Here is a 144,179-nt window from a genome sequence, read left to right as displayed (position 1 = left end):
TATAATCATCTTGCTCTTTTTGTCAAAATTTCTGGATCCAAAGTTCTGCAGAGACAACTTATATAATTGTTATTCTCATTGTTTTAGAAGCACTGGACCTGATGAATGGCTAATCATGGGCACTTGAAAGACGAAGGATTGTGAAGGCATCTCCATTTCAGACTGGGGAAAGCACAGAAGTATTCTACCTAGTAGATCATAGATAAAAATAGCTAGCGTCTGCTGGTGCCAGGTACTTTTCATGATTCTCTCATCTCATGCTCACAGCCAGCTTCTGAGATGGGTGCTACATTATTCCCACTTAATACACAAGGAATCCAAGGCATGGAGAGGTTTTGCCACTTGTCAAAGGTTATAGTCATTGAGACTGGACCTCAGTCCTACACTGATAAAGTTCCAAAGCCTAATCTCTTAACTGTGGTGTGCAGCTGCCTCCAGCCACACGGCTTCTCCCAGTGGAAGTGCTGAAGCTGTCTCCAAAGAGTGCTTGCTTAGACTTTAAGAAACTATCAAAGAGTTGTTTCCTCTAAAGGAAAAGTGGATGCTTCCTTTGGAGAAGGAGAAAGGGAGAATGAGCTAACTGCCAAGACAGTCTGAGGCTCTCCTGGGTCCTGCAGTGGGTGGGCCCGTAGGGAAAATTATGCCTAGCAAGTCATTGATGATAAGGGCCATGCTCTAAAGAATTCCACAGAAGTCATAGCTGTGTGCCTCACTCAGTATGACAGCAAAAAATACATATATACTAAGATTTAAACACCTAAAATTAGTGAAAGGTGTTATTGGCAGCACAATTTCAGTAACAATCCATCCCCTAATTCCCAACAGAACTATTTTTTTTTTCATTGAAACTTGCCCCTTTTGTGTCCACAATCATTAAGTTGCTGCAATGGAACTCTGTATAAATTAAAATCCCTCTGAACTTGCTGTCTTTGTTTCCTGGTTCCAATTTAGTCACAGAATGAAGGAGCACCATCACCACCAGAAGCCAATAAAATATTAACACATAACTTTATTACATGATATCTTAGAGTTTTTGTCTTAACAATATTGGGTCTGAAATGTTATCCTTGAATAAGAGAAACCAAGGGAGAAAAGGAGAATGGTCTTTCTCAAAGAGACAAGCAGGAAGCACTCTGGAAAGGGGAGCTGACCCTGTGGATTTGCTTGTGGGGACAATAGCTTTACTGAATTAAGCTCTGAAAAACAGCCCTGAGAAAAGAAGGAAGGAGGAAGAAGAGAAGCCAAGGGCTGAATCCTCTCCTCTCCGAGGGAAGTTTGAGAAAGAATGTGACGTGACAAGAGCAGCCAGAGAAAAGCAAGAAATGTCAGAGAGCCCTCAGTCCCAGGTGTTTACTTCTCCATGGCCCAATACAGGACCAAACCTGGAAGTCAACGGGGCCAGGAAGGAAAGGAAAGAGAAAAGACACATTGTGTGGGTGCTCTCACAGGGAGTCAAATGCCAAGGAACATGGCACGACAATTGAGAGGACAGAGTGTCTGTAGGAATTCCTGAAAGGAAAAAGGTAGCCAAGTGTCACCTCAGAAAATTCTGCAGACTGTTACAAAACCAAAACACAGCAACCATTCTGTGCAAGGAATGGTTCATTCTAGTCACTATTAAAAGGGAAATGCAGGAAGAGGCAAGAGGAAAGTAGAAAGAATTAGAGACGGAATGGATGATGGATGGCTGGAAGTGAAGAACACACACTTCCTCAGAACAGTTTGTCTTTGTGCCACCTTTACAACCTGCTTATTTGCAACCATCAGACAACTGAGGTTGTAATAAATATGAAACTGTTCTCCCTGGTTAAATTAGCCAGTAGTGAAACAAGAGAGGGGCCAGCATTGTGATGGAGCAAATTTAGCTGCTGCCTGCAAGGCTGGCATCCCATACGGGCACCTATTCGATTCCCAGCTGCTCCACTTCCAATCCAGCACACTGCTAATGTGCCTGAGAAAGCAGTGAAAGATGGTGCAGCTGCCTGGGCCTCTGCACCAATGCAGGAGACCGGGATGGAGCTCCAGGCTCCTGGCTTCCACCTGGCCCAGCCTTGGCCATTGCTGCCATTTGGGGAGTGAATCCCAGGATGAAAGATCTGTCTCTTTGCTTTTTCTGTTTCTGCCATCTTCTCTTTCTGTAACTCTGCCTTTCAAATAAATAAATAAATAAATCTTTAGAAAAAAACTAAAAAGAAAAAGTAAGAGTGTAGATGGCTCCACTCAAATTTATCTGTTAGTGAAATAATGACTCAGGTCACAGGACCTAGAAGAGAATAATTTGAATAAGAATAGGCATTTGCTTCAAAGGAAGAATAAAGTAATTAGAGCATTCAGGGACTAGTATAATGCAACTTCCAGATAATCATCTAATTCTACTGAGTTACATTTCATGCCTGCCCATATGAGGAAGCAGCAGCTATCTAATAATACAGTCAATAAAAAAAAGCACTACTTAGAAAAGGGAAAATAATTCTAGATTCAATGTCATGCAAAGGTAATGGTCTCATTAAGTGTGCATCAAATTGATGCTAATCAACACCTTTATTATTATTTATTAATAGCAATGGTGTGGAGCCCAATTTCATAGTGACTGAGGTCAGCCTCAGATGGATGACTCACACACACGGCTGATCTACATAAATAGCATGTGCTGAGATTGCCATCTGGTATAACAATCTACATCACAAGACTCCACATTTCCTGTTACCCAGGGTAAGTAAATTTCAAGCATGAGGGAAAATTTTAGCAAGTTTCTCCAACTACCTTTACTGAGAGACTAATGTGGCTTACACAGAGAGCAGCGAAGGGAAATTATGAGGTAAAGGTTAGTCACTCTTTCATCTCCCCCTGACTTCCTCTTCGTAGGAGAAGAGAAACACCACCTTTGCAATCCTGGCTTCTGTCATGTATAAAAGCAAATTTGCCTAATGAATCTCTAACAAAAACACTCCAGGCATATCATAAGACAAATATTTGAAGCAACATTAAACAGGGATGGTATCCACTGGAAAAATCTTTTCTCTTTTCCTTGCACCTTCCTTTGCCTTCTTTCTCTATTCTTTCTTATTGTTTATTTGCATGAAGACATCAACATATGTTATGAAAACTATCCTGGGGAGGCTCTGACCTCTAAAGATGACTTAGGTATTTTGTTTTTTCAATAAAGACATCATGACTGAAATCATTCTCATATAGAACTAGTTTTGTTAGTTTTCTGCCCATAAAGGCATTATTACTGCCATAATTAGAACAGCTCTGCTTTCCATCAGTGGCAGGTAAGGAACCTCCTACTTCACACCTGCCTGCATGAGACCCCCCCCCCCGCACCCCGTACATTAGCTCAACATTCATCTCTTTGAAGGCTCCCCAAGGTTTCCCAGTCTCAGAAGCCCTTAGAGGGTCTTCTAGAACATGAAACAAAACAGCATCTCCACTCTCAGTCTCATTCTTCACAATCTTTTTTTTTTTTTTTTTAGTTTTCCTTGATTTTCTTCAAATGTCTTCAGATTGAAATCAGAGAAGACCCCTTAAAATTTACCCCAAAATGTGGCCCTTCAGAGTTCCCCAGAAATGCTATCCAGGGTGCCACATGTGCTACCAGAATTTGGGGTGCCATATGATTTCACCACAGGCTTATTACTAAATCCCCAATATTAATAAGCCCAAGAGGGTTCTTGCCTAATATTTAGAGAAGAATTCTAAATATCGACAAAGATAAACGAGGCAGCATGGTACATTTTAGGCTTTTATTTAGTGCGAGAGGTATCTAGGAAAGTAAAGGCTTTAATTCAGGAAGGAGAGAGGGGAAAGTCTGGAAACTAGGGTAGCATCCACACCACTCAGAGAGCAGGCCAGAGCCACGTGCAGCAAGCACCTTGAGCGGCTATCCACCGCTTATCACTGGCAGCAATGCAGAGGCAGAGAGCCTTTTGCGACAGACACTCCCCACCTTTTTACATATTTCCCACAGGGGAGTGGCTTGTGGCCAGGTGGGCGCTCAGGTATGGTCAGGTAGAGCCTGATGTCACATGGGGGCGTGATGGGGGTGTCAGGTAGGGTGTAAGGTCACACAGGGGTGTGGCGAAGGTGTCAGGTAGGGCGTGAAGTCACACAGGGTCATGGCAAAGGCGTGGTCTTCCAGCTCACAAATCTAATCAATTTTAGCCTATATGCCTGCCTACTTCATTATTACATGTTTTATCATTCAGGTTATAAAAATGAGTGCAGATGATAGAATTTGGGTTATAATTCAAAAGCAGATACCCCTTTTATATTTTGTTACTTGTAACAAAGATTGTTGTGTTATACAAATTAAAAACACATAGAGACATTTTAATACAACTAGGAGAATAAAAATTATTTGCATCAACCTTTTCTTGTGAACAATGACTATTTTTATTACTAACAATACAGATCACTTTAAACAATAGCAGGTACCAACAATTCTTTTTCTATGAAAAGTCAGTATTTTAAGCTTTGTGGACCAAGAATCTGAAGAAATGATAGTAGGTAGGAACTTATACAACAAGAGAGAAGACAAATTTCCACAGATTTTCTATTAATGAAAATCAAATCATTATAATAACAACTGAGTACAATTTTTTGCTATACAGATCTACTAATAACAAAAAAGAAATTATCTTTAAGAGGAGCATGGAAAGTGTAGCATTTTTCATCATTAGGGTTCAAAGTTCCCCATCAGCAAATTGAGGCAAATGTGTGGCTGAATTGCTCTTACCTCACGGGCTATACAAAAGTCAAGAATAGGCTAGAACTTGGTTTATGGGTCATAATTTGACATCCATTGTTTTATGTTTTCAGTGTTTTCAAGTGCAGTGTCTTCTCACATCTGCTATCTCATTGCTTCATAATAATTCTATGAGAAGTCTGGATTGATGTGTTATTGCCATATTATAGAAACAGTCCTCAAAATTTCCACAAGTGAAAAGGCTTTCTAAGGAGTACAACTAGTAAATGCTGGAACCAGTACTTAAATATGGATCTCCAAGTTCTTCAACATATTCTAATATCCTAAATCTCTACTTTTGGCTGGCGTCGTGGCTCACTGGGCTAATGCTCCGCCTGCGGTGCCGACACCCCGGGTTCTAGTCCCGGTTGGGGCGCCGGATTCTGTCCCTATTGCTCCTCTTTCAGTCCAGCTCTCTGCTGTGGCCAGGAAGGCAGTGGAGGATGGCCCAAGTGCTTGGGCCCTGTACCTGCATGGGAGACCAGGAAGAAGCACCTGGCTCCTGGCTTCAGACCGGCGCAGCTTACGTGCTGTATTGGCCATTTGGGGGGTGAACCAACGGAAGGAAGACCTTCCTCCCTGTTTCTCTCACTGTCTAACTCTGCCTGTTTAAAAAAAAAAAAAAAAGTAAAAAAAAATAGACTAAATCTCTACTTCTCTTATTTACCAAGGTAAATACAATATATTAAATTAAACAAAAAATTTTTAAAATGCTACTTTTTAAATGTTTGCCAGAACATCTACAATGCTGGCATATCTTCATTCTTTGACAAGTGATTAGGACTTTAGTAACAGCCCCAAACCTGGTGATGCTGTGTCACACTGGTTTAGTGTGAGTCACAATGTTTGGCTATGATGTAATGAGACTTCTTTTCTGGATGAACATGAAAACCCAACTCTGAAGACAATGTCCAAGTAGAGCACAACCCTTCCCCCTGAAAAATAGCTTTAAAGCAGTGGAGTCTCTATTGGATGAAGCCTTTATTGGGTGGCCTCCTAGTTGACTGACCTTTACAGAATTTTAGAATTTTGAATTTTGAGACTTTGGACATGGGTTTTTCCTGTTTCTTTCATTTAGAGAAAGAAACTCAAAAAGATTACTTTGTTTGTGTGATCCCTTTGATTTTTAGACCTATCTAAGCCATCGAATGTGAACTGAAATTGATCACTTGGACTAGTGAGATGGCATTGGTACATGCCACCTTGATGGGATTGTATTGGAATCCCCTGGCACATTTCTAACTCCATCATTTGGGGCAAGACTGATTGCGCATGTCCCAAATTGTGCATCTCCTCCCTCTCTTTTTCCACTCTGAAATTTAACAGGGATCACGTCTGCTAATACTAACTGATAGAATCAAAAAGGGAGAGAAAGATCCAACATGGGAAGTGGGATACACAGCAGACTCATAGAATGGCAGATGTCCTAAACAACACTCTGGCCTCAGAATCAGCCCTTAAGGCATTCGGATCTGGCTGAAGAGCCCATGAGAGTATTGTAGGCATGGAAAGCCAAGATACCATGGAAAAGAAAAAAAGAAGAAGACCTAAATGAAAGATCTCTGTTAGTGAGATCCCAGTGGAAAGAACGGGGCCATCAAAGAAGGAGGTACCTTTCTCTGAAGGGAGGAGAGAACTTCCACTTTGACTATGACCCTATCGGAACAAGATCAAAGTCAGCGAACTCTAAAGGCTTCCATAGCCCTGGCAACTCATGACTAGAGCCTAGGGAGATTACTGACGCCATGAACAGGAGTGTCAAATTGTTAAGTCAGCAACAGAAGTCACTGTGTACTTACATCCCATGTGGGATCTGTCCTTAATGTGTTGTCTAATGTGCAGTGATGCTATAACTAGTACTGAAACAGTATTTTTACACTTTGTGTCTCTGTGTGGGTACAAACTGATGAGATCTTTATTAATTATATACTGAATCGATCTTCTGTATATAAAGATAATTGGAAATGAAAAAAAAAAAAACCTGGTGTTAAATTGGAAATGGCATAGAAAATTAATTAATTTAAAAAAAATATTATGTAGGATCTCTGTCTTTAATGTGCTGTACACTCTTATTTAATGCTATAACTAGTACTCCAACAGTATTTTTTTTTCACTTTGTGTTGCTATATGGGGGCAAACTGTTGAAATCGTTACCTAATATATACTAAACTGATCTTTTGTATATAAAGAGAATTGAAAATGAATCATGATGTGATAGGAAGGGGAGAGGGAGCGGGAGGGGGGAGGGTTGTGGGTGGGAGGAAAGTTTTGGGAGGGGGAAGCCATTGTAACCCATAAGCTGTACTTTGGAAATTTATATTCATTAAATAAAAGTTTAATTAAAAAAAAGATTACTTTGAAGAATAGCATTCATTTAAATTGTAACATCTTGAAAAGTATGATGGTGGTTATCACAGCCTGGGAAGTAATGGTGAAGGGGAATAAACAATTGTAAAATCTGACATTTGTTTTAAAATCCCTCTCACAGCAGTAACAAGGATTTAATGAATTCCTTTCCAGTATACATCTTATGAATAACATTGCATTTGATGACATTAAACTATCCAGGGTAAATTCGGTACCCTAAAAAAGGCCGAGAAGTTTAGCCTTTTTAGAGTAAGTTACAGGTTCTGATCACTTTTTAAAATCATCCAGTCCCCAAATTCCATGGTACCATGAAAATTCAACTAGAGTCTTGCTGAATGTCTCCTGTACATTTTGCAGAGTGATCAGCAAATAGCCCATAGTGGTCCTATCTGGCGACTATTAATATCATCTTATAAATGAGGAAGTCTAGGCTAGGAGATTTTGCCTACGTTCACATTTACAGTTAGAGGCAGATATTTGATTCCAACTTGTTAAGTCAGTTAGGTTCAATTGGAGAGAAACACTGAGTGAGATACATATTTGATCTTACATAATTATAGCTAAACTATGTACTGTTACTGATCTTGCATTTGATGCTGAACTGGGAATCAGCAAAGCAGACAGTCAGGACGGAAAGATGGACATGAAGGAGGAAAGAGCAAGAACAAATCAAATCTGTGAGACCAAACTAATCTATGAGTTAGTACAGGAACCTATGTTAGTCTTTTACTGCTTCCAAGCCTCCAACTTGCACTATACATATAACTGAAAGAAGAGGTGCGCTTTGCCTCAAGGCTGAACATTAACTTGTCCAGGTAGAATTCTCAACTTCCAATTGAGTGAAATCATCACTGTGTCCACTCTCTTGGGAACTAAGACCTTCAGACTAACAGACCAGGGACAGGAAGCAAAAATTACACCAACTTATCACGTGGGGTGATAATAAGAGAAAGTATTTATGTTTGCTCCTCCTGAGTTCAACCTGTTGGTGAAAGAGTACAAGATATGCATCAATGATTTAGAGAAGAAAATGCATCCTTCCAGAAACTGCTTTAGTTTTCCAAGTTGTTTACATTCAGTTGACACTATAACCATGTCTTCAAAAGGCTAGCCCACTATTCTGCCAGGTTAACAGCTTCTGAATGATGGGAAGTCTAGAAAACCCAAGTAATGCCAAGAATATAAACATATTGCCACTTTTCAATTGCTATAAAAGGAGTTGCTAAGACCAGCTCTGTGGCATAATGGGTAAAGCCACTGCCTGCAGTGCCAGCATCCCATATAGGCGCCAATTCAAATCCTGGATGCTCCACTTCCAATCCAGCTCTCTGCCATGGCCTGGGAAAGCAGTAAAAGATGGCCCAAGTCCTTGGGCCCCTGCACCCATGTGGGAGACCTGGAAGAAGCGCCTGGCTCCTGGCTCCTGGCTCCTGGCTCGGATCGGCACAGCTCTGACAGTTGTGGCAAATTGAGGAGTGAACCTGTAGATGGAAGACCTCTCTCTCTCTCTCTCTCTCTCTCTCTCTGCCTCTCCTTCTCTCTGTGTGTAACTCTGACTTTCAAATAAATAAATAAATATTTTAAAAAATAAATAAAAGGAGTTGCTTTGTGAGAAGCAATATATAAGGATTATAGAATTTTTTTAAAAGATGTATTTATTTATTTGGAAGGCACAGTTATAGAAGGGCAGAGGCAGAGAGAGCTAGGTCTTCCATCTGTTGGTTCATTCTCCAAATGGCCTCAACAGATGGAGCTGCACCAATCAGAAGCCAGGAGCCAGGAGCCTCTTCCAGGTCTCCCATGCAGGTGCAGGGGCCCAAGGACTTGGGCCATCTTCTACTGCTTTCCCAGGCCACAACAGAGAGCTGGATCGGAAGTGGAGCAGCCAGGTCTCGGACTGGCGTCCATATGGGATGCTGGCGCTTCAAGCCAGGGCATTAACCTGCTGCATCACAGCTCCAGCCCTGATCATACTTTTTTTCAACATCGATGCAATGCAGACTTTTTTTTTTTTTTTTTTTTTTTTTTTGCTAACACTCTTGATTTCAACATAAAGGAGATTGAATTAAACAGCTCTGACTCAAGCATTCTCTGAGAAAATGACAATGGAAGATGCCTGATTTACAGTCCTGGATATAATAACCTGTAACCAGTAACTATATAGGAGAAAGGCTCTCCAAAATTATATATAATTTAAATTCTAAATGTCTTTTTAAGTAAATAGGTGCTTCTTTATTTTTTCTCTGTTAATGATGCATTCTCATTGCAAACAAAGAGTAGAGTTTAATTTTATTCTTAGGCTTTCTAAAGTAAAACTTTATGCAAACTATGACAATTGCTCAAAAAAATATAACACTGAGCCTACCATCAACCTCAGAACATTCTGCATCACGTTTTGGCATAACTTATAAACCACAGCTAACTGATTAGTTTGGTTGCCCCTTGTAAAGTTCTAATACAATTCAGGCAGGTCTGATTTCTGAAATTATAAGGTAGGAGACAGTAAAGGAAGAGGGAAGTGTTTTTTTTTTCTTTAAATAAAGCTTAAGAAAAAAAGAGTTGAACTTATGAAGCAGTGCAAATATGGTATTGAAAAAGCATAGTTTTTGTGTTAATGTTACTAATTCATCCATCATGGGCCAGACTCATTTATGAGTAAAGAGAAACTAGACCTCTCAACATTTTACACTTAATAATGAGTGATTTCCTTCTGAAAAGCTGTCAGAGTATTGCATTTACAAATATTAAGAAAGTGGAGTCAGAGAACCCTAGTTTTTCCTTCTAGCTTTTCAGGTGACTTTTACTCTTGGGCGTCCCAATGGTGCTTCAGCCTCATAATCTTGGCACTGCTACAAATGCTTTTGAAAACCTAGGGATTTCTCTAGTTTTTCCTGAAGTGGCTATCCTAGTCTGGCTCCTAGTTGACATAAATGAGGAATGGAGTTTAAAAAAAGAAACATAGTCACTGTCAAGGCTAAAGAAAAAGAAAAAGAGGTGAAACGAAAAGAAAAGAGAAAAAGGATGTGGTGACAAGGATAATCCAAGAACTGCCATTACTGTCAAATGCAAGGATAATCTAGGAATTGCAGTTAAGCCAACGAGAATTAATGCTTGGCTTTGGGATAGATCATCAAATTTAGGGAGCCTTATTGGTGAACTCGAACAAATACTAAAATGAGTCTATGCCCTGGGGATATCCACCAACTCAATTCTGGGAAGCCAGGCTGTGTTTAACATTTTTCTTCAGTTGAGGTACAAAGTAGTGAATGCACCCAGATTAATGGAGAATTGATTTATATGTTGAGAATTGAGAACTGCCAGCGTGATGAGGAAAGGGAAGAAAAGATGAAACAGGAAGAAGACACAATTCACATGTACCCACATCTACACTGCCTCCAATCAGATCTGTAACTCTATCTCCCACACTCTAGAGGATGCTTACAATAGTCATGGGTCACAACATGAAATCCTTCATTCCCATGGCAAATAGCGTTTGAAAATGAGGCTCTGTGCAATTAAGGTTTGTTGGGAATTTTTTTTCTTTTCACATATGGCAATATTTATCTTCAAAGTTCTCCTCTTTGGCTCACGGGCGCCTTTGTAAAGCAGCTGGTCTTGTGTGGCCTAATTGTGAGATGATTTGTTGTGTGATTCAGTAGCATTGTTTATTTGTACAGTGGTTTGGTGGAATTTATAAACTGCACAATATTGTTCTAGACTGTTTCTTTTTAGTAAGAAGCCACATTTTCCCCATCATTCATGACTGATATTATAATTAGATGGAGCGCTTGAATATTTTGATCCCAACTTCCTCTGTTAATTAATGACATTAAGCAAGAAACACTTGCTTTTCAATAAAAAGATGCAAGCAGAACATGGAAAGGGAACAAGAGTGACAAATCAAGTTGAAACCAATCTTTGTTTTGCATATGATAACTTGCTAACAAATGCTCAAAAGTGACTAATACAATCTGAAAGTTATTTCTAATTAGTCTTAGCTGTTCTCAGGAAAATTAAGTCAACTCATGGAGTCTTTCAGAAAGGATCTCTTGCAATTCTTACTCTGTCCCTGAGAAACCCTCAGTAAATGATCCCAGTAACTTGTCATACTTTCTTCAATACTGAAGTATCTTTGGTGTTTCCAGGTGTACAAAAATTCTATAAGCAATTTGACCTTCTTTGCTTCTTTTATTAAAAGAAGGCTGAATATGTGTTTTATTTTTTGCTTTTTCCAGTGAGAATATTTCTAAATAAAATATGAATGGAATTTGAAAAGACTTTGGAGGTGAAAAAAACAGAGTGATAATAACTTCAAGAACTGAGATGGGATTTGAAATTTTATAAGATTAATGGATGCTTAACTTGGAAAGAATGACATGGAGCAAAATATGGAAGTCACAGAGAAACAGCCAGTTAGCTACAGGTCAAACAGTTTTCATCATGGCATTTGTTTGGTGAATGAGTCACAAACCAGCATCTGGCCTTTAGATTTTTGGTCTAGCAAATGGACTTTATCAATATTCCCAAACATAGTCAATCTTGGGGAGATGCACACTGAGGTCAAAGGAGATTAATGTGTAAACCAAAGATTCAATTTTCTAATTTAGTATGGGGCATATCTGTGTCTGGGGTCCTGAATGCTTGCCTCTCATATCTAAGATTGCCTTTTCTTTGTACTGATGAAAATGTTCCTATCTTCAAAGGCGAGAGGCTAGGTTGTTAATCTGAATGCTGTTTGGTTGGCACAAAACTAAAACAAATGAAAGAAAAATTTCTTGAGGATCATTTCATCTGAGTAAAGATAAGATTCAACAAATTCCTATTCTCTCACAGGGAACAATGCTCTAGTATGTTCCCTGGATTCAGTCATTTCAATATCTAAGACTAAACATCAATCATTAATTCTATTATCCTTTTTCTTTGTGTTTCATGGCTTTATTTAAAAGTTTAAAGATAATTGTTAACTAATAGCAAAGGGATGGGTCTATGGACCCCAGATAACATGTTGTCCACTACTGCCAGATTCTTATTTAATTTCTTTAACTGTTATGTTCAGTGTGTTCATGTTTACTCCATCTCTGGCTTTCTTGGAAAAACCTTGCTGTTGCTTCCCAACCCATGTAGACAATTAAAACCTAAAGTCTTAGTTAATGCTGCTGAGTGGGTAGGAACTCAATCCAATGATGGGTGTCTAAAGATAGGGTGTTAGGGAAACCACTGGATTGTATTAGTTTGCAAGGGTGGAGTCTGTGATGGAATCATCTTCTTCAAAAGGAGAGATCACATGCATGAGCCTGTTTCCTGTCTCTGCTTCCTGGCTTGGCATGTGTACTTCCTCTGCATGCTGCCCTCTACCATCTACTGCCTTCATACAAGCAAAAGGGCTGCCTGACCCTAGAGTGTGAGTCTTGAAAACCATGAACCAAAATAAAGCTTCCTTCTATATAAGTTAGCTTCTCTCTGGTATTTTAGTTGCAGAAAGGAAAAGCTGACAAATATATTGGGGACAATCAAAGGCAGGAAGAAGAAAGAGAGAGAGAGAAAGAAAGAGAAAGAAAAAGAGAGAAAGAAATAGAGAAAGAGAAAGAGAGAGAGAGAGAGAAAGAAAGAGAGAAAGAGAGAGAGGAAGGAAGGAAGGAAGGAAGGAAGGAAGGAAGGAAGGAAGGAGGGAGAGAGTGGGAGGGAGGGAGGGAGGGAGGGAGGAAAGAAGGATGCGCCTTGCTATTGCTGTCAGGAAATTAAGTCCAAGCAGGGAGATGAGCTATTCTCATACACAGACAAATGCAAAAGAACAATACCATACATGGCTTAGTGACAAATACATAGTGGAGTTCAAAGACAGGAGTAAATAGGATTTCTCAGAGACGGTTTACTATAAGGAAGGATATTTAGGAGGGACATTGCATAAATGCCAGTCTAGGCTATGGCAGAATTTCTCAGTCCAGGCAGTATTACTATTGTGGGTCAGGGCATTCTTTGGTATGGAGAGCTTTTCTGTACATTACAGAATGTCTATCAGCAATCCTGGCTTGTATCTAATATGTCAGCAGCTACATACCCCCAAGATATGCAACCAAAAAGTCTCCAGACATTGTCAAATATCCTAAATGGCAAAATCACTCCATTTGTTGGATTAAGATGAATTATCATTTATGTGAATTATTCAAATGAACATTAGCTATGAGTATCAGTGCTTAGGAGAGAGACCAGAGATTCAGAGTGGTGAGCTGGCAACACAAGGATGTAAGTAGATAACATCAAGGAATGGATAGGGACAGAATGTAATACAAAGAGTGGGTGCGAAACTGAATATAGCATTGTACATAGTTGTAGATATGACATTTATTTTTTGCACATAGATTGAAGTTTTGAAAAGATTTAAAATGTTTCTCATCACCAATCTAAATTGGTGGTATTTAAAAATAGATTCTTCTTTGAAAATCGCCCAACTATTTGTTGTATGTGCTCATCCAACTACTAGATATTAAAACTCATTCTAAAGGAACAAATATGATTATGGGCATGCTGCAGGAAAAGAAACCCTTGGGGGCAGAAAGTGTCCTCATTATCATATACTGTTTTGCTTAAGAACTTAAAAATCTAAACTGACTGCCTGAAACATATAATTATTGCAAAATACATTTCAAAAGAACAATTGTCATCAGCATATCATCATAATCTGTTACATAATTCCATCCCAGAGTGGGTTTTTTTCCCATTAGGGCTACACATGAACAAAATCTCAATTATCATCAATAGCCACTGGTTTTTCCAAAATGCCTCATGAAACAACCCAGTTTGGTGCAAGAAATGGTTACATATGGACAGTTTGTGACTTTGCTGGCCATGCAGGATAGAAATCAAGAAAATGCCCACTTTCACAAGGGCATAAGGTGCTATAGTGGGCCTGTCTGTTATCCATGAAGTGAAGTCTTCAGCAGGCTCATTGTCTCCCAGATTCATTTTGCAATAATTCTAGCAGGAAGTGAGGAGGCCCAGTGAGTCATGCAGAAATACATCCTTGAAAAAAAAAAAAAAAAAACCAAAAACCCTAGTTGACCTTTCCAGCTTGCTCAGATGTACACTGTTTGTAATTTTGCTTGTGTTTAACTCACCATATAAACAGGTACAGTGAAGAAACATCGTTAGGTGTTGGTCAGAGGCAATCCTTCAGCCTAAAGGATGCTGGCCTGGGACATACAGGGGCATAGAAGAGGGCAATCCATTCCGAGAGGAAGTAGGGATCACACTGAAACCTTTACCAGCCTTGTTAAGTTAGTTTCCATTCTTTCTATTTTGCTCTCCGCCTGGACTCCAGAGTGCCAGAGCAGTGGTGGAGAAACAACGCTGATTCAGAAAGTCTGGTCGCCAGACACTGTTGGAAACACAAAGACAAAGGGATTCTGACTGCGTGGAGGGGAAGCTGGACATAGCCAGGGCCTGTTATCCTTGCATGCAGAAGAAAGAATCAGAATTCTCAGAGTGAAAAAAATCAGAATGCAAAGAAACCTTAAAAAAAGAAGAAGTGCTCACTTTCCTCTGATTTCCAGAATTTTCTGTTAAGCTCCAACTAGAAATGCCACAGTGGGGAAATTATTCTCACACAATTTCTGTTTCCTCTTGTCCTTAGATAAAACCATTTCTATGCAATGATTCTAAACAGGCTAATTTTTATTTTGTCTAAACTCTTTTATCCACCTTTCCACTTTACTCTCCTCATTCCCTATCCATTACCGTTTACATCCTTTAAGAAAAGAACAAACCTCTCACATTATAGCATACACTTGCAGAGTCCCAAGACCTATTCTTAGATTGATACATAAGGAATTTACTCACCACTCCCTTCAGGATTAAGGCGCATTAACCTTTGGAACACAGTCTTTATATGCATGTCAGGGTATTTTTAAGAATGGGAAAACCCAGGATACAGATAAACAACAGTGGTTCCAAACGGTTATTTTTAGATCTGAGGTCCCGAAGTATATAAAGCTACAGACACCCAAATGGTTCCCATCCTAGTGGTTGTGTCCCTCCTGTCACCTTCACAAACTGTTCTCCAGCCCCTTGGACTGGCGTGTGGACACGCACACACCCTTATTTCAGAACTCTTCATAAAATCCCACTGTCATGACCCAACCCTAATGAAGAATCGAGTTGCAGAATGGTTTCCCCAATAAAAGACCATTCTTGATAAAACTCTCCTCCAAAGCTTTTCTAAAAAATGCTGCATTTCTATAACCACTTAGATGTTGGCTACTTCTCCAAAGCAGTCTTGAACCCTTCAGGCTATAATGAGAAAATGCTGTGAATCTTATCCTTCGTGCTGTTACTACCAACAACCACTCTCTGACAAATGGACAGAGAGCCCATTGAGAAGAATGCAAGAAGTTCCTTTATGCAATACTCCACGTAAAATCCACAATGAAAAAGAAAGTGATCACACTTGAAAGTTTAACTCATTTGTACTGAGCTAGGACACTACTGAGGTTGCACTTGTGACACACAGAATTACATGCTTTCTCTCACACTGTAGATCAACCTGAAGTACAGAATACAGTTTAAAGGATCTCTTGCTTTTTGCTAATCTATGACACATGGCATTCTCCAAAGAACTCAAGGAGTCAGAACTATATGAACTGTTAGCTGTATCCTTTTGGAAAGGAATCAACCCAATGACTCAGGTACCCAGAGGTAATCAACCTCTTGGATAATTTTTACCAAATGATCTGAGCAAGTTTATATTTGCAGAAGGAGTATCATTATGCTAATGATTTTTTTTAAAAAAGCAATCAATTGATAACAATATCGAGTATTTCTTTAAAAATAATTTGTGGTGAGAAAAGGAAAGCACATGGAAATACGTATAAAGCATTTACAGCTGGATAAAGAATACATGAGTTTCTGTAATATTCCTGCTATTTTTGCATGTTTGAAATTTCTCATAACAAAAACGTTTATACACTCATTCATTTATTTTCAATATTAACTCTTTAAGTGTTTTCTTTCAGAGAACATATTTTCTCATTCTGTTTCACAAAATTAAAGCATACACACAAGGGGTCTTCAAGGAGTTCATGGAAATGCACATTGTTGAAAAATATATTCAGAGATTTCAATTTTTGAATCAAAATAAGCTTAACTTTTAATTCTATTTTTCCATCAATTTTTGAAGTACATCATTTGGCTATTATCCTAGTTTGGATGTTATGGAACAGTGTAAATAGTAAACACTCAGAGGCCAGAATCCTGGCATTACCACTTACAGAGAAATTTAAGCAAATTTATTTAATCTCCCTGAATTTAGTAATTCCATATGTCAGTTAGCAATAATAATATAATATTTTAATAAGCTTTTAATTCTATTTTCCTTGAACTTTTTTTTAAAGATTTAGTTAGTTATTTGAAAGGCAGAGTTACAGGGAAGCACAGGCAGAGAGAGGTCTTCCATCCACCAGTTCACTACCCAGATGGCTGCAAGGGCCGGAGCTGTGCCAATCCGAAGCCAGGAGCCAGGAGTTTCCTCGGGGTCTCCCATGTGGGTGCTTTCCCAGGCTAAAGCAGAGCTGGAATGGAAGTGGAGCAGCCAGGACTCAAACTGGCGCCCATATGGGATGCTGCACTGCAAGCAGCGGCTTTACCTCTATGCCGCAGCGCTGGCCCCTCAATAATACAATCATTATCATAGAATTGCTGTGAAGGTTAAAGAAGGTAATATCACCAAAAGGGTTCTGAAACAATAATTTATTAGTAGATGTTAGGTTTACTTTTCATCAAAGCTATTGGTGGAATATGAAAGCCTGGAGTGCATTTAAAACTGCAAACATCAACAGCAGCAGTAACCAGAACAAAGGCTCCTTTACACACATACTGGTATTCCGCCTACATATACTAAGCACCATTTGCGTGCTTTCAGCAATGCTGCGTGTAATACAGAATAATATATGAACATTGCTCTAGAGGAGTCCATAGCCTGGCGGTAAGCAGATATATAAATTTATACAGCCATTTGGAGAAAAGCCAAAAGCAGAGCATAGATGCAGAACTTCTGGAGTGCTGGAGAGTACACTGTGAGCTCAGCCCGGAAAGGGTCATTGAGTGGCTAATCAGGCACTCAACTGGGGCATCCTACTGACCACTAAGCCCTGCTCTACAGCCTCCCAGGGAATCCATCCAAGCTCCCGCCCAAGCCATTGCCTCCCTGAGCCATATCCTAGGTAACCAACCGACAGCCACGGAAACGGAGCATACACAGTGGAAGGAAACCAGAACAAATAACCTCTGGCATTTCCACTTATTTTCAGGACAGTACATCTGAATTGTTAATAAACAGAGAACAGAGCTGTTGGAAGGAACATAGCAGACTGGGGGTCCAACTTGAGGGACTAGGGTGGGGGTTTGGGGCAGAGCGAGATATAATGGGAACCCTTGAGAGGCTGTTTATTGCCAGTGAGGGGGTCAGTGGCAGAGCCCCCTTGGGCTGTCTCTTGCAGGCAGCCTCTGCCTTCATTCAGGGGACAAAGAAGACTTGAAAACTGAAAAAAAGAGAAATAGCTGGCAGCGAAGGAGCGGAGGGGGTGGGGAGTGCACAGAGAGAGGCAATGCTCCAAACAACGTGCCCCTCCCATTTTCTATTGGCACTATAAATACCATTCTAAAATGTTACCGTAACTTAAGGAGTCTCTTTTAGGAAGCATTTGGTGGTGAGTCATCCCACAACTATGTATAAAGCTGAACACCCTGCTGTGGCTCTGTGAAGCTCCTGGACTGGCCCTCCCTGGGTCTGGTTTGGAATCCCATTTCTGGGGCAAGGGAGGACATGTGCAATTGGCAGACAAGGTCACCTCTGCTGCTATGAACTCACAAGTCACACTCACTCCTGTCTTGCTCAGGGGATTTCCAGGAGAGGAGGGGGAGACTCAGAAACCTGGGTAACACGCACCCACCTGTAGGAAGAGAAGGCAGAGGCTCAACTGAATGAATAAAGCGTTTTCAGAACAAGACTCTTTTTAGATGACAGGGAACTAGACGCAGGACTCACTGCAAGGGACTTTGGACAAATGAATCTTATCCCCAAATATCCTCGATGCACTTTCTCCTGGTGTCATTGCTACAGCCCTGGCCAAGCCGCCATCTTGGCCACTTGCCTAAGTAAGCTCCACGCACTTCCATTTCAGGCCTCATCATCTCTGCCTCATAGCTCTTCAGAAAGTCAGCAATAATAATCAAGGGCCCACATGGTGCTGACACAATCCTAAGCAAATTGTCACATTACCTTCCCCAGCAAGGGCCTTTCAGTTTATATTTAGAGCTTACCAAACCCTGTGCAGTGCTTATTTAGCATTGGGTTGCTAATATTCCTTAACGATTCTGTCTTGAATAAAAAGTATTTGTCAGCATAATAGTAGCCTGCATTTACTATTCGAATATTATAATACAAAAAAAAAAAAAAGCACAACAACAAAAACATAGCAAGGAGAACTATTCCCCCACCATGCAGAAATAAGAACTCTTAGCCTTTTGGTACATTTATCTCCAGGATTGTGTAGAGGGTGGGAGCACAGGCCTTGGAGACCCTTGTCTGCTTTTTCAGTAGTTCTACCTCCTCCTCTGAACACCTGTGTGACTTTGACCAACCTTCTTAAGCTCTTGTCATTCCTTGTTCCTCTTCTGAACACTGGGGACTGTAATAGACTCTGTCTCATAGATTTGTTTTAAATACTGAATTACTACACACAGAGCACTAAGTAAGAGGGCCTGGGTGGTATGGAAGTGTTTGATCTCAAGGTTCATTTACTTGATATACGAACTCTTTGGTGTACTGTTTGTCACTAGATGTGTTTTTTTAACATGATATCAGCAATTCTTCATAAACATAATTTTGTAGCATTTCTGCTTCCTAACTAGACTAATAATAGTGTTATAGAAAACTTAGAGGTTGTGGAAAATCTCAAAATAGTGTCACCAAATTTTACAACTCATGGAAAATTGTTTAAAATTTTCATTTGTCTCTGTGTATTTACATGTACAAATTCTGGCAAAATTTGAATCAATGATTATAAGCATTTAATATTTTATTAAATATCCTTTAATAATTTAACAGCTTAATATGAAGGCATATAATTTATGTGCTATAATATTCACCCATTTTAAGATATAGTGTGATAACTTTTAGTGTACTTATTCTGTTGTACAACCACCATCAAAATCCAGCTTTAGAACATTTTCATTTTTCTAATATAAATGATTTTAATTACTAAGTAATATTACTTTTTCAAGTATGGTTGTACTATATAATATATGTATAAGTTCTTCAACTAATTCCATATTGTTGGACCTCTAGATTATTTCATTTTCTATAATTATAAAAAACATTGTAATGGATATCTTTGTGCCTAGAGTTATTTTTATTATTTCTTCAGGGCAATTTCTCACCAACAGCCCTGCTGGATATATATAAATATTTACAAAGATCTTGATACATACAGATAAAATTGTTTCTAAAAGAGTGAAGCATGTTTATGGGTTCACTCCACTGTAGAGATGCTTACTTCACACATTTGCCCCAGTACTGGGTGTTAATAATTATTTCTGCTTCCTAATAATGGAAACATGGGTTTTGATTCTGTATTTCCCAGTTCAATAGCCACTAGCCATTCATGGCTACTGAGCACATGAAGTGTGGCTGGTCCAAAGTGAGGTATGTTGTAACTATAAAAATACACACTAGATTCTGAAGACTAAGAATGAAAAGAAAAAAACCCACTGGAATATAAAATCTCTCATTAATCAGGTTTTCTGATTTTTGAAATGATAACATGTTGGATATACTATGTTAAAATAAATTATTAAAATTAATTTTAAATTGTTTCTTTTTACTTTCTAAACTTTGGATTCTAGAATAAACTACACAAGTATATGTAGTTTGCACTCTACTTCCACTTAGCACTTGCTGTAGAGATTTAAGCAATTTATCCATGGTGTTCACATATTTGGTTAGCTGCAAAAATGAAACCAGAAATAATAATATCTCATGGTTTTAAGTCCAGGACTTTTCCTGCTATATTACTTGGACAGAAATATAATCTAAGGTACAGCACTTTCTATCTTTAACAGGTACTATTTATTGAGGCTCTTTTCACCATGTGCCAAGAATTGTGCTTGCTATTTCATAAACATAATCTGTAATTCTCAGATATGTTTTCTTGTCCATATCTTATAGGCAAAGAAAAGGGAGTTTCATGTTGTCTTCTTACTTAAAGAAGATATCTCACATCTCATGACCTTCGAATTGCTTTTTATTATTGTGTTACTCACAAGATGACAATCCTAAGGAAGAATATGTATAGTTAGACTGTGGGGACAGGAAACACAGATAAAATACAAGAAAATCATGTAAGTGAAAATAAAGCAAAACTCTGTTATTAAGAATGTCTTAATTTGAAAATTGTATCTGTTAAGTTATAGTCTTCCCTTTGGTTGATTGTTCATGCTTTGCCTATCTCCAGAAAGGATGAACTGCAGCAAAAAGAGAGATGACATAATAGGGAGTAAGTAGCAGAGCAAAGGAGGAGGAGGATAAAACTACCTGGACACATGGGCTAGAGAAAAGACTTGTTGACTGTAAAATTTAACTTCTAACTCATTGGCAGCTGAGACTAAAAATAGATCATCTGTGCATTGTATTCTCATAATCTTATTAAAGAAACCTTCCTATTATATCAGGAAAGATTTATATTTTATTACCAGTTGAGTGTAAGGTAAATAATTAGAGAGTGTTTTATATATGAGACCATAAAGACTATAATAAAATTTTTATTTTAAATTTTCTCCAAAACACAGATATTCCTCTGAAATCCATTTCTCATCTTTTTTCAATGTTGTCCAAGTACACAATCATTTGACTTTAAAGTCTTATCTGTTGGAGGGAGGGAGAAAGGAAGAAAGAGAGAGAGAGAGATCCATCCATCCATCCACTGGTTTAATTCCCAAATGCCCACAGCAGCCAGTACTGGGCTGAAGGTGTGAACAGGAACTTGGAACTCAATCCAGGTCTCCCTCATATTACTGCATGAACCCAGTTATTTACGCTATCACCACTGCCTCCCAGAGTCTGGATTAGCAGGAAGCTGGAATCAGAAGAGAGAAGCAGGTATCAAACCCAAGTGCACAGATATGGGGAAAGGATGTTTTAGCTGCTAGGCCAAATGTTCAACCCTCACATGCTCTTGAAACTGAAAAGTATTGTAAAAAGAAAGTTAAATCACTCCATTTACAACAGATTGTCCATAATTTAATAACTTCTACTTGCTTCATCATAAGTATATGGTTTGACATACCACTCTTTTTATTGCTAAGAATATATAGTTTTCAGCTGTTCCAATAGTTTAAAAAGTTTTTTTTTTAATTTATTTGAAAGATAGAGTAGCAGAGAGAGAAGGAAAGACAGAGAAAGATCTATCCTCTGATTCATTCCCCCAAATGCCCACAGTAGTCAAGGCTGAGCCAGGTCAAAGCCAGGAATCAGGAGCTCTAGGTTTCCCACATGGTTGGCAGGAAACCCAGGACGGGGCCAGCATCTGCTGCCTCCTTGGTGTTTAGTCAAAACTCTGGGTTAGAAGGAAAGGCAGAACTCTGAGACCAGGCACTCTGAGATGTTGGTGTCTCAAGCAGTGGCTAAATTCTCTGCACCATAACACATGCCTCTTACACAGTGTTTTTGGTAGAGAGAACTCAAGAATTCAAGCCTCTTGAGGAGGGAACATAAATTTTAAAATGTTGCCATATGTCAGTTAAAAATAAAGTTAAAAATTTTCAAGTGCCAATCAAGTGTCAAAAGCCCCCCAAAATTTAGTTTTAGATCTAATTGACTTGTATTTGCTATTCATGAATAAGTGCAGCCTCCATGCTACAGAGCAGAATGAGCTCCCTTTAGACAGCAGCCTAACTCTGGGCTTTATAAGGTGGAGACAAGGAAACATACCAACAGAGAAAAGTGCTCATTAACATCAGCTTACTCCAGGTTACTTTTTGTAAGTGTTAAAGCAAAAGAGACCTCCTAATTATGCTGACTCAAGTAGACTGGAATCTCCTGTTTTCAGGAAACACTGATCTGTTTAGAACATATCTGCTTCTTTAACATTTCTGTTTTAATTATGTGGCATTTAGCATGAATGACTCCATTTTGGTTTGGTCTGGTCTGGTTTGATCTACAGGAGCTCAGACTAAAACAATGACCACTCACAATTATTTTTTAAGCTTTATTTTTTTTTAACTTTTATTTAATGAATATAAATTTCCAGTGTACAGCTTATGGATTACAATGGCTTCCCCCTCCCATAACTTCACTCCCACCCACAACCCTCCCCTCTCCCGCTCCCTCTCCCCTCCATTCATATCAATTCATTTTCAATTCTCTTTATATACAGAAGAGCAATTTAGTATATATTAAGTAAAGATTTCAACAGTTTGCACCCACGCAGAAACACAAAGTGAAACATACTGTTTGAGTACTAGTTATAGCATTAAATCACAATGTACAGCACATTAAGGACAGAGATCCCACATGAGAAGCAAGTGCACAGTGACTCCTGTTGTTGACCCAACAAATTGACACTCTAGTTTATGGCACCAGTAACCACCCTAGGCTGTCCTCATGAGTTGCCAAGGCTATGGAAGCCTTCCAAGTTCACCGACTCTGATCATATTTAGACAAGGTCATAAAAGACAGAGTGAGGATAGTAACCAATGATCCTAAGAGTGGCATTTACCAGGTCTGAACAATTATATAGCATTAAGTGGGGAAGAGGACTCAGTACATACAGGTTGGGAGTAGAGCCATTGGAGGTAGAGTAGAGGTTATGATTACAAAGAAATGAGGCCCAAGTGCGCTAGCCAGGGTCTAGAACAAAGGACAGAGTCATTATTAGAGGAGCTAAGAAAGGTGCTGTCTAAGCTACAATTAAGTTTTCTGATTGAGAGGCAAATAGAACCTGACAGAAGGGGCTTGATAATAATCTGTTGGGCTTTAGGCCTTGTAAGTTAAGAGGCCCAGACCTATCTATCTCTTCACATGGGGTACATCCTAAGGGAGGTGGGAACCTCCTGGGGGAAGGCACTCTGTTGACTTTCATTACTTAGCTGGCCTGGGAGGAGAGCTGGCCAGGTAAAGGCAGGTGGCATCCCTAACAAGAAATTTACAGTTCTGCCTGCAATGTTGCTGACCCTACTTGACCATCCCCTCAGCTGTAGTGGTCACTTTGGAAGTTGGACTAAGTGAAGGGCTTTTCAGTTTAGAGCCAATAAGATCTGTGGCTCTGACCTGGGCATCCTTCGACTCCAGGGCAGGTCCATTTCCAGTGATCCAACTCTTGGCAGAGCTGCCAGGGCTCTTCACAAGCTGACTTCTGCTGAAGCCCAGGCTTACCACTTTGAAAGCCACTGCAGTGGACTGGCCTGTTGGGTCTCCTTGAGGGCAGATCACTGTACAGATCAGCCATTAATAGGCCTGCCACCCATTGCTTCTGATGCCGAGCTTTCTTTTCCTCCTGGTTTTTGTTAAAGCAGACCAGAGGATGCAAGTCAAGGGAGTGCCCAAGTCCCTTCTCTAATCTTCGGTGGCCTGTACTACAAGTCTATAGTCACAGGCATGTTCTGTAGTAGACAATGCCCATGAGGAAAATTATATTCTCACTTTAAAACTTTCTTTCCCTTTGGTCTGAAAGGGAGGTTTTTTCTACTTACTGTTTTCTTCGCTGATGGCAAAGTAAATCAGGCTATGAGATTATTATTTAACAATAACAAGTTCATTACAGTTTTAGAAACAATTTTCTTTAGCAAATTTGAAAAATTGAATTGGAAAAATAAAATCTGTGCTAAGGTCTTTACTTGAGAATCACTAAATTCTTCATAAGCTGTTTATACCAAAAACTGACAATAATTAAAAATAGTTCTTCATCTTATCCATATCAATTTTCTGTTAATCTCCCAGAGCCTTTAATTATGACATTTTGTTCTAGGGTCACTGTATTTTGAATACTTGGAAACACAAGCATTGTTTTTTAAGTGATATCTCACATTTAGATTTTTTTTTTTTTTTGACAGGCAGAGTGGATAGTGAGAGAGAGAGAGACAGAGAGAAAGGTCTTCCTTTTGCGTTGGTTCACCCTCCAATGGCTACTGCGGCCTGTGCACTGCGCTGATCCGAAGCCAGGAGCCAGGTGCTTCTCCTGGTCTCCCATGCGGGTGCAGGGCCCAAGCACTTGGGCCATCCTCCACTGCACTCCCGGGCCACAGCAGAGAGCTGGACTGGAAGAGGGGCAACTGGGACAGAATCCGGCACCCTGACTGGGACTAGAACCCGGTGTGCTGGCGCCGCAGCTGCAGCGCCGGCCTCTAGATTTTTTTAATTAATTCAAATGGTCAATTAATGCACTGCTATGATTAGAGCTGCGCAGATACAACAGGGATATAAACAAGTGAGTGATCAGAATCTGGTGCCTAGAATTGTGGAAATTTCCAAAATCATCCATGGAACAGGCTTCCTTTTTGAATCACTGGTTGATATTGCCAAAACTCATAGAAACCTCCAAATAACCTTTTATTTGGGTAACAGTTAACTTATTTGTAGTTAGGAAATGATATCACAGTGTCCCCAAAAGTGATTTTTAGTTTTCTATGCAATTTGCGCACTTTCAGTATATGTGATGGTGCTGAGATGGTCATGAAGATGGGAGCAGAGGGTTTTATGCCACCTTTATTACCTTTATTCTACTTCCATAGTGTGACAGCTGCGTTCTGGTGATGCAACACCAGAGATGATTTGAAGTTTTCAACTGAACTTTGCAGGTTCAGCTTTAGGCATGCCATGCTCTGGTATTGCCCCACCACTATCAGTAATCCTTAGCCACACTATGCAGAATCAACACATCACCATGTCTCATTTAGACATGTGAGAGTTTCAGGCAGGAGAAATTTTAAGATAGCAAAGAGCCCAGCAAGAAAAGTTGAAGAAACTGCTAGGCTCCATGCAATTGGTTCCCTTTATTGGCAAACATTTCCTTTGTGGGTTTTCTTTCTGGTCTATTGAGGACTTGACCAATAGCCCATGGAATGTGTCAGCTTTAATTGCCTGTGTGGATTGGCACAAGTCATGCCTCAAAATTGGAATGTTGTCACATAGAACATAGTCCTGCAGAGGGATACATGCAGCCTGAAAAATGTTTTATCCAAACATTCCTTCAAAGCAATTGTGTTTTGCCATGGGAAGGGGAAGACAACTTTACAGAACAAGCTGAGCAACTTCCCAAGATGCCCAGTTTCAACAGGTGTCAAGACATTGCAACCTTCCTCTGCCCCTGAAAAATGAGACTGCCTCTTCCTTCCAAGGCTGTCAGACAATGGTCAATTGCCTTTTGGGGTATCCTGGCACAGTCGTAGCCGGGGCATTTTTCCAAAAGAAGTGGGTAATTGGAGACTAGTGCAGAAGAGATGAGGGATCTGTGGAACCCAGGCTTGCTTCAGTGTGCACCTCCTAATTGGATGCGCAGCTTATACAGGTGTTGCCTGATGGCCAGGTCATAGCTGTCAAGCAAGACCCCTTGCATGAAAGCTGTCTTTAGGGGGAGATTTGTCACAAATAAAGAGGTCATAAAGAGAGAGGATAGAATATGATTACAGAGAAGAAAAAAGGCACTAGCATGTTCTAGACAGTATGGATTGACATTTTCACACATTTTATTTCTGTATTCCTTTTATCTGTAGGTCAACCACTCTCACTCTCATGCAGGGTCTATTCTTTTTAGAAATAATTTGTGGCAACCTAGTTCCTGTGAAATAAACAGTAAGTAATGGGCCGTGGAGACTTATTCACACTGCTTCCCTCTGAACCAGGCAGACAGGTACTGAGGACAAAATGCTTGAACCAAACATTATAGCTCAGTTGTGAAAACATTCATTGCCTACATTGTAAGCTCAGAAAGGTTTCTTCTTACTTCAGAAGCATCCCTCATGAAAGATGCATCTGCAGACACATGTGCAGTTGTTAACTTTTATTTTAAAAATATTATTTTGGCTACCTAAGAATAACCAACTAATTGATCTAATTTTTGAAAAAAAATTATCAAAATTGAGGGATAGTCATCTGGCACAGCAGTTCGCATGCCACTTGGGAGTCACGCATCCCATATCAGAGTGGCTTGGTTTGAGACCCAGCTCTGCTCATGATTCCAGCTTCCTGCTAATGTGCACCCTGGGAGGAGCTGGCGATTACTCAAGTAGCTGGGTCCCTGCCACCCACACAGGACGCCTGGGTTGAGTTCTGGGTTCGTGGTTCAGCTTGGATCTTGTTCAGCCTATTGCAGGCATTCGATGAGTGAACCCATGGATGGGAGTTCTCTTCCTCCCCCTCTGCCTCTCTGTCTGTCTGAGTTTGTTTCTAACCATCTATCATCTACCTATTCCTATTTATCTAGCATTTATCTATGCAACATTTATCTATCAGTTACCTATCCTCTATCTCTCTTTGCCATTAAATAAATAAATAAATAAATAAATAAATATTTTTAAAAATTGAGTTTGTCTTTTTGTCATGACACATTGAACTGATTGGGTGCTAATAACAAAATCAGAACTCTAACAGCTGCTGAGACACCATCAAGAGGGAAGGACATTGTACAAGAGAAACTTTTAAGAAAGTTCCCATAGGAAAAAAAAGAGGCCTACAGGAAATGTCTAGTTGAGATGATGGATCACAGACTTCTCCATTTGCCAAACTTCCATTACAACCTCTTGTGGGCACCGTCATGTGACAAAACAATTCTCTTTTTGTCCTAGGATATATCTTTTTTAGGAAATGGCAAACTGTGATCTTCTAAACATTTAGTATTGGATATTTGACATTTTCCCAAGAGATACAACCCTGCCTTCATCAGGCAGTGTAATGGGGATAAAGATGTTTCTTTTTTAAGAGATGGGCAGCATTGCATTTGGAAAGCAAGCAGATACACAGGCATCTCCTACCCAAGAATGGAGCCCAGATGGCTGAGATTATGGAGGAGTGTGAGTTGGTTCCACATGACATTATCTGTACACATCTTCTGATGGATACTTTTTCAAATATTTGGAGCCATTAAGAAATTAACTCTCATTTAAATGGTTCTATCTTTGTAAACATTTTCTCAGCAGTTTATATCCCACTTGATTAGAAAGTAATTGACAAATAAATGCTGGCACTGGGCTGCATCAAATTTATCTAGATTTTTGTTAACTATAAAATTCTCTTCCTATGCCCCCAAACGATATAACTCAGTTGGCCTGGTTGAAACCTAAGAATCTTTAATTCTAAAAACTGTCCAAGTGACCAGCAGGTTCCTGGTTTAGGATTAGTGAAGAGAGATGGGAACATCCATTCATACAGGGGTATGAGGGTTTTACTCCAACACATACCTGCAGATTTTTCCAAGTGTGTTACAAAGAAGACTGGGCAATGGAATTTGGTCTAGTTTGCCCACATCTTTCTTAAAGCCCATCTCTCACACTGATTATTACTCCTCCAGCCTCCCCAGGAATAATGTATCACTCTCCTCTGCATTTCTTTTCTTTTCTTTTCTTTTTTTTTTTTTATTTTGACAGGCACAGTGCACAGTGAGAGAGAGAGACAGAGACAGAGAGAAAGGTCCTCCTTTTTGCCGTTGGTTCACCCTCCAATGGCCGCCGCGGCCTGCACACTGCGGCTGGCGCACCACGCTGATCCAAAGGCAGGAGCCAGGTGCTTCTCCTGGTCTCCCATGCAGGTGCAGGGCCCAAGCACTTGGGCCATCCTCCACTGCCCTCCTGGGCCATAGCAGAGAGCTGGCCTGGAAGAGGAACAACTGGGACAGAATCCGGCGCCCCGACCGGGACTAGAACCTGGTGTGCCGGTGCTGCAGGTGGAGGATTAGCCTATTGAGCTGCAGCGCTGGCCACTCTCCTCTGCATTTCTAAGCCACATTGTTGGGGGCTGAATTGTGTCCCTGTGATCCCCACCCAGAATGATACATTGGAGACTTAACCCCCATACCTCAGAATGTGACCTGTGAAGAGATAGGATCTTTACAGCGACAACAAAATTAAAATGACATAATTATGGTGGGTCTTCATCTAATGTTACTGGTATCCTGAAAAGAAAGGGAAATATGGACATTGAAATAGACACATAGAGGGAGAACAATATGCAGAGGCTCAGGGAGAATAGGCTACCAACAAGTCACGGAGGAGGCCTGAAGCAGATCCCCCCTCCCCAGCCCTTCCCAGCCCCCAGAAGGATCATCTTAATTTCAGACTTGTGGCCTTCAGAACTGAAAACACAAAATTCTGTTGTTGAGGCCACCAAATTGTGATGCCTTGTTACAGCAGTCCAGGCAAATCAACACACAAGCAGTGTGTATTGGCAGCAGCGAGACCAAAGCCTAGAGGCCAGTGTCATAATGAGCCTATGGGTTGTAGGTTGGAGCACATACAGACTTTGATGCTGTGTGAGGTGAGAGGAATAAGAGGAGTCTCCCAGCTTCTTTCTTCTTCTTGCTCTGTCACATCCTGCCAGTATTTCCCATTGGTCAAGTCCTTCATCTATCGTCCTAATAAATGAAATCTGGAGGGTAGGCTTTTGGCACAGTGGTTAAGAAGCCTGCATCCCATATTGAAGTCTGTGATTTGAAACGTGGCTACTCCATTTGTAATCTAGCTTCCTGCTAATGTGAACCTTGGGAGGCAGGCGACAGTCCAAGTATGTGGGTCTCTGCCATCCACATGGGAGACTGAATTGAATTCCAGGCTCTTGGCTTCTGTCTTGTCCAGCCCTGTCTATTGAGGACATTAGGGGTGTGAACCAGAAAACATAAGATCTCTATCTATATCTCTTTTGTCTTTCTGCTTTTCAAATAAAATAAAAAATAAATAATTTTAAAGGCATGAATTTTTGTCCTGGGTAATTATATTTTTTTCCTGTAGACTCAGTCCTGCTGGAAAGGAAGCTTCCTGTTATTCTCACAACAGAAGGCAAAGGACCCAGATTCTGCCTCCTAAAATCCCATTTTGTAGCAAAGGCACTGGCAGAAGAAGAGCATTCGGGAGTTCTCAAGCTCTCTTAAAAAGACATGAAAGTAGGAAAGGATCAGCCAAGCAGAGAAGACATGGGGATTAGGATGAGTGAGTGCAAAGTGTATCTCCCCAACAGCAGGGCCACCACCGCAGGGCCTCTGGCACCAGTAGTACATGCAGCAGGCACAGAAGATATGCTGGGCCTGGGCTTGGTTGGCAACAAACCCTTGTCTCACCATTCCCAACTCTATTCTCTGCCTCCTATATGTTGCCTTTGCTAAGTTTCCTATTACCTGGCTTCCCACTGGGTTTAACCAGAGGAAGACACCTGTGGAACATGGCAGGGCAGGAAGAAGAAAGACACTAGGAAATCCCTCTTAGTCCTCTTTGCCTCACACAGCACCAAAGTCTTTATGTGCCTCAACCTACAACCTATAGGCTTACTATGTCACTGGCCTAGGCTCTGTTCACACTGGTTCTGCTCTTGTCCCTCTGAGGGTAGTGCCAGCTCCTGTTATTGTTGATCTTTGGATGCCTTTAAAGTCCCCTATTTGGTTTCCAGCTCTCTTATCACCTGAGTAACCAAGTCCCTACATCAAATTCCTGTCTCCAGGACTAGTGGTTTTTGTTTTTCTATTTGAACTCTATCTGCTATAGAGGCAGTGCCCAAGACCTGATACATCCCAGAGGCCAGGAAGGAGAGAAAAGCAGCACAGATCAAATATAAGGAGGCTTCAAAAAGTTCATGGAAAATGTATACTATAAAAAAAACTATGCATGGCTACCAGAAAAAATTTGCACAAAATTAAACATATTTTAATTCAATTTTTGCATAGACTTTGAAAAGCCACCTGGTATGTAAATCTCAGCCTCATAGGGTAAGGGAATCTCTCTAAGACTCACATGCTACTCAGGTAACAGAGACATGAGAGGGAGGTGAGCAGAACAAATCCATGAATGACTGAGTGATTAGCTAAAAGAGACAGCTTCTATACTGAAGTGACATGATTATTTGGCTTGGCAGGCTTAGTCATTCTGCAACCCAGTGAAGTGAGAGGTTCTTAAGTGAACTTAATTCAGCTATAGAAAGATAAGCTTCCTTTATTCATGTCTTCATGTATAGTCTGAAAATGCCTACAGGAGCAGGCATTTGGCTCAGAAGTTTAGACATTCCTTGGGACTCCAGAATTCCATATTGTAGTGCCTGCTTTGGGTCTTGGATTTGCTTCCAATTCCAGCAACCTGCAGATGCACTTCCTGGAAGGCAATAGATGATAGTTCAAGTACTCAGGTCCATACCACCCATGTAGGAGACCCATATTGAGTTCCAGGGCCCTGGCTTTGGCTTGGCTTGGCCCCACCTGTTGCCACCACTTGGAGAATGAATCAATGAATGGATCTCTGTGTGTGTGTGTTTGTGTGTGTGTCTTTCTCTCTCTCTAGCCTTCAAATAAAATGAATATTAATAATTTTTTAAAAATGTGAATGTATACCTGCCCTGCAAAGAATTTTTAATTTACCTGGTAGGTAATGAGTATGCCTTTAAAAAGAGATTGACACATTTGATTGAAAAATAGACCTCTGCTTCAAGATGGAGAATGTTTTAGAGAAACTGAGATAAGAGCAAGGAGACCTCTTAATGTTTTCAGAATAGTATAAATTGAAAGACTAGAGTTGGTCTTTCTGAGTTTAAGAAATACCTATTCATGGAAAAAGACAACTTTATGTACTCCCTAATAATTTTTTTTATTAATAAGTTTGAAAGTTTAAATCCCTTTGCTTATTGGTCTGATACAGACCCCAATACTTCTTTAAAGATTTTGAGGAAAACACTGTAAATGGGAACTCAAAACATAAAATGTTGATGCCTACTTCCTGCAGATACCTGGGACTTCTAAATAGAGTGGGGATGCTAACACATCCCATGGCAGCTGTAACAGAGCCATATAGCAGATGCCATTAATGCAGACGTTGCTCTAACAGATCCTGAAGTTGAGGCATATGCTTTTGCAAATACACTCTCTCTGCTGCTGTAGCAATAGTTGGGGGTTATTTCAGAAATTTAGCACCATAACACACATCTTATTTTTGCAGTGATGTGTTCATAATTCTTCACTATCTTGTGCAACACTTGATAGCTACCCAGCCTTGAAGAAATTTGTGTGTAGATCAGCATTTTTCAATCTCAGCAATGTTGACTATGTTTTTCCCAAATTTTTTTTTTTTTTTAATTCTGGGCATGTAGGTATTGAGCGGTAACTGGGTAAAATTGCTTGCAGTTGAGAATCACTGGTCTAGATGAAACAACTCTGCCACCGGACCTGAATTAAGAGACATATACACTAAGTAAATTGTAGTGATTTTGTTGATGATGGCACTGCTGGCAATAAAACTGATAATCTGGTTCATGGTTGCTTTTTCTTAAGTTATGAACTTCTGGAGGGTAGAACACCTTTCACTTGACTACCAAGAAGTATTAGCAAGAGTGGAATGAGCATCTGATGTCCTACTTGCAATCGCTTATGTGCAGATACAGCATTACCTGGTCTTTCCTCAGTATGAAAAGGAATTTGCCGGCGCCGTGACTTAACAGGATAATCCTCCGCCTTGCGGCACCAGCACACTGGGTTCTAGTCCCGGTTGGGGCGCCAGATTCTATCCCGGTTGCCCCTCTTCCAGACCAGCTCTCTGCTATGGCCCGGGAGTGCAGAGGAGGATGGCCCAAATGCTTGGACCCTGCACCCGCATGGGAGACCAGGAGAAGCACCTGGCTCCTGGCTTTGGATCAGCGCGATGCGCTGGCCGCAGTGGCCATTGGAGGGTGAACCAACGCAGAAAGGAAGACCTTTCTCTCTGTCTCTGTCTCACTATCCACTCTGCCTGTCAAAAAAAAAAAAAAAAAAAAAAAAAAAAAAAAAGGAGTTTACCAGTTCCCTCCTGTCATTTGGCAGAGTTGAATTCTCACAAGGTGTTACACTTCAGCCTCATCTCTGATTCCAAATGAAAGGCTTGTCCATTTGTAGACTCTGATGAAGAAAGCTTTTGGGGGAGAGAACTGTTCTATCTTCTCTACTGCTTCTAAAATCATGTCAAAGAAGTGGCTGTCAGCTCTGCCTCCACAGGAGCCAGGTAAACCTAATTTAAGTGCTGCAACAAGAAAGGTGCAGTATGAATGTAGATTAGAGCATCTTCTTTCTGGCTTTCCTTGGAGTGAAATCCTTGCATCATCAACTGGTCTTCAGTGAAATTACCACGACTTACTGAATGTCACACCCCATGAATCATTTGTTCCACGTAGAAAAGTGATCAACTATATGTTCTACTGAGGAAAGAGACTTGACTTGTCTTGTTCACTTTGTGAACTTAGAAACTAAAATGTAAAACAAACCCCACCTGTAGGATATGCTCAGTAGTTATTTGTTGAATGAGCGAATGAATGAATAGATCTCTCCTGTTCACTGGTACCATCAGAGAAAAATGCAAGAGGGAAGCCTGAGAATATGGAAAAAAAAGAAATTACAAAGGACTCTGCATGGGTTACTGCATCCAATGCTATTATTATTTTTTTTTTACTGAAGAAGAAAGCACTGAGAAAATTAGGTGACTTCACTGGGTCTCCTAGAGTCAGTGGCACAACTAGAATTAATCCCATCCTTTCCTTTCCTCAATTTGACAAACACTGTTAAATTTCTGAGAGCTACATTTGTGCTCTGGATGCTGGGAACACAAGATAAACAAGAAGCAATCCACAAGAGGAGACATAGGATTGCGCGGCCCTGGGACTACAGTGTGACCCTTCCCAAAACTCAGCACAGCAGGGTAGAGACAGAAAACAAGGAGCCCCTTTTCCCAGGCACATCATTTATGCAACCAGCACTCCGGCTTTTCAAGATTTACACTGAAAGAATGACACAGTGGGATTCCTGTGCTCCAAGTTAAGCCCAGTTAACCAATTTGTTCAGATTTTCTTTCTGCACTTGTTTATTTGCTTTGGTGCTATACACAGACACAGGACTCTTCACTCAATGTGCAGAACACAGCAAGCTGGTGTTCAATGTCCCCTACTTCCCTTTCTTACTCACCTCCCTTTGTCTCTTCTGTACCACTTCCATCCTGCTCTGAGGTGTTCATTGACTTCACTATTCCTGGTCTTGATGAGTTAGAATAGACCCTAGTGTTTCTGGTTGAAAGTGTTTCCTGTGCTACACAAGCAAGGTGTCAAAAGTATTAAACACACATGTATCTGTGTGTATGTGTGTGTATCCACATATGTCATGGAGGAAAAATCCTATGGGACTAATTTCTCATGGTTGATTATCAGAGCTGTAACAAGTGAGTGTTATTCAGGAGGTTTCTAGAATTCCTTGGGGGCTCTGCAAGGTCTCACATTGGCTTCTATTTATATTCCACCTTTGTAGGAATTTGAATGTAGCCAGAGATTTCTTGGAACACCAGGACAGAGACAAAGAGATGTTCACACACAGTGTTGTGAAATTTGATACTTCACTAAATGAACAACCACTTCAAGCTCTCCTGTTTGTTGTACTGTTTAATTTTGATTCAAATGAAGAAATTAACGTTACACCCATGGTTGAGAATGAGCCAACTGCATGACTTCACATTGCCTTTATGGCAGCATTGAATTACATAACTTCTTGTTTGCTCCCAACATCCTGAGATTTAGGCTTTTCTATATGATTCAGGAGAGAGATTTGGTCCCAAGGAGAGGGTTTCTATCTCCACAGGTAGCCAAACCTTGGTGATGTCACCTGAGTAACACATCTATGTTCTTTCAGTGTGGCTGGCAACTCTAGACAAGAAAATACTGCTTTAAGGGCCAAGTCTTACATTATTCTGAGACTTTCTCTTTACCACTAAAGTTTTTGCCTTTCTGTTTAATTATGCCTGTTCTCTTGGCTGAATGGTTTCTCTAGTTTTGATCACACAGCAAAAAAGTCTCCCTCGGAACATTCTGTCCCTGCTACTAGTTCACTGCCCAATTTCAGGAACACACTCATCTCTTCAAAAAGCCAATACCTGCTGAAATAAGAAAAAAAACAGCTACAAAATATTTCACGGAAATAAATATTTGATCAGGGAAAAACCTAAAGCAGTCCTCTCATTTAAAAAACCTAAATTGAAAAAAAATCCTTTTTTAATTTAGGAAATGTGATTCATATATATATATATATATAAATAAAAAACATCAATAGAAATATTAGGTAATTGTATCACTATATATTTCTATTACTATTTCTATTAAGAATTTACTTAATATTTCTATTAATGATTTCTCCAAACACATAGAATGTATTCATTATGTTCCAAAAGAGGTATAAAAATAACATTTCTTGTGTTGGTATTTGACCTGCTTTTAAGATGGTGGTGATTGGGATTCCTACATCCCACATCAGGTACTTGTGTTCAATTTCTAAGTCCAGTTCAACTCCAGCTTTTTGTACCCGGGTAGACTCCGGGAGGCAGCAGTGATGGCTCAAGTTGATTGTGTTGCTGCCACTCACATGGAAGACCTGGACTGAGTTCTCAGTTCCCAGCTTCAGCCTCTGACCATTGTATGCAATCAGGGATTGAACCAGCAGATGGGAGTTTTCTTTCTCTCTCATTCTCTACCTTCTCTAAAAATAATTAATTAATATTTCTACTGTTACCTCTGATCCAGAATATTCACAAAACCAAGGTCTTTAGACATTTTAAAATTTATTTTCTTTAAAAGACAGACAAAATGACAGAATGATCTCTCATCCTCTGATTCACTCCCCAAATGCCTGCAGAAGTCAGGGCTAAGCAAGGTCTAGGACAGGAGCCTGGAACTCAATCCAAGTCTCCCACATGGGTGGTAGTAACTCAAATACTGGAGACATCACCCTTTGGCTCCTAGGGCTTGCATTAGTAAGAAGCTAGAATCTGGAGCAGAGCCAGGACTTGCACCTGGGAACTCCAGTATAGGATGTGGATGCCCCAAGTGGTATCTTAACTGCTGTGCCAAATATTAACCCCAGTGAGCATTATTTTGCTTTGTTCAGCATATAAGATGTGATTGCAGAGAGAAGGGGAGAAGTAGAAAATCGAGTCAACTTTGTAGATCAGAAAAAGATAGATAGAATCTAGTTTTTGCTAGAGCTAAAAGGTAATACTAGTCTGATAGAAACAAAAGCATTTGCTAGATAAAGCTTAGAGCTAGGCTTACCATGTAGCTCTTGATGCTTACATGCCCCAGCTTCTCACATGTATGGGCCTCTTCTAAGCCTCTGAACTTGAATCTTGCAAGTGAAATTTTAATTCTTTTTTTTAAGAACTCTTCCTTCCTTATATAAATTTCAGGAACATAAAACCTGGATCCAGGGCTGTTATTATGATGTAGCAGGTAAAGCCACAGCCTGCTTCCAGCTGCTCCACTGCTAATCCAGCTCCCTGCTAAGGTGCCTGGGAAAGCTGCAGAAGATGGCCCAAGTGCTTGGGGCCGCGCTACCCACATGGGAGACCTGGATGAGGTTCCTGGCTTTGTACTGGCCAGCACTGGCCATTGTGGTCATTTGGAAAGTTAACCAGTGGATGGAAGAATCATTCTCTCTCTTTGTCTCTCCCTCTCTCTCTCTATGGAATTCTTTCAAAATAAATAAATAACTAAATAAAACTTAAGAAAAAAAACCTGGTTCCATCCTCCCAAGGCTTGTTACCAAGAAGTGTACAGTAGTTTATTTTAAAATAGAAAGAGCAAAGTTGGTTCAAGATCGTTGCCTGAAACACAAACAATGCTTGACCTTTTCTTTTTTCCCCTTAAGTACAATAAGAAAGGTTATCACAAGTATATTAATGAAGACTTCTGCAGGCTGAAAATGTCGGCTGTAATAGTCCAATTTGCCTTGGAGTAGGTTGTACTGTCCAACTTCATGCATTCCTTCAGGGTAACCATAAATTTATCAAGGGCTTTGCTGTTGGGGCTTATAAGTAATATTCGCATGATCTTTTTCAAAACCTATTTGATAGGCAGAGAAAGAGACAGAGAAAGAGAGAGAGAGAATTAGAGAGTGCACTTCTATCTGCTGGCTCAGTCCTCAAATGCTGGCAACAGTCAAAGCTGTGCCAGGCTAAAGATTGGAGCCAGGAACTCAATGCAGGTCTCCCCTACAGGTGGCAGAGAACCAAGCACTTGGAGTATAATCTCCTTCCTCCCTGGGTATGCATTAGCAGAGCCAGAACTCAAACGCAGGCACTCCAATATGAGATGCAACATCCCAAGATGTATCCTAATTCCTAGGCCAAACGACATCCCCAATATTTGCATTTTCATTAACAAATGCAATCAGTATCAATTGTTAGGTTGAACCCTATAGATCTGCCAATATTCAACAAATTTTGATCTATAGAAAAAGCAGTTTTGTAGGGTAAAATCTCACACAGTTCAATAATATGCTAATTACCAAGTGGCTGGTAATATAGCTTATGGGAATAGCTTAGTCACTATTTCTAAACAGAGCTGCTTCCAAATTCTACTCCAGAATTTTAAAAGAGAAATACAGGGTACAAATGTGATCAATGTGTATAATTTTAAATTTCCTAGGAACCAAACTAAATAAGTGAAGAGAAACAAGTGAAATTGATTTTAATAATGTACTTTATTTAATCCCACATATTCAAAATAGTATCATTTAGACATATAATCAATAAAAAAATTATTCATGAGACATGATACATTTTACATTCTCTTTGTCACTAAGTCTTCAAAATATGTTGCACATTTTACACACCTAGTATATCTCTCAATTCAGATTAGCCATATTCTAATTGCTTAACCCCATGTGAAATTGTATCAGAAAATGAAGTTCCAGAGCCTCCACTTACAAACAGAGTGGCTTTGGACAGGAATTGAACCAAGTGAACTAGCTGCTTAACTAGCTTATAGGGTTAAATGTGAGCTAAAATGTTAACAGACTATTTGTAAGAGTCCAATATACTACAGTTACCAACATCACATGAGGAAGCAGGTCATTCAACCAGCCACTTTGTCTCTTTTACTTTGAATTTTAGTTGGGAGACTTAAGTAAAACTTAAGACAAACATTTCCCCTTTTAAACAATTTTTGGCCAGTCATATAACCAAAAGGTTAATATATAAAATATATAAAAGAGTCTCAAGAATTACTGGTGACTTGATCAATTGGTCAGTTTATGAGATAAGGATCTTGAGGTTTCACACATTTAGTAACAAGAGGGAGAGTATGGATATAGACTCAGGTTATGGTCTGGAAATAAAAAATGCACAGTAGGATTGACAGGAAACCAATAGCGGAACAAGCTCAGGAATTTGTTCAGACTACCATTCACTGATTGACAACTACAGATCAAATACCAGCAAAGTAATTTTGATATGTTCATTCATTCAACAGCACAGGCACAGCATCAAGTAGGAAATATTTTGTAAAGCAGGTATTCTCATGTTCAAGACACAGAAACAGAGGCCCAGAGGAGCTGACACATTTTTCAAAGCTGATAAAGCTGTTGGGTGTCTCTTTCATCACCATGATCCTATTTCCCTCCTATTCACAGTAATTAACTAGATATGATGTGGGTAGAGATGATAGACCCACTACTGACAACTCTGCATGGAAACATGAACTGAGTATTTTAGAGTAGAACACTTGCTTTGTCTATAGGTTGAGTATTAAAGCTCAAACAGAACTTTCTACCTTATTGTTAACACTGAATTGATATTCATTCAATACAACAGACACAAACTAGTTCATTCATTATCTAAAGCAAGACAACCAGGCTGAGTCAAAACTACTTTTTATTATTATTATTATAATTAGTTCAATTTATTAAAAGACTGGCAACTCACTTGAGAAGTCTGGTCTTATAAGTAACAGCCAAAGAAATTTGAGGGAATATAGTTTTTTTTTTTTTTCCTTTCTTTTGGTACAGAGGTGCGGGTGAAACTGAGAGACAAGTAGTTGCTCCCAACCAACCAACCCCAAAGAGCACACGGCTCTTGTTATATCTGGCTGGCTCAATAACTATCCAAGTTATAGGGCTACAGGGGATACTGTCTAGACCAGTTCTTTTGGCCCTGGGATTGGCAGGATGCAGAACCAGAAAGCCAAAGTGTGGTGCAAATATCTCTCTGCATTTTTTTTTTTTCTAATAGACAGTCAAGCTGGGTAGAAATGAAATCTCAAACAATTACCAAACAGCGATAAACAAGAGAATAAAAAGACTGTATTGGGCTTTCTTCAGTCTAGGATAGCTATGCTCTGAGTCTTGGGCTATAAAGCCTGACATTTCTGGAGTGAATATCCCTGCGGGGAAAAATAAAAGCCACAATGGCGATCTGAAAGGTGGGCCGATTTCTCCAGCATCTCAGGTATTTTCTGGTCTCAATGATGGTACCATGAGAGGAAAAACACATCCACATATAATTGAAATAATTTATTTACCACTAGAGCACCACAAAAACAGACATACATTGTGTTAAAATACAGCGTAATTGGTCATCAAAATACAAAACAGCTATTCTTATATTCCATTTTTTAAACCATGCCAACCATAAAATTGTACTGCTTAACACAGAAAAACTGACTGCCCCACCCCCAAACTAACACATCCCTTATGCCCTCCCACCTCCCCCACCCCATCCCAAGGCAATGTTTACTTATGGGAAATAAAGACCTTACAGAATCCCCCCCCCCCCAATTTAAAAAACAAACAAACAAAAAAAAAAGATTCAAGAGATCTTAAAATAGAGCATTTAAAATATTATCAGTGCATTCTTAAGGAAAATCAAAATAATACAAAACAAAATGTCATCCTATCTGAGAGGAAAATACCTGCAGAAATTAAAGTGATGTACACAGAATTAACAGAAAAGTGAAGAGAAAAAAAAATCAACACACACTCAAATCTTGGATTGGGTTACATCTACCACAAGGGTTGTTTAATATTACGGCATTCCATCTATTACTTTTCCAGTTTCCAAACTTGCAAATCCAATTCTGTGTTTTAATTAATGGCCAGGAAATTCCAAAAAAGAAGTATACCATACCATATGACTTTGCTTCGAATTCATACCTCACTATGCTGCCCTGTAGGTGGAGCTGCAAATATTCCCTTGTTTGACCTATCAGTTAAGTTAAGTGGCAAATGATAAACAGATCATACAAAACCATGATACAGGGATATCTCCTCTGCAATGATGTGGTGAGTTGTTTATAAAAGCAAGGTAAATTCTAGCCTCAGATACAGATAACTCTTACTCAGAGGAAAGAAAGAATCTTTTGATCCTGGGAGAATTTAGCCTGTGCCTTTTCAACCTTCAAAGAACATCTGTAAAAATCTTAATTTCAGTGAAATAAATAAAATGACTTATGCTGACCTGGGCTTTTTCCCCTTCTTTGAAAAAAAAAATCAACTAAAAGGTCTATCTTTCAATTTCCCCCTGAATGCTAAAACCTGGTTAGAGGAAAATATGTTTCCAGTAAGTTGTTTGTTTTTTAAAAACAACAGAAATCTATGAAAATGATGAGTGACCAAATTAGAGAAATCTTTTTTAACTCTGTCACCAAGATTCTGAGTTTCAGTCAGGTCCTTAAATCCTTGCTAAATTTACTACATTTTTCCTTAATTATTTTTGCATCTATAAAACTCCCCATTTTCCTAATAAAGATGCTTTTAATGCCTGATTTGATTAGTAATAATGCTCAGAAGGTAAAGAAAGCCCATTGAACTCAAATCCGTCCTCTGTAAAAGGAAAAAAAAAATAGAGTAGACCCGACCCAGGTAGCATATGTCATAATAATGGACAATACACAAAGCACAAGTAGCGCAAACAGTATAAGAAATGTATTTGTAGTGCAAGTAAAAATATAGGGGCTTTACTCAAAAGTACTGGCCAGCTAAAGGAAACATACAATTGTGAGTGATCATTAAAAAGAGCCCAAATTTAAGTCCAATCCAAATCATAGTTGACATTATTACAGAATATAAAAAGTATGGTAAAAAAATTTACACATTACACAGAAAGTATTTAACGTTTTGATTTAATAGTTTGCAAAAGAGATCTGCAGATGTGTTTTCAATTATGCTGGCTTCTATACCCATCTATTTTAATAATACAGGTATGGTTACATATATCCCCCCCCCCCCAAAAAAAATGGATAAAAGAAAAAACCTATAGCATAGCTACACAGCAATACTTTAAGGTCTGAAGCTTGACCAGTACATCATGGCAAAACATTTCAACATTTCACTGGTTTACTAAACCAACAAAGAACCATTTACAATTAAAAAGAAAAGAAATCCTACAGATTTATCCTGATTGAAAGTTTCCTTTATTAGCAGGCTTTTTTAGTGATTTAACCTTATAAGAAGCTTCCTCGGGCAGTTGGTATATTGCATGTGTTTTCAGGGTCTTTATCTTAATGTAGACTTGCTCAGCCATACATGTAATAACTCACTTGAGTTTTCATCCCATTAATATGACCTCTTTTTTTTTTTTTTTTTTTTCTGGCTCGTTTAAGTTCAAGTTCCTTAAGCCATCCATGAGTTTCTGGCAAAGTATTTGGTCTCCACTTTATACACCTGTTTTATTTTCCAAGGGCAATGAAATCTTCATTATATAGTAACACACAATAAATAACTCACTGTTAACTCTAAGAGTAAGAATGGGAAGGGTGCCTATTGCATAGCAATACAGAAAAATCAAGTGAGGCATGGGATAGGAACGGTACGTACAGCAACTCCACTTAACGGGATTTCCTGTTTTTTTTTTTTTTCTTTCACATAATTAACACTAACAAATTCTTCCAGTGTTTATTTTTTCTTAAAAAAAAAAGATTTTGCTTCTTGTCTCTCTCACTTACAAAGTACGTGAAATGTAGAATAAGGCCTTCAACTTTCTTTGTTTCAGGTGGTACTTTTAACAAACAGAACACAAACTTCCAAAGTGTTTGAATTAGTACCGCTTTTTCAAAAATTTTTAACACTGATGAACTAAGGCTCTTATGTTTTCTTGTTACAAACATCATTATTGTCATAGTCGTCGTCGTCACCATCATTATCATCATCATCATGATTTTCGTCTTGCCACTTTTCCAAGAATTTTAGCTGCATTTGCAGGACTTTACGATCATGTTAGAAAGCTGTTCAATCTTGGGTGTTTTGCCAATATAGTAGAGAATTGTTAGGGGTTCTAAATCCTGGGACACACAGCAAGGAGAAGCGGATGCTTCTGGATTTATGGTGTTATATAAGCTGAGGACCTGAAAGGACACAGGAGAGAAGAGAGACAGCACAGGGAAAGACAAAAACACAAAGGCAATTAATTTTTTAAACAACCATTTCATATTGTTATTCCACCAGTACAGCACTGTGTTGGCAATTTAAACTATTTGGGGTTTATACTTTCCTTTATTCTTAGTTACAGATAGATTGGTACATGTTCATAGCAATCACCAAAGTTACTTTTTTCCTACAGAAAATTTTTGTCTTTTTCTTTTTAAAGTTTATCTATTTGAAATGAGGTGGGGTTGGGGGTGGGGAGAAGAGATCCATCTTCCACCTGCTGGTTTACTACCTAAATGAAAATACCCACAACAGTTCAGGCAGGGCCAGGCTGAAACCAGGAGCCAGGAATTACATTTGAGCCTACCATGTGGATGATAGGGACCCAAGTACACCATTTGCTGCCTCCCAAGGGTGCACATTTGCTGGGAGCTGGATTGGAAGCAGAGGCAGGATTGGATTCCAGGCATTCCAATATGGAATGTGAGTGCCCTGAGATGCAACTTCACCTGCTGTGCCACAATGCCCAACCCCAGAACCCCTTTCTCATACATTTTCTACAACTGATTCTACCAAAATCAGATTGCATAAAATCGTCCATCAACAGATTGTCCCAGTTTTTCCAGTAAGTTTTTACCCTTGATTGCTGCTTTGCTGCACATACTCCCCAGATCTTCAGTGTTTGACCTTGTTTTTACACTTTGTTGTAAATGAAATTGTTTCATGAGTATATATTCCCAATTCCCATCTAGATTAAGAGTTCCCTTGATGTCAGCGACTCTACAGACTTTATTTTCACTTTGAAACGTTATGATAAGTTTTCTCTGGACAAAATGAAATTCATATAGTAGGTGAAGAAATGAATGGATGAGAAGAACAAAATGTTGACTTAGGATTCAGCACCATGGTGTTTTTTTTTAAACAGACACTTTTTTTTTTTTTTTTGACAGGCAGAGTAGATAGTGAGAGAGAGAGACGGAGAGAAAGGTCTTCCTTTTTGCCGCTGGTTCACCCTCCAATGGCCACTACGGCCAGCGCATCTCGCTGATCCGAAGCCAGGAGCCAGGTGCTTCTCCTGGTCTCCCATGTGGGTGCAGGGCCCAAGTATTTGGGCCATCCTCCACTGCCTTCCCGGGCCACAGCAGAGAGCTGGCCTGGAAGAGGGGCAACCGGGACAGAATCCGGCGCCCCAACCAGGACTAGAACCCAGTGTGCCAACGCCACAAGGCGGAGGATTAGCCTGTTAAGCCACGGCGCCGGCCAAACAATAGGTTTTAATCATGGGAATGAATGATTGTTCAGCAAAGCAGCACTGCTTCAATTGTGATATGATTCGGAGTCAATTTTTCCTATGGCTGTATTAAGTTTACAAATATAAATGTTTCTAAATGCCTAAGATGGACATATTAGCTACTATGAAAAAAATTTTATTTCTAAAAATAACTTTCTGCTTTTTCTCAGCTATTTTCCAAAAGCAAAAGAAATCTTTATATCTTTCTTATTTCATGTCATTTGTGATTTGTTTGTATGTTTGACAATATGAATACAATGAAACTTAAAAATATAAGCTTGGTTGGGATAGCATACCACATTCTTGCATCTGAAACACTTATTTTTCACTTTTCACCTCATACTTGATTCATAAAATCTATCAAAACCATGTATGAAACCTAGGAATTCTAAAATCTACATACAGATTTCTATCAAGATGTTAATTCTTTGTCAGAGCAGTTTATTCAGTGAGTCACACCCTGAGTTGTCTTAATTTCATCCACTATTCTTAAGGACATTTAAGTAATGCAATCGTGCTAGCTCTGAGCAGAAAGAAAAAAGCAAAGCTTCTATTTGTAAATACTATTGGTTGAATCCTACCTCTGTGCCTTTCTGGCTATTTGTCCTTAGCAAATCACCCATCCTTTTTTGCCCTTCAATTAACTCATTTATTTGTTGTATGTAACAACAGTGCAGGGTTGTGTTGACCATTAAAACAAGTAACATGTATATAAAGTTTCCACTACTGTTTCTGAAAATTTGAGGAAGCTCCATAAAAAGTGGCCAGCAGTATATGTTTGTTTGATGGGTTATATAACATTTCCAAAATAATCACATTAAAGTTATATATCACACCTATAAGAGGCAGCACGTGTATTTTTGTCTCCTTTTTTAAAATATGGAAAATAAAGTTCAGTAGTAGGCTGATATAATGGAAATAATCTATTAAGACATAGGATTTCTAGTATTTAGTTTTTACAGTGGAGTCCTTGGGAGGTAGGTTAGAAAAAATAAGCATTTAAAATTTAAATTGTCTTATTTCCAACCTAATATTGTTGTGTAACAGAATCAGATGGCTGAGAATATTCTAGAACTATGGATCTTTACCCCCAAGGAGATATATATATATATGTATATATATATATACATATATATATATATGTATTTGCATTAGATGTATTATAAGCAAAGAGATGACATGGTAAGTAATTAATCCATGAACTAAATATAACTGTTTTACACAGACACTATAAATATGTTTAAGCTATTTCATTCTTGTAAATCCTTTTGCTCTATAATAAATATGACAGAAAATAACAAAATCAGCATCATTCTTCTTGAGGCCAGTATGAGTTTTAAGAAATATGGCTTTAAAAATAAGAATATTAACATGCATAGAACAGTGGTTGCTCAGGTTTTGTCCCTATATTAAGAGGTAAACATTTGCTTAATAATTTGAACTGTGGTTTATGAAAGGTTTATGCCACAAATACATGGCAGCTCATCAAGTCACCAGCACAAGGCATACAGAAATAGCTTTAATTAAAAAATTTACATAAAGATTATGTCAGACGTGACAAAGACTCAAGCTTATTTGCCTAGATAACTTGTACTTGGCTTGTTTTTTCCTTTTCTTTAAAAATAAATGCATAGTAAAACTATAAGCAAAAACAAAAAGAAGTAGAAAAGGTTTCATTAAAGCTCTATCATTGGGCATAGAAAAAGAAACCTATATAAAATGTAAAATATTTCTATGAAAAATGTCTTCTCAGGTCAATTTAATTTCACTTAAATTATCAGTAAAAATATAAATAAATAAAAGCCTTTTAATTTACCATTGCTTGATAAGTATAGTCAGGTTAAAAATGACATAAAAGCAATGTATAGTTGGGGCCAGCACTGTGGCACAGCAGGCTAAGCCACTGCCTGCAGCATCAGCATTCAATACGGGTATGGGTTCGGGTTCTAGTTGCTCCACTTCCCACTCAGCTCCCTGCTAGTGTGCCTGGAAAGGCAGTGGAAGATGGCCCAAGTGCTTGGGCCCCTGCGTCCACATGGGAGACCTGGATGAAGCTCTTGGCTCTGGCTTCAGCCTGGTCCAGCCCTGGCCATTGTGGATGGAAGATTTCTCTCTCTCTGCCTTTCTCTCTCTGTAACTCTGCCTTTCAAATAAATAAATACATCCTTTGGTTTTTTTAAGCAACGTGTAGTCTTATTTTTAAAAAGATTTATTTATTGATTTGAAAGGCAGAGTTACAAAGAGGCAGAAGCAGAGGTAGAGACAGAGAAAGGTCTTCCATTCACTGGTTCACTCCCCAGATGGCCACAATGGGTGGAGCTCAGCCAATCCAAAGTCAGGAGCCAGGAGCTTCTTCTAGGTCTCCCACATAGGTGCAGGGTCCTACGACTGGGGCCATTTTCTATTGCTTTCCCAGGCCACAGCAGAGAGCTGGATCGAAGTGGAGCAGCCAGGACTCGAACCAGCACCCATATAGGATGCTGGCACAGCAGGTGGCAGTTTTACCCACTACACCACACCAATGGCCCTTTTTTTTTTTTTTTTTTTTTTTTTTTTTTTTTGACAGGCAGAATGGACAGTGAGAGAGAGAGAGAAGGGTCTTCCTTTTTGCCGCTGGTTCACCCTCCAATGGCCGCCATGGCTGGCGCATCGCGCTGATCCGAAGGCAGGAGCCAGGTGCTTATCCTGGTCTCCCATGCAGGTGCAGGGCCCAAGCACTTGGGCCATCCTCCACTGTACTCCCTGGCCACAGCAGAGAGCTGGCCTGGAAGAGGGGCAACCGGGACAGAATCGGTGCCCCGACCGATTCTGAACCTGAACCTGGTGTGCCGGCGCCGCAAGGCGGAGGATTAGCCTATTAAGCCACGGCAATGGCCCTTAATAAAAGCAATGTATAGTCTTAATTATTCACTTTCTTAAATTTTTCTCAAAACAATAATAACAAACAACCCTCCATTTACCTTCCATATGGTAAATGGTGGTGGCAGAATGGAAGGAGTGGATAGCAGTCATATAACTGAATAGAGAATACTATGGTACCTCTAACCCCATTCTATGTCAAAGAGGTGTGCGATTTTCACTAATGGAAGTATGTAGGTTCCCCACTGATGATACAGGGACATTTCCAAGGATGCCATTAATGTGTTAGTCAAATAGCAAGTGACCTTTTCCTCGAGATTCACTGCAATTTTTTCAGCTTAAGACAGAAGATCTGTTCAGCACAGCAACACTGACTACTTTATTAAGCTACCTCTGGCTTCTTGGGTAACTGTCCAAACCACATATTTGTGACCATGACAGTTATTCTTCCTCTCTCCTTGAAAAACAAGCATGGTCTCAGCCTTCACACACTCCCTCTGTGTATCAGGGAGGAGAATTATGTTTCTACTTGGCAACGGGGCCTTGCCCACATTACAGCTACTGCTGCTGCAGCCCAGATGCAGCAGCCTGGCCAGAGCTCAGACAAAGGGACAGGCATGAGCAAGCTTCCCTCACATGGTCAAGCACGTGGTCACCCTGGAGTGCCAAAGCCTACAGGGGAGTTGGGAAAACAGCTGAAAAATGGGGAGCCATATTTGTCAATTTCAATCCTCTCATATGCAGGCATTTATAAATAAATACACTTCTTATTCCACCAACACATGATTTTTCATAGGAACTAAAGAGGAGTTTTTGTAATACAGATTGTCTAAAATAATTGATCACCCCCAAACTCTTGCATTCAGCTGAATGCATTCTGCAATCTTCTTGGCAGCTGATTCATTTTCCTACCCTGCAGTGAAGGCAATTTTTCTAATGCCTGTTTAATAGGGAGATTTACAGAGGCATAAAGAGCAGAATAGAAACCCCAACATGGAGCGACATTTCAGGGATTACATTTAGTAAGGCAGAGCCCATGGAAGTCTAATGATAAACCAAGAAATTCTGCATTACAAGTCTTTGTTATTTATTTTGTTTGATTGTTAGTGATTTTCTTTTTGTTCTTGAGCAAGCCATGGACCTGATCTAGAATCCAATTTCTTTAGAAAAATCAGTGGTTTGTATAGGGTAACATATGGTGTCCTTCCTATCTCTAAAATCCTACATTATGAGCCACAAAGAAGCAATATACAGACAAATATTATTGCACAGAAAGTCTTCACTAATCTGGACTGGGAACCTGTAGCATTTTAGGACTTGCCTTCTGAATTATCCCTCTCTCTTCAGTGAAGAAACTTGACAAAATATTCAGAGTCTCATTTACCTTGGGAAGTATCTAAAAAAACAGATACACTGTTTCTTTTTAAAAAATTATTTATTTATTTAGGGAGAGAGAGAGAGAGAGAGCGGGCGAGCTCTTGTTTTCTGGTTCACTTCCAAATGCCTGCAGTGGCCAAGGATAGACCAGGCTGAAGCCAGCAGCTCAGCCCAGAGGAAATTGATTTTCAAATCATTTTCACATGTATCATCTTTCAGTATTTCACATCCACTCTTGAATTTAGCATTATTATTTTAAAGATTATTTTTAATGTAAAGACATTTCTTTTTACTAATAAGAAATTGAGGTTAAAGTAGGTTAAATGACTTTCTAATTGTCATACACAAGCAAATCTCTATGCCAAAGCATCTACTGAGAACTCAGTGTTCATTCCCATATGACAGTCCTAGATGGAAGTGATCAATCTTCCTGTTGATGGAAACCTAGATCCCTTCCCTCCTGACCTTAGCTATATGTGACACTATGTGGTAGATGGATTCACAATTGTTTTTGACTACCTATTTAGGCTTATAGCTGGTAAGAATATAAAGCAAGCATACAATTCAAAAAAATTTTCTTATAGTTGGTCCTAAACCAGTTAGGAAAATGAGACCAGTTTGAAACTGATTAGCATTACTTTTTTATTTAATCCACCGCCTATATTCTTCCTCTTCATCTACAAAGGATTTGTGGAGCAGATGCTGTGGTGCAGCAGGTTAAGCCATTGTCTGGGATGCTTGCATCTCATATTAGAGAGCTGGTTTGAATCCTGGGTAATCTGTTTCTGATCCAGCATCATGCAAATGCATCCAGAGAGGCAGCAGATGATGGCTCAAATGCCTGGGCCCGTCACCCATGTGGACGGAGTTCCAGGCTCCTGGCTTTGATCTGACCCACCCTTTGGCTGTTGTGGGCATTTGGGGAATGAACATGTGGATAGAAGATCTCTCTCTCTTTCTCTCTCTCTCTCTCTCTCATTCTCTCAATCTTTTTGTCATTCTGCCTTTCAAGTAGATAAAAATAAACAGAAAAACACTTTTTAAGAAATAGAAGGATTGGCCGGCACCATAGCTTAACAGGCTAATCCTCCACCTTGCGGCACTGGCACACCGGGTTCTAGTCCCGGTTGGGGCACCGGATTCTATCTCGGTTGCCCCTCTTCCAGGCCAGCTCTCTGCTATGGCCCGGGAAGGCAGTGGAGGATGGCCCAAGTCCTTGGGCCCTGCACCCGCATGGGAGACCAGGAGAAGCACCTGGCTCCTGGCTTCGGATCAGCGAGATGCGCCGGCCGCAGCGGCCATTGGAGGGTGAACCAACGGCAAAAAGGAAGACCATTCTCTCTCTCTCTCTCTCTCTCTCTCTCTCACTATCCACTCTGCCTGTCAAAAAAAAAAAAAAAAAAAAGAAAAGAAATAGAAGGATTTATCTAATACCCATAAGTTTGTGAAATGGGAAAGGGCATCAGGTTAACTACAATTCATTTAGAAATATTATCAGCAGATTTACATTGGTACCCCAACTACAAAAGAGATGAGTTAGACAAGCACTTACCCTACTGTGCTGAGTGTCTGAACTCCATAAATATGGGCATGCCCCAGCACAGAAGTTGGCATTATACCCTTTAGGTTCATGTATCCATTTCCACCCAAGATCCCTCTTGAAATCAATGTAGAGTGGACGCAGGCAACAATTATCCTGCACATTTCTGTTAAAAGAAAGAGCAATGAAGATGTTAAAACTGATTTCCAACACCGCAGGCCTGTGCCTCACCCCAAACCAAAAAAAAAAAAAAAAAAAAAAAAAAAAAAAAAAAAAAAACCAACTCATTCATTTATTTGAAAAACATTTAATGGGAAATTAACATGGGCCAAGTTTTAATGGTTATATTGTAATCTCAAGTGACTTTCATGATGTGGTATTGTGATTTGCTGGACTACTTTCCCTTAGGAGTTCTACATCCTGACTCCCTTGTCTTTGACCTAGAAAACCTTAACTCTCAAAGGACCAGACTTAAGTAAAGAAGTGGCTGGGAGGTTCCACGCCCTTTCCAACCAATACTGGGCAGTTTTGCCATCCAGCCTCTACTGCCCTTTCAAACAGGAAATGAATGATTGGGAACAGCTATTTTTCAAGATAGATCCGTTAGGTTACAAATGAGAAAATAAAGATAAAAATTCTTATAATGGAATTTGGATTTATATTGAAATGCAAGTTGCAACAACTTTAATCTAGTTCATGTCATTATGTAAGCCTAAAACGAATTTGCATGTATCCTTATAAAGAACTATTAAAAAAAGCATTGAGAAGACAATAGCAAGAGCTCTATAATGGATTTTTTGAAGTTTTTTTAAAATTTACTTTAGAGGGAGAGAGACAGAGCTCCCATCTGCTGGGTCATTTCCTAGATGCCCATAACTGGCTGGGCTAGAAACTAGGAGCTGGCAACTCAGTCCAGGTCTTCCAAATAGGTGGCAGAAATCCAATTATGTGAGGCATCACTGCTGCCTCCCGGTGGTATTCCCAGAGTACACGTTAGGAGGAAGCTGGAGTCAGGAGCTAGATCTGGGATTGAATCCAGCCTCTCTGACAGGGAATGTGAGCATCTTAACCACAATATCAAATACTAGTCCTTGATTCTGACATACTAATTCACTTTGAGCAGAGTATGCCTAAGAAAATACTTAAAAGAAAACAAAAAGCTGCTTGTACAAAGCTGTTTATAGCAATTACATGCATGCATTTTTTTCTTTTAAGCCTATGAACTGAGAAATGGATAATTTTGTGTATTACTATTTCTATCGTAAACTGCTACATAACCATCAAATAATATTTGAAATAGGTAAATTTGTATGCAAAAAAACTTTAAATGAGACTCAAAATTTTCATTAGGACATAAATTATCATGTTTTCTGATTATATGTATATATTTATAGTAAAAACCATAGTTCTCCCTATTGAAAAGAATCAGAATTCATGCAATTGCAATTTAACACTGAAGAGTTCTTTATCTTTTTTTCTGTAAAATGTTGATATATGCAATAAAAAGTAAAAAATTAATTGAAGTGTTTTACTGGAAAAGAATGGATTCCTTATTTCATCACACGTTCCTGGATCTGGGAAGAAATCAGAAATCAAGAAACATGGAGTCTTTCTGAGTGCAACAACTGGCTCCATAACCAAAAATGTCACTTTACTCATGACTTCTGATACATGTGGAACTTCAACAGTGAGGACCCTGCATAGTCCGTAACTCCCCAGATAAAGAGACAACTTTTACTACATTTGATAAGAAGCCATAGAACAGTCACACAGTCACTCCACAAATTCCTGTGGGAATGAGAAATAAATTCTTGCCTTTTTCCCTCACTTCTCTCATATTCTGTAGATATGGTATGAAAAATAGTGCTCTTCCATTGACTACTGTTCCTGTGAAAGAGGCACGGCCGAAGGCACTGGGCAGGAAGGGAGAAGGCTTCACACGGGTGGTGGGTCTTTCCTAACTACAGAGGCACAACCGCACATCTCAGTTGAACTTGTAGGTGCCTTGGGGATAAGAGAGCTCATTTTCTTCATTAGCAACAAAACACTTCAGAGGAATTTAGGGAAAACATTTCAGGGCTAGCTTTCTACCTTTGCACTTCATACATAGCTAGAGGACTGATGAAAACAACACAAAAATAACCACTTCAAGCCTCTGTGAAGAATGATGTTTGGAGATACAAGAACTATAATGGAAGATACTTGGCCTTAAACAGTGAGTTCAGTTCGGGTCAAAATGTAGGAGGAGAAAAGGCAATGGAAGAGTTAACAGGTGCAATTACTTGGTTTGATTTTTATTTCCTTTACCTAAAACAATAGGCTGCATCCAATGCACGCTTCTTCCGCCGGTTGGACTGTTGTGACTCAAGTCTGTAGGAGGGCAATAACATTAGCAGGAGATGTGGGGTCTTTCCACTGTTTTTTTTCCTAGTGGACTTTATAGTTTTCTGATCACCACTGGTATATGTGGAGGTGCCATCAATACCTTGAAAAAATGCATTTGGGTAATAAACATTTAGCTTTACCTTCATCAAATATAGTCAACTATTTTATATATTTTTTATTTGTATATTATCACAAATAGAAGTGATGACCACCATGGCAACATCAGCTGGCTATAGTCGTTCCCCATGGAAACAGATATGATGCAACAAGACTATCACAGGTGATACTTACTTCTAAAAGGGGCTCCTGTCTGAAAGCAGCTCAGTGTCAAAGGCAGGGCTGTTGGTTTTGAAAGTCACTACAGAAGAAGGCTTTGACCTATGGTCCAAGGGCAATCTAGGCCGTTTATTTTAGTCAGTCCTCAGTTTAGGCTGTGTTCAAACCCTTGACAACTGCACACACAGCCATAGACTGTGCCTTGTCACCCACTGGTTCACATTCTTCCTGAGACCACTACACTCAAAAGACTTTCCTAATGAACATAAACCAAGGCTTAGCTAAATTGCAGTGAATTAAGTTCAAGCGAAACAGAAGTCACCCTTAGCTAATGCTATTTTGGGAAGCTGTGAAGAAAGGGCTTTTTCATTTATTTTATGGCATCCTCAACACTTTGCTGATTCCATCTGAGATTTAGAAACTTGAGCTCCCCAAAGCATGCTCAAGAGACTGCCAGTTAAAGCATTTAATCTCTGCACTCTGGAGAATCATGACTAGGTTAGACACTGAAATAAATCTCTAGACCTCTGGGAGTATTTTTCCATGAGCAAGGGCCACTGTAGCCTTCTTAACGTGAATGCAAGTCTTGGGTGATGTTGGCAGGGAACTGAAATCAGCTCCCTCACCTGGCAGTGTAGGCTAATGGGGCACCAGCACATGAGTACAGCCTTCCCTCTAACCTCTTAGTACCCAATGACTCACTATCCAATACATGAAGTGGCTCAAACCCTAGGCTTGTTCTCATTTTTCCCAGTTTTTGGATAACTCACATAAAGATGAGCATGTGGAAAACTGAAACCTTGTTATGTATTTACAGACAATTATTAAAGTCTGATAAGGAAGCAATTGGAAATATTGACTGAAAGCTAGGAAACATGTATGGAAGGTTAGTTATAGAAGCTGTGGCACAAAGGATCTCTTTTCTTCGGTGGAATACAGTTGTGAGTTCCTGAAATTTGGTTTGAGGAGTTATCGATGGATTTCCTCAGATGCATGTTATCTTCTATAATATCAGTAGAAATGGAAAGTTGGTTTTCTTAAATAAAAATAAAGTGCTTAACTGGCAATTTAGTAGTTTGGAGGGTTAATGAGTCAGTGAGTTAATATTGAACAGGTCATCACTGAGCACTGAGCAGCATAAACTGGGAAACAATCTCTTTTTTTTTTGCAATCTTTTCTCTATCTTTACCTATCTTTCTCCAACCATATGAATGAAATACCCAGGTGAATGAAACAGCCCAGATCTTATCAAACACTCCCATTTCATGTGCAAACTGATTTTATCCCCCATGAGGTTATCAACATAGACCTTTACCACCCCTTTCTCATGTGACCAAGTTTCAGTTACCTGCAAACCTTGCTTCTAGTTCTTCACTTTTATTCGGGATGATGTAATTATTAGAAGGTACAAAGGTGCAGCAGGGACAATGTAAACTTATTTTGAATCCCAGATTCCTGTCTGGAAAACATTAAGTCAAGGAGGTTATTTGTACGTGTGTCTACAACCTTAAATCTGCAATCAATTTACAGTAACTTAAGGCTACCGAACTTCTAGGGAGAAAAAAAAGAGGATGGTTTGTGACCTTTATGGTGAAGCCATTCATGAACAGCATCAGTTACATCGAAGGAGAGCCATTCGCCTTCTGCTCTTGTTTTCACGACTTTGCTGTCAATGTAGCGCTGAGTTGGAGACGTTAAATCCTTGGATTTGAGAATCTATGGGGTAAAGAGAAAGATAAAAAGCTCAGTTGGCACACTGACAGCAAGACTAAATCAAAACCATTAACGTTATCCCAATTCATTATCTAAACTTAGTTCCACTCTTGAATATCCATGTATTGTCATCTCAATGGCATGGCCACATGCATAAAAACACAGCATCAGGCCACTGCCATGAAATACTGAGCTACTAAATCAGCTGCATGTTATGATAAAGGTGAAAGGAACCATAAAGCCAAGTGTCTAAAAGAAAGTGACAGTAAGTATTTTACTTTGCTGACATAAGCTTTGCAAGATTTCAGCAATAAATTCTATGCTATTAATTTTATGGTTTTGTTGTTCTGTTTCCCTACTTCTTTAATTTGAGGAACTGGGGTGCAGAGAGGAAAAAGGGTAGAGGTCCAGTTCAGAGGACCCAAGTTCACCCCCAAAGGCCTAGAATTATAAATCTCCTTCTAATAGAAAAAGGTCCTAACCTCGGTTCCTAAATCCACTGCCATTAAAATGTGTGTCATGCCTTAGTTTTTGAGGTTAGTCTCTAGCTGGGATTTTTACTCTCAACACGACCTGTTATGATTTATAAAGATATTCCACATCCTGCAGGCTAAGAATGAATTTGGGCAGCAGTATTCTGGCACAGATTGTAGATGAGAGTCTGCAAGCAAGTCAGCCTCAACACCTGAGACTTCAGTAGATGCATTTATTTCAAAAATGTAAACAGAAACTGCAGTACGTTCTTAGGTTCCTATAGGAAGTGAACATTTTAAGTGGTTTTTAACAATCCTATCTTGAAAAAAAAATGCTTTGTGAACTAAACGTGGTCCTAAGTCTCTCTGAGCTGTAGTAAATCCCTATCTAAACAGGGTATCCTGGCATTCCTCAGTTCCTAGGGGCTTGAGCCCTGCCGTTTTAGGATACCCCTCCTGATATTCAGTCTAACTGTTCTGTGGACACTTCATATGCATGAATTTGGTTGCTCAGACAAGTTCATAAGATTCTCCAGTTCAGCAATCATGTCTTCAATTTGATATTATTTCAAAGCATAGCATTCAATTGAGTTGCTGACTATCAAATGACTACTTGATTACCTTGAAGATTTATTAACTCCTCTTTAAGTTTTACAAAATGAAATTGCAAAATCTTCCCATTGATTTTAAAATGTACTCTTCTTTCACATATGTACATGATATGTTTCAGATAAATTGGCAACAAAATGCTTCTTGGAATGTTTGGGATAATAGTAGACCATTTTCTGGATTGACCAGTATACAAAAAGAAAGAAGTTCATTTAACTGGACTTTTGGGTACCCTCATGAATTGTAGACAAACTTTGGTCTGCAGATATGCCCCTATGGCCCAATAAATGCTCCACTAAATAAAGAGAATCTAGAGGTAATTATGATTCTATCATAGGCAGGAGACACTCTCTGTAAAATACAGGAAGCAAATAAACATTATGTGAAGGCTGGGCACTCTGGGCTTGGCACACATTACGTTCTTTAATTTATTTTGAGAAATATTCCTATAGGGTAGATTAAAAAAACAGAATCTCAGAGAGGTTAAGGAACTTTCCTGATATTTCACAGTGAACACCTGTGAAGAGAGGATTCAAAGCAATGCAGTGTCATTTTCTCATTTCAGTGCTGGATTTTTGAAGGCAAAAAAAGTTGTGGGAGTCAAAGTGGGATCATAACTCATCTGTATCCCTTTCCAGATGGCAGAAAAATATTCAATGATAGAGGAAAAAGATTTTAAATAAGATTATAGTAAATGTTGGTATAAGATGAAATAAAACATGGCGGAATGTAGGCACAGTTAATGCTCACATTAAGCTATAACTTTAAAACTGCAGCTTAACAGCAGGCAATCCTCTGGGAATCAAACCTTTCCTTGAAAATACTCCCAGTTGGGCAAATAAGACACCACTTATCCAATTCAGAATAAATGGTATAATTAACCTAATATAGGATAACAATGATAAAAAAAAAACAATGGTTGAGAAGTTTTCAGGCATTTCCATCTGCCTCATTGGCTATAAATTAATAACATACCCAGAACTCATTTTTCTGTCTTTAAATTCTTCCCCTAACTGATCTCCTATAATAGTGTATTATTACATAATGCTTTGCATATTTGCTGTATTCCTTATTGGCACCATGTATATAGTATTCATCTTCAAATAGCTAACACTTATAGGCACTACCTAGAGCAAAATATAGCTTCTATTATTGAATGAATTATATATGATGTTTATCAAATATTAAATATCAGTGACATATGTATAATATCTACATACATCTACATATATATTCAGTGTCACTGAAGACAGACTATTTTTAAAAAACTATGACCATCTTGGCCAAATAGACATAAAAAAATGCTCACTAGTAAATCTATAGGAATTCATTGCCTCAGGAGCAAATCTAGAATATCTTGCTTTAAAAAGAGACCAAAGAGAAGCAAAAAGACTCTGGATTTTTTTCCTTGAAGTCTCATTAGATTTAGTGATATGGTCTCCTTAACCACAGAGCACTGGTAGGCTTAGGCAATGGACAACCCCATATTCTCACATGAATGAAAAATCTAGATATCACAAATTAAATTTATTTATTTGAGTGAGAGAGTGATCGATCGAGATCTTGTATCCACATGTGCATGCCTCAAATGCCTGCAACAGCTTGCGCTTGGTGAGGCTGAAGCCAAGAGTCTGGAACTCAATCTGGGTTTCCCCATGGATGAAAGAGTGAACTGTTGCCTCCTGACTCCAGGGCGTTCATTAGAAGGATGCTGGAGGGCCTGGCACTGTGGCATAGTGGGTTAAGTTGCCACCTGCTGTGCTGGCATCCCAAATGGAAAAAAGCTCCTGGTTCCTGGCTTCAGATCAGCTCAGTCCTGGCCACTGCAGATTTCTGGGGAATGAACCAGTGGATGGAAAACTTTCTCTCTCTCTCTTTCTCTCTCTGCCTCTCTGTAACTCTGTCTTTAAATAAATAAATACATACATAAATATTTTTTTAAAAAAGAAGGATGCTGGACTGGAAGTGGAGGTGGGATTTGAACCCAGAAACTCCAATTAGGGATGTGAGGGTAACAAGCATCATCTTAACTGCTGCACCAAATGCTTGCCTCCCCCTCTGATTTACTTTTTTGTTGTTGTTAGTTTACTAGTTTAAGATTCAAGACACCACATTTAAACCACTCAAAAAAGATAGTTAGCTACATAGTTCTGCAATGGAGAAGTGACTTTGGTCTTGTGGGTTTGCTGTCTCAAACCTTATGTCCAAAGAGTTCTTAAATCTACTTGTTTCGACTTAACTGCATTCTTCTTATCCAGTACTTAGTGGAAACAGCTGTTTTCAATCACACAGCGAATATCCCTCATATTCTAGGAGACTACTATTTAAGTCCCCCTCAATGTGCTTGGTTTCTCTCTCTAAGTTAAATAAACCCAGTTTCTTCAGACCATACTTAGAGGAGCAATTTCCCAAACCCTTAGTCATTTGGGTTTCTAGCAAGGATGAATGATGCTATATAAAAATATTCATCCTACAGCTTCTTGATTTCAATTCAGAACTGTCTAGAAAAACTTCTAATCACATTTCAACACAGAATCTTAATGTGAAAGGTGTCTTCTTTTTTTTTTTTTAAAGATTTATTTATTTATTTGAAAGTCAGAATTACGCGGAGAGGAGAGGCAGAGAGAGAGGTCTTGCGCCCGCTAGTTTACTCCCCAGTTGGCCACAATGACCAGAGTTGTGCCAATGCAAAGCCAGGAGCCAGGAGCTTCTTCCGAGTCTCCCACACAGGTGCAGGAGCCCAAGGACTTGGGCCATCTTCTACTGCTTTCCCAGGCCACAGCAAAGAGCTGGATTGAAAGTGGAGCAGCCGGGACTTGAACTGGTGTCCACGTGGGATGCCGGCACTGCAGGCAGTGGCTTTACCTGTTATGCCACAGCACAGGCCCCAAAAGATGTCTTCTTAAAATAGATATAACCTCCCTATTCTCATGCTTATCTCCCATTTCACACCAAGCCAATTAAAGTAACAGAAGGCAGCATGGGAAATCAACTTGTCATTAGTTCTTTCTTAAGTTCCAGAGTTTATATAAAAAGTGACCAGATCAATCAATATTCATTTTTTTTTAAAAGTCTTTGCTGTTTTCCTTTCTTCAATTGCTATGGATGTTAGCAGTAATGGATATGCAGCTATTGCTTTCTATCTCCATCAGTCATTTGCTTCTAAATTTCTTTATATGTTTTAAGCAAAGATAATTTAGCTTCTACTGAAGTTGTACAAACTGGCCTCCACTTAACTGACTGATTAACCAGTATCCTCCATTCATTCTGTGTTCAGAAATCTGTATTGGCTGGCTGTCCACAGCACACTAGGGCTCACGGCTGGAAAATCTCTCCAAGTACTTCTGGTCTTGAGAGTTGCATGCTTAAGAAATATCAATTGTATATGTTTCTAAATCTTCTTATGACACTTGGGCTTATTGGAATTACGCAACTTAATTAAATGTTTAGAAATGATAAAATATAGGGCCATAAGTAAAGAGAGCTGTTTCTCTGCAAAATCAAGTTGGATACTTTAGAAAGTCTTTATAAAGACAAGTTGCTTCCAAAAAAATATGGATTTTTTTGAAAACAGTTCCTTAGTAGAAAAAAAATGTGGAATTACCATATGAACCAGTGATTCTATTATTGGACATATACTCAAAAGAACTCAAAGCAGGGACTCAAACAGAATATACCAATGTTAATAGCAGTGTTATTCCCAAGGCAAAAAGTGGGAAAAAACAAGTGCCCATCAATAGATGAATGGAAAAACAAAAGGTAGCTTAAGCATACAGCAGAATATTATTCAGCCATAAAAGGAATGAAATTCTGACATATACTGCAACATGGATGAATGTTGATGATAACATGCCAAGTAAATAAATCAGACACAAAAAGACAAGCATTGTATGCCTTCACTTACATGAGCTACTTTATGTGTGAAATAAACATGAGAATATGGAGTTCTAGGCAAATTCATTGAGACAGAAAGTAGCATACAGGTTCGTAGGGGCTGGGGTAAAGGGTAATGCGAAATTATTATTTAGTTGGCACTGAGTTTCTGTTTGGATTGATAAATCAAATTTCTAGAAATGGATATTTGTGAGAACTGCACAAAATTGTGAACATAATGTCATTGAGTTGCATAATTAAGGAATGGTTAAAAGATGATCTTCATGTTTATATATACATATCTGTATATATATACATATATATACATATTTTTAATTTAGGTGTGAGAGAAACAGACTAAAGAAATAATATGATAGAAATCTGAAAGAATTCTGCACTCATTTTCAGCAATCATCCTTAAACTTCTTTCTGTATTTCAAGGAAACCAAAAACCAGACATAATCACATGTGGATGTGGTTTATGCCAAAAAAAAATATATATACAATAACCATTCCTGACCATTGCAGAAAGGAGGACCTCTAATGTATTGAAAACAAGATTTAGTTGTCTCTGACTTAGCTACCACTCACAGAGATATCTGGATGCAAATTTCATTGTCTTACTAATACATACACCTTATATATAATATGTGTAAAATATCCACATGTCACCTTTGGCAAGGCTCTAAGCTCTCTACTGAATTGTTAAACCCCTACACAAAAGGATTCATTCACTATTCTGCTACTGGAAAGCAGCCAGCTAGGGTGTAGATGGTGGAGGCACAAGTCACTCATTTTACCAACAGTTGGGGGAAAAAAAAAAGTAGAGGTCTAGATGCAAAACTATAGCCAGGGAAAAACCTTAGTCTTAAAGAAATAATGCTGTAACTCAAGTCAGGATTTGGCTTAAGTACCAAGTGTAACATCTCTTACACTCATATGAGACACCACAGAAGGTTATAAGAAAGCATTGGTAATTCAATGTTACTCTCCATATTTAGACAGGAAGAAACCCAAGGGGTCAATGCAATCAGACTCCTAAGAGAGAGGAAAGGGAATTTAACAGTAGGGCTATAGAGTAAAACTGACACTAGGTTAAATAGTGCTAACTCATCTTGTTTTTAAATGCATTTAATGTTTTTAATGTATTTAATATTTGCATGTGTTTAAACATTTCAAGTGTTTGGAGTGACTTACATGAAGTGATTAACAGATGCTGAATTAAATATTCACTCTGCTAGCTATGAGCATGATTCTCTCTGCTCTGCTTGACTCCAAGATACTAACTTTAGTATGGGGAAATACTAGCATTGGAAAGGAACTTAGAGGCCATCTGCTCCAACCCAAATGAATTCATTCTCTAACATCTCTTTATCTAAAAACCACTCAAAACAATGAAATCATCACTCTATGAAAAAGCTCATCCCACTTTCAGACAATTGGTATTGCTGGGATTCTTCTTTTTCTTGGGTTCACAATTTTCACCAACTAGTCTCAATGAATAGTACCACTGCCTCATATTTGTACAATCTCTATAGTTTTCCAAATACCTAAACAGTTTCAAATGTTTCCTAGTCTTCACACATACACACACACACACACACACACAAAACCCTGTGGCACAGACATCATGGCCCTTACCATGTATAATCTATAGCTAAAGAAAAAGAGGCCTAAAGGACTTAAGTACAATTCGAAGCCCCATAGGAAGAGCCTAGACATATCTTGCTGTCTTATTACTAGAGAAGAAGGCTTTCCAATGTTGTGGCTTTCTGGAACAAAATGAAAAATGCTTTCTTTCCCACTTCAGGCCTCAGTCACAATAAGTGGCTTGGCCCAACTGTTTCCTTCCAAGGTGCCTCACCATGCTGGACAACCTCCATCGCAATGTCTCTCTTCAAGTCAGTTCTTTGACCGATGCCTGATGTGGTCAAACAGAACACTGAGAATATACAGAATATGCCAAGTGTGGAAAGAGGAGTAACTATCGTTCCCCTTGTTCTGGTCACAACTTTTAATGCAGATGTTTTACTTTTGGCAGCAGTCACATCACACCGTAGAACCATAGTCGGTTCTTTGTAAAATGAAACCTTTGTTCACATACACAGACTATTGTTAAGGCTGATTTTCCACTTCAAATCCTTTTTGGAATGAGGTAGAATAAAGAGAAAGAAAGAAAGGGAGGGAGGGAGGGAGGGAAATGGAAGGTTTGTCTTTCTAGCCTAGTGGTTGCTAGCCTTAGCCTGCATCACAAACAACTGGGGACTCCTTAGCCGATCCCCTTCCCCAGAATTTCTGATTTCACAAAGTAGGGTTGAGGCCCCCAAATTGCATTTCTAACATGTTCCTGGATGATGCAGAACTGCTGCTGTAGCCTATAATTACAGAATTAATTTTCTGCACATACCTGTACATGAAAATCACTTTTATGAGGATCTTAAAATAGTTCACAGTGGGGCACACATTGTGGCGCAGTGGGTTAAGATGCACCCTTTGCAGCCAGCATCCCATGTGGTGCTGGTAAGTCCTGGCTGCTCCACTTCTAATCCAGCTGGCTGCTGGATGCACCTGGGAAAGCAGCAGAAGATGTCCCAGTACTTGGGCCCCTGATACCTACATGGTAGACCCAGATGGAGTCCAGGCTACTAGTTTCAGCCTGGCTCAGCCCCAGCATTGTGGCTATCTGGAGAATGAGTCAGCAGATGGTAGACGTCTTTGTCTCTCCTTCTCTCTCTGTAACTCTGACTTTCAAATATATAAAAGAGATCTTTTATTAAAAAAATTTACAGAAATACATTTTATGAGGAAAACTATACATGGATTTCATTTTGCTACCAAAATAAACTTGACTTTTAATCCCATTTCCGCACAAAGTTTTTGAAGTACTCTTGTAGCTCTGTTAATTTTGAACCTTATCATTTGGCCCAGGATTTTAGCCTTTTGGGATCTCTTGGATCTTGAGTCTGCTATTCAATTTATGAGCTAGCCTTTCTGGCCATAGTAACAGCAGTATACCTTCATAAAGTCAGTGACAGCACTGTCAAATATCATAGGGCCCAAAGAAGAACCTGTTGCTGGATTACTAGCTACTTCCTTGCTGGTTGGTCATTTCTTTAACGGACATTATGGTGTGTTGTACACAGCAGACAAAAAGTGAAATTTCACTGGTTGAACAGAGCAGCTCATCTAGGCCAAATGACAATCACTGCGTTTCCCCAGAGTGCCTTAGGGTTCTTTGAAGAACCCACTGAGCTGTGCCAAATGCCTTTGAAACTCCTTAGTGTAGTGAAAAGGCCAGAGGTTTTGGAGTCAGACAAACAAACTCTCACTTACTGGATCTGTGATCTTCCCAACTACATAAAGGAGGAATAAAACTACCTTGTATGTTTTTAAAGAGAATTAAATCTCACAGAGGAGGCTAGGTATCTATCACATATCCTGATACTCAATAGACGTGAATTATTATAATTATGTTCCTTATCTGATCGAAAACATCCAGAGGCTTCTAACACCTAGTGAATCAACTCTAGATTCCTTAGTTAGGGATATATGACACAACCTGCCACGAACTCCTCACTCTAGACTCACCTTTCATCCTTGGAAACGTAATTGAAAATGCCTAAAATATATATTACAAAGTCTTTAAATTAATAAACTATCAGAATACATTTTTCCCACCCCTGGTTTTTACCTTAAAAAGTTTGAAAACAAAACAAAACAAAAGAACACTTTCCATTCTTCAAATTCAAGCTTTTGATGCAATGCTTAATTTCACTCTGACCTAAGGTCTAGTATCTTTTCCTAGCTCTCCATGCAATTATTGGATATGCCTTGGACTTGGCACCTTGTACACTGTGGCTTTGAGGACAGCCCCATACATGTGTCAATGTCTACTTCCTCCAATGTAAAGTAAACTCGTAAAAGATAGAGGAAAATATAAACTCATTCAAATCTCCACAAACCCTTGCATTATAGTTTTCTGACACTGGCAGATAAAGAATACAAATTCATTTGTTGATATTTGGAGGAATCTGACTCTCTGGGTTGTAATCCCTGTAGAGCCAACATTTTCTCTCACATAGACATACACGAGAGAATACACTGAAAGGCATTTCTTGGCTTATCCACAGGAGGAACAACTGATTTGCCAACATAGCACTCTAACATTCATCCTCTGGAAGCTATTCATTGACTGTGGAGGTGTCTTTTGCTTTTATGCCTGTGTGGTGTGTGTGCGTGTATGAGTGTGTAATGATTACCATTATATATATATACACATATATATATATATATGTATATATATATAATAACTAGAGGTAATGACATATGTAATAGGATGGGTTAATTTGTTTAGTCATTTATTCACTTACTGAATACCTATTGTACATCTTGTATGCACCAAAGTCTTCTTTTATTCATTTTTTAAATTTATCAATTCACAGCCTTCAGTTTAGTACAACAAATACTAAGCATAACTGTGTGCACAGCATTGCATTTATATCCCAGGACAATAAGAGGGGCCCTGTTCTTAAAGAAGCTCATTGTAGTGGGGGGAAGGCAAACATCCTAACAAATGACTAAAACAATGTGCTCATTGGGAATCATGAGGTGAGAGACACAGGGTGTCCACCTTAGCCCAGTGAGGTCGGGGGGGGGGGGGGGGGGGGGGTTTCCTGGAACAATGGGAAAAATAAAAGGTAATCATCAACAGCCAAAAAACTAGCAAGGATATGGGCAGTAAAAGAATGCAGTCTAGATAATGGTGGTAAAACAAAAGGCATCCTCCTTTCTCTTTAGTGCCCTTTCGTCCTTCCTAAACTCTGTATGCTTGTACATGCAGAGTTTGCTCGATAGGTGTGTTGGTTTCCTAACACTTAAATGGGAAAGCACCACAAACTAGCTGGTTTGAAACAACAGAAATTTATTCCCCTGCAGGTCTGGAGGCTAGAAGACAGAAATCAAGGTGTTGCCTGGGCCATGCTCTCTCCAAAGCCTCTACAGAAAGAGACTTTCCTGTCTCTTGCAGCTTTCAGTGGTTACTAGCAGTCTTTTGCATTCTTTGGCTTCCAGCTGTGCAACTTCAATGTCTGCCTTTATCTTCCCAAGTTCCCCCTATGTATCTCTGTCTTGATCTTGGCACATTCTCATAAAGACACCAGTCATATGGTTATTAGGAATCCATTGGGGCCAGTGCTGTGGTGTCCTGGGTAAAGCTGCCGTCTGCAGGGATGGCACCCGACATGGGCACCGGTTCAAGTCCCAGCTGCTCCATTTCCAATCCAGCTCTCTGATATGGCCTGGGAAAGCAGTGGAAGATGGCCCAAGTCCTTGGGCCCCTGCACCCACGTGGGAGACCCAGAAGACGCTCCTGGCTCCTGGCTTCAGATCTGCATAGCTCCAGCTATAGCGGCCATTTGGGAGGTGAACCAGAGAATGGAAGACCTCTCTCTCTGTCTCTACCTCTCTCTGTAACTCTGTCTTTCAAATAAATAAATAAATCTTAAAAAAAAAGAACCCATCCTCCTCCAAAGTGACCTCACCTTGACTAATTCCATTTTCAATGACCCTATTTCCTAATAGGATCACATCCTGAGGTACTGAGGCTTAGGACTTCAACATACCTGTTTTGGAGGAGGATACAATTCAATCTGCAACAATAGGTATTCATAAACTATACTGTGTGTAATAAGTTTTAACTATTCACTTTTTCAAGTCCTTCAGAGCAAAGCATGTTCTAACTCTTTCTTACTACCCAACAGTCTTCTCCACAGTAGTTTGTACAACCCTATCTGGCAAGTTCTTACTAACTTCCTAGAAAGACACACTTAATCAAGTGGTAAATAAGTCCATGAACAATCAATCTTTTCTAGTGATAAGTTAAAAGCTACTTGGAATTTTATGCCATCCCCACACCCATCACAGAGATTATACATATCAAGAACAGATTGAATCATCAGACAGTGAAAGCAATTATATACTATGGTTTATCCTCTCAGTTGAATATATTTCATACATGAATAAAAAAATAAGGTAAAAAAAAGCAACCAAGAAATTTCACAATTAATAGAAAGTGTGGCCTCACGATCAGAACTGGCTAGAATGACTTGTCTTCTATGGAGGCACAAACACAGCTTTCTCTGTTTAACTTGGCCACCTTGATCATAATGGGTCACTTCAGGAGTGCCTGACAAACCAACACACTGCATGATTACCCTTCAGAAGTGGCTCAGCAGACCAGTATTTACCTTACTTCTGCCACTATAATATCCTATAATTGCCATGGCTCCTTTGTAATTTCATCTTTCTAAGAGGTCCTAAGTAATGTATACCTGGCAAGAGCTTTGCAAGAACCTGCATGATTGGCTCCTGTGACATACACATCAGCTTCACAAGAAACAATGGCATGAAAATACAGTCTCCTTGGGGCTTGGATAGATACATTATTATGTCAGTATATTAACTCTCTTGATAAGTGCACAGTAGTACACATTCATATATACCTGTATCACACATGTCTATGTACAATTAGGATAAAGTAGGGTGCATATAGATCTTTAAAACCTCTAAAGAAATGTCATGAAATATACTTTCATACTAAACACACACACACACACAGGAAAACACCTTATAATTCTCTATTGTTTCCTTCATTTTTTCATTCTTTATGGATCTGTTTTGGTGCTGACTGCACACATGCATGAACAAGTAAATTCATTTATACAGGTCTATGGATGAAGGAGGATACTGCAGCTCAACAGCACTCATAAGACATAATGTAGAAATCACACAGCAGAGAGAAGATGCAACTGCACTCAAGTTACATCTGAATAGGCAAGGAAAGAGATTATGCTGTACTATGTTAAATGAGAAGGAAAACTAAGTCAAGACCATATTATCCAGTTCATGGCTGAGTTCCTACAGTCTCTGAGCCTGTGCTAAACAGCCTAGCATGAAGGATTTTGACAGTTATCTGCTGATTTCCTGCCCTAGTCTGCAACAAGACTGCAAGGTCTCTGGGGCAGTATCTTCTGGTTTTCTGATTTGATCTCCCCTTTCAATTCCACACTGACTTGACCCTAACATAGACATACTAGCGGGACACACCTTCAACATCCTTTATCTACTCCTTGGCACCTATATCAAAAATAGGGTCTATACAATTCAAGTCCTGACTTATACCTAGCAGAGCAATTTAATTTAGGGGGTATGATTATAAAGTAATGAGTCTAAATAAATAAATAAATAATGTGTCTGGTTTTCTACAAACATACAGTTAATGCATTACCTAAGAATATCAGTTTCATTATATAATTTTATCTTTTTACCAACCTGGCTATCATCTATAGAATCAGCACTGAATAAATAGCATAAAATGATACATTTCTTTCTTCAGAAATCTTTAGAAAGACCTCTTTAAAACAAATGTAGCAGAATATCCAAATGCATATGAATGAGTGATGGTTCCTAAAAGAATCCATTCATGAAGTTATATACTTCTTTTAGTGTTCTTTGTGCCTTAATCTTATTTTGAAACATTTCTTAAATTCATTCAGTGACAGACACTTATCAAGCATCCATTATGCAGCTGCCATTCCTGGAGTTTATCTATATAGATGGAAGCAAGACCAGAACAACATGAAGTTGGAGTTGAAGATCAAGTGTGCACAAGATGCAGAGTCTAAGTGGAGAACTACAGTAGACAGCAGGGCTAGGATGTGTAGCAGAAGAATGGTTAAGATTAGACAGAGCAGACAAGGAAGATCTCCCAGAGTAGCTGACACCTGAGCAAAAGTTTAAAGGAAGGAAGGCAGTGTGGTGTGAGGATATCTGGGGAGGAGCAGTGGGGATAGGAGAATATTAGCCCCAAGCCTTAGGAGCAGTACATGCAGAATGTGTGCGGCACAGCAAAGAAGCCAGCATGGAGGAATCATTCGACTGAGGGGATATTAAGGCTGAGCTGTGGCAAGCGAGGAACAAGTCAAAGATAAACTCATAGCACCAGTTCCTCCCAGAACAAGGGAAGGAGCCAGTATGAGGTTTTGCAAAAGGGATTTAGAGCTCTTACTTTTAATTGGCATGCAATAATTGTACATGTTTATGAAGTACAGGGTAATGTGCTGATACATGTATACAATAAGCAATGATCAATCCAGGGCAATTAGCATCATCTATCACCTCCAGCATTCACTGTTTCTTTGTGATGTTAATATTCAAAATCTTCTCTTGCAATTATTTTGGAATATATAATAGCTGATCCCATGGAAGTAGAGAGAGTAGAATAGTGATTAGTAGAGGCTGGTGAGGAGGAGGGGGAGGGATGAATAGAGAAAGATTGGCCAGTGGGTACATAGTGATAGCCAGTTAGGAGGGCAGAAACACTGTGTTCTATTGCACAGCACAGTGACTACAGAGATCTGGAGATTTTGATCATGGATCATTATGTCATAACAGCTTTTAAGAGGGACAGAGTAAAAACGGGGGGGACTAACAAAGAGGGCAGTACAACAACTCATGTGACAGACAACAGTGGCTTGGGCAAGGGTAGAAGCAACAGGTACGTGGAAGTGGCTGCATTTTGGATATATCTTATAAAAACTTTGGTAATACCAACTTGATGACTTGAACTCTTCACTAGAATTTTGACAGTTTTTTAAAGCAACACTACCTTTCAAAAACTCTAGGTTTCTCCCCACTGAATGAATTCTTGAGTAGACATTACTGAATACAGTTCTAGGATGGGAATTCCAAAACGTATGATGAATCAAGGAATAATGCATCTTTCCTAGGATGCCTTAATGGAAGTTGTAGAGGATTTGGCATCCTGAACACTTACAATGGGAAAACATGGAGTCTTACTGAAAATCAATTCAGGAAGCAAAATAGCAAGCGAATTTGTGTGGTGAGGGAGCAGGGAGAGGTAGATATGGGATAGGGATTCCTCCACTGGAGTGAGTCACTCAGCAATCTTCTTCAAGAAAGAAAAGCAAGATGCACCACAGTCCCTAGTGCACCATTGCTGCCCTTGGTAAAGGAAACAGAGCCATAGAAAGATGGCTGCTATGGCCGGCGCCGTGGCTTAACAGGCTAATCCTCCGCCTTGCGGCGCCGGCACACCGGGTTCTAGTCCCGGTCAGGGCACCGATCCTGTCCCGGTTGCCCCTCTTCCAGGCCAGCTCTCTGCTGTGGCCAGGGAGTACAGTGGAGGATGGCCCAAGTTCTTGGGCCCTGTACCCCATGGGAGACCAGGAGAAGCACCTGGCTCCTGCCATCGGAACAGCGCGGTGCACCGGCTGCAGCGCGCCTACCGTGGCGGCCATTGGAGGGTGAACCAACGGCAAAAAGGAAGACCTTTCTGTCTCCCTCTACTGTCCATTCTGCCTGTCAAAAATTAAAAAAAAAAAAAAAAAGAAAGAAATATGGCTGCTTTCCACCAGTCCTGCTGTGTGCTACTGATAACAGGAAATGGATCAGGCCTTGACCAACCAAGATGGCTGATGCCATCATGGAGTAGTTTTATAATCACAAACCTACTCTACAGGAAATAAGACCCGTGCTCTAGATGACAAGGAAAACCCTGTTGATAATCTACTCCTTCTACAGATTTTACATACATATCCTCACAGTAACTCATTTCACAGGAATGGTTATTTCTATTTTATGATGGAAAACTCAGGCTTGGAGACATAAATAACTTGTAAATCCTGAAAGTGAATAAGTCAAAAAGGTGGATGGGCTGACTGGTGCAATGTTCCTCCTCTTTCTCACTCTGAGTTGCTCATCAGTGACTGAATGAGACTATCCCAACCAGAGTGAGTGGGAAATATTCTTATTTTTTATTTTATTTTATTTTTTTAAATTTTTTGACAGGCAGAGTGGACAGTGAGAGAGAGAGAGACAGAGAGAAAGGTTTTCCTTTGCCGTTGGTTCACCCTCCAATGGCCACCGCTGCTGGGGCGCTGCAGCCAGCGCACCATGCTGATCCGAAGGCAGGAGCCAGGTGCTTCTCCTGGTCTCCCATGGGGTGCAGGGCCCAAGCACTTGGGCCATCCTCCACTGCACTCCCTAGCCACAGCAGAGAGCTGGCCTGGAAGAGGGGCAACTGGGACAGAATCCGGCGCCCCGACCGGGACTAGAACCCAGTGTGCCAGCACCGCACTACCCTGTTGAGCCACAGCACCGGCCAGGAAATGTTCTTAAAGGAGAAAATATCTCTGAAGCAAACTCCTGGGGCAGCAACCAAGAGTACCGGCCCTGCAGCAAGAAGAGCTAGGGTGAGCTTTCATTTTTAACAGATTTTGAGCAGATCATAAATTTATGATGTTTTAGAAACTGTAACACTACCACCACTCCTTCTACTATATAGACAATGAGGGTAACTGTTGAGGAGACAAATACTGCATTAGGAGTTTCCATGCATTATTTCCATGCCCTACAAAAATCTCAGACAAGTAGGTGCTCTGATCTGTTGTATTGATGTCGAAACAGTTTGAGTGTTCTGAATTCCTCAGTCCCCTAGGGGCAAACCTACACTGACCCAGCTACACAGCCAGTGACCTTTCTCTTAATAAGGTAAAGTGGTGAAGGGCATAGCCCTGCAGGCCAGACTGCCTGTGTTCAAATCCTGGCTCTATCTTTTTCTTAGCTGCAAAGCCTGGGTGTTATTTAACTCCCCTGTGCCCACTTTCCTCTTTTGTAAAATAAGGATAATAATAGTACCTCTTAGAGTTATTATAAGAATAAAATGCATCAGAATATATAAAGCACTTAAAATAGCAGCACCTAGCAAACAATAAGCATTGCATGTGTTAGCAATACTTTTATCAATATTGCTACCAGTCACTTTATGAAAGAAATCAAATGGATTGATAGTTATATTGCATGCTCATTAACATTTCTTTGACACAGTGGGGGAGGACTGCTGTTCACACCATTTTTCCGGGGTCCTCTCTGCTCACAATTCAACAGACTTTAGGTAAGGTCATAACCCAATGCAACTGATAACAGCACAGTTTCCCTAGGAGGCCAGCATGCCATTTGATCGGTTTGAAAAAATAAAAAGAAAGAAAAACCTGTGATATTAATAGCCTTGTGCAAACAAAGTGTTTATTATACCTCATGGTTGGGGTTTTTTTTGTAAGTGGGTTAGTACGCTGTGTATGTCTCCAGTGTGGCGCCAGGGATAGGATCAGTGTTAAGGGGGATTGGATGCAGTAAAATTCTGTACAACAGGAGCACAGTATAACTTTTTTTTCAGTAGCACTTTTTGCAAGTCTAATTTAGCAGACAGTCAGTTTTTTTGGCTGACCTCTTTTTATTTTACACCCCCTTGGGCAATATGAGAAATGAAAGCTGAACTTTGTGTATTCTGTGTGTGCGCGTGTGTGTGCATGCATGTGTGTGAAAAAGGGGTCAATTTTCATTACATTCATTAGCGCTATGCTCTCTGTAATGACAGCAACCTCACCTTTGAATTTTGCAGTCTTAGACTCCCTTCAAAACCATGCCTAAGCCATCTATGTTGAACTTTCACTGTAAAACCTTAGCAATATGCATTTTAAAATCTTTTGTGCAGATGTTACATTATTATATAGAATGTGTATGAGAAGGAGCTGATGATTCACTGCTCCGTACTAAAATCTGTGTTTGTTTCATAAACATCAATTCACTCTTTCATCTTCAAATCTGAAAAACCTTTTAATATTTACTAGACATCTTGAAGCCCAAAATAAATGGATATAAATGATTTGAGATTAAGCCAGTATTATATGCCTTTGCATCTGATCTCCACTAGAAATGAGTTTTCATCACATTTGATAAACTGGTTACTATTATAATGTAAATTCAAATAGGCATTAAAATCCAAGTATTACAGAAAGAGATCAGCAAAAGCTGTAGGGCAGATTTTAACCCCAACTCTCATCTATCAGAGTTCCAGGAGAGAATTCTGTAGAGGCAACAGTTCTCTTGCCAAGCAGGTGTGGCTTCCCCTGAAGCTGGATGCCCTACCTCAGTACCAGTGCCTTCTAAGATCATAGTCTAGGGTTCTCTTTAAATCCAATGAGCTTATCTCATCTCAGCACATTGGAATTCTAGTGATTCATCAGGGTATTGTACTCTACCAAGGGGAGATGTTTGGCATATTGTATTCTACCAAGTTATCTGGCACCACCACCATTTGTGGCCCTGTGTCAGGCCCTGTTGAGGAGGCAGCATTTTGATGATATTTCTTCTGATGTTATATAATGTATGAACCTAGTCCAACACTCTGATTTCCCAGGGAGTCCTTTTTATATGGCTTTATTCAGTGGTCTGATGTTAGTAAATTCATCTTAAAAATAATGTGGCAACTGACTTCCACAGGTAACTCAGTAGAGCACTCTTCCTCCTGCAGGAATCAAAGACATTGAAGTAAAAATCTAAGAGATACGACAGCGGAAGGACCATCAGTGGAAAGAGAACTAACATATGTTGCATGCCTGCTCTCTGCTCGGCAGTTACATACACCAAGTCAATCTGGAATTATTAAGAAAACTTAGGTCACAATGCCTAGGCCATTGAGCACCACACCATGCTACCTCCTAGATGTTGAACTGGGCATACAAATGTAGTCACCCTGTCCCAGGATGTTAGTGCACACACTGAAACACAACATAACTGGTCTACTATGCATATCAATTACCCAAGCCTGCTCCTCTCTCTACCCATCTGCTGTGATACCCCTACAATAAACAGTGCTGGGCTTAAAGCAATCTCTTGATTCAGGCACATAGCTCAGTTCCCTATTATTATGTGTACCCCACTTGAGAAGTCCAAGTAAAATGGCCAGCTGTCTCTACATTCTCATAACTTCCTTTCCAGTAAGAATGAGTTCTAGGGCCTGTCTCTAGATACTGCAGATTTTGTTCTAAGAGTACTTTGGGAATATTTCTATTACTGGAAAGACTACATCATTCAGATGCTATGTCTGCTCCTACACCCAAGAGAGAGTGGGGATCAGGTGAGCCCAGGCTTACTGCCATTCTGTGAAAGCTCCAGACCAGCCCTACTGCCTCTGAATACCACGAAGTGACCTCTAGCCAAAGGCCACATGGAGCAGAAAAACATTTTAGTCAAGCCCTGACCAAATTTCTGACCCACAAAAAAAATAAGTGTAATAAAATGAGTATTTTATGGCCATAAAATTTTGGGGTAGTTTTTTATACAGCAACAATAGTATGAACCTTATTATCATTGATGTGGTGACATGATGAGAAATCAATGTGGTAAAACGTGTGATTTGGTAAGAGAAAACTAGAAATATATTAGAGCTGTAAGTCTTCCGAGGTCAGCAGAACTAAACAAAACTATTCTTTGGTGGTCCTAAAAAATGTTAGGGTCACAAGGTTATGGCTGCCTTTAGACATGTCATTAATGTCCCCAGGCCTTATATCTTCACCTATAAAATGGGAGATTTACCTGACTCCCAAATGTCAGGTGCTCTTGCTCATATACATGATGTTCAACTTAAAAAGGATTCCCACTCCTACTGTCTGTCTGCCTCATACCACTAGTCACACTTGTTACAAATACAGGGACAATATAATAAAAGAAAGTATACAAGTTTCCAAATGGGCCAAGTGCTATACTGATTATCATGGGTCTGAAAGTGTTTCTAGCACACTGGAGTGTTACCTGAGCACATTTCAATAAAGACTGTCTTTGTTACAGAAAGCTTTGCTAACATATCATGAATCATTTTTATTATAATAATAATGTTCATTTTATAGACTGCTTTTTAGTATTATAGGAATTGCTACAAATAAAATGTGAATCAAAGAGCTTGTCATTACTACTTGTTCATCTTATAAATTGGAATTTTTCTATTGTGCATTTTTGTGGGATAGGATATGTTAACACATGTATATCATGTGTAATAATCAAATCAAGGTAGTAGGAATTTCCTATTCCTAATACTTTTAAAAGAATTTTTGACTCCCATGTAATAACTGTGCATATTTATGGAGCACAATGTGAAGCTACATAGAATTAGCTCTGGTGTTCTATAGTCCAGTGGGGTGAGTGTAGACCACAATAACCAATTATATATTTTATGAACAACAAGAAGAGAAAATTCTAAAGCTCTGAACCTAAAGCAATGATAAGGAGATGGAAATTGGCCAGCGCTGTCAGTTAACAGGCTAATCCTCCGCCTTGCGGCACTGGCACACCAGGTTCTAGTCCCGGTTGGGGTGCTGGATTCTATCCCGGTTGCCCCTCTTCCAGGCCAGCTCTCTGCTATGGCTGGGGAAGGCAGTGGAGGATGGCCCAAGTCCTTGGGCCCTGCACCCGCATGGGAGACCAGGAGAAGCACCTGGCTCCTGGCTTCGGATCAGCGAGATGCACCGGCAGCAGCAGCCATTGGAGGGTGAACCAACGGCAAAAAGGAAGACCTTTCTCTCTGTCTCTCTCTCTCACTATCCACTCTGCCTGTCAAAAATAAATAAATAAATAAAAGGAGATGGAAATATTAATTTCTATGACTTCATCATCAAGTATCATTTCTATCTGGAAAAAGTTGTTTTACCTTTTCTCTGCACCCTCTCTCTCCAACTGTCAAAGGGCTTTACTGCTCCCATATTCCCTCCATTACTGGCATACATCTAAAGTCCTATCTGAATCATACCAGTAAGATCTTTTTACCATCCCACCTTTTATCAACATCCTGGCAGACTATTCTGTGGAGAGCGGAGGGTGATAGGAAGTGTCACTTCACAAGTTTTTTATTCTTAACCAAGCTAAGTTTGACTTGCATGTAGTTCATGTGCCCTAACTTTCCCAGGCAGAGAAACTCAACAGACTTTCTTAACCCTGAACAAGAGAAACCATGAAGTTACTCTCAGAAATGCTGTCTGAGATGTGCTTTTCTGACTCCAGAAAGAGTACCTAGGTAGACAGGATGTGACAGAGAGACCCAAAGAGCTTGGTATATGCTGTGAAACCTTAATTCCCAATTGAGAATGAGGAAATCCGAATCCAGAGTAGAAAAGGACCACAAACAAACCACCAGGAGAACTCTGGGAAGCCATGTTTGTCCAGAGGCAATGCCCATTTTTCTTCTAGGGGCAATCAGAACACCTAGGATAGGAATCCTGAGTAGTCCTTGCAAAAGCTCCCTCAGGGATTCCACACTTGGGGAAGTGCCTGTGTCCACAAGTAAGCTCTCAAACATGGACACACACAGGTGCACACATACATATTCTCCCTGCTGAAAATCAATGTCCTGTTGATTTCTAATGAAACATTCATACTACCACCCAGACATCCTGAACATTTATTCATAGCCACTCTCCCTTTCTCCAGGAAGTACAATGTCATCTGTATGTTAAGCAGTGTAGTAGTCAAAGGACATTGAGGGACTTCAGAGGCTTTGTTCTTCTGAAAAGGCAAGCTTCCCAAATAATTGAAGATCTGCTCATTTTAAGTAACAAGTTTTTTTTTCCAAAGTAGTATTCCAGTAATTTTGGATATAAAACTTTCTAAAATAGATTGCATTTGTATATAAAACTCTCTAAAATATATTCTATTTCCTAAATATGATTTAGCCTCACTTTCATAATTCAAGCCTATCATGTCAATTTGTATATCAGGACTAGTAAAATATTTATTACTATAAAAGTATTTATTACTAAAGGCTGTAAAGATCTCCAAATAGCAGTTGATGGCTTGGTGAATAAGTAAAAAATGGAAATTCAAATAAACAGCTAGAAGCAGAGGTCAGAAGCCAGGTAGGGAGTCAAGGAGGAGTGGGATAACTACAAAACAAGGTAAGATTTAAGGATATTGTCCATAATAGGCATTGCTTTGTGACTTGACTTTCTGATGTGGTATCATGGTGGTAACTGACAAAATCTCACCATCTGGTAGGGATCTTTTTCTAGCCCTTCCCATGTAAGTCAGTGCTTCTACCTCCTGTGACCCAGGAGACAATAACCTTCATCAGAAGGGCATGAAGGGCTTATGGCTACCTTTCTGATGAGTCAGCTGTGTGTATGGTTTGCCTTCCTTTAGGGTTTTCAGGATCTCCTGAAGACTTACCTGGACTTCAGCTGTGTTTCAGGAAGTGAGAAGGCCACATAGCTTAGTGCCACATAAATAATGAGTTTTAGAAGTATTGAGTTCTGGGTTCCCAAGTTCAGTGACAAGAAACACGTGGTTTTCTCACAAAACATAAACATTCCACCTTGAGCTGAACCTTTTCCAACTGAGGAGTTTTAATCCATGCAGATCTTGTTGCTTGTGTCATGGAACAGACAGTGCTACAGAAACCTCTGAAAAGGGACACAGCCACCAAAGACCTGCTAAGGCCCTCTACAATGTCAGCCTCAGATAACACACCCATTTCTAGAGATAAGATTGTCTCATAGAGAAAGGCAAGTCATCAATAAGCCTCTGGTCACAGGCCAATCCTTAGACATAAGGCCAATGGGCCAAAGCATCACAGTGACTTAGCAGCTTACATTTTAGCCACCAACACTTAAGAAACCCCTGCCTTGAATTTACTGAAGCCGTGTAACTGACCCAGTGCCAGAAACTGGTCCAGCATGCTGTCATCAGCAGAGAAAGAAATGATCAATTGTAAAAAAGAAAGAGAGAAATAAAGGAGATGTAATCAAGTTTGTTGTTGTTTATTATCTCCCAATTAATCTGGCCACCCATAATTTGGCTCATTTTCATAGGAACCAGTCTTTGATTTCTCTCTAAATAACACTCCACCCTCTGGCCTGGTTTTTCTTATTTATTTATTTTTTTCTATTCTGGCTGATATTGAAGGACAGAGAAAGAGAGAAATTTGCTATGAACAGCACATGGTGAGGAGCAAGAGGCCCCTTGGGAGTCAGAGGTGGATTCACATTTCCGGCCTGCCACTTCCTAGCTGAGTGATCATGGTTCAGTTACTTATTTCTTCTCTGACTTGGGCTCTTTCTCTGTAATGTGGAGGAAGAATACAGTAGTAGAAAGAATACCTGATACAGCAAACTTCACTGTCCAGTTGTATCATCTGAGACAATAGTGCTGTAGCACTCCTAATAGTGTCCAGCTCATGTGTTGGGGCACACACCCCTATCTGTCAGACTCCCTGTTGGGTGGGAAGCAATGGCTGCCCATCAGGCCCAGACCGCCCTCACAGCATTCTCAAATTTTGAAGATGCTCTAAGATCCAAAGGTTTTAAGTAGACATTTCTTAGGACTCACTTTAATAAGTGAGAATAATTTTTCATGAGCACACGGGCAAACTGGTGCTTTAAGAAATGAATAGGAGGTGGAAATGCTAATGACTGTGACTTCGTCAGTACACTCTGTACACATCTTGAAATACTACAGTGCACCCTATAAAGATGGACAATTATTACATGTTAATCCAAAAAGTGTATAAAATCCTTGCTTTATAACTTTGTAACTAAAAACTAGAAATCATAAACAAACTATAAACATATTCTTGAGACATCATACAGTATTCATTTGGATGGTAATTCCCTCATTTTCACAATAGAGGGAAAATTCTTATCTTAATTATCAAAATTTCCTAATAATTAGAATCCAGAACTAGAGGTTTCCACAAGCAGATGTCAATTCCTTTCTTTTCGTCAGGCAAGTCCACTTTGTAGTCACACCTCAATAAATGCCTACTCCTTAACCTTGGGGGTTCCTAGGGTGTATTCTTAATCCTCTTGTCTCCGACATACTTGTGCTGGAGAGCAGCTTTCTCAGCAGTCTCTTTGTAACTCCAGGCACTGAGCATCGAGCACCCAGTACCTTCAACATGTCCATTCAAGTCTGCCCGCATAGGCTGCTCTTTCTTCAAACAACGACCTTCCCTCATCCTATTCTAACAGACACTTCTTGAGATCCCACTCAAATGTCAGCTCCCTGGTGAGATCTTCCCAATTCAGCCCTGCATGGTGACACACACTCACATGACACTATGACATATTTAAGCTATCTGTTCACATGTCTTTCCCCCTCTCACTAGGGTCACAGCTTTTGGAACAATGTTTTTTGTTTTTAAAAATATCACTATACTCTATGACTTTTTCCAGTAACTCATTCTGATAGTTTGGTTCTTGGACTTATTATTGGAAAGTAAGACTGTGAAATGTGTATCGGCTAAGAAATTTTGCTTTGGGAAATTCTTTTGTTTTAAAGATGTATTTATTTGAAAGGCAAAGTTATAGAGACAGAGAGAGAGAGAGCAAGAGAAAGAGATGGAGGAAGACACATGCGCACACGCACAGAGAAAGAGAGAGATCTTTGCTGGTTTATACCCAAATGGCCATAAAATCCAGGGTCTCCCATGTGGGTGGCTGGGGCTTACAGACTTTGGCCATCTTCTGTTGCTTTCCCAGGTGGATTATCAGAGAGCTAGATCAGAAGTGGAGCAGCCAGGACATGAACAGGTGCCCATATGGGATATTGGTGTTGCAGACAACAGCTTATCCCTCTGTGCCACACCACCGGCCCTGGGAACTTGCTTTAATGTACCTAAGAATCACACAGGGATTTCCTTAAAACATAGAATCTTATTTAGTGAGTCCAGAGAGGACTCTGAGAGGCTACCTTTCTTACAGCTCCTGGGTCATGTACCCTGTAGACCCTATCTAAACACCATACTTTTAAGAACATCTCTAAAATCTCAATAACTCGACACTTTCTCATCAACTTCATCTTTTGACACAGTTGTCAGCGATTCTACTAGGAAGATGACAAAGAGATGTCAGGGCTGCTGAAACAATGGAGGATGGGTGGACATCTGATGTTGGGGGGATGGCAGATGGGAGTGACTGTGCAGAGACAAAGAGACAAAGGAAACAGGACGAGGTTACTGAAGACAGAGGAGGTAGCAAAGAGAGAAATAAAACAGTTTAAAAGACAAAGACAGAGAAGACCACAGGAAGGAAAAGAGGAAAGAAACAGGAGAAAAGGGACGGCCACTGCATGTCAGCAAGGTGAGCTGACTTCATTCCTCAGGATGGAACTGAGCCTACATTATCTAACTTTCCAGTTTAGGGGATTGATTTCTAGACCAAACTCTCCTAAGAGTGCATATGTCATCCATTCATGCCACTGAAGAAGTTCAGAGCTCCACACTTCACTCTTAAAGCTCTTTCTGAGTGATTAGGAATAAGCTATGAGGATAACAGTAATAGCAAAAGAGGGCCTATATCATAAATGTGAATTATAGAATGCTTTATATCAGCTAAGAACTATCTATGATAACAGTCTATCACCCTAAGAACTCAAACTGATTACCCTTGAGAACAACCCAAAGTTACCTGATACAGTTCTATGCGTTGTTCAGCCACTCTGGCTTTTGGGTTCTGCAAACGAAAGACTCTGAACTCTGCTTTCACCAGATTGGAAGCATTCTTCTCCATTGTTGAAACATCAAATCGGACAATTCTGAAGTAGGGTCTATAGAAGGTGGGTGGGATGGCATCTGTGAAAAGTTAGGGCAGTCAGTGAAAATGATAAAATTCACTGTACTCAAAAAAAGACCATAGCATGACAGAAACCATAAGGGAAATATCTACGGAATGATTTCACTTCCAACAGCCAATTTAATATCATTTACAATTTAACCAGAAAAAAAATAAACACATGCGTTTGGTTACAGGAGCAGCAGATTAGTAGAGATTAACAAACCACTTGCAACTCTATTTGAGGGCATGTAGTTAACCCTGTCCTTTGAAGGTTGACAGAGTAGTGGAAAATCCTCGATGGTTATAAATTGGAACAAGTTCATGACAGTTGATGCCTGGAGAGAGCTGTCAGCCTTGCATACACTTTAATCAAATGTGCCAAGAAAATAGCTCCTAATGGCAAGCAGTTTGCCCATGTATTTTTTTTCCTTAAAAGTTTGGTGTCCAAATAGTCTCCTTTTATCCAGGATCATAAATTGCATCTTTTTTTGGCTTCAATATTTTGTTTTTTCACACACATATGGCCAAATACATTCTCTAGTTAAGTTATAGTGAGGAAATCTGAATAGACAAAACTATACCCACAAACTGGCTATTCCAGATTCAGTCTTAAAATTCAGGATAATTTCTACTGATGGGAGGTAATGCTAGCTAAGGAAGAAAAATTCGGAATCATGTAAAGGCACAGTTGTAGATAGTACACAACAATTTCAAGCTGATGGTTCCTTAGGGTTTTGCTGTTACTTTTTTGGTAACATGTCATTGCCTTTGACTATGCAACCAATGCTACACTAAGTCCAAAGGAGGTCCTATTCTACCCCCATGCTTTCATATCCAACACACATTCATCTCCACAGGGCAGATCCAGTATCTTCCAAAACCTCTTGCCAACTTATTTTCCCCATTCTAACTCCATCCAACTCTGGTGACTTCACTTTTTTCTATCCTGTAGCTTCCTAACAACACAATTGGTCCCAGTTGTTTATGTTCCTTTACAAATAATTTTATTCTATCTGCATTATGTTTGTTTGTTTTGTTTTCTGCTGTGAAATTTTAAGAATCTTGAGGGCAGGTGCTGTAACCGCCAAGTCTTTTCTCTTTCCCACATATCCAGGACAGGACTCTACATGCATGGAATTCACCTGATATCAGCTGTTTACATAGCTGGCCACTAATGGGAGTTTTTTTTTTTTTTTAAAGATTTATTTATTTATTTATTTTAAAGTCAGAGTTACGGGGTTGGGGCGGGGGAGAGACACAGAGAGGGAGAGAGAGAGATTTTCCATCCCCCGGATCACTCCCCAAACGGCTGCAATGGCTGGAGCTGGGCAGATGTGGAGCTAGGAGCCAGGAGCTTCCTCCAGGTCTCCGTGGTGGGTGCAGGAACCCATCCTCCGATGCCTTCCCAGGCACGTTAGCAGGGAGCTGGATCAGAAGCGGAGCAGACAGAACTCGACCTGATGCCCATATGGGATGCCAGTACTGCAGACAGCAGCTTAACCTGCTGTGTCATAGTGCTGGCACCTGACCAATGGGAGTCTTTAAAGACTCAGGCAGCTGGTTATAGACAACACCTGTTTATTAAATAAACAAGCCATCTTGCTGATCTTACAATAGACATAAACAACTTTTGTGATTTCTGGGGAAATCATTTGATTATACTAAAAAACAAAACAAAACAAAACAACAACAAAAAAAACACATTGTGAGGAAGACATCAGCTTTTCACCGTATCAAGAGTCTGCATTTTTTCCCCTCACAGGGGCTATCCCCTGTGCCTTTCTTCAGGCACTTGTGACTCTCAGAGGCCAAGTCCATGGACAAGCAGTGCTCTGTGAGACACTGGTTTATAAAATGACAGCATGAATCAAAGCTTTGTACTTGCGAACCAGAAGTTTTAGAAACAAACAAACAAACAAACAAAACCCCAAAGAATCCAAAGTATCCAGGTTTCGGAGAAAAGCAAGTAAGTATTCAGGCAGGCACGGTGATGACCCACTGTGTCACCACTGTCAAATAGTTGGTGGGCAGTTTTCAGGTTGGCAAACATTGCTAAAAGTAGAGAGATTTTCGGAGCCCCCTAGCACAGCCATTTGGAAAGGCAGCAGCTAAAAGAGACAGATCTTTCTCCTTGGTGAAATATGCCCACCCCAGTGACTGGAAAGGCTGATCCTATCCAAACCAGCTCAGCTGAAAACAGGCAGCACGCCCAGGCAGAGGGGGCTGGGCAGGGCTGGGACCAAATGCTCTGGCTTTGCACACCCTGTTGGCCAGAACCTTCCACAGGTTGAGTGGCTGCATTTCTCTATGTGTAGCTTCCCTATTGGACAGCAGAAACTTCAAACATCCTTTGAAAGAGCATCCTGGAAGAGCAAGGCTAATTTAGTGTTTCCTGTTATTAGCAACAGTAAACATCTCTATCTTGTTCCCCTTTCTCTTCTGGGGGAACTCCACAGGTCTGTCCACTTCCACAAACACCCATCTTTCACACCCACCCCCCTCAATCTTATCCTTCCATCAAATTTGTAAATAAGTGCTCTTGAGATTTATTTTTATTCTCTTTCGTGTTTATTAAACTTTGAACATTTTTTTTTCTTTTCCCTTTCTGGTTTTTTGCCCATAACACACTCTTCCTTTTTATGGCTGGCTCAGACCATGAGGTCAATTTTGTTTCTTTTTCTTCTAAGCAAATCATCCAATGATCCTGCCTTGGGCTTTTGAGCTCTGAAGGGGCGTTTGCAAATATTTACAGGAGGAGCTTGATGGTTAAGTACAGTTGTTCTGCCCTGCTCCCTATACATTGGCAAAGAGCCTCCATCCCCTGTGGCTCTCATAATCATTTAGACTATATTTCAACTGCCTGATGAGACAAATCTGCAGTGGGGTTCTTGCTGTATGAGTAGAAGCAGTTAATGCACAAGGTGCAAAGACTGCTGAGTAGCCCCCCGCCCTCCATAACCACTCTGCTTTGGCCTTGGAACTACAGAGAAGAGGACAGGCCAGGAAGAGCCAACAGCCTTACACATACTCCTGCTGCGGCACACAGAGCATGATAAAAACTGCTGACCAAAGAAGTGACTACCACTTCCAAAGGTTGGTCTCAGCTGTCCCCTGCTGTCATTTGCTATGGGTCACAAGCCCCCTGCCTGGCTAAGGAACTTGAGCAACTTGCCAAATGTCTCTTTATTTGGAAAAAAAAAAAAAAAAAAAAAAAACGGTAAATTGCTTCGGCCAAGTCTATGACCTTGCCCTTGCTTCATAAATGCTTTTGGATGCATGGTGCAGGGGGACCAGAAGAGGCCCATACAGCCAGCCAGGACACGGCAGGCTCACTCCCTCAGCTTAGGGTGCCAGAGCTGCAGGGTAGGTGTTTAATGGCTTGTGCAGCCCTGATCCACCCACTTAGTCTTGGAGGGATGGAGCTTTTTCCTCTGCTCACTCCAAGAACTCATTTCCCCCTTTGGAATGGGAGTTTTCTCTAAAGTCCTCTGTTATTCCCATCCCAGCTCCTCATCCACAGCCAGGTGGTCAGGTACTTGTGACCTTTGCCAATTTACCCACACTCACATCCTGGCCCACTTCTTCCTCTCGATTTCTGACCCACTTTTTCAGCTCAATCAAATGGATTTTCCTTCACCCTTTTGGATTTCACAGCAGCGGGCTCACTCTGGTCCTCCTCCCATGCCTTCCCATGTGCCTTCCGCTCAAGGAAAATCTTGCACACAGAAGATTCCAGTATGTCATCCAGTGAGTGGTGTCCCCCTCACCTTGACCCTGGCCACACATCCCTGCTAAATCAAATTTTGGAAAATAGAGAGAGGAAAAAATGAGGAAATCTAACTTGCCATTCATTTCCAAAGAAGCAGAGCACAGAAAAAATATAAGACTCAATCAGCTCTTACTTTATATAAACACTATGTGTTGCCTTGCATCTGCCACAAATAATGTATTCATTGACTGCATTTTACCTTATTCCTAGGTAAGCACCTTGAGCTCAGGAATCACAGTGCTTTGGTCCTCTGCAGCCCACGGCTGGATTCACAAATGTGTAGCCCTCCTAAGTGTGCAGAATCTCCCTGGCCAGAAAGGCTTCGTACTTTAGCTCTATGCTCTGTGGTCACCGTCCTGAAATTTTCAATAATGTTACCTTTCCATTTACATTTTATAAGGGAGCATTTGCAGGGGCTGGGAACCTCAGCTCCTGTGTTATCCTGCCTCCTGTTACCCTTATCTCCCCAGAAATCTCTACCTCCTGCCCATCCCCTTCTGGTGTCCCCAGCCTTACCCAACCTTCCCTGACCCATTCAGTCATCATTGTCATCCTCCATTCTGAGAGAGCTGGGGTCAGGCACACAACTCATGCCACTTCAGGCCAGGGCTTGGTGGCAGCTCTTCCCACCCTAAGCTGGCAGTGCCCCAGGGAGTGCATCCAGTGGGTGACTCACTGGCAGCATGACTTTCTCCCACTTTCAATCCAGGTACTAGGCATATCCTAGTGCAGGTCTGTGGCTTAGAGCAGTGGTCCCATGGGAGAGGAAATGTCTGGCTCAAAGTGACATCAACTGGGGGCTGGTGGCAGAGGGAAGCTGGCAGCTGGTGGTTTGCCCACACAAAGCAGCAGGGTAGGGCCCTGGGTTCCTGTGAGAAACTCCCACACTGGAAACATCCGTGTGCACATGGAGCACAGTCTAAATAGGACTTTCAAACACCATGAGATAGTGAGTGACAAAGAGAGAGAAAAGAGAGGAAAACAGAATACATGTTCATGGAACAAAGGAAGAGGTTTTAATTTTAGAATATTCAAAGTGCATATTTCTTGTTTTTTTTTTTTTTGCACGAGGCCTCCCGTTTTCACTCTGAAAGAGAGATCCTGCAAATATTGGAGTTTTCTTGGCCATAGCCCCATAGTTACAGAATCTTCATGCAGCAAAGGACCTTTAAGGGTATTAGAATTCTAATCCCAAAGCAACCAGTTCTTTGCTGTGTAGCAACAGGAACATTATCAAGCTTGTATGAGTCCATTTCTTCATCTACATAATGAGGTAAAAAGCTTCCCGCCTCATACATCCTGACTTGCACTGTTGAGAATACACGAGCAAGCAGTTGGAGTTCCCGGTCTAGCACACATTTCCACTAGGATCCCTCCCCGCCCCCTTCCCATTCTGCAGCAAAGCAGCCAAGTGGTCACTGGGCTTTCTGTGAATGCCCCAGGGGAGCGTGAGCTCTTACTGCCTGACAGACTCAATTAGAAGAGAGGAGAATGAAGAGAGGCAGCTGAGTGTCCTGGGGCAGTTTATGCACTCATTCGAAACCCTAATTCCTCTCCTCTGCAGACTGAGGAGTTGGAGTCATGATGCGTTCCCATAGACTCCCCACCCCCATCCTTCGTATTTCATATTTTGATGTTAACCTTGACCATCAGAAACGGCAATAAGTCTAGCTTCACCAAACATCTCTGCATCAAGCAATTCCAACTCCTTTGATGATGCTCATTTTAGAATTTCTTTTTTAAAAGTTAGTGAATAACAAATTTGGAGAACAGGGCTCATAACATCACTTACATGTGATGATCTCTGACAGAGAGTATAGATCTAGGATCCATGAGAAACACCCCCAAAATGTGCAGAGCTCAGCCCTGGGGAGAAGAGGGTGAAGTGCTACAATCAATAATCCATCTATTGTTCATTCCCCAGTAGACTGCTTATACCTATAAATTAGCAGAAAGTGTGTCATGTGTTGAAATGCTTGGGTCAAGGATCTAGGGGATAGTTGCTGTAGTTACTAAAGCCATGGTTCTCAAAGTGAGGTTTCAGATCCACAGCGTTAGTCTCACCTAGGAACTTGTGCTAAATATACCTCATCCAGGGCAGTCCAATGGATGATCCCAACAAAGTTTGAGAACCACCATGCTGAACACCTCTTGCTGGCTCTGAACTGGTGACACTAGTGCCAGTAGCAAGTAGATTAGTAGAGTCCAGAGGATAAGAAGAAAGAGACAGCAGCTTTCCTAGGAGTTAGCACTGACTAGAACCCCCAAGAGAAACCCAGCACTGCTCTGAGGCTCCATGGGGAGTGTCTAAGATAAGCCAAAGAGGTGCAGTTCAAAGTGAAATGCAGAAAGTGTATGTATGAAAGTGGCAGGAAACTTTGTCCTCCCACTTGTGGGCCTTTTTTTTTTAAGATTTATTTCATTTATTTGAAAGTCAGAGTTACACACAGAGAAAAGGAGAGACAGAGAGAGAGAGAGAGAGAAATGTCTTCCATCTGCCAGTTCATTTTCCAGTTGGCCACAACGGTCAGAGTTGTGCCGATCTGAAGCCAGGAGCCAGGAGCTTCTTCTGGGTTTCCCGCAAGGGTGCAGGGGCCCAAAGATTTGGGCCATCTTCCACTGCTATCCCAGACTATAGCAGAGAGCTGGATTGGAAGAGGAGCAGCTGGAACTCGAACCAGCGCCTATATGGGATGCTGGCACTGCAAGCGGCGGCTTTACCCACTAAGCCATAGTGCTGGTCCTGGACCTTATTTTTTTTTCCCCCTGAACCTTCAAAACAAACTAATCTCCATCCTACAGGAAAAGTTGCAAGAGGCTTACAAAGCAGTTCAGGTTCCTGTTGATCAGAGTAGATAACAATGTTTTTCAAGGAATGGGGATGGCAATGTGCATTTTAGCAAGCTGTTTGGGTCATCCTTATGTATCCTAAAAGTTTGAGACACATTGAAATGAAAGACAGAGAAAAACACAAACACAAAGAAGCATCTAAATTTTTGGTCAGGTGTTATATGCAGAAAACACCATCCAGCCAACAAACCAACCAGTGAGACAGAAAAGAGCTGCTGCTCCTAAAAGGGAAAGGCTGAATTCCTCCCTGATTCGCACAGCTCTCTGCCTTTCTCATTTCAATCAACTGGGGAACTTATGAAAAACGAGTACTAATTCCTGGGTTGGGGTTCCTAGGAATCTAATTAATGGAATTGGAGTGGACTTTTCTAAGTTTCTCTGATGATTCTAATGCATGGCCAAGGTTGAGAGCCTCTTGCAAGAAGGAGCTGATAATACTTAGCCTTGAGAAGCAATGGCTTAGTGCACCAAATCTCTCAAGGGACTCAAAATACTTCAGAGACTTGCATATAGAAAGTCTTACATTGTGTGGACTCATGGAACCATATTTTAGCTCACTATATAAGAATTTCAAATAATTTAGAAGAATGGAAAATAAAAAAACCTCATAGTCTTTCAGGTTATGAGTTTCCACCCCAATGGAAGAATTCGCATAGTCACAAGATGCACCTTGTCCCCACAGACACAGTGGGATTTCTAAATTTGGTGGCAGTTGGACTAGATGGCCTTCTATCCCACTTCTGGCTCTGCCATTACATCAACTTTCTCTTGATGCTATCTAAAGATAGAGCCTCAACAAATTTATCTTTGTCCTCTAAATCCCTCTACAGTAGGTAATTGTCTACCTACCACCTGCACTTTATTAATATACTTGTTACTCACCCCAATCTTGGTGAATACCAGGTATATTTTTTTAAACTTTTATTTAATAAATTTCAAAAGTACAACTTTTGGATTATAGCGGCTTTTCCCCCCATAACCTCCCTCCCACCTGCAACCATCCCATCTCCCACTCCCTCTCTTACCCCATTCTTCATCAAAATTCATTTTCAATTATCTTTATATAGAGAAGATCAACTTGGTATATACTAAGATTTCAACACTGTTTGAGTGGTAGTTTTACCATTGATTTGCATAGCACAACATATTAAGGACAGAGATCCTACATGGGGAGCAAGTGTACAGTGACTCCTGTTGTTGATTTAACAATTGACACTCTTATTTATGCATCAGTAATCACCTGAAGATCTTGTCATGAGCTGCCAAGACTATGGAAGCCTCTTGAGTTCATAAACTCCGACCTTATTTAGACAAGGCCATAATCAAAGTGGAATTTCTCTCCTCCCTTCAGAGAAAGGTACCTCCTTCTTTGATGGCCTGTTCTTTCCGCTAGGATCTCACTCACAGAGATCTTTCATTTAGGTTTTTTTTTTTTTTTTTTTTTTTTGCCAGAGTGTCTTGGCTTTCCATGCCTGAAATACTCTCATGGGCTTTTTAGCTGGATCCGAATGCCTGAAGTGCTGATTCTGAGGCCAGAGTGCTGTTTAGGGCATCTGCCATTCTATGAGTCTGCTGTGTATCCCACTTCTGCTTCGCACATTGGGTCGTTCTCTCCTTTTTAATTCTTCAGTTATTATTAGAAGACACTAGTGTGGTTTATGTGATCCCTTTGACAATCCTATCTCAAGTTTGAGAACTTTTGCTCTGGACTATGATGGTAAACGACTATGAACTTGACCAGGATACCATTCAGTGTCATGGATAAACAGATAAGAAAGTCTGATCATAACACCATGCCCACCATGGAAAGAATGCCTGATGTCATTGCAGACTCAGAATTCTACGTCATGGATCTCTTCCAATTTTACAATAGATTTCCATACATCAGCTTTGCAAAGAAGGAGCTTTTGATTCCCATTTCACACATAAAAATATTAAGAGCAAGAAAAGTGAAATAACCTCGGGCTAAGGTCAAGATGAGATTGGCTATTCTATACTTCTTTACTCAGGCAGAAGCATCAACATATACATTGGCACAAGCTGGCAAAAGAGGACAAAAGAATCAGCTCCTGAACTAGAGATCAGCTTGACCTTGCAACACAGCTTGAGAAACTTTAGCCCAGTATTTTCACTGATGCCCCTGAACAGAACGGCTCTGCTCTGAAGACCTGGGGACTCAACACTGAATCAAAGTATTTGCTAATATACCAGTATCACCCAGGTTCCTTCAGACTGCCAAACATTTGAGCCCAGTGGCCCTATCCCCCGTGACTACCTACTCCACAGACTCTCATCCCCAAGCCCCACAATGAACGTAACTCCCCATTTCCTTTTCTAGAAACAAATGTATTTTTCCTGCAGTTCAGCCATGATCGGTGTGGACTTTTGACAAGCTTAATGAGTGTAGCGGCCTCTTGTTCCTGACATGCCCAGCTTTGAGGGAAGTAGTTTAGGGTTCATTAGACACCCCCTAGAGTGTGGCAAGACAAGCAACTCACCAAATGGGTGGAGGGCAATAAACCAGCTACTATTTGTATGTGCACAGAAGAGCCAACAAGAAATCGAGACAATTGTGTTTGGGGGCTTTCTGAATTTGTCTTGGCACACTGGATATGGATTTTATTACACTACCACATCCTAAACACTGCTGACATTCAAGTCACAGCAATTTAACACAAAATGACTGAGAAATAAGCAGCGCATCAGCAGTGGTTTCTGATTGTGTCTCCGGCCGTCCCACCTATTAAATGTACCATAGAACTGGAGCATCTGCAATTTAAAGTGGGCGTCTCCAGGATGGGGATGGTGTCAAACTTGACACGTTGTTGGCAGTGGAGAGTCTAATTGTGTCAGCATCAGCTTATGTGACTTGGCCTTCATAGCACTGCTATTTGAGACCATGTGTTACTGTCAGCAGGAGTGTTCGGGCCCCTTCTTACATGGTGCATGAAAAGTAAAATAACAGTGGTGCTGGCCCACATTGTTTGGTTTTCTCGAACTGTGACAGACATAGAGTTTGTAGTTTCCACTATCCCCATAAAACCCCACCTACATGGAAACATTTATTTTGCTTCAGGTCCTCTACATGTCTCATCAAGCTCAATTCTATGTAGCACTTGTGTTAGAAGTACTAAATTTGAGCAGTAAAAGCTTAGGGTACTGGACCAGCTGGCCAACTGGTGTTGGCCAATGAGACAATGAGTGGAAAAAGCACAGGTGGACCCACTTTTGTGGGCGAATGGACAAGCAATATGACATGCCCCTTTTCAATGGCCTCACAGCGGCAAGCTGAGCTCACAGTTGGAAAAGGCCATCAAGGCAGCTCTTCTCTGTTGTAGACTCATTTGGCTTAAAAAAAAAATTTTTTTTAAGATTTTTTTTTATTTGCTTGAACTTCAGTTTACAGAAAGACAGGGAGAGGCAGGGAGACAATGAGAGAGAGAGAAAGAGAGAGAGAGAGAGAGAGAGATCCTCTATCTGATTCACTTCCCAGATGGCCACAACAGGGGAGGTTGCAGAGAGAAGGCAGGAGATTCATCTGGATGTCCCATGTGGGTGGCAAGGGCCCTAGTACTTGGGCCATCTTCCACCGCTTTCCCCAAGGCATTAACAGGGAGCTGAATTGTAAGTGGAGCAGCGAGGACATGAACCAGTGTCCTTAAGGGATGCCAGTGTCACAGGCGGCAGCTTTATTCACCATACCACAATGCCTGCCCACAATGCCTGCCCCCAGTAGTCTTCTTTTTTTTCCTCTCTCTCTCTCTCTCTCTTTTTTTTTTTTTTCACATGCAGAGTTAGACAGTAAGAGAGAGAGAGAGACAGAGAGAAAGGCCTTCCTTTTTCCATTGGTTCACTCCCCAAGTGGCTGCTACAGCCAAGAGCCAGGTGCTTCCTCCTGGTCTCCCATGCGGGTGCAGGGCTCAAGGACCTGGGCCATCCTCCATTGCAATCCCGGGCCATAGCAGAGAGCTGGATTGGAAGAGCAGCAACCGGGAGAGAATCCAGCGCCCCAACCAGGACTAGAACCCAGGGTGCCGGCACTGCAGGCAGAGGATTAGCCTAGTGAGCCGCGGCGCCGGCCAACCCAGTAGTCTTTTTTAAAGCACAAAAAGCTTTCTGATTTTTTCCTTTTTCTCTTTCTCCCTTCTTATCATTTTTACTTTGCTTCATTTTATTTCTCCCCTCTTGTTCTTATTTCCTCTCAAATCTATGCCTTTGCCCTCTATGATATCCAGGGGGTAATACAGCCATGTTTTTGTCCACTAACAGTATTTAAAGTCTCTAAATGCCAACAACCCCGGGGCACAGGTATCTATCCAGTATTCCAGAATTCAGCAATGGCTCCAAACAAGGTCCACAGGAAAAAAAAAAAAAAAAAAAAAAACACTGCATGTGTCAATCTCTTTAATGAATTAAGCTTGGAAATTTAGGATACCATCCTTACCCTCTTAATAAGAAGCACATTTCTTTTTACAGACTCAGAAGCTAAGAAGAGAAATCTTTCCAGGATTACAGCAAACATGGCTAGCTAACAATTAAAATACACAGTCCTGGACATTCTTTCTAACCTTTTCACCCCTGTGAAGAAATTGTTCTTATCCCAGAATATAGAAACTCCACTCCTCTTCCCAGAAATGAATGCACTTTCTCTGTAGCTCAGCAATGATTGGTGTGGACTTTTGACATGCACAATGCGTATAGTGCCTCATCATTAGCCTGAAAATCTGTCTCTAATCTTTCCAAAATTACAGCAATGATGCATATAATGGCCAATGCGTGTCTTGTGGTGTGTGCTTTTCTTTGTGTGTTTTGCAAGCTGCTTGCTTGTGGACTAATTTCTGTAAGGCAATCATCTAATTGCTTTGAGGCCCCGTGCTGATTTGTTGCTCTGCCCTCAAGCTTAAGCTAATAAGTGGCAAGGCACACCCTGCTGGGACTTCAGGCTGTTTACCAACTTAACCAAGTGGCATGGGCTGCTATTACTAATGTATTAAATTCATAACTTGGGAGTGAATATGAAGCCTAATAGATGGCCAGGATCATCCAGTTTGAGAGCAGAAAAGCAAACACAGCCAGCATTCAGTCTCTCTGCAACTCTTCATTGCAGTAGACATGAGAGCACACAAAGTGATTGCCTGGCACCTATTTTGTGCTCTCTCAATGTGATTTGTATCAATCTCTAATTACTGTAATTTTTTCTACAAAAAAGCCAGTCTCTGCAAGAACTTGCATAGAGATCTCAGAACCCAGATGAAAGGCCCACTCCAGCTTCTGGCAGCTTCTGGCAGCTTCTGGCAAAAGAGTTCTATCCCATCTTGGCCTGAGAGCCTCCTACCTACAAGAACTACCCAATGAAGGGTCTAGCCAGGCTACACAAAACGGCCTACGATTCCACTTGACCCAAGCTAGAAATTTTGAAGCCAATTTCATGTCTTCTCTACTCCATCTTGTTTCTTGTCTTAGCAAGCACCCCTGATTTCCTTTGAGCATTTTTCATGAAACCTATTCACCTTTTCTGGTTGTTCTCATGTTAAAATCAGACTCTTAAAGCTGAATACAATTTTCTAGGAAGAAAAGAATACAACTATCACCTTCCTTCTTGCTGAACTTACACTTTCATTAATGCATCTGCACAGTGAATTGTCTCTGTTTTTGAACTTTTCACTCATGTCATATTTCCTATGCATCAACAAGTCTTTGGGCTTCTCCATACAAAGTATTTTGCAGATGTTAACCCCTTATGCTTACAATGTGAGGCCTTCTGGCACAAAATATTTACAATATACTTCTACTCCATGTGTAATTATTTGATTTGATTCTTCATTCCAAATACACTGAGTAGGAGGGTAAATCAGTGTGTTCACTTGTTAAATGATATTGCATGAGCCAGAGCTGTAAAATCAGAAGGATCTTTAATGTCCATTTCATTCAATCTCCTAAATTCACAGGTGGGGAAGAAATTTTCTAAGATTTTTTTAAGGTGGATACAGACCTGAATCCACACTAGAACTTCTTTCTGGGATGCTTTCATGGCACCAGGACAGCCCACTGTGCTGCTCAACTCTGATGAGACAGCCAAGGCTATGGGAAAAGGCTCCTGGGACTAGGCTGTCACACACAACCATCTTGATGATTTCCAATGATATATCTTCTTCAAGATATATCAGCCAGACAGCTCTGTCCTACTGTGCATTATTAAGGAAAATGACCATCAAGCAGGACTGAGGGAGGTAAGGAAAATGGCCAGTGGGTCAGAACTGAGGAAGATACCATAATCAACTTTTCTCCAGAATGTCCATCCTCTATGTATTCTAAGGGGTTAGTTTCCAAATATGTTTCCTTGAAAAGCTGCCTAGAAAGTGTGAATTTTTCTTTATGTCAAGTGGTAGCCTTCTGTTTAGAATATAAAGATAGTAGGGAACAAGAATCGCTTGGAAGAAATGTTTAGTAACCAACTACCCACACTAGCATTCCAGGACATGGCCATTTAGCACCTTGCAAAAAATATTAGAGTTTCAAACGATGGTGCTTTCTTACGGTTGGTAGATGTAGTCATTAAGGGTGTGCACTCTTCCCTCATCCTGTTTGTACTGGCACACAGCTATGGGCAATTAAGATATGGGAACATACAGGAATTATAGGAATCCAGATGAACTGTGGCATGAACGAGTTCTGGAATGGAGCCAGGGGTGTTACGCTTGTTTTACGGAATCAGGTTCATTTGGGTGCTAAGCAGCTTTCTGTTCTTAAGGTTGGGCCACTATGTGTGAGAGGAGGAAAAACAGTCTTTAAGTTAAAAACTTTCACTGCAGAGCTAGACCATGGCTAAGTACTTGAAAATGTTTAAGTATGCGCTATTTTTATTTAATTGAAACTAGTTGAGAGGAAGCCCTACAGTTTAGCTCCAGTCTCATTATTTTTTGTATATACAGGCTACACAATGTTCAAATTTTATTTTTCAAAAAGATATATTTATTTGAAAGGCACAGAAACAGGAGAGACAGAGAGAGAAAGAGATCTTCCATTTGCTGGTTCACTCTCTAAATGGTCTCAATGGCCTGGGGCTGAGTCAGGCTGAAGCCAGAGGCCTGGAAACCCACCTGGATTTCTCATGTGTGGCAAGGGCTCAAACACTTGGGTCATTGTCCACTGCTTTGGCAGGTGCATTAGCAAGGAGTTGGATGGGAAATAGAACAGCTGGGTCTCGAACCTACACTCTGATATGGGATGCCAGCATCACAAGCCATGGCTGAACCCACAGCACCACAACACTGGTTCCATAAAATTAATTGAAAATAGATCTTAGTAAAAAATAAGAATGGAAATAGGAGAGGGAGGAAGAAGAAGGGTGGGAGTGTGAGTGGGACGAATCACTATGCTTCTAAAGTTGTATTTATGCAACGCATGAAGTTTATATGCTTTATATAAAAGGTTTCTGGGGGAAAATGATTAAAACAAATATTAGTGGTTATCAAAAAAATGTTCAAATCTTAATCTGAAGTTAGGGACAGAAAACTGATTGAAAAGTAGCAGCTAGAGTTTCCAAAGAGTTAATCCAGCCAGCCTCAATTTATTTTATACCTCAGCAAAGTGGGAAAGGACTATGATGTTAAGAATGGAAGGAAAATTCAAGAAAAAGTGAGTTTTTCTATGCAGGCAAGGTTAAGAACTATCATTAGGCTTACTCTGTTTTCTTTAAGAGCCTTTTTGACGGAGGTCAAAACTTATATGGCTTCCAAATTTTTCCCTGCTCTTTTTGTCCATAGGTGGTTGTGCAGTGGGACAAGACAAATACCTTTATTTAGGCCCAAGTCAATGGCTCAACTATGCTTCTGAAAAATGATTTATTCAGTACTCTTTCAAGAATAGTTGTTTGAATAATGCCAGTGCTTCATGAATGTATTAAAGTGAAAACAAATAGAATTCTCAGAACACCATATTGGAGTATACATTCATACATAACCAGAATAAAATAAATAGCAAAGGTGTAGCAATAGAAACTTTAAACACAGCTAACATGGAGCTTATCTACATGTACTCAAGTCAGTGGAGTAAACTACTTTCTCAGGGTTCATGATTTATATCACTGAAGATATCCATTTCTCACCATATTACATTGGCTTCATTAGAAGATTTTGAAAAGCTGGGAAGAGCCACCACTATGGTGCAGTAGGTTAATCCTCCACCTGCAGCACCAGTATCCCATATGGGTGCCACTTCTAGTCTCGGCAGCTCCTCTTCCAATCTAGATCTCTGCTATGGCCTGGGAAAGCAGTGGAGGATGTCCCAAGTGCTTGAGCTCCTGCACCTGCTTGGGAAATCCAGAGGAAGCTCCTGGCTCCTGGCTCCTGGCTTCAGATCAGATCAGCTCTAACCATTGTGCCATTTGGGGAGTGAACCAGTGAAGGAAGATCTATCTTTCTGTTTTTTCTTCTCACTGTCTGTAATTCTACCTCTCAAACAAATAATCTTTAAGAGAGAGAAAAGAGAGAGAGAGAGAAGAAAACCTGGGGAGCAGATTTGAAAGATTTTCTTGATCGGAAAAGTGAGAAAACATTTTTCTACAAACTTTGCAAAGTAGCCTTGTATTCCTCATATAGCTGGATTAGCATCCATAAACACTATACAACGGAGCACCCACATGACACCGCTCTATGTACATTAACTGGTCAGAAGAGTTTTGACCAGGGAAGCTTGAAATTCTTCTCCATTGTTTTCAGTGCTCTTTAAACATCCAAGAATATGCTATCACAGGGAGCAAGCTGTGTTGCTATTTGGACATAGGACTGAATGAAAGATCACTGAGGGCTAGGAAGAGGTTTGCATGTATCTATTTTCCCTCACTTGCAGGTTCCCTTTGAGACTTTTCAATTAGCGTGCACCTGGGTCCACTGCTTGGCGTGTTAGGTCTTTACAGCAGGAGGCTACCTTTCTAAGCTTTACCAGGACGGGAGCCAAATATGTTATCTTCCTAACCCTATGTCCTAGTTCCAGGCCCAGGACAAAGCCTTTTTGAAATTGATCCTTTTTTCAAATAGCTAAGGCCTATGATAATATTAATAGTAATTGCAATCCATCACTTCTCCATAGGACTTTATGTTCCACAAAGCACTTCTACATATAAGGGTACTTCAAATGGTTCATGGGAAAATGGAATTAAAAGATAAGTTTACTGGGGTACAAAAACTTCTGAAATCCATACCTATTTTTTTCATAACGTGTATTTTCTATGAACTTTTGAAGACCCCTCATGTGCATGGATTTTAAAATTTTGCAGCAAAATAAAGATTTTAATTTCATTTTCCATGAACTTTTTGAATTACCCCCATAAATTATTCCAACTGATGCGGTAACTCCGTAAACCAGGTACTATTTTCTCAATTTTGCTGTCATGGAAACCACAATTCAGCAGACTAATAGTTTGATTTAAATGATTCCCTCTGCTTTTTAGAGCTAATCCCATGCCTATCCTCTGACACCACACAGTAGCCTCCCCTGTGGGATAGAAAGCAGCCAGTGAGCCACAAAATCCCTTCCAAAGCGCATCCTAAATGAGAGGCCCAGGATGCTGAGAGGGCCAATTCTGAGCCCACCATCACATTCCCGCTTGAAGAGATACAACACACCAGTCGGCTTCTCAACTGGTTCTGACACTGCTGAGTGCATCTTCATCCTCCTCCTCAAACGTACAGCAATCTGCGAGGGACAGTGCCTGAGGGGACCGAGGGCGAGTGACTGAGGGTCCACATCTACCTCAGAGATGGCTGCTCAGCAGCTCGGGACAAACACTGCCCTCCTCTTCAGCTGGACTGCAGGAGTGACCACGAGATGAGAAATCAAAGAGGGAGGGAGGTGTCCCGGTGGGGCGCGCCAGGTTCCGATGTTTCAGCAGAGAATGAAGACATCTTCAGAACAGCCTGCTCTTTCTCTCATGGGGGTGAGGGGAAGTGGGTCTCAGGCGGCTGTGGCAGTGGGCACAATGGAGACTCAGAGACGCTTTTGATCTTCAGCCGCAATGACACCATGGCTCAGGAGCTTACCAGACTTTTAGATTTTCCCTCCAGGTGTGGAGGGACCAGCTTTGACCTCTCTTCTTTCAAGATGGCCTCACACACATTGGTTTGTTTGGATAGGCAAACGGCACAGCCCAGACACTGACTTGTAAAAACTCCTTGTTTTAGAAACCAACTGACTGCACATTGCATTTCCTTATTGTAGGGAGGAAGCCAGGGAGCTCTGAGGCAAAGGTGCCTTTTCCATACTTCTCCAACTACACACCGTGTCTAACTCCATGTCCATTCCTCTGTGCAGGCACAGGTCCTCTAACTCCAGCTTCTGTTCTGCAGAGGACACAGACATGGGCTCGTGCTCTCTGTGGACCGTCCAGGTTGCCTTCACGTCCATGGAGATTATCACCAGTGAGGGTGGAGAGGGTGCTGGGGGTGGGGTCGGAGGACACAGAGACATGAAGGCCATGTCCAGCAGGTTAAAACAGCTCAGAGAGCCACCACAGAACTTTCAAAGCATTTTATGAGTAATAGACACTGAGATAGTTCACATAGGGTCAATGCTCTTTCCCCAGCCTTCAATCAGATGAGCTTTTCTCACCAGGCTAAGTGTGAGTACAGCGAAGGGAAAAGGATTGGAACAGGTCTTGTCTGGTGACCTGGGCTGTGTATGTAATATGGCAGAAGAATGGGGAAAGGGTAGTATCAGTTCTCTGTAGACCCTGCTATGAGTGCTCACAGCTTCCACAAGGCCTCAGGCCTCTCATGGCTAAAATAAGGAAAGGCTTGAATGAAACTCCTCCATCTATGTTTGGGAGAGACACAGTCCACCCTTGAGGTTGCTGAGGTTCAAGGTTAGAAAGCACTACCCTACTGACGCTTGGCATGCCTTTTCCAGTGACACAAACATCACAGCACTAAGTAAGTCCACTTCCATTCCTAAATATCCTTTCTTCTCACCTCTCCTCTAATAAATAAAAAATCTTGGCAAATTTCAAATACCTTAAAGAGACAACGTCACAGGATGTCCTTTTTTTTTTTCATCTTGTGACATCAAACTACCTTTCTGGCCTCCTGAGTACTCTGCCTTAACCACCTCCCACCATACTCCTCTCCTACCCCCACACTGTACTCTGTCCAACTCTCTAAGAGTAACACATCACTTCCTGTCTCCTAACGTGTCAAGTGCTGACAAACTGCACACCCCGTCTTGCTACTCCCTCACCCAGAAACCCGAGCATTTGGCAAATTCTATTCATCCTGGAAGGGTCGGCCTACTTTCCTCTTTTCAAACGTACTTCCAGTTCTATCAGAGCAGAATCAGTATCTCCCTTCCTTGTGTTCTGACACCACTTATCATATTGTGTATTAGAGCTACCTCCCGAAGTGTTTACTCTGATAGATACGAGCAGGAAAAGAGCAGGGTCTTCAAACTGTGATAATTTCTGTACTTACTGCTAAGTCTAAACAAACTTTCTCTATATCTCATTTTTACCTACTTTGTTACAACTGCCACAGAATTTTCATAAATGATGAACTCTGTGATGTTGAAAAGAAGGAAAGGGCAGAGGGAAAGCATGTTTGGGCCATTTTGCGATTATTTTGGGGATCCAGAATGTGGGACTTTTCTGTTGGTGCATACTTACTCTCTACCTTTGTAGATGGGAAAACCAAAGGCAATGCTTTTTTACACAGAAATGCCTTCCATGGGAAGTTCTTCAGAAGCCTATGGTTGATTTTGTTGTAACTTCTAAACCTTTGAACCCTGACTCAGGGGACATATCAGCAAATCTTCCAAGTACTCTGGCATGTTGCTGTGTTAAAATCCTGCACTAGAAGTCTCCCGAACCATGGCTGAAGGAAAGAAGGGTTTGTGCAAGAACTTTAAGAATTCCTATTTGCCTTGATGTTAACACAGGCCTGTGTGACACTGAAGGCCTGTCACCCTCACCATTCTAATGCACCTGCTTTCCTGTCAAAAAATAAATAAATGAATAAAATGTAGAGCTCTCTGAATGGCAAGCTATCAGCTTTTTGATTGAATTTCAAAAATGTTTTTGTGTTTTTCTTAATGTGGATTCCTATTTGCAATAGACAACATATTTCTGAATGACAAATGCTTTCCTGCCTTTCACTTTTGTCCCCCTGAAGGATACCTGTAAATCCTTATAGAATTGTAGATTGACAAACAGAGGTTTGTCTGACTAAATGTGGGTCCATTTGTGCTCATAACCTTCCAACTAAATACTTCACTCATCAAAAACCCCATGCTAGGGCTTATCTGTGATAGTCATAGCCAGGATTCAAAAGCTTAAGGCTCAATCATAGTTTCTTTTTCTTCTGGTTGAGGAGTACCTTTTTTTTTTTTCTTTTTATTCTTCTTGGAAACCTTTCCTCATCACTTACAGTTTTAACTCCAAAACCTGATTATTTTTAAGAAGACTTTAAAAACAATTTACAGTAGGCTCATATCCCATAATGACCTCCTCATTCCCATGAACATTATTTTTGTCAAAAATTGAAATGAGTAGCCAAAGAGAAATAGCACCTCACAGCTCCAGATACCAGTAGTACTTGAACAAGAATTCCCATTAAAGATTAGCACTGCTAAGGAAACTAAAGGTGGCATTTGCAGATGATCTTAGTTTTGTGTTGGGAGTAGCAGTTGGCGACTTCAGTCTTCTTTTTGTAATCCTGAGTCCTTTACCCCAGAGATTGGCTGGTTCATGATAAGCAAGAACCTCCATCTCTCTTCTACCTTTAAGGTTTCAAAGCATGGAAAATCATGCTTTGGCCTAAGTTCCTGTATCTAAGAGTCCAACAGGATGTGGTGGTGCTATGAAATCAGTACAGAAAACTCTGACCTTGCACAGAGAAAAAAAAAAAAAATTATCCACTTTAATTTGGAAGCACAACCCACTGCTTCAAGCTAGTCACTCTAACAGTCTCCCATCAGCGGGTGACTTGATGGGGCCCGGCCCTGCTCAAGTCTGAGTGTGTGTCTTGGAGTTCTTGCCATCTGTGCTGGGGGTTGATTCTTCCTCTGCCGACAACACTCACCCAGGGGCTTCGTTTCACACCTTTGCTTTTATAATTTTCCACCTTCAGCTAAAAATACTGCTTTTGGGTGGAACTCAAGCAAAGCATAATCCCCAAAAGCCACGGGACCAGTAGCTGAATAACGGCTCTCGTAAGGGGGGTCGGGGCAAGAAGGCTCTTCTGTTTGTGTTTCCAGCCTCCTTGGAAGACAGCCCTGCAGAGTGTGGAGGGGAATGTAAAAGGTGTGGGAGAGCTGTTTCCAATGTTATGGCTTAATTTTCACACAAACACTTCCAAAAAATTATTTTTTTTTCAATGAACTGAGGTTCTACTGGAGGCCCCCATCTGGGGAGGCTGGATCAAGAAACAGAGCTAGCTGTCATCCTCGCTTTCCTGCTGACCCGTAAGGATCTCTGGGACATTTACTCATCACATGAAGTGATGATGAAAGCCAAGCATGGGACCCTGCACATGTGCAACTCTGGCAGCTGCTAGATGCTTCAATTTGAAAATAATTTTCTCCTGTGCCAGGCCACCCCTGAGGCACCGTGCGCAAATGTACACACACACACACATAAGTACGTGCATTCCTAAAACCACTATTGCATCTGCCAGGTCTGTTTATTGACGGACAGAGTTCAGTACAGACTGCCTGGAACTCTGCCTCAAGCCCCTTTGCTTTTAGGAACATCACAGAAAGCAGAGCTTGTACAGAGTTTTAGAGTTTTGTTTGTGATCTTGTCACTAGCACTTAATGAAGTTGTTCTGTTCCAACACAAAGAAACTTAAGGCTTGGGATTCAGCAGACCCAAATTATACTGCAAGCCTTGCCACTTGAGAGGGTGGCTTTTGGCCAATGTCTTCATTATGCCTCAGTTTCTTCATCTGTCAACCGTTAACACCTTATGGGGCAGCTGGGAAGGTCACAGAAAGCAAGAACTCTCAGAAGTCACACAAGGAACACCTGGGCTCATTTGACTCCACTCCATACATTGTCATTCCTTGCTCTATACCAGTTTTACTAAAGTGAAAATAAAGAGAAACTGTGGAATGGAACAGGGGTAATGCACTTAACTAACTCTTTGAAATGCACTTTCCCCATCAATAAAATGGGGCTACAAACAGCACCCACATCACAGAATGGCAAAGACAGAACAGGTTCATAAAAGCATAACATTCCCCACTGTGCCTGGCACGTGGTAAGCACCCCAACAGGCCTGCCTCTGTGTTATTTTTTCCTGGATGCCAAGTGGCCAGCTTAAAGGTTTGCTGCTGGCAAACCCCTGCTCACCTTCCCAGCTACCTCCTCAGTCAGGGCTTCCTCTTCTCTCTGCACTCCTTCCCAGCAGCTGACCCACCCACAATCCACACAGCTCTGTTCTCCATCTCCAGATGAAGCACAAATCTGGTAAATATTACACTTGCAAGGTAACAGGTCTGGAATGCTTGGCATCTTAGGAGGAGTGCAGTGGCTTCTTGGCACCCAGACACATATATCTGCAGCCTAGGGCCAAACTACATTTGGCTGCTTCATGCAGTTCAAATAAAGATATTAAAAATCCTCCAACTCTGTAAACATTGGTACTGTTTGCTAATCAAAGCTTTTTCTTTAAAAAAAAAAAAAAAGTCATGTAACGAGAACTCAGCAGTTTCATTTCTCTTTCCAGGATCAGACCTAAAGGACTTTGCATGTATATGTATCACATATGTTTCTAACATGGCCCAGTGGTATCAGGGCTTATAGATTTGGGACTAGGTGAAATCTACTGGGAGACTGGAGCCTTTACCCAAATATACAGACTTTGGCCACCTTCCTACTGGAGTTTGTGCCCTAAACCATTAAACCATAAGATCGCTTTTGGGTCACAGGACTAGTAACTTACTTGAGCTTCCAATGCCTATAAGTGGGTATTGATGACAGTGGTAGCTTTGGTGGGTGGACAGCCCACCTCTGCTATTTAATAGCTTCGGCAACCTATTGATTCTCTCTCTGCCTGGGTTTCCTCATATGTGAAATAGAGAAAATAATAATATCTATTATTGCCAGGATCAACTGAGTCAGCATCTCTAAAGTGCTCAGCAGAGCATCTGCAGTATTAGAAGGGCTACTTAAGTATTGTCGTTGTGGTTGTCACTGACCAAATACCACTTATGGATCAAAAGGATTCAGCATAGGTATTTAACAAAGGGGAACTGGTTCCTTAACTAACAGAAGTTAAATGCAAAGGGACACTTCTAGATCTGGCTTTAACTAAAAATTTGTAAAAGAAAATGAGAAAAATAAGATATTATCACAGCCAGTGGACTTAAACTTGGTCTTCTACACATTAGACAACACATTAAGGACATATCCCACATGGGATGTAAGTACACAGTGACTCCTGTTGCTGATTTAACAATTTGACACTCCTGTTCATGGCGTCAGTAATCTCCCTAGGCTCTAGTCATGAGTTGCCAGGGCTATGGAAGCCTTTAGGGTTCGCTGACTTTGATCTTATTCCGATAGGGTCATAGTCAAAGTGGAGGTTCTCTCCTCCCTTCGGAGAAGGGTACCTCCTTCTTTGATGGCCCCGTTCTTTCCACTGGGATCTCACTCACAGAGATCTTTCATTTAGGTCTTTTTTTTTTTTTCCGTGATATCTTGGCTTTCCATGCCTGCTATACTCTCATGGGTTCTTCCGCCAGATCCGAATGCCTTGAGGGCTGATTCTGAGGCCAGAGTGTTGTTTAGGACATCTGCCATTCTATGAGTCTGCTGTGTATCCCACTTCCCATGTTGGATCTTTCTCTCCCTTTTTGATTCTATCAGTTAGTATTAGCAGTTACTTGTCTTGTTTGTGTGATCTCTTTGACTCTTAGACCTATCAGAGCTATCAATTGTGAGCTGATATTGATCACTTGGACTAGTGCGATGGCATTGGTACATGCCACCTGGGTGGGATTGTGTGGGAATCCCCTGGCACCTTTCTGACTACACCATTTGCGGCCAGTCCGATGAACAGGAGTGTCAAATTGTTAAATCAGCAACAGGAGTCACTGTGTACTTACATCCCATGTGGGATATGTCCTTAATGTGTTGTCTAATGTGCAGTGATGCTATAACTAGTACTGAAACAGTATTTTTACACTTTGTGTTTCTGTGTGGCAACAAACTGATGAGGTCTTTACTAATTATATACTGAATCAATCTTCTGTATATAAAGATAATTGAATGAAAAAAAAAAAACAACCTGGTGTTAAAATGGAAATGGCATAGAAAATTAATTAATTTGAAAAAAAAAATTATGTAGGATCTCTGTCTTTAATGTGCTGTACATTGCTATTTAATGCTATAATTAGTAATCCAATGGTAGTTTATTCACTTACGCTGCTATGTGGGCAAAATGTTGAAATCTTTACCTAATATATACTAAACTGATCATCTGTATATAAAGAGAATTGAAAATGAATCTTTACATGAATGGAAGGGGCGAGGGAGCGGGAAAGGGGAGGGTTGCGGGCGGGAGGGAAGTTATGGGAGGGGGGAAGCCATTGTAACCCACAAGCTATACTTTGGAAATTTATATTCATTAAATAAAAGTTTAATAAAAAAAAAATTAAAAAAAAAAAAAAAAAAACTTGGTCTTCTCTGACTCAGATATCAAGGCTAACTGAACATCTCCCAGGCATGAGCGTAGAAAAAGGATACTTGCAATTGGCTTCAACTTCCAGCTACTTAAAAATCAAACCTCTTGGCCGGCACCGCAACTCACTAGGCTAATCCTCCACCTGCGGCGCCTGCACCCTGGGTTCTAGTCCCGGTTGGGGCACTGGATTCAGTCCCGGTTGCTCCTCTTCCAGTCCAGCTCTCGGCTGTGGCCCGGTAAGGCAGTGGAGGATGGCCCAGGTCCTTGGGCCCTGCACCCGCATGGGAGACCAGGAAGAAGTACCTGGATCCTGGCTTTAGATCGGCACAGTGCGCCGGCCGCAACGCACCAGCCGTGGAGGCCATTTGGGGGATGAACCAACGGAAAAGGAAGACCTTTCTCTCTCTCTCTCTCTCTCTCTCTCATTGTCTAACTCTGCCTGTCCAAAAAAAAAAAAAAAAAAAAAATCAAACCTCTTGACAAATGACAACCCCGAGAAAGATATGAACACTAACTTTAAGCACTGAGGAGGAACAAGGCAAGGTGGAACATTTTCATAAGGTTAAAGAATGCACCAGATTCTCTGAGTCTGCTTTTGTCATGAAAAGTAATAGTGAGGCCAGCTGTCCCCTGTGGGTGGTGAGAAGGACATGGTTTAAGGACTGCTGGGGTGACAGCTGGACCCTGCTGGCCTGGGCAGGAGCCACACAGGAGGATGACAGCCACCTACCCAAAGAGGAAGCAGGTGAAGGCTACCTTCCTGCCCGGCCCATAGCTCTTTTTCTGTTACCCACCTTTCCTCCCCTTCCATCTGGCTTCTTCTCTATTCATCCCAGGGCACTCACAACTCAAGCTGTCATCTCAAGTCCCTTCCCTATACAAACCCTATGCCCTAAAGAATAAAAACTTGAGAGGTGGTGGCTTAAGGGCAGGATTCATTTTAGAAAAGACTCAGGAAGAGACCAGAATTCAATCTGAAAGACAAAAGAGAGACTGTCTACTCTTTCACTGCAGGGGCTGGGGTGTGGGGTGTGTGTGCTCAGCCTGAATCTTAGGAAGCATCTATCTTGCCTCCCCTGGAAATTAGGTGACTTTCTTCCCAGCCTGAGGCACTCCAGGTACAGGCCAGGACTGGGTTTCCCAGGTATGGGTGGGGTGAGGCTAAATGACAGAGGGGCGGGCAGCCTGAGAAGAGTTGGACTTCTGTTCTTGTACTTGAAGATACAGAAATGTCTCCCAGCATAAAGTATATTAGGGGAAGGAGCACCCAGTTGAATGAATCACAGTGCTAACTTGGGGGTGGGACTGGTGGGGAGGGATGTCCTTGTGGTTAACCACATTTTACTGGGGATTTTTATTGATCACAGTTGCACTGAAAGAGACATGACTCAGACATACCATACCCAAAGCCACGTAAAGCACTGGGTTCTAATGGAATTACAATGTACAAGAATGCTATGAACTATACTCTAAAATGTGAAAAGGCTGGCTATCAACACAGATATCATTTGCTGTCTGTCCAATACCAGCTAAAGAACAGACTGATTTTTTTCGTGTTATTTTTACTTTAGGGCTGTGGCTATTCACTGCTCAGGCCCACATGATTTTCAACACAAGTTAGAGATGGCTTCTCTTCACCATTGCTTTCATCACCTAGCCACACCTTCCTGTGGGTTCTGACTGTACTTTGCTTGTAAATACCATTCAGCAATTTTTTTTATGCTTCTGCTTTGTGTGGGTTAGTTTACAAGTTTGTCTTTACAAATAAGCCACTTTAAGGGCAGGGGAAATATAAAAATAACCATGAAAAGAATTAACAGCAGCAATATCCATGTCATCAGTTATCAGGAGCACAACAAATGCCAGCTACCCACCTGGAGACAAAAAACAGGTTTACAGAGGGAACTTGCCCACCATGTGGAACTAGAAATAATAACAGCTCCACATCCTAAGACCTTCCGTCTGGACTCTGCTGCCTCTTCCAAGAGGGACCCATCCCTACCAATCTCATTGTTTGAAGATTTATTTATTTATTTGAAAGGCAGGGTTATAGAGAGAGGGAGGGAAGGAGAGAAAGAGAGAGAAACAGAGAATCTTCCATTGCTTGTTCACTACCCAAAAGGCCTCAACAAGCGGGGCTGGGCCAGGCTGAAGCTAGTAGTCAGGAATCCTATCTGGGTCTCTCATGTGGGTGACAGGGACCCAAATACCTAGCAGGGGGCCTCAGTACCATCATCTGCTGCCTTTCTAGGTTCATTAGCATGGAGCTGGATTGGAAGCAGAGAAGCCGGGACTTGAACTGGCACTCACCCACTACACCACAACACAGTGCCGCTAAACTCATTTTTATTTAACCACCTGTGTAATTCAGGCTCCAAGGCCTTAAGGCAGTATATGCTCAGTGAATATTAACTAAATTAAATGGAATAAAACAAAAGTTTTCCAAGTCACTTTTTTTTTTTTTTTTTTTTTTTAAGGAACAGTCCAGGCAGGGTTTAAAGTGACATGACAAGGAACTGAGATGGCTAATATGCTGTTTAGTTGTAGAAATCATTACTGATACACATAATCTTTTTAGGTAGGTTCTGAGAGTTTCTGGCCTCCTAACAAAAAAAAACATGTCACTCTTCCTTATTCACTTCTACCATTTAAAAAAAAAAAATTAGTACAGATGTGAGCATTTGTCCTAGCAGGTTAAGATACTACTTGGTGTACTCATGTCCCATATTAGGGTATTTGAGTTCAAGTCCCAGCTCTGCTACTGATTCCAGCTTCCTGCTAATGTGTACCCTGGAGGCAGCAGGTGAGAGCTTAAGTGGTTGAGTCCCTGTCACCCACGTGGGACACCTAGATTTTGTTCTCAGCTCCAGGCTCCAGTCTGGCCAAGCTCCAGCTGTTGCAGGCATTTGAGGAGTGAACCAGTAGATGGAAGATCTTTGTTTCTCTGTCTCTGTCTCTCTCTCTCTCCTTATATATTTGTATTTCCCTTTCAAATAGATATTTTAAAAAAAATTTATCATACCAAGAACATTTAACGTGAGCTATATCTTCCTAAAAAGTTGTAAATGTGCAATATATTCTTGTTGATTCTCAGGGGTTGTACAATAATAATGTCTCCACTTCCTAGCATTTTAGAACTTACCTCCCCTGCTTAACTGAAACTTCAAGCCCTTTTATTAGTAACTTCCCATCCCACCTCCCAGCCCCTGGCAACCACAATTCCTGCCCTTGAGTAGATGAATTTGACTATTTTAGATAACCTCATGTTTTTAAACAATATCTTCAACATTATTTTCCTATCACATAAATTGGTACCATTTTTTATTTTCTCTAGACTTTGAAAAAACATCACTTGCTGTTCTCAATGTGTGCCAACTCGATGGAATTTCTAGTTGGAATTTCTAGTTTTCCTTTGGTTCTTAGACCAAAAAAGCAAGAAAGTTAAAGGTTTCAATGATTACCTGGAAACAAATGAATGAACAAATGACAATTTATTCAGCCCCTACCAGACATTTTTATGTGTTGGATAATTTGCTTAAGGAATTATTTAGTAGTAGGGTTGTTCTTCTTTTTAAAATTAATTCTCAGTATAGAGAAAAGAAAAATGAGGTTCAGAAAAAGAAATTGATTTGTCCAATGTCATAGTCAGGATTTTACTCAAGTCTCCTTTGTGCCTGTATTTTTTTTCTCTGACCCAGTAGTATCAGAGACCAACTGTCAGACACGAGAGTGCCTGTTACTTCATGTGTGAGTCACTGTCTTGGCTTATCAGCAGCAGATTGAAATTAAATTTAAAAAAAAAAAAAAAAAAAAAGGTTGACATCTTCACAAAGGTTAAAGAAGGGACCACAGTCTGTACTACAAAGCAAAAGAAACAGGGAGGCCCATTCTATGAACTCGTCTGTCTAGACAGATGACTGAACAGGGGTCCCTCCAGGGTTAGACTTGAATTTCCTCTGTTCAGCTTGTTGGATATTCAGCAATAAAAAATTTTTTAAAACTATTTAAAGGCTGCAGTACTAATCCAACCCCTCCAGCCCTACCCAGAGAGTAGTTTAAAAGTTGTTTCAGTGCAGCCTGGATGTGTTAAAGTTTCAAGCAGAAATTAGATTGAGACAAGAAGAGCCCTAAAAATACTTGTGCTGTCTGGCTGCAGACCCAAGAACACAGGTCTAAATGTCCCTTTATAGCTCCAGTGGCAGCAGCTTGAACTCACAGAGGGAGCAGGGTCTCATCCGGGTGTCCGTGTTGCAGGGGACAAGAAGGCATCAAAGCTGGGCTTCTCATCTTTCACAGGAGCTGGCAAGCAGCTTCTCTGCTACTCCCTGTGTGCCTTGGGGAGGCTGAGCGGTTTCTAACTTAAAACATGGAAAACACTACTTAGAGGGAAGATCAAGTATCCATTCACCAAGGCTGACAGGTATAAACAGAGGCTGGTGATAATAAGATCTTCTAAAAATCCTATTAATATTGCTATGCTTAGTGTACAAAAGGTTCCTCCAGGTAAGCCATTAGGAGTGGGCTGGCAGAATATGCAGCCCCATGGAGAAACTAGAGTATAACAATTGACTAAGATCTCTCTTACTTCCCAAGAAGTCCTTAGCAATATGCACAGAACTCTTTCTATTATGGCCCATGTTTGCAGAGTTCATTCCCTCTTTCATTTAACAAATATTTATTGGATGCCTTGATCTGCAATACTCTTTCAAATATAGGGAGAACTGGCCGCAGAATTTCTAGAGTCTTGTCCATTGGTAAGTGCTGGTACTATTCTAATCTTTTAATGGGCATTAGAGAATACAGTTGTTTAAATAAGAAGTACTCAGATTTACCAGCCTGCAAAGAAAATAAAAATGTTTAAAGTCTATATGAAATAAGTGTTCTATTCAGGGAACAAAATGAAAAACAGCAGAATTTTACATTGCACACTCATGAGCATGGCCCAGCCTGGGAAACAATGATAGCAAGGGTGCACTCATTCTCTGCATAAATTCATATAAGAACAAATTATTTCTGTTTTCCAAATGAGGAACACAAAGAACATGATATTGGTTAACTTCAATATCAGCATTCAAGGCCTTGAGTTTTCCTGCCTGCCCTGAACTTTCACTGGTTTTTAGGGAAGAAATATTGTATTTAAAAGAGAAAAAAAAAACACATATAAATATAGACATTTATTCTATCAGAAATAGAGAATTACTATTTTGCTTTTTAAGGTTATTTATTTTTTATTTACTTGAAATGAGGACAGAGAGAGAGAGAAAGAGAATCTTCTAACTGCTAGATTCACTACTCAAATGCCCACAACAGCCTCAGGTAGGCCAGGCTAAAGCTAAGAGCTTCCTAGTCTCCTATGTGGGTGGTAGGAACTCAAGTACTTGAAACAGTGTCTGCTGCCTCCCAGAGTGCACATTAGCAGTGAGCTGGATCCTAAAATGGAGAAGCCAGAACTCAAACTAGGCACTCTGATACGGTATGCAAGCATCCCATGTGGTCGCTTAACCCACTGCAGCACAATGCCCACACCAGTACAATTTTTTTTTTTTTTTTTTTTGGACAGGCAGAGTTAGACAGTGAGAGAGAAAGAGACAGAAAGAAAGGTCTTCTTCTGTTGGTTCACCCCCCAACTGGCTGCTGTGGCTGGCAGGCTGCGCCAATCCAAAGCCAGAAGCCAGGTGCCTCCTCCTGGTCTCCCATGCAGGTGCAGGGCCCAAGGACTTGGGCCATCCTCCACTGTACTCCCAGACCACAGCAGAGAGCTGGAGTGGAAGAAGAGCAACCAGGACAGAACCGGCACCCCAACCGGGACTAGAACCCGGGGTGCTGGCACTTCAGGTGGAGGATTAGCCTATTGAGCCGTGGCGCCGGTGATAGAACTATTCTTTAATACACAAAGTCATAGTGTGCTTCTCACTTAATGGACTCTTCATCTCATGCCTTCACCCAATTTTTTCTTATTTAAATGTAAGTGGATCATCTTTGAAAATGACTAATAGGATGAACTTTGGAGTTAGACCAATTTCAAGTTCTAGCTCTACCATTTGTTAGCTGTGTGACTGTGGGGGAAATTGCACATGATGCTTTTAAGCCTCTCATTTCTTATCTATAACATTGAGGATAATAATAGAGCTCATGTATAGCCAAGTGTCTATTATAACTATTCAGTAACTGATGGTCAGCATCATCATTATTATTCATGTTATTATTGAAGACAGAATGCACCCTCCACATTCATTCACAACCCACTCCAGTTGACTTCTCTAAACAGAAATCCACTCAAAATCTAACACCGATAAGGAGACAGATTGACAAAGCTTTATCAAAAGCTACATAAGGCCCCAAAACAGGGGTTCTCAAGTCTGTATGCTAGAATTACTTGGGGAGGTCTTTAAAAGATGCCAAGTCCTTGCCTAGGCCAACTGAGTCAGGATTTCTCAAGATAGACCCTGGCATAAGTAAAGTAAGTAATAAGGTAAATGCTCCCTAGGTGATTCTGATGCCTAATGAAGGTGAAAGCCTCGGCCACCACAGTGACAAAACAGAAACCATAGCCTCAACAGCAAAAACTCCTAACAAAGGACTTGAGCACTTTGATATCTGAAGCCCAAGTCCAAGTTTTTGCCAAGGTACTAGGGTTCCTAGTAGGTTAGCTGTTCTTGGTGCTTCACCTGTTCAGTTTCTGAAAATCAATCTACTCTCTTCTTAACAATAACACAGGAGTTAATGATCCTTGAAGTCACAGTGGCTGGGAGTCTCCAGGGAGCCACCTTCCTGGTCTCCTGAGTGTGGGCAGTGGAGGAAGTAAGTAGCAGTCTTGGGAAAACAAGCAACGTGGACCAGGAAAATAGAGAAGCAACCCCTGCTGCCGATGTGAACACATACAAAGTCAGCTCCACTTCGGAGCAATGCTACAATCCAACAGAATATTAAAAAAATATGGTCTGACCATTTAGATTTCAGAAGGATCCAAAACCAATTTAGACTCCAGTCGGTGGACAAAGTTCACATTCAGCAAAACAGCTCCAGCAGTTGCATCATACGCACAACAGGGCAATTCAGAAATACAGATGTCCAACCATGTGCAAAACAATGCATTCATTTTTTTCTTCTCTTTCCCACCACTGACCCCGAGAGCAGGCTGAAAAAGCTCAGCATCTGTTGCTACTAAGAATAGGCTGTGGAGATGATTATTTATGAACTCACAAGCACCAAGCTAGCTAGCACACTCAGGGGCAGTCAGAGCAGATAGCTTTCACTGTGCTGGTAGATGTCCCTCAAGCCAGGCAGGCTTATTTTCCAGTTTTCTCACTGGATACACCAGGTAGGAGTGTGACTGTCAACAATCTACCAGATGGGACATTGTCAGGAGACTGAGGTTCAGTTTCAACAAGATTCTTGCGAACAACATGGTATACGATGTTTAAATTGGCATGGAACTCACACCAGAGAGAGATAAGAAACAGGAAAGTCATGATCCCTCTAGCAAATAGTTAAGCATCTACATACTTAAATTCTCATGGAAACTTAGCCTGAATCCTTACTGTGGACATCTACCAGACACTGCTGGGCATGTCAGGACCAGGGTGGCAATCTAGGACCCTAAGGCTACGGGATGTCACTGCATGTTTTGGAAGTAATCCTGAATTTCAGATTTTCCCTCACATACATACATTTACATAACACATCAGGACTTGCTTCAGAGACCTGGTACTTATAACTATACTTCTCACACTGAATAAACAACTTGTCTCAATTGGAAGATCAAGGCATTTATAAACATGGAAGGAAACATTCATGTCTGTCTTTAAAAATCAACCTACTAAGTATTCAGTAAATACTCACTAAAAAAACTCCTGTATTTCCACAGACACATCAGAAAGTTTTAACATGGGTGAAATCCTTCTCTCTTCCCCAGCTCCCCCACCTATTTTGGTAGGCTGTGCATATCACTTGTTCAGAATGTCTTCTACGTCCATCTGCACACCATCTCTCCTTAGTGCTCCCTTCCCTTACAACTGAGATCAGGTTTGGGGATGGGACTTGCTTTGCTTAGTGGAATGTGGGTGAGGGACAACTGCCCTCTCTCATGGCTCTGCTATGAGGTCAGCATGCCCAGGTTAGGGACTGCTCCCTCAGCTTGTGTCCAAGAATAGAAAGAACTTCACACAACAGAGCCCCAGCCTACACACAATGTCACCTAATATGAATGAGAGGAAAACCTTTGTTGAATGCCTCTAAAATTGAGATAAAAGCTCTGGATAGTGATCTTGAACTTATAAAATCATGCCATGTTCCACAGAGTCCCTTTATACTATGGTGCATCAGTACATGGATGTTCATATTCTAATTGTATTAACATTGAAGAATAAATGCTTCATGTAACAGTATTGCCCTACTCTGTAGTCTTGGCATTTCAAAGTGGTTCCTTTTATAGGAACACATCCATTTTTCCAAAGACCACACTTGGAATTTCATGATTCATTAAGGTGGTAGTCATGCAAGCTCACAGACAAAAAATGACATGGAAGAGCAAACCTTTTTTTCTTCCAGAAAATATGAACAGCCTCCTGTCCTGCTGGATGAACACCAAGCCACAGTCTCAAAGGTCATCTTTGAAGCAGCAGATAGTGTCTCCCCCAAGAAGGCTTCTTTTACCTCTCTAGACCAAATCAACAACTTTTCTGGCTTCTCAGATGCCTTACTTGTCATCAATCATTTTTGTTTTAGTTTACTTGGTTTAGTATGCTTGATCTCCTCACTAAATTGTTGGCTCCCTGAGGCCAGGGTCTATTCTAGAGGTCTACATCTATCACCTGGCACACAGTAGATCCAAATCACGTCTTTTTACAGACAGATAAAGAAATAAAATCAACATCCCAGTGTGAAGTCTTGCTATTCAAAACTTAAGAATTAGAAAGCAAACTCTGGTCCAACAGAAATGCTTTTTGACTGATAAGAGACATAGTTTTATAAATTCCCTAGCTTATGACCTCATTTCAAAGTTTAGGCAAAGGTGCTTCTATTTCATGCACTAGTACAGCTGGACAGATCCAACAATCCTTCCGAGTTTGACTCTCTGCTTCACACAAGGAAAAATGGTTTGCCATTCTTCTAGGCCAAGATGTGATTACCTATGAGGTTAGTACCATGTGTCCCTGTCTGCTGTGTTGCACTGGGTTATGACCAGGCATGTCAGCAAGGACAAACTCCAACAGTTGCTACTCCATGCTTGTCAGCACAGGATGGAAGACCCATGGGCTTATTTTAATACACAGAAGGGTGCAGAGCTAGCTTCTTCCAAAAAGGAAGGTGGTAAGTTGCCAGCCATTCAGGACTACTAATTTAAAAAAACATCAAACATAAAAATATATTCTATATACAGAACCCATTAAAGACTGTCTATCAAACTATTGGCTAAAGAAAGAACTTAGCACAAGAAAAATTTCTTGTTGTAGTATAGTTTTACCTAGCAGTGCAGCTGCAAAATTATAGTCCAATACATTTCAAAGACCTCCTTCCTGAACTTCCTGCTTCTACTTTGACCATCCTATATTTGATTCACAACAAACATGCTTGTTTGTCAAGCTATATTTGATCCATCACAGTAAGCCCTGGGCTAAAACCACTGTTTCTGTCATTTCAGTCATACTAAAAGCCACAGATCACACAACAATGGCCTACAAGCCTCCCATGACCCATCTCTCCTTATCTCTCTAATCTTATCTCCTAGGACACTTTTGATAATATTTAAACATGCCAGAAACAGCACTAGCTGGCCCCTCAGCTGGAAATGTTCTTTCTCAGAGAGCCCGAGATTGTTCTCTGACCTCCTTCAGATCTCTGCCTAAACATCACCTTCTTAATGAAACCTTCCATGCATCACTTAATTTAAATTGCAACTCATGGGGTGGACATTTAGCTTAACAGTTAAGACACCTATGTCCCTCATCAGAGTGCCTGGGTTTGATACTCAGTTTTGGTCCCCAGTTCCTGCTTATTACCAATACAGATCTCAGGAGGCAGCAGCAATGGCTCAAGCAGTTGGGTTCGTGCCACCCATGTGGAAGACCTGGATTGAGTTTCTGGCTCCCAGCTTTGGCTGTAGCCCAGTGCTGGCCATTGCAGACATTTGGGGAATGATCTAGGGGAGGATCTCAGCTCACTTCTCCATCCCTGTAAACTTGCTTTGCTTGTACCACCTGTAACATTTATTAAATTCTAGCACTTTTATTTAATCTCTCTTAATAATTATTTAATCTCTCTTAATAATTGTCTATCTTCCCCCACCAGAATATAAGCATCCCACAGGCAAGGATTTTTGCTTTTTTATTCACTGATGGCATCACTAGTGGCTAGACTGGTCCTTGATAGAAGCAGACACTGAATAAATACTCTTCAGTGAACTAGTATTTTATAAGAATGGCCTCTCTTTACCTTGGTCTTCCAAAAGTCTCTGCTTGCACTTGACACTTATTTGAAAATTTATCTATATTTGTAGTTAATGCAGAGATTTTTAAATGAAGCTTTCTTGGAAAGTAAAATTAATGTTACCAGTCATTTTTCCCAAACTTCAATAGCTATGTGGGCTGCTTAGTGATGCAGATCATATAGGAGAATGGGACTTTTCTCTAAATAGCCAAAAAACTAAACTAGTTATGGAGTATTCATACCACATGGCTGAATTAAAAATCCTGAGTGGTTCAAAAATACCCTCAAAATACCAGGAGCAGAAGATTGTACAAATAAAATACCATTAATAATTTATCACTAATCTTACTTTTCAGTAGCTTGGTTAGATTTGCACCTGCTTTAATACCTTTGCTTGAGAAACACACCATTTGGAAACAGAAGACTGCAGTTACCCAAAGCTGAGTTTGGCTAAGATAGTAGAGTTTACATTCCACTGTTGGCTAGATTCTTACCCCATGGAATGTCTCCGGATGGGAGTCAGGCCAGGAAGAGGTTGGCAGTGCTTTGACTGAATAGTACCTTCAAGGATTATACATTGACTTATATTCTATTGACATTCTATATGTCAATTATCCATTAAACATTAGCTTTGAAAAGCTCCTTCCTACTCTACGCATGCCCAGTTGAAGGCACTTGAGTGAAAGAATCTACTCCCTTGCATAACTTACAAACTGGGCATGCTCACCTCACAAGAAAACTTACTTTCTTGCACACTCATTATCCTCCTCAATGCAGTGCAGAACAACGAGCAGGAGGTATGTGAGATGCTATTAACAATGAGTCTGCCTTGATGTTTGTATGCACTTGGGAAAATGGAAGGCACACATAGTGAAAACTCAGCCAAGGCCGTGGATTCAGAGTCCCGCACTTGGAAGACCAGCTGATCAAACAGAGGCTCTGCTGCATCTGAATTTTTCCCTGTAGGATGTGTGTGAGCAAACAGAGCTACATAATCAGAGCACCCACTGCAGTGAGCAGCTGCAAACTGAGGTCAGAAGTACCTGGAGTGCCTGTTTGAAATGTGCAGACTCCTTCCCCCCACCTACTCCAGCAGATCTGACTTGGAAGGTCTGAGAGGGCCAGGGAATCTGATTTTTTGTTTGTTTTATGGTAAGGCAGATCCACACAAACATACACAGAGAGAGAGAGAGAGATGGGGTGGGAGTTGGGGGAAAGAGAGAAGGAGACAGAGACCACTCCCATCCATTGGTTCACTTCTCAAATGCCTACAATGGCCAAGGTAGGTCAGGCCAAAGCTGGGAGATTAGAACTCAACCTGAGGCTCCCAAGTGGGTGACAGGGACCCAACCTTTTGAGCCATCCTGCTGCCTCCCAATATCTGCATTAACTGGAAGCTGGAATTGGGAACCAGAGCTTGAAGTGGAGTTCAGGCACTCCAACATGGGATATGAGAACCTTAACCATTAGACCAAACACCCACTCCAGAATCTGTTTTTTTAAGAAGCCAACAGAGATACAGACATTGGGCCATGCTTTGAGAAACATCAGCTTTAAATCTTAATAAGGCTATTTAAATACCTCTTACTCAGTAAATCCTTAAAAAGAATTTGAATTCTACTGCATGACTGTAAATCCATCCATTACAGAAAGATTTCTTCTATTACTTGACCTCTGGATTTTTAAGTCTTATTAGGAAAATCGTTAGGCAGGTCTTAACCCATCTTATTGGGGACAGTGGGTTTTAAAAGGGAAAGGCATGCAGCCACAAGGCCTGTGAGGAGCATGGCCTATCACAGCCTACTGGGAATCTTATTTAAAGCTCTCAAAGCATCAGAGCTGCCAGTGTCATCATCATAGTCAGAGCATGTAGCTATCAACAGCAACCAGGTTGGGGAATGAGGACAGCAAGGGGCGCCACAGGCCCCGTGCTGCCTCCAGCCACTCCCAACATCTCCTTGGAAGGGAGAGGCGGTTCACGCAAGGTGACAGGGACGGCCTGTGAGCTGCTTGGCACAGGCCGACTCCACTTAACGAGTGTTCAGAATCACACTCGGCATGGAGAAATTCACGCTGACCCTGGATGCCTGCCCCTTGGCATCTACTCACTTACATTTTTACTCAATTACTATTTCTAAGAACAGAGACAAGGAAAAAAAAATGCGGAGCCCCAGTGCTCAGCAGCCTTGCACGGTAGGCCTGAGGGGTCTGCGGGGCTCTCCTCCAGAGCCTGTGGGCAGGGGGAGGTGGAAGAACTTCCCACCGCAGGGGAATCCATGGAACAGATGCCCATCTCCACTTCCCCACCCTCGAGATACTCCTGACTTTCCCAGACTCGCTCCGGAGCAGAGTGAGTTTCCAGTGTTTCTTTTTTTTTTTTTTTTTTTTTTCACCAAAGGAAAAGGGAAGCTTGCAGCAATTAAGTGACCGAAAATAACCCCAAGTGAGAAGGAGTGTCTGAGAAGAAAAGCCACCCAAAGAACCAGGGTAGGCTTCTCAACTTGTTTACACTATCGGAGAGCAAGATGAAAAGGAAATGAATCCAAACCGGCAGGGAAGAATGTTATCAAATTCAGGGGACAGCACTCAAAAGGGAAAGCAAAAGGCAGGGGTGATGAGTTTGGGGCCTTTGGGGTATGGTGAGAGCAGCCAGGCCAGACCTGAACTCAGACCTTGGCTCGGCGATGAGTTAGCTTTGTGACCAAGGACAAGGTACTGACCTCTCCAAACCACAATTTCCTGAGAAAGGGGGGCTGTCACGCTGGCCATCCCTGCCCAGCCAATGCGGGGAGGATGAGGATGATGTGTTGTAAGTACCTGGGCCATGAGGAGCATTTAATACTTGTTTTCCTTCTCTCATTCCCATCCCTTTTGCTTTCCAAAAAGCCAGTTAGCCAGGCGGTGGGGAGGGTGTACTCACATTTAACTCTTGGGTTTAGAGAATGAAATCAACAAACAAACAGAAAAAACTGGAGCTTGAAAACAGAATAGAGTCTGTCTCACAAAAGGGAACTTTCAAAGCATGGAATAAATCTTGCAGTCTTTTTAGGCACATGGTAGTGTCTAAATCACCCAGAATCTTTCTGTGCTAAAATGCATGCATACTCTCAATAGAATCTGAGTTTTTGTTTTGTTGTGTTTGAGGAAACCTCAGGTTAGGCCACTGTAAATAAACTATACTGATGCCTAAGAAGTAAGGTTAAGCCTGGTAAGGTGCAGAATAGGATATCCAACAGACCAGACTTCTTGCAGTGAATTGAGAACATTGTCTTTGTCCCTCCGCAGGACTTCCGCACACATTTAGGCTCAAACTTCTGAAGGCCTAAGAACTGCAGTGACACAGCACCAGGACTACGAGTCTGTTCCCCTTCGGCCTGAGCGGCTCCAAGACATCTTAGCACCTGAGATCCTTCAGCGTCAGGATTGCCCACGTCCTTTTGTTTGGTGTGGACTCACTGCCAAGCATACAACAGGCATTTGATAAATGCTGGCTAGGGGTGGGCATTGTGGTACAGCCTTTTCACTGCTTCTTGGGATGTTCGCATCCCATATCAGAGCACTGGGATTCAAGTGCCACCTCTACTTCAGACCCAGCTTCCTGCTAACATATAACTAGGGAGCAGTGGGTGATAGTTCCAGTACTTGGGTCCCTCCCACTCACGTGGGAGACCAGGATGGAGTTCTAGGTTCCTAGCTGTGACCTGGCCTAACCTTAGCTGTTGTGGGCATTTGGAGAATGAACCACCAGATAGAAATGTGCATTCTCTCTCTCTCTCTCTGCCTTTCAAATAAGATAAATAATTTTTTTTAAAGTTCTGGCTGAATTTAATGATGTTCCAGTGTCCCTCTACCCAACCTGTGGCACTGATCTCAGGAGCTTGCACGTAGTCTGCTGGTCAATTCTAAGTGTTCTGACTCAACGGCAAGATCGCCAGGTGCAGCCAGTTGAGGCCCTGACCCATGACAATTCATCTTCTCATACAACATGGGCATGTCAATAAATAATGATGACAATGTAGCTCTCCCACAGGAGAGAAAACCTTCCTTGACTTTGGTTTAGCACAAGGCACATTTATTGAGCAACTACTCTATGTCAGTAATAAGAACATAGCTATAAATAAGATATAAAATAGGGGCACAACCCTGCAGAGTGGCCTCCATGGAGGTCAGGTGATCAGGAAACAAACCAGTTTGTGACCTCTGGAACATGTGTCTCATCCCCACAAGTCATTCTTTCACCCCCACAATCAAGCCATTGTATTCCTGCTCATCGGTGTCTTTTTCCCCATGTAAACTCCCTCCAGAACATTCCAGGCACCTTCGTGACTTCTCCACCACAAGGCTACATTTCAGAATCTTGCTTTGCCTCTGACAAGTTCCCCACAGGAGACAGAATCTAAAGGCGGATATGATATCACTACGGCAAACTATGGACTTGAAATCACTACAGCAAACGAGGAAGAAAGCAGACAAGTGTACTCACCAAGGTACCCACAGAGCACCTGGGACTGTCTGGCGCACAAGCTGCCCACTGAGCCAGAGGGTGTTGTAACAACTGGGCAGACAGCTAGGAGTTTTAAAAAGCACAGTCATTAGCTATTTTACTGAAGAGATGCCTGACACAGAACTATACAAAGATTAAAGTAGAAGAGGGGACTCACTGAGTGTTCTTATCATTCCCTCAGATATGTGGGGCCCCTGCTACCCAGGGGGCAGGGGATTAGGCACTGAGAATCTATGGCATATTTTGGATTCTACTCCCAGATCTCCTGGTTTCTTTTCATCAGCAGAATCCTGGCTTCCACTTTCCTTTTAACAATGCTCTAGCATTAAAATAACAAGGTACAGTTTGCACATGCAGCAGTAAAAATAAATACCCTGAATTATATTAAGGATGAATAAGAAAGACCATAACCTCCTTTTGACAAAAGACAGTCTACCTATTAAGAATAAAATTGTGTTTTTCATTTGACTGGCATAGATTTTGGTGTTGTTAAAACCACCTGTCATCATTTATAGCTCACAATATGAGAACTCTCAAATGAGTCAAAAACACAAGTATATATTGGCTGTTTAGTTACAACTGAAAAAGTTAGGGTTCTTTAACATGCATTAAATACATCTTCCATGATGGCTATTATATCAGGGGATTTTGAACTTCACTTTAGAGTAACAACCAACAGTTATATAGTACCCACCATATTCTTAGAAAAGAACACACACACACACACACACCCTCAAATTGAAGAGGAAATATTTCTGAGGATTTTTCAAAGGCTTTCCTCTCTGTAGTGGAAGTCAATAAATACGAGATTTTTGCATGAGAAGATGTGGATTGAAACTCCTGCTTTAGCCTTCATTTCCTGTGCATCTTCAGACAAGCCCATGAATTTACCCGAGCCTCTGTGTCCATGAGTCAGACAAAATGCTACTCCTGATGTTTTGACAAAACTAAAATGAGATGCTAGGTTGAAAAGATGACAAATCAAAGGTGCTTATGGAATATAGTCACACTGTTATCTAACTTAGGTGGTGAGAGGAGCCCTGGCTGCCTTCTATGCCTGGCATGAATATAATGCTTTCCCAGCTCCCTCCCCGGACCTAGAACCCACATGCCTTCTATCCAAATAGAGCTTGCTGGCTTCTAGAAGGAGACTGGCAGCCACTCAGACCTGGTACGAAAACTTGAGAAAAGACAAAGGCCTTGTGGACTCCTCTCTCCATTTTTTGGCCTGATTTGTGTCTCTTCTGGGGACTCAATTTAAAAATTGCCCTACAGCGTAACTTAAGGTCCCCATCCTTGTGCCCCTTGAAGAGATGGCAGTGCCAGGTTTGCACATGTGTGCATCACCCCTGCTAGTGAGAACACTAGTGGCCAGCGTGGCACAGACAGTGAAGGCCCAACACCTGAACTCCATCAGCACACGCTGCTATCATATTGCCCCCATATGCTGCTTCCAGCTGACATCTGCTCACATGTGCTTCCACCCCACCAAGAAGTAACCGTGCTGTTTGTTGTTAGAGCCTTCTCCACAGCCTTACAGGGAGAAAATTCCCTAGAAATAACCGTCAGCAAAGCCCGGAAGCTACACTGGGTATAAACTGCTTGTCACAAGATAACTAAGTCAAACAAAGTTTCCTCATTCACATCTGATCTTTAAAAGAGATGCTCAGCATGATCTTACATAAAAATCTCAAGAATAGAACCAGAGATGGGCACAATACACAGAGCAGGTTGCTGAGTTAGCAGCACTTCGTCTTCTTCAAAAGATGGCCCTGTGCATTTCTTGGGGGGATTTAAATCCTTTTCCTGGGTAACAGCACCTTCTTGAGGCCAGTGTATGTGGTGGTACAAAAGAGGGAAGATTCTAGTCACTGAATTCAGATCCCAGCCCAAGGTCCCTCAGAGCATAGGAAGTCCCCGTGGGAACAAGGCACAGTACCTATTGTGACTTGCAACTTCCAGCAAGCAGTCTCAAGTATGTACCTTTGTTTTATTTCACTCTGCAACACAAGTGCAGTACTAAAGTCTTCCCTTGTTTTTCTTTCTTTATTTCTTTCTTTTTTTTTTTTTTTAAGGGCAAAAGGACAGGGAACTCTGGAAGTGATCAATGCCTTAGAAGTTAAGTCTATGAACTGGCTAAAGACACAAAGATGCTGAAAGTGATTATTCAGGTCACAGAAGGCAGTCACTAGTTTGAAAATAATCAAATTTCAATAATTTTTAGGAATTAAAGTGGCACTGTGATCTGTAGATACAATTTTGTTTTCAAATTGGGAAATCTATTTATTTATTTGAGTGGTAGAGAGACTGAGGGAAAGACAGGTAAACAGACAGAACTCCTATCCACTAGTTCACTCCCTAGATACCTAGAACTGCGGAGGCTGAGCCAGGCAAAAGTGAGGAGCCAAGAACTCATTCCAGGTCTCCCACATGGGTTGCTGGAACCCAACCACTTGAGCCATCACTGCTGCCTCCCAGGGTCCACATTAGCAGGAAGCTGGAATTGGGAGCTGAGCCAGTACTCTGAATGCAAGAGTCCCAAGCAGTGTCTTAACAGCTACACCAAGCACCCACCTTATATTTACTATATTTTAGACCAGTGAGGCTTTGAAGCTATTTGAAAATGCTTTGTAAAATATGAAACATGTTTAAAACCTGAAATATTTAGTCTTAGAGACAACACATTTTAGAAGAATTTGGGCACTTATGAATTGATAATAGGGGACTATGGGCCACAAAATTTATGAATAGAAACAGTCCAAGGATTAAAACTTTACAACTTTTGAACTATAAAACTATTTACAACTTTTTAACTATAAAAGAACTGAGGTCCATGTTTGCCTGGGATGACAAAGCTAATGAATAAAGCAGCAAAACAAAAATACAGTATTTTAAGAGTGTATTTTATTTCTGGACTACTGACTTGAGAATCACCTGGACTTCTTGTCAAGACGCAGGTTTCTGGAGCCCACCTTTAAATACTGAACAATAATCTAAATGGCGGTGGGAGACAATGTCTAGGACTCTGCATTGAGAATTTAGAGGCAATGTGTTTGCATGGTAACATTTGAGAACCATTGGTACAGGTCTTTGTGACTTACAGGTTAGGAAAGCCTTTTATATAACCTCATTTGCCCTCAGTATAATCCAAGCAGGAGGATCAAGGAAATTTTTCCCTCATAAGGATTATGTGCTCAGAGTAGGTAGTGGCTTTATGTAGTGCAAAAGTCTCTCCAAGTACAGAAAACGCTTTTGTTGCTGCAACGATATCTTAAGCAGAAGTGTTAATAGAAATGCTCAATAAATTCCACGTTAAACTAGCTCCAGTCCCCATTTCCCCCATCTCCTCCACACAAACATCTAGTATTCTACTGCAAGTACAGCAAATCTGCAAATACTATCACGTCCTCCAATAGTACACTACAATATATTCTTAGCAAATGTTACTGAGAAAGGGAAAATTGATCCAAATGTATAATGATTTGGGGTCAGCCTGGCTCAAGACCTTCCTTCTAGAATCTGAGTACTTATGACAAAGAATTAATAAAGTTAGACATTTTTCTACACACACAGCTTTGTTATTGATGGTGATCTTTTCTGACAGTTGAACTCATCTGAAATACATCTCTCTCCAAGAAAAACAAGCACCAATCACCTCATTCTACAGAGAAAGAAAAGCACAAGTTCAGTAGGGGAAACAGTGGCAGTTCAGGACTTAGTTCACAGATCTGAGTGATGACTTTAGTTAACACACTTAACAGCCTACTATGAAAAGGCACAAGCAAGGAACTAAACTGGTCAAATCAACATGATTTTTAAATATGCCTCAAGATGTGTCAGATATAAAACAGTGCGAAGACAGATGCAGGAGTTTAACAGACACATCCAAAGGTGGGCCTTTGCTGCTTCAGAATCACAGGTGGTGGCTGTCATTCAGCTTTGGTTCTGCCCAGTTACTTCCTGTGCTCTCGAGGCCTCTTTTGTCTCTCTCACCTTCACCTCCAGATACCAAAATGGCAAAGCATGAGCTTGGGGATGGGAACATTTGCAACAGAAAATCCAGAGAGGGGCCAGCGCTATGGTATAGTGGGTAAGGCTGCTGCCTGCAGTGCTGGGATCCCATAGGGGCACCAGTTCGAGTCCCGGTTGTTCCACTTCCAATCCAGCTCTCTGCTACGGCCTGGGAAAGCAGTAGAAGATGGTCCAAGTTCTTGGACCTTGCACCCATGTGGGAGACTGGGAAGAATCTCCTGGCTCCTGGCTTCTGACCGGCACAGCTCCAGCCATTGTGGCCAATTGGGGAGTGAACCAGCGGATAGAAGACTTCTCTCTGTGCCTCTCCCTTTGCCTCTCTGTAACTGTGCCTTTCAAATTAATTAATTAATTAAAAAAAAAGAAAAAAATCCAGAGAGATTTCTGAAGGGGTAGTTCCTTCACTGAATCAGCCATCCTCTACAAAGACACATCCTCAGGCTGTGATTGGTTTGCTTCCTTCTCCAAAAGTAGAATCAGAATAAGTCAACTATTTTTTTTTTTTACTTTCTGAGTCAGCAGCTTAATTGAAAGAGTTCATTATAGAGCAAGTAGAAACAATTTCAGTAGCATTGCCATGAATCTGTCAGAGTAGAAGTGAGTATAGGATTAGACCAATGGGTAGAAAAACAAGCGACTATAAAAAAAAAAAAAAAAGAAATCCCCAAATGGAAGACATGACCAAGTTTCTGAAACATCTGGTGCAGATAGAACAATCCCTGATAAACTTGGTCTAAGAAACACAGAAATTAGCAACACTGAAGTGAACCCAAAACTTAAAACTGAAATTATATTTCTCTGAAAATAGTTTTGGCAACAAAAAATATTTTAGTGCTCCTAAAATCCACCAAAAAAGTACAGAATAATCTGTCAGATAGAGATTTGCAAAGATTCGTGCTCACTTCAGTGTCCTCTAAATTAAACTTTGCATTCTTGTTCACAAGATGAAGTAACAAATCAGGATTCTTACAACAGCCTAAAGTTATGAATGAATAGTTATTTGTGAACTAGCTTGTCGAGACAGATGTGGTATTTGTCAGAGTGGTGTGGGTCCGATAGGGAAAGCCAAATGAACAGAGCCAAAGTCTAAGTCAGAACATTTTTCTTTCTTTTTCATGAGACCGGAAAGATGCTCCAATATTTCCTGAAACGAACAACAACTCCAGAAGAGCAGTCCTATTCTCAAATCGCTGCTCCGTGACTTCTTTTCAGAAACAGAGGTTCTGTTCTTCAGGGAAGACCTGCTTTCTAATTACCAATAAGGAGGTGTCTGGGAAAGAGGGACACTCCCCCGGGGAGCAGAGATGTGTGGAATATGCTGGTGTGAGAGAAAGCAGCTGCTCAGAAGGGTTGGGAATGCTTTCAAACTATTTTCAGAAGTCACAACACTCAGAAAGCATTGTCCATCTGCCCTAAGTTCCTTAAGGAAACATCGAAGGCAAACATTTTTGACCTATCAGCCATAACAGATCCAAGTGCTCATTTGCGAGAATGAAGGGATGGTCCCAGTCCACAGAGGATGGTTTTCTTAGCACCCTGAGGCTTTCCCTCCTTCAGACAGACACTAAATCCAATGAACTGAATGCCTCTGGGACAGCAAAATGCCTTTCCACTAGTGAACTAGACTTCCTGGGTTGCCCTAGAAAAGCCAGGGTGCTCATTGAGAAAACATCCTCCACAGTCAACTTCCCAGGGCCGTTGGTGGCTGCTCTCTAGCGCCACCACCCAAGTTTCACGCCTCCTCCTCAGATCCTTTGTGAAGATTCCTGACCAGCCCCTCTTTCTTATCTGGCACCCTCGCTGAGATGCTTACTCCCTCATTCCATTGCTACAGCCTGGCTTTATTATTATTATTATTATTATTATTGTATGAATCAACTGACAGCTAAGAGAGTTCTGTGGCTACTGCTTGTTTCTGCAGGTGACATGAAGTCTACTCAAGTCTAACCACGGCTGCCTGACCTGGTTCAGTCTTAACCCCAAATGCCCTGGATTCTTCCTCCACAAACTCTCACCAGGGGAGGGGATGAAGCTCAGGACACCTGTGGAAAGGATTGGAACCACACCTGTAAGAGCCAGAAGCAACTGCACTAGGTGCTTCCTCACACACACCATCAGCAGTTCTTCACAACCCTGAGAAGCAGGTGTTATTTTCTTCATTTTGACAAGTGAGGAAACTGAGGCTGGGTGAAATGGAGAAGTTTCAACCCCAGCCACAAAGCCAATAATGGCAGAGCCAAGAACACAGTTCATCAGAAAGCAACATAAATGTCAATGAGACAGTTTTAATGACTTGCACTAAGAGAGCCAAGTTGCTAACCAAAACATAACCAACCACTTTTTAACAATTGCCATACGCCTGGAGTAACATGTCTTTGATGCTACCGCTTCCTTATCAGCCTCTGAGATTGCTTTGGTGCAATTCCTTTATACTTAGTCTCTTTCCTTTACGTATTGGGACTTTCTCACTCCAAAGTCCATGCTCATTGTATGACATCATCTGCATTCCCAAATAAATTAGTTCTGTGAGAGAGACAAGAGGAAAGTCCTGTTGATCAAATATCTTAAAACTTTTGTGAAGAAAATGGTTTCAGTTAAAGATTAAACCAGGGACTTCAATGAATCCCAATTTTTGCATCAGGTAAGTGGGGAGATAAAATCTGAATGTGTTACAAGCAAAAAAAAAAAACCCAGGGGTGCATACAAGGCTTCAGAGGTAGTTTTCCCTATTTTAGAGAAAAAATTTAGAGTTTGTGAGTGTAATTCTTGATAGAAAAGCGCATTTATCATTCTCTCATAAATACACCACTTCATTTTTCAAGAGGGCAAGAATGCATGAGGGCCTCTATTATCTGTGGTGACTGAAAGCCTTATTTCAATTAAGACATCCCTGATAAAAGAGTGCTACGCACATCCTCAGATGACAAAGGCAAAATATTAGCATTGACTTCATAAGGCTATTTGTGAAGATTAAATGATTATTTATATGTAAAATATTAAAAATTATGCTTAGCAAGTAGGAAGTGCAGAGTAAAACTTAGCATCATCATGATCACTATCATTTTCCTATTATCTGGAAAACAGAAACAGAAAATATATGGCTATGAGAAGCCCTGTGCTTCCTCTGGCAGAGTAGTAGGACACAACAGGATGCTATAACTCACAAATGGTTCTTCCACTGGTTCGATCTTATTCTCTAAAGGGAATAGGTCAAGCATCTACTGAGCAAATACACTGTGCCAGCTACTTCTGAATGAATGTTGATAAGTTAGACTTGCTTCTTCTTCTGAGGATGTTTACAAATCAAAGAAGACACTTCAGAACACAGCTAGATATGACCAATAGTAAAAGAGGCAGAGGTAGACAAAAACATCAATACCATGAGAGTACAGAGGAAGAACTGATTCAATATGATCAGGAAAGTCAAAGGCTTCTTAAGGAGCTAGCACCTCAACAAGTGGCATGGTATGAAGATGATTCTCCTCTGAAAATCCGTGTTGAAACGCAATCCTTAATGTGAGGTATTATGAAAGTAGAAACTTAATCCAACTATGTCGTTTAGAGGTGAGGCCTCTGATGGGAGATTAGGATTAGACAAAGTCATCAGATGAGTCTCTATCATTGAATGCTGGTTGCCTGAAAAGAAGGAGAGAGATCAGCACTCACAGACGCTCCCTGTCTCTCTCTCCATGTAACACATACTGTACTGACTGGGGACTCAACCAGCAAGAAAGCCATCACCAGATATAGTCCCTTGACCTTGGACCAGAACCATGAGCTCAAATGAACCTCCTTTTTTTTTATAATTTAGCTGGAATTTGATACTGTGTTATTGGCAACAGAAAATGGATTCACATACTAAACCTAGAATAATTAAGTCATTAAAAGGTAGAGCTCCAAGTGGAAGAAACAGCATAAAGACTCAGCAGCATGAAGATAAATGACCCATTTGGGAAAGGCAAAGAGGGTGATAGTGGGAGTACACCTGTCACGCAGGAATTTAGTTAGAGTCGTGGCTGAACAAGGAGGAGTAGTCAGACTCTGAAAGGTCTTGGAAATTATCTAAGAAGGCTGAGCCCAAGAAGCCTAAACTCTCAGGGCCTGCCACACTCTGTTCCCAGCCTCACCCCACCTCTGCCCCTAAGTGGTAAATGCTAAGGAACAATCTTAAGGAAATAGACCCATTGAGTGCAACTTACAGGGTGGAGAATGGGATGGAGGTCCCAAGACATCTCAGGCTTGTGAAATATCACTAAAATCCAGCCTGTCTTATAATCAACAGCCTGCCAGAGTTAACTGGAGTGATATTTCTTTCTCAGTGGCACACAGAATAATGGTGCATGTTAACGCCACCGTGTGTGAGATTCAATAAATGATAGTTGCCCTGAACAGTGCCAGACACACCTGCACTGTGCTTCTTCTCACAGGCCTTGGCCAAGCCTGTGTGACCCCAGGAAGCAGGTGTTCCTTTCTTCACCTTTCTAAGAGAAGAAACCGAGGCCCAGTTAAGTGAGGGGGGCTGCTGTCTTCCACAGTCTTAACAAAGTATTAAACAGGGACAAGGTGCATAAGCACCTGACCACTGCACACCGCAGATATTCCCATCACAGAGGACAAAGTGGCAATTCAGAGATCATGGACAAGAGGTCAAGGGAGTGTTTCCTAGCTTCCAGGCAACCAAGATGATGGCAAGAGTACAGTGCAATTAAACACCCACTTCTGGCTATCAGAGGTTAGAAAAGAAACAAAATAAACAACAACAACCAAAAGCAGCTTGTGGTTAGGGCATGATGCAAATTTCTTCTAAACAAAAGAGGGAAACAAACCTTTCAGTCTAAACAAAGTCATCTAAGAATCCCTAACATGTTATTAAATCTAAAATGAAATACCTGAAGGACCCTGAATTTCTAGGTTAAACACTATCTTTGTTTAAAGGGTATTAAAAAACAAAAGCACACCATATGCTTTCAAAATGACAATGGAAATATTTGTTTATCTCAGCCAGAGCCACATTTCATCAAGCCATTCAGACTGTGCAAAGTTCAATACATCCTTTTAAGCAGAAGGACTGCCTAAGGAGAGCAAGTACATCTGGAAAATCCAAATCCTCTCTCCAGGACCGTGTCAGTACCAGAAATGCTACAGCAAGAGAGTGTAAAAGGCCACAGGTCTTCCATGCCATCTCTTGCTTGTTGCTCACCTGACTCCTGAAGCTATAAAGGGGGTGGGAATGCTGGTGGCACAGGAAGGAGTCAAGCCAGCGATCCATCCCAGTGCTGAGATGTACACCCCTCCCAGAGCCAGGATCTTCCACTGTATCATCCAGAACCTTCTAAAAATGTAGCCCGAAGTGTGTTGTAATCTCTGGGCAAAGGCCTGGGAGTCAGTGACCTTCTCAGTTTTAACCCAGATTTGATGTGGGTTCAACAGTGAGTCACTAGCCCTTTTTTTCACATTTCAGTTTCCTCTAGGAAAAGCCATCTGTCATTCTTTCATATCTTTATGTGAAAGATGCTGTCACTAGCTTACATCAGTGTCTTCTCACCAGGGAAAAGTCACAGTTCAAAAAGGGCAGCCCCTAGCGTAGACCACAGGGGTCACCATGGAGACACAAAGCCGCCCCCTTTACTTCAGGGAGGTCAAGTGGGCTTCATCTGCCCCTGCAACCTCACCACGCCGGTCTCTGTCTGGTGAGGTCTCCCCAGGAGAGGCATGAGGCAGGCTGGCCTCACTTGGCAACAGAAACTATCTGATTGCTTCAGTTTTTACCAGTGCGTTGCTTTAAAGCTTCTCCCCCTGCCCCCAATCTTTGAAGAGTAAAGAAAAGAGGAGATCACGAAGGAGGGCAATGTGGCCTAACTCAAATGCAGCCACAGTTAGGCACTAGAGGTAGCTCAAGCAATGATGCAATAAAAGGGAGTGGGGGAAGGATTGCTCTCACTCTCTTTCCTACACACACACACACACACACACACAATGTTAAAAAAAAATAAAGCAAAAATACTTCTATGTTCCAGCAACTGTTAATATTTTCCTTCATTGGGCAATTGGCCAATAGACTGCAATTTGTATATAGAAAGGACATATTCATGAATAGAATACTAAGTCACATTCCCCAACACCATGGTGTCATTGGTATTCACACCAAATTCCACAATTTCACTTGGAAATTTATGGGGGAAATAGAAAAGATTTCTTGGTATTAAAAACTTAGCATTAATGTGAAACAATTACAAAAGAAACCCCATTGTGACTTTTCAGGTTGTAAATTTAAGTTTATCTAATTCAATGTGATAGAATAAACCAGCGTTATTATGCACTTTTACAGTTGTCTAGTTTGGAAATTCTACTCTTCATGAACACAAACTGCTTATTTTACTCAAAAGGAAAAGCTAAAATAGCTCCTCATTTTTTTCTCCATTTTGACTAACGTCATATTGCTGCTGAATGAAGCTACCAACAGATAACAACATTACTTAGGCTAAATGAATGGGAAGTTTTGATGTCTCCAATTTAGGTGCTTTAAGATCACAAAAATGAAGTATGTACCATACAAAATGGGTTAGTCTATATTTATTTAATTAAGAACCCTTTCTGATTCTCTTCCTATTTAATGTTCTCATTTTAATATCCTTTGGTTATAAAAATATTTTTCTTATAACTTTTAAAATGGAACTACTAGTGGAATTCAGTAACTCCAAATAAATACCAGGTCTACTAGGGCTTCTCATAAGGGGAATTATTGACATTTTGAACTGCATAATTCTTCGATGTATGGGACAGAGTGGTTGTTCTGTGCATTGCAGGTTGGTTAGAAATATGCCCGGCTGCTACCACTAACTGCCAGTGCCAGTAGCACCCCTCCAGCCCCAGGTCTGACAACCAAGCATGTCTCCAGACATTGTCAAATGTTTGGGGGAGGGCACATGCAGTCACTGTAGTTAGAACCATAACATCTGCCTGATTTGTCATACAATGAAAAAGAGAAAAAGAAAATGAAAGTTTCTGTCTCTTGCTTTTTTTGGACTGTCCAAGCCCCTTGTATGTCAATTATTTGGATTCTTCCTGTATTTAACAGAATTGCTCCTAAATTTCTGAAGCTTTCTGCAGTGCGTTTTGATTAGATGCATCTTGAATTTCTAATGGATTGTCAAGCTACTAAAAATCCACTAATTCCCACTGGGCAAGCTATCAGGAAACCTTAGCATAACTCCACTTTGAGCCTTAAACCAACAGCATGTGAAAAGATCAATATGAATAAATTCAAAACTAATCAGACTTCTTCTTTAAATGTTGACACAGTATTATTTATATCCCATAAATACATTCTTGACTAAAATTCATACTAGGAGCTTGGCACCTTGCCAGTTCTATTCATATTTACTGTATTTATATAGTACACTTGGCCAAGGATAATATTTAAGACAAAATATGCCTGAGGGCATATATAATATCTCTTATATTTTTACTTTTAAATCTGCACATTGCTAAAAATATTTAGTCTGAACTTTATAAAATGTCCCACAAAGGGCTATCAGCAATCTGTAATGATATATAGCTCATTGAGTATAATTAGAGCATATTTGCAATACTTGAGCTGAAGTCACTCCCTGAACGCTAATAAGTTGGTGGTAAAAAAATGAACCCGCGATCTCTCCCATGCCTTCATCTCTGGGGCTTATGACCCTCTGTGGATTCATTGTAAGAAATGACAGGCCCACTCCCTCCCAGCATCTGCTTCAGTGACAGGCAAGTTAAAACTCTGACATTTAAGTCCTAAAGAGAGAAAGTTGGTATATAAGTCAGTGCTGCACTTTCAATCTGCTTTTTAAAAATATGGTGCTGTGATTTTTTTTTTTTTACTTTTCTTCTTTTTTTGGAAAGGTTTGCTATATTCCAGCAGAATAGAAAGTGCTGGAAAATCAGTTAACCTACTTTGTATAAAATTATCCACTGTTCTTGCATAGTAGTATCAAATCTGCTATGAATATGGCTTTCTGCTTCTAAACTCCACACAGAGCACAGGATTGAAGAAAACAGAGGGTTTGTTTTTTTTTTTTTTTTTTTTAATCCTGAATTTATCAGAGGTTTTAGTTCATTTGATGGCTGGGGGTAGAATGGAAAGAAGAGTCTACTCATTGATCTTAGATGCCATACTCTGAAATCCTCTTATGAATCTGAGAACTTTTCTAATTTGTGGATGACTACGATCCTGGGTTTGGAGCATTTTAGCTTATCTTCATCTCTCAGACTGAAGGTTGCTTGGGAGAACAAAGGATGAACACCTCTCGGGTAATATGTTCACTCCACACCTCTACTAGGATGAGATCACATCTCCTTTGTTCTAAGCAGTGCTGGCAGTCCATCAGAGCGTTTGCATGTAAACACTGAAGGGTGAGCTATTCAGGTTCTACATAACACACTTGCCTGTCTGTCCAAAAACCAGTGGAACTCCTGCACGTGTTGCAGAAAGCAAACTGACTCAACTCTGCTCAGCCTCAATGAGTTTGGACTAATTACAGTGAACTTTCTTTCCTAGGATCTCCTTGGCTCCACCCCCAGTCAGAAAGCTGGACTCCCCAAGGGGGAATAAGCAGGGTGGAGCATATTTATCACCACTGTTGTGGATAGTGCCATAATGACAATAATAAAACCATCCTGCTTGCCAGGACGCCTTGCATCTGTCCTGCTATTGAACAAGCAGAGGAGCTGCAGCAAGAGAAGATGGCCAGAAAGACTGGAGTTAGTTAATGGGCGGACATTCTGGGGCCATCTAGTACAAGACACAGCAAGTCCCGTAGCTAGGACTTGTCAAACTAAAAATAAATATTAAAAATGAAAAGCACCACCCTGCAATTAGAACTTCTAGGATAAAATTACCAACATGGCTGAATTATCTATTTAGGCAAAACATAGAGACTTAGCAAAGGCAGCCAGCAAGTATATAGGGCATGGAAAGGGGAGGAGAGAAATGGACAACCAATGAAAAGTTTATGACTTGGAATTTGGAATACACAAATGTTAAAGTGTGGTGGTTTTTTTTCCCCCTCTGTTTTTCTCCTTCCTGTTATTTAACCCTCTCAGTTATCATTGAATATTTCCTTTTTTCTTTTTGATTTTTGTTAAGAGTCCTGAAATAATTATACACTAACTGTCCTCTGTCCTCCACCCCCTTCCCCCAGCCCCCAAGAACTTCACAATAAATCATTTCACTTCCCTTGCTACTGGATGTCAGCTGAATTTGAGGGCACTGCTCTCAAAGAAGCCACTCTTTCCTTCCTTCCTTCCTTCCTTCCTTCCTTCCTTCCTTCCTTCCTTCCTTCCTTCCCTCCCTCCCTCCCTCCCTTCCTTGATTCTCTCCCTCCCTCTCTCCCTCTCTCTCTCTCCCTCTCCCTCTCTCCTCCCTCTCTCCCTCGCTCTCTCTTCTTGAATCAGCCTTCTTTACTCTTAGATTTAGGAATGCACCAAAGGTAATGCAGAAGCCTATCAAAGAGCAGGGGCACAGTGCCCAAGACTGAAAAAAAAAAAAAAAAAAAAAAAGATGAAGATAAAACCCGTACGAAAAATGATCTGCTACACTGGCGATTTTAAGAAGGCAGGTTTGGGTGAATTCTGAAAAAAAAAATAAAATAAAATAACATACAGCAATAAAAGCCTTTTAAACACAAAAACTAAGCCGAACTTTCTACCACCGCAGGTGAAATCAGAGAGGACATGGTTACAAGAGGCTGCCTCAGGGGAACGTAAACACCTAGCGCTGGCAACAGGCACAGCGAGCAGTGAGGGTTTCCAGGTAGGTTTTGGAAGGGTCTCCAAACCAGGTTTTGTCTGAGTGATGCTGACATTTTTGAGGGGAGTTAGAGACAATGGAGAAGGCTCGGTGAACCAGCTGATAGGTCGGCACGGAAAGGGGGCGCCTTCCGGAGAGGATAGTTTTGAGCCACATTTTTTTAACCCTTCGTGCACCAGTTCGGCGCGCTGCACGCCAATCGGAGCAGAGAAAACAAACCCACCAAGATTTCCCGGTTTAACTCTGCCCCAGGGAGCGCCTCACGGTTTGACAGAGCAGGGCGGACTCCTAGTTGGTGGTCCAGGATGGAATTTCAGGGACGAGAACAGGAGAATTCCGCCTTATAAAGGACTGAGGCGTCAGGGGGGGAGTGGGGGAGGGAGAGATGGAGAAAATAAAGTAGAAAGCGCACGTCTTAGCGTCTGCGGACTCTCAAGGACACGGCTGGACTGGAGGTGGACGGGGCGCAGCTCAGCGAAGCGGGAGCAGGGTGGGCGAGCCCCGGAGCCATCGCGGCGGTGCGAGCGCGGGGCAGCGCGACACCTCGGGGCACGGAAGCGAACGAGACTCGGCACTTACTTTCGGAGGGGAAGTAGGACGGCATGTCTATCTTGTAGACCTCCTTGGCGTAGTACTCCTCGTCGCTCCTCTCGCGCTCGCAGGCGGCCGCCCTCCGGCTCGCCTTCTCCTGGAGCAAGTCCCTGGTGCTGTTGTAGATGGAGATCACCTCCGGGGGCACTTCCTCGGGCTCGGGATAGTCTTCTGGGGGGCTGGTGAGCTTCAGCTTGCTCAGGATCTGCCCGCGGATCGCCTCGATCCTCTTGCGCATGAACTGGTCCATATCGAGTGTGCTGCAGGTAGACAGGCTGAGCGCCACCGTGACCAGATGCAGGATCAGAAAAGCGCTCAGCACACAGTAGTGCATTTTTTTTTTTTTTAAAAGGTAGAAAAAAAGTCCTTTTAAAAAAATGAAAAATAAAAAGAAACCAACAATTCTCAAAGTGCAGATCAGGTGGAGCTGTTTGTTTGTTTGTTTGTTTTTTAATGCGAAACTTTTGCAAACGATCGAGGGTCGATGCCGGATAGAAAATGTAGCTTGCTTGAATTCCTTCAAAAAGAAAATGCAAGGAGTTCCCAAACTGGAAACATTAATACGGCATGGGCAGGGGGAACCCTGACTTTGGAAAGCAAGAAAAAAAGATTCTCTTGGAGTGACGAGGTGGGGGGAAAAGGGACGAGTGGCTATAAGGAAGAAATAAATTTAAGAGGAGGAAATGGAGTTCAGTGTGTCAGTCCCGGGTGCCGAGTGGCGGATCTGAACTCGGATCCTCCGGCCAAAAGGGAAGAGATGAAAAGGTCCCGGGGCTGGCAGCTGGCGACCTGACTGGAGGGGCGCCGCCGAGGCTGACCCGAGCAGCAATTTATATATTTAAAGAAAGAGCGGTTCGGCCGTGCCTTCCACTGCGGCGCTGAGAGCAGGGGCAGCGGCAGCTCCGGGGCAGAGGAGCGCACACGTGTGTGTATGAGTGTGTGTGTGTGTGTGTGTGCGCGCGCGCGCGCGCGTGCGCGCTCTGGGGACGAGCCCGGCGCGCCGCGAGGAGGCGGATGCGCTTCGCACGGCGCCCGGGACGCGATCGGGTGCTGCAGGGGCCGCGGACACGGCCGAGGGGGCGAGGATCCTGCTCCCGGAGCTCCGCGCTGTGGCCGCAGGGTTACTCCACGTTGCTGGTCTCGCCGCCGCCGCCGCCGCCGCCGCCGCCGCCGGCAAACGCGTCCAGCCTCCAGCTCCCTCCTTCTCCTGCACCTCCTTCTGCTCTCGCTCCAGAAGCCAACTCGGCACCAGAAGATCAGCCGCCGCCGCCGCCGCCGCCGCCTGCACCCCCTGCGGACCACAACAGCAGCCCGGGAGACCCGCTGGCTGGGGAGTTTTATTCCTAAGAGGGTCGCGAAGGGGCTCCCTTGGACTCCCACCCTTTTCCAACCTCTCCTGGTTTCTCTCCCACTTAGACCTTCTCGCTTAGGGGAGGTAGGCACTTGCCACCCTGAAATAGACTCTCGTTCCTTCTGCGCCTTTCTGCAGCCGGGAAGCCCCCGTTAGTTCCCGAGCGGATCCTTAGACCGTTACACTGACGTTCTCCATCCCTCTCCCTGCCTCTTTCACTTGCGCTCTTGCTCTGCTCTCGCTCGCTCTCCTTCCTTCTATTTCTCTCTCTTGTTGGGAGCTTCTGGAGCTCCGCTCCGCTCCCAGCGAACCTTCTGCTGCCAGCAGATAACATCACGATCTTGCTGGGGAGGGGAGATTTATAAGTTCTCTCTGGACCACGTGTTTGCCTTCAACAAAGTGACGTGCTAGGATTACAGTCAGAAGTCCTCTCGTTACTTAGACCACGAGCTCTCCCCGAACCGTGGAGGGGGTGTGGAAATGAGGATGGCTGTTGGGAACCGAGGCAGGAGGTGGAGTGTGCGCCCTGACAACAGTGATTTACGGTATCTACTTCCTATGGCCATATAGTTTTGGACAGGTCTGTCGAAAGACAAGCTATCAGGGCTCCCCGTTTTTACTTAGTGTAGCTCACTTGAGTCACTTGCTCTGGAATGGAAGCCTTCCCTCCTGTATTGTGTGTACACACGTACACACAGCACTCCTATGCCAGGAACACCAGGCTATTTATGCCAGGTCGGCACGGAAGAGAATATCTTCTCATCGAAGTCTCCTGTACCTACCTTTTTAATTTCCTGGAATTTCATATCCTAGAATTTATAATCGAGTCCTCCGTGAATGCTGGAAAACAGAGATTCTTAACAAACAAAAACCCACGTAAATAATAAAATCTACTTGTTTTACGGTTTTAAATGATTATCTTCATTGGTACCTATGCCACTTTTAGTATGGCTTTTTCTTCTTTCTAGGTTAGACGTTATCAACCAACTTCATTCTTTCCATAGCATACATCCGGGAAGCAGAAATTTTATGTCTCCTGCCTGCTGTCATACACTACTCATAACTTAAATTTTTTTATTTCAACCTACTCCAAATTAGATGAATACAAGAATTCTTGCCACTGGTCAATTATCCCCGTTTCTATTATTTTACCTTTAGTTACTCAAAGTCAACATTTTCATTTCATTTCAACATGTGGCCATACTGACTAGACAGATGATTTAAACTGGAAATTCTGCTCAGATTTCCCCCAAACTCAAGGCCTCAATATTATTCCCTAGTTCAACTTTCCATGACTTTTGTAATTTACACTTCAAATGTGTATGGGGTCTCTATCATTAAATAGGCAGTTGAATAAATAGCAGTAACAATAGCTGACACACTACACTTAGTAATGTGCATATATAGAGAGAGTTATTTAATATCCACAACAATGTTACATGGTAGGTATTCTGTTCAAGTACTCTGTTCAAGACCTCAGTAAGTGGCAGAAGTGGTCAGGATCCGTTGTCTACGTTCGGACCCACTAGGTACTTTAAAGAATCACTGGTTCCACATGTTCTCACAAAAGAATTTGATGGCCAAATGAGTTTGGGAAATAGGAGGTACCCTATTGTCTCTTAAAGGTTCAGGATTCCTTTCACATTGCAGGGACTGAGAACCTCTCAGAAAAGAAAAAATGTCAACTCTTCTAACCCAGGATTTCCTAAACCCCTTTGAACATGGAATTGTCTCCTGCTGATAATTGGAAACTCAAATAAGGGAATTGTTCTAACCCATTTCTGAATAATTCCAAGAAGTATGTATAAATCAACATAAGTAGGCCCCCTTCCTTGAGACAAGTTTCAAAATGAAATAGCTTGGAAGGAGACAACCAGCTATCATCCCAATAACCAAAGCAAAATATAATCAAGAAGAACTTCCGGCAGACTAATATTTTATCAAATTAAGTCATCTGTTTGAGTCCAGTTTGAGAACTGCAGTAATCCTGCTATAAAGAGGACAAATAGTGAATATTCCCACATTTAGGAATATTCCCACATCTATAGCAGGAGCTACAAACCACAGCTTCTGAGTAAGGATGTTGAATTGGAAGATGGCTGGTTACCCAAGTTAGCTCTCACTGTATTCTGAGGGTGTAGGCTCAGTCTCCCCTCAAGCCAGAGAGTGTCTCTCACTCAACATTTACAGAATATGTTGTGCAAACAAAAATAGATACACCTTAGTTGAAGTGGTTCAGATTAGGGTATGGACAGGGCAGCCAAAGTCCATCTACATCACTTCTGGTAAAATAACTTAGACTATAAATATAAATATCCATGTTCTGGTTCATTATAGTTGGTTGAACACTTATTGCTTACTTACAACTCTTTTAGAACTGGGACTCCTGACCTATTCCTAAGAATCTACTTGAACGTCCCCAGTGCTCAGGAGAGTAAGACAGGAGGGGTTGGTGACATCTATTACGGGGATGAGTATGCATAGTGAGTACAGCGGAGCAGACCTTGCCCACTTCTCAGGGGAGGAGTTTTTTATGGATGCAACAAGTAAGACTGCCAGATTATGATTACTCTTTGGTAATCATAAGTGATCCTTTCTTCTATTAAGTAACACTTTTAAGATCTTCTTGTCTATTCAAAGGGCAAAATATGCATTAAATTGAAATCTAGTGTGCTGAGAACTCCATACACTTTCTGGCAAAAGGGTGTTTGAATGATATATACCATCTTGATTTCCTCAAGGAAGCTGCAGAGAACAGAGGTTAAAGGGACAGTCCCAGAGGCAAGATTTCTTGGGTTCAGATTTTTATCATTCACTGGCTTTGTGATCCTGGCCAAGTTAGTTTCTTCATCTGTGGAATGGGGATAATAGTACCATCTACATAAGATTACCGTGGGGACTAAATATACAACGTACAGAAGGCATGTACAAAATCTAGCACTTAGTATGTGCTCATTAAATGAAATACTACTCAACCCAAATTTACTTCACGGTTATGCCTCCTAGTGGTTTCTGCAGGCATGTGCTCATTATTTTAAACATGATGGTATTTTGCCTCCAGTAATTGTAGGGAAAAAGGACAAGAAAATATACTTTTGATACTTTCGGAACACTAAAAGGCTATCAAAGATTTGTTAAACACCCGAGATTAAAATCTTGGCATGGAATTCTTTCTAAATCAGAGAGGCACAGGATGCAGCTGTTTCAATCCAGACCTTCTGTAGACGTGAATCAGTCTTTTCACTTAAGTGATATAGAATTCCTAGAAGAGGCTTAAACAAAACTACTCATCCTTGCCTGGACTTTTATTCCTATAGCCTATACCAACAGTCTATGACCTAACAGCTCCTTCCTAACTCTGAAAGAGTTAGGAACAGTTTCATTTGTAACAAGCTTGGAAGCATCCCATGATAGTTTCAAGCATTAAAAACCAGAAAGTGGGGAAAATAAGTATATGGAGCTACTATAATTTATCACATCTTTCTCCAAGTAGTGACACCTGACCAATAAAAAAATTAATAAAAAATACACCGAAAGCTTTTTAGGTTCTTAAAATTTTGGGGCCAGCATTGTGGCACAGCAGATAAAGCTCTCACTTGTGATGCTGACATTCCTTATGAGTGCTGGTTCATGTCCCAGCTGATCCACTTCCCTTCCAGCTCTCTGCTGATGACCTGGGAAAATGGGCCCCTGACACCCACGTGGGTGACTGGGATGAAGCTCTTGGTTCCTGGCTTCAGCCTGCCCCAGCCCTGGCCATTGCAGCCATCCGGGGAGTCAATCAGTGGATGGAAGATCTCTCTTTCTCTCCTCTCTCTGCCTCTCTGTAACTCTGCCTTTCAAATAAATAAATAAATAAATAAATATTTTTTAAAAAAGTACTTGCAATTTAACCTTGGATACCAAACTCAAGAACAATGTTTAGTCTATATCAATTTTGTGACATGTTCTGTATGCATTTCTATAGATGGACAAGTTTATCAATGAAATAATAACTACAGAAAATTATTACCTAGAATAATTATCTTAGAATAATGAAATGAGTGATTTCCTCATGAAATGTAATCTAATTCCATTTTATATCTACAGAAAATGATGAGGAAAAAGGAGGGAAGAATGGGCAAAGAAGAAAATGGCAAAGAGGGAGAAGGGCCTGAAGAGATCAGAGATGGTAACAGATAATGTGATAAACTCAAGAGATAGGGTCCAGAAAAGCAGAATATCAGTTGGCTGAAAGTCTGTAAAGAGGTAAGCTTTCCTCACACTTTAATGATACACTGTGGCAACATTATCTCACCTTTTGGAATCATGATTGTTTCTTGGGGCTTTTGGGCTACTCATATCTCAACATTTTCAGCTCTCTGTTAAGAGACTCAACAAGAATAAGGTCTTTATTTGGGAGGAAGAGGATTTGAGCCAAGTAAAAGTAAAAGATGACAGAGAAAACATAATGATGTTCTCATCATGAAAATGAGTATAAAATAAGAGTGGAATTATCTTTTTGACCCTTAAATGAATTTTTAAATCATCTCAGTGGGATTCATAGATTTTATAAGGTTCCAAATGTGTAAATATCCACCAGCAAAATTAATGATCTGTATTTCAAACAACTTTGCTTTTCAGGTATCTCCATTAGCCTACAATTTAAAAATGAAAACAAGAACAGGTGTTTCATCAAGTGGCCAATTTGCTGGTTAATATGCACTTCCCACATCCAAGTGCCTGGGTTCAACTCTCCGCTCCTGACTGCAGCCCCTGAAAACCAGGAGTGATGATTCATGTAGTTGGGATGCTGCCACCCATAAGCAAGATCTAGACTGAGTACCCAGCTTCCAGCTATAGCCTAGGCCCAGTCCTGACCTTTGTGGGCATTTAGGGAGTGGACCAACAGATGAGAGCAAGCTCTCTGCTTCTCAAATAAAAAATGAATTATTTAAAAAAAAAAAAACCCAAGGGGCCATAAGTAACTAAGATAGAATAAAAAAACTAGTATTTCTAAAAACAAAAGCATGTGTTGGTATTTTTTAAGCACAAGCTGCATGACTTGTGAAATTGAAGACTACTGACTACAAATTCTTTGATGATTATTTCGAGTCACAGAAAACAAAGTTCTAAAACTTGAAGACTTGAGATTCTTATAACTAGGGTTATTACATATCTTATCACAGAAGTTTGAGCACTTCTCAGAGTGAAGAGGATGCCATTCATAATACATTAAAGCAATGAAAGCAAACAAAGACCATCCCAGAAAGTCACCCTATTTAAAATAAACCATTTTCAAATCTGAATCTGTAAGAATACATCAGTTAGGCTTTCAGCTTTTTTTGGTTACAATGGTAATACTAGACTTAAATTTTGTACATTTCCAAGCCTTTTTTACTCTTTACTTATACAGCAGATTCTAAAAACCACTATTGGAACTACATTTTGAAAATGCTTAATGAGCACAATTTTAGCATTGATGTAAACCTGCACCACCACAAAAATGAAGCTCCCAAGAGTTGGTTGGTCAAGATTCTTTTGTATTCCATGAAAGTCAATCTCCCACGTCGACAGGAGTAGGATAAACCTAATAATGATGGGGATTAACATGCATTGTATATACCGTGAGGGCAGCCAGAAAATTTCACTTTAAACTTTGAAAAATGAACAATGGATAAGAATCTCAAAGATAAAAATGATTTCTGCCACTTCCCATTTTGGTGCCAGTATAGAAAGAATATAATGTTTTTGTTTGTCATCTAGTGCTTACAGGTCATACAATACTGGCCTGTTACATTTTCCTTTTTCCTTTTTAATAAACAGTAACTGCTTCACAAAACCAGAGATACCTGTAAAGTAACTGAAAGGGTTGCTTCCAATAACCTCAAAATTTTTGTTATCAGAGGTCTTTTCTTGTTGTTTCTTTCTAGATTATTTCAGTTATATCTGTGTCTTTTTAACTATGAAGGCAATGCCTTTAGAGTATTCCTGTCAAATGGCAAGCTATTTGCCATAAACCAAAGAAATAAATCCAGAAATGCATGAGTTAGTGTGAACTGAAGATACTTCAGCACTACACAAAAATGATTTTGGCTGCTAGGTTATTAGAGATAAAAAAAAAAATTGGTATTTGTTTCTTTAAGAGGTCTTTGTCTTGAAATTATAATCATGATCGTTAAATAAGACTTAAAGTTCAATCTAGTTAGTTGGACAGCTGCTCAACAATCAAATCTAATCAATGTCAGTTATGCTGACTGTTCAGAAACTAGCCACTATTAGTTGTGGGGGGAAAATTATATCAATCAGTTATTCAATGATAGCCTAAATCCTGCCACCTAGGGGAGAGGAGTGGTATAGTCTTTTAACATCGTATTTCAGAAAACCAATTTGCTCGTTTTAGTATTTTCATCACCGCTCAGTGTACAGCAACAAATCAATTGCCTGCAGTAAAATCTTTTTAAAAAATGTTAATATACTTAATCTCACTTCAAGAGTATTTTCCACTGATTTGTTGTTACAACACTATAATTTAATGTAAATATTGTTAGAACCTGCACTTTAGAATAGATCCTACATCCAGAGCAATGGTACATTCTCTCTCTTTTTTTTTTTTTTTTTTGACAGGCAGAGTGGACAGTGAGAGAGAGAGAGAGACAGAGAGAAAGGTCTTCCTTTTTGCCGTTGGTTCATCCTCTAATGGCTGACGCGGCCGGCGCTGATCCGATGGCAGGAGCCAGGTGCTTCTCCTGGTCTCCCATGGGGTGCAGCGCCCAAGCACTTGGGCCATCCTCCACTGCACTCCCTGGCCACAGCAGAGAGCTGGCCTAGAAGAGGGGCAACCGGGACAGAATCCAGCACCCCGACCAGGACTAGAACCTGGTGTGCTGGCACCACAAGGCGGAGGATTAGCCTGTTGAGCCACGGCGCCGGCCTCTCTTTTTAAAAAATATATATATTTTTAATTTATTTAACAGATAGAGTTAGACAGTGAGAGACAAAGAGAAAGGTCTTCGCTCGGTTGGTTCACCCCACAAATGGCCACCACGGCTGGAGCTATGCGGATCCTAAGCCAGGAGCCAGGTGCCTCCCCAACCCCCGGTCTCCCATGCGGGTGCAGGGGCCCAAGCATCTAGGCCATCCTCCACTGCCTTCCCCGGGCCACAGCAGAGAGTTGGACTGGAAGAGGAGCAACCGGGCCTAGAACTCGGTGCCCATATGGGATGCCACCACTGTAGGCAGAGGATTAACCTAGTGAACCACGGCACCGGCCCCGGAACATTCTCAATTATAAAGTTCTAGTTAACCTGTTATCTTCTAGATAATCATTGCAATTTAAAATCTAGTCTTCATTTATAATTTGAATTTGTATCTCCTTAATAGCAAAATGTCATTTATATCTTGGTATCATTTAATGTCATTAAACAAACAACTGTTATCTCAGTAATAAAAACAGTAACAATATAGTCAATTTCCAATATACAAAACTATTGGACATCACTGCAGAAGTTAAAGTAGTTCCTTTCTGCACCACCTAGATAACCAAAATGTAAAATTTTAATAATCAGACATGATTAGATAAGACCTATAATAAATTTCCCGATAGCATATTGTATAATAAACTGAAAGCAGTGGTCAAAATGAGCCCTGGGGTGATGTTATCTCTAAATTTTTTCACCTTTTGATACATGGCACCCATTATCCGCCACTGGCCACAGGTTCATGTCATACTTAAATGAGACAAACAAATGAACAAACGAAACACCTGAAGATGTCAATTTATGGTTAAAGTGTTTAATTTCTAGAATCTCATTTGTTCTAAGACAAAAAAGATGCCACTTGTGATGCTCACATCCTGTTATCAGAGTGGCTGAGTGTGAGTTGTGGCTCTACTCCCAATTTCAGCTTCCTGCTGATGAGCACTGTTGGAGGCAGTAGGTGATGATTCAAATATTTGGGTCCCTACCTACATCACAGATCCAGATTGAATTCCTGGCTCTAGATTTCAGCCTGACCCAGGTCTAGCTGTTGTGGGCATTCAGGGAGTCAATCAATGAATAGGAGACCTCTCTCCCTTTCAAATGAGTGAAATAAATTTTTAAAATTAAAAATAAAGAACAGATAATATGAGCAATCATTGTTGTATTGAGACTCAAGCCTGAAATTGATAAATTCTTCTTGTGTGACCTTATGTTACTTAACTGTGTGTATTATCTCATCTGTACAATATGAAGAGCACCTACTTTAGAGGGTAATTAGGAAGGTTGTATGAGCTAAGGGCATTCTATGACTTGTAAATAGTATCTGACATACAATAAACATTATATAAATATTTGCTGTTACTATTACATGTTCAGTTCCAACTTTTACTTGACTGAGTGATGGGACTATGCAAAAATAAGATGGCTAAAAAAATAGTAACAATATTTTAAAAATACAGCAGTATCCTTTATCCTTAGGGGATATCTTCCAAGAACCCCAGTGAAAGTCTGAAACAATGGATCATTTTGGACCCAATACCTGCTCTTCTGTTCTATGTATACACAGCTATGATGAAGTTTATTCCATTCATTAGGCACAATTAAGAGTTGAATGTAACAATAAATTATGACAACATATTGTAATAACAAGAAGATAATTTTTCTCAAAAATTATATTGTACTGTGCATCTTAGCAACAGAAGCCCTTTTTTTTTTCCCTTATCAAATATGGAACTTCCACCTTTTCACTTTAAGAAAGCACTTTACACCTTGTCTTTACAATTATCTGAATTGGCAACATCACTACTCTTGCAATTTTGGGGCATTACTAAGGAAAATAATAAGCTTTATTTGAATACAAGCACTAGATTACTTCACCAGTTGATCTGATAAGATAGCTAAGTAATTAATAAGTGGGTAGCATATACAGCCTGGATATGCTGGAAAAGGGATGATTCACATCATGGGTGGGACAATACAAGATTTCATCATTCTACTCAGAACAATAGCATGCAATTTAAAACTTAGGGATTCCTTATTTCTGGAGTTTTCTATTTAAAATTTTCATACTATGGTTGATCATGAGTAACTGAAAACAAAATAAAATTATAGATAAGAGGGACTATGTGAATCAAGAAAACAGAGGTTTCCATTAATTTTTTTTTTAATCAAGAGGTACAAGACAGTGGAAGAGGCAAAACTTTTTATGTCCCATGTTCACTGAAGGATAATTAGCAACATTTTCAAGAGTAATGTTTTATAAAAGAGGACTCCTCTGCTATCTATTGAACTTCTCTCCCTATTAACCCTAACAGTATTCTATTAAACTATTATTTCAAGTTTGGGTTCTAGAATAAAGTAGGCAAAAGCATATTTTAGGATATGTACATCAGCATCACTTCATTCAAGGTACTACCTATCTTTTCAGATTACCAAAGATTACATTCTTTAAAAAAGATGTATTATTATATGCTTATATTCATGTAATACATTCTTGGCACTTTCTACTATCCATATTTTTAATCTTACATTTTCAGTCACCAAATAATTGATACATGTGTTTTTACCAGTCTTCACTGCCAACATTTTAAATGACAGTAAAAAAATGAAATTCCACAGTTTATGTAAATGTCCTCATATCGTTGAATTTGTAGGACACTTAAAATTTCTGGCTATTAAAAATAATGCTCTAAGATATTGTCTATATAACTTCTTCTATAAACCAGGTCCTTTTTCAAGGTTTATTTATTTTTCATTTTATATTTGGAAGGCAGCGAGACAGAGGTCTTCCATTTGCTGGTCACATCCCAAATGCCCCCAATAACAGCCAGAACGGGGCCAAACTGAAGCTAGGAATATCAAGCTCAATTGAGGTCTCCAACATAAAAGGCAGGGAAGCAAATATCTGAACCATCATCTGCTGCACCCCACTGTGAGCATCAGCAAGAAGCTGGATTGGAAGCAAGTAGCTGGGACTTGATACAGATGTCCCAAGAGGATATTTAACTTCTTTGCCACACGTCTGTCCCAATAAGGGCCTTTTTTGTAGGGTTTCCCAAATATAATATTAGGCTTCAAAGTCTGTAAGTACAGCAACTAATCCTCCAGATGCATAACAGAGAACATCTCTACATACACCTGCACCCACATATCAGGCACTGTTTTTAGACATTGTTTGTATATTACTCCAATCCTTACTGTATGATCCAGATAGCTTATCTGATTTACATGTTAGCCTCAAAATGTTTAAGAACTTTGTGGCAGGACACACCATTAGTAAGTCCAAACTAAAATCTGAACTCAGTTCTGATTCCAAAGTTATGCTCTAACAATGAATAGTGGTATTTCTTAGAATGTCCAATGTACATATAAGTCAACTTATTGTGTAAGTGAAGGTTCTAAGGGATCAGGATATGATAGCTATTACTCATGTAATCTAGTTATTCCTAGTATTCCTGATATTTTTACAGAAGGACAGTATCCCACTGACTCTTTTGGACTATTGAGTTTTTATATTTATAATATACTTAACAGAGTCCAGTGTTATTGTACAAACAAAAATATTATTATGTAAAAAGGGCCCTTATGTTATGCCTGGTACTATTCAGGACTGCAGGGGAACAGCTATGTCTGGCTGACTCGCTGAGGATTTCAAGCTGATGTTAATGCATTGTTTATGCTCTTTTCGGGGGAGGGGATATATTTTTACCTAAAACTGAAGTCTGGTTCTACAAGCGCAAAGAGGCAACTGTATGGTAGCCTAAGGGTGAATCAACAGCTGCAAGGCCACCCACGCATGTGGACACAGCTCTCAGCTGTCTCTCTATTCAGTGCCCCAGTTGGTCCTGACCCCATACAAATTTGGTGTTCTCGCTTTGATGTTTAGGAACAGATTGCATTAAAAATGCAGGATAATGATTCAGGGGTTAAAGAAACTGTTATTTATACAAATGTGGTTAACACCTCATCATTTCAAACTGTGCTAGTAACACTCATTGTATTCATTGTTTTCTTTTTTTTTTTTCTTTTTCTTCCCAAATCTGCAACCTACATTTGCTTTGGCATTATACTGCGTGTGTGCTACAAGAGAATGGAAGTATTAGACAACTCCACAGTCCTGCAACTAAAGGCACTTCCTCTGGAAACCTCCTAAATAAGCAGGCTCTGGACATACATACAAACCTTGGGAATTCAATAATTACAAAACTGGTATCCTTTTGGCAGTTTTCAGTATGTCCTTTTGGTGCATGATAAACCTACTCTGGAGTAGGGCAGTAAGACTGAAAGCTTCAGATGATGAACAATACTGCAAACCAAATGTTTTTTATTAGTAAAAGTGGCCTAATATTTAAAAGACAAAAGTTACTCCCAAGATATTATAAACTAATTCTATCCTTTTCAAAGTATAAAAAATGAAAAAAAATCAACAATTGCACCAGTGTTTGTGCCTAAATAGCAAACAAAAGTTTATGGAAAAAGCTCTAGATAGATAGATTCCAAAGTTACATTAGAATAAATATATGCTGTGTAGTTTTGTTCTGTTCACAGATGGAATAGACCTATTAGCCATATGACATTTTTGAAACTGAAAGTTAATTAATAACTAAATTAAAATTTCAGTTCCTCCACATCACTAGCCTCACTAAAAATATTTAATAGCCACTTGTGCTAGTGGATGCCATATTGGACAGCACAGACAAAACAGTTCCATTATCACAGAGAGCTCCACTGGAAAGCACTGATTTGGAAACTAAAATTATAAGTAACTATGCCCTCTCTTCTAATATATATCCTTGCTGATCTCATTCCATTGAAAATCAAACAGCATTTAGCAGAAAGCTAAATATGTACTCTTGCTACGAAGAAGACAATGAAAAGGAAGAAACAGGAGGTGTACAATGTTGGGCCAGATATTCTTAAAAAGCAAAACAAAAGTTAAAAGGTTCACTGCATATCTAGATTTAAAAAAACCCTAAAATCTAAATTACTTGAAATTATGTTTAGTGGACTAGATAAAAGGTATTGATGTGGTTCTCCTAGCAAGAAAGCACTCTTTAAAGAACATAAAATTATTTAACAACTGTTAATATAAATCTTCCATCTGTTTAATCTTACTAGATTCATTATAACAGCATTTTGTTGAAACATCAATAACGATTCTGTCTTATCACCTATCTCAAAAACCACTTACTTCTAAATCTGGTCATAGTTTCCCTTAGTGTTTGCTGAAATTTCATAAAGCTTACCCACTGAAAAAATTTACCAGGTCTACCTGTACTGTAATGGTCAGTAAGATTCATCCACTCAGCTGGCCAAATTTCAAGCTCGTTTTCTTGGGGAAGGAATGAGAGAGCCTTTTGTAGGCACGAAATAGTTTTTCTCCTATTTCCAAAATTTGTTCCCACTGCCATACTCATAATATCTGCAGGGCCTACAAGCCTTTATGGCAATCTCTGACATACACAGTGGAGACAAATGCCTGTCACATTGATCCTAACAGATGAATCTGAGGGATGAGCACAAAGATTTCTGCTACATTCAAAGACAATTGTTCACAAATAAAAACAAAGCTAACATACACAGTACTGAGAAATTTTAATAATCACAGCTGTAGACAGGTTTCACTATTCAAGACTTCTAGTAATATGTAACTTAGATTCTACTACTACATTATTCAAATTTTTAAAATAGTTATCTCTTAACAAAAAATGTTTAAGTTCTAGTAGACAACTGATTCATTTCAAGTTATCACTGTTCAACTAACTTGCTGTATATTCTTATCATACAGTGATTTAAATTATAGGAATCCAATTTTAAAAAGATATCTTTTTATTCTTTGTAGGAGTAAAATGAACCTGTATTTTACCATTACAAAAAAAGAGACGGATAATTCTAG

The 144,179-nt window shown here is 40.8% G+C and overlaps 1 protein-coding gene across 3 annotated transcripts; it reads right to left on the bottom strand.

Annotated features, from left to right (window-relative positions):
* Positions 1–41,026: 41,026 nt before the first annotated feature.
* On the bottom strand, positions 41,027–130,913 carry TGFB2 (transforming growth factor beta 2). 3 transcript variants are annotated; one of them, XM_062210354.1, is made up of 8 exons: positions 129,962–130,905; positions 115,540–115,623; positions 77,191–77,354; positions 52,796–52,928; positions 52,561–52,671; positions 50,859–51,036; positions 48,564–48,717; positions 41,027–41,462 (listed from the first exon to the last, which is right to left on the bottom strand). In XM_062210354.1, the coding sequence occupies exons 1-8, from the start codon at positions 130,305–130,307 to the stop codon at positions 41,304–41,306; spliced, it is 1,329 nt and encodes a 442-aa protein (XP_062066338.1). In that variant the 5' UTR covers positions 130,308–130,905; the 3' UTR covers positions 41,027–41,303. The 3 variants fall into 3 exon arrangements, with proteins under 3 accessions (XP_062066338.1, XP_062066339.1, XP_062066340.1); XM_062210356.1 differs by having other exon boundaries at positions 41,344–41,462; positions 50,859–50,921; positions 129,962–130,913; XM_062210355.1 differs by lacking the exon at positions 115,540–115,623 and having other exon boundaries at positions 129,962–130,903.
* Between the last annotated feature and the right edge of the window lie 13,266 nt (positions 130,914–144,179).

This window comes from Lepus europaeus, chromosome 14 (assembly GCF_033115175.1).
Source record: "Lepus europaeus isolate LE1 chromosome 14, mLepTim1.pri, whole genome shotgun sequence".
Taxonomy (NCBI): Eukaryota; Metazoa; Chordata; class Mammalia; order Lagomorpha; family Leporidae; genus Lepus; species Lepus europaeus.
Note: the sequence above shows the minus strand (reverse complement) of the source record. Positions and strands in the feature narration are given on the sequence as shown.

Bases quoted from the DNA above. Each gene is read 5' to 3' on its own strand.
- TGFB2 (XM_062210354.1), bottom strand. From the start codon at position 130,307: ATGCACTACTGTGTGCTGAGCGCTTTTCTGATCCTGCATCTGGTCACG. The intron at 77,355-115,539 runs GTGAGTACACTT...AACTTTTCACAG, and splicing joins GGTGCTCTGTGGGTACCTTG to ATGCCATCCCACCCACCTTC. The intron at 52,929-77,190 runs GTAACTTTGGGT...TTTACCCCATAG, and splicing joins AACGCATAGAACTGTATCAG to ATTCTCAAATCCAAGGATTT.